Source organism: Musca autumnalis, unplaced genomic scaffold (genome assembly GCF_047663935.1).
Source record: "Musca autumnalis isolate F117 unplaced genomic scaffold, ASM4766393v1 scaffold_1, whole genome shotgun sequence".
In the NCBI taxonomy this organism is placed as follows: domain Eukaryota; kingdom Metazoa; phylum Arthropoda; class Insecta; order Diptera; family Muscidae; genus Musca; species Musca autumnalis.
In genome coordinates, this window is record NW_027411644.1 from 148,140,373 (window position 1) to 148,284,551 (window position 144,179).

The window sequence follows — 144,179 nt, forward strand, 5'->3', positions numbered from 1 at the left end:
CGTTGTCGAATACACTTTCGAGTGGAATCTTTCGAGTTTCTGCCCGCCACACATTTGCTGTCGAACTGATTATTTTTGTGGCACAAAACGAACTTTAATGAAACATTTTGCAATAAAACCAATCAAAATCACATACTAAAGACTTTTTCCAATAAAATTAGTAAAAAACTAGACAAAAAGGGACTGTTTCTTAAAAATTAAAAATATATTTTCCAGTGCCAGAATGAGATTTTTATATTTTTACATAGTGGAATTTATTTCGGAGTCACTATTACTTTTAATTTTTCACAATTTTCTATTATTTTATACAAATTTCATTTTTTCATTTCATTTTACGAGAAACTTGCCGCGCAACATCTTCTTTGTTTGTAATATTTTGTGTTTGCCATATGTTTCACCGTTCGATAACAGTATGTATCGATAACTTTTTTAAATAATTTCGATCGTATACGGGAATCCAAAAATTTCGATCGTTCGTAATTTGTCTTCGAACAAAAACTCGCTCGATAACGGATGCGAGAATTAGGCCCCTGGATATCATAGTATAGTCGCACGGCGAAAGCCGTACATATCACTAGTGAACAGACAGAAGCATATTGAATTTGCTAATGAATACATAAACAAGCCTCCAAGTATTCCGGAATCAAGTCATATTTTCGGCCGAAAGCATGTTCTATATGTTTGCAATGCAAGGACTTCAAAATGTTTGGAAAAGCTCGAACAGCGCTTGAAAAAACAAAATCTTGTTTTACACTGTAAAAAATGGCGAGGGTGCTGTTTTGGTTTAGGGTGTGTAACAGCTTCTGGAATGGGCCAACTTGTATTTATTGAATCGACAATGGACAAGTATGGTTACCTAAACATCATGATGCGCAATTTGAATAAAAATGCAGAAGAACTACGAAATTTTGGTTGCAACAACATAACGTTTCAAAGCATACTGCTGAGACTGTAAGGTTTTGACTCCTATATAATGCCCAGATCTGGGTTTTGACGTAAAAATTCCGGTTTGTTTATAGTTAATTATCACTCTATGTATGGACTAATCTGTTCTACCTACAGTTTCACCAATATTTCGATAGCTTTTTCCATAATTTATCTAGAATTTTCCTTTTATCGATGCCAATTTCTTTGCCCTTGTTTTCCATTCTTGGAATAACTTACCTTTTTAAGTTAAGTACGCAAGCGACCTCACAGAATGACCAGTTGTGACAATATTGATTAAAAATGGGAGAAAACTTCAAAAAAATTCAAAAAAACTAACGGTATTATTGCAACATACAAAGTGAACGCAGACTTTTTGGGGCTTTAATTTAGCAGTTGTAACACTTTTCTACCGTTATCTTCGCAATAATAATATATTTTCTGGAATTTTTCTTTTTATTCTGGTACTAAAGAGTGCCAATAACATATTTATGAAAGAAAAACTGATCTCATTTACCTATTTATTAAAGTTTTAGCATCATTTTTGAAAAGTAGTAAGGTGAACGCAGACTTTCTGGGCTATGTGTATTTGTTTATTAAACAAACACATGCAGTTTATAAATATTTGTAATAATTTTGTCATGTAGAAGTGTTAATAGCAATATCTCGACCTTCTTTTTATAAAAATATGAAAATTTCTTGAACATTTTAAGGTCTGGGTACATAAGCTGCTTCGCCTTGCTTCTGATGAAAGGATAAAGAAGGCCGAGCCAATTTTCGAACAAGGTTGCCCTTCTCTTCAGCCCAATCATGAATATCAACTCCCCGTGAGTTGTTTCACTTTCTCCTTTAAGTTGTAACGGCAGAAAGACAAAACTCACGGGGAGTTTACATTCATGATCGGGCTGTTTTTTATTGGGGATTGTCATGAACGGCAATTCCCCGTGAATTTTTTCACTTTCTCCCTTAAGTTGCAACGGCGGAAAAACAAAACTCACGGGAAAATTTAATTCATGATAACCCCAATTATTTTATCAAAAGCAAGCAATGCAAACAGGCGAAGTAGCTTAAACTCCAACACTGTTTGTTGGGAAGTTCTTTCCCACAATTCAATATTGTGAAATTCCCAATTCAAAAAAGGGAATACGGGAAATGCGAAAACTTTATAGGATACTTGGGAGAAAAAACTAAAAATATAAAACCCATTCTTTCCACGTGTCTTTCCAAATAAATACAATAATTTTTGATCGATTTTTATTTGTTTATTTTTTTCGTATTTTAGCTATTATCATACTAATGAATAGTTTTTTATATTAATGGTTTAAAATGCATTTGCTTAATGGACTGATTGACTTTGTTCAACTTAAATTCAAAAAAAGAAAAACAGAGTAATCGAGAGAATAGATTTTAAACATAGTGGCGGGAATATTTTAAATAAATTAAGCGCTATTAATATAATATAATTAAATACAAACAATTAAGAGTTCACAACGACAATTAAAAAAAAAAAAAAATAGCCAAAGATTGCGAATGGCCATTATAATCTGTCATCAATCAATTTTAGAAATTTGTGACAATAGCAGCAATATAATTAGTTTTGGTTTTAAAATTCCACTATTGCTTTAAAGAGGTCTTTACAAATGTGTTTCGAGTGAATTGTTTTAAGGATTGTAGCAGCAACATTCTCGTGTTTGACATTTAGAAAGTGGTTACTTCTTTTAGGCTTAAAATTAATTAAAAAACGCTGCAGCATACTCCACGAATAGACGGGATTGTTATAATAAACTGTTTAGAATGCCAAACCAGCATCGCGATAAGTGGTGAAAATCTTTTCAATGGAGTTGACATAGGCGGCTGTTCTCAAATCAAGACCCAAGTTGTATTTCATTGCGGTCTTCATGATAGCACGAGCAGAACGTTCCATGGTATAATCCAAACCAGAGTGGACAATATCCTTTTCAGAGGCACCGGAGATACGTTTTTGGAAAGCTTCGGATGGAGTAACGGGGATGCGACCACCAACGCGACCGAAACGACGTTCCAGCGATTCTTGGACGGATTCTAAGAATTAAAATAAAAAATGTTATAAATTTAAGACGAACGACACTGGTTATAAACAATTGGATAAAAGAATAGGGAATATTCGCCATTATTACAAACATTAGGCATATACATAAGGGATGCGCAAGCTATAGTGACACAAATACAACTGAATCTATAGAAATAAATATACATATGTGTAGCAAATAGTGTTGACCAAAATGTAATTGTCTTCTATTTGACTGTAAATAGTTTTAAACACATGACTTCAAATACATTCATACAATCTTGCAATAATGATGATAACCATATATGAAAACGAATTCCAAGATCTTTAATTGTATTTGACTCTTCTCCACAACATATTTTTGAATTGATTTCACATTAACTTTCAAAATGTTTGGCAATAAATACATTCGTATAAACCCGGTGTTCGTTTTCACACAAAAAACAAAAAAACATTATACAGGTCTAACTACGATTATAAAATAATGATGCCGTGACGAAAATAATACATATACAACAAAAGTATAACAAAATAAAAACATGAAACTGTACCGTCCAAAATAAACCGTTCAATAGACTGTTGTACTGAGGCTAAATTCATTTAAGAAGAAATAGAGAAACGGAAAAAGAATAAACGAATTACTATGGTAAAAATGAAATGTACCACACACATACAATAAAATATGTAAATTATGAATCAAAGAAAGAAGAATATTGTTTTTGTCATTTGTTTCGTCCGTGGTTAGAAGTTTAACCCAAATAAAAATACACTCTATAATAAAGAAACAACTAATCCACTATTGTCATGTCAGTGAAACTAACGATCCAATGATATGGCAAAACTAATCCAAATTTATAAATTAAAAATATTTAGCAAATAATAATGATAATATTTATAGGGTAATCAAAGCATAAGTAAGGAAATTCTTCATTTGCAATTGTATACAATCTTATAACCTACAAGATAGACAGATAATGAGAGGATTACTCACCCAACAAATGATAATTGGATTCACGTTCATATTTGAAGGTAAGACGACCGTATGAGACATGGTTCAAGTTTTTCAACCATTCAAAGAAGGAAACAGTTACACCACCAGCGTTGATGTACAAATCGGGAATAACCAAAATGTTGCGATCAATCAAAATCTTATCGGCAGCAGGTGTGGTAGGTCCATTAGCAGCTTCGGCGATAATCTGCGAATAAAAGAAAACATCAATTATCACAATCACATTACACTATTCTAATATGCAAACAAACCTTGGCTTGGATCTTGTGGGCATTCTCGCTAGTGATAACTTTTTCGACAGCAGCAGGGATGAAGATATCGCAGGGTTCGAACATCAAGTTTTCACCTTCATAAGGCTTGGCATGGGGGTAACCAACGATGGTTCCGTGTTCATTCTTATAGTCTTCCAAAGCCTATTAAAGAAAGAAAATTTGCATTAGAACAATTACTAATATAACTCGTGTATGTATTCAAATTCTTGCCGAAAATTTTAAGAGGTTTTTTCTAATGGAGTAAAACAGTTATGTAATACATACCTTAGGATCAATACCCTCGGGATTGAAAATGCAGCCATCGTGTTCAATAACACCAATGCAAGTGGCACCGGCACGGGTCAAATAGCGGGTAGAGTGGAGACCGACATTACCGAAACCTTGAACGATGAAAGTTTTGCCACCCCAGCCAGGAGTTGTACCAATCATGCTCATGTAGTTAGCTTCATTAATGAAATTCTCCAAACCATGGAAAACACCGCGACCAGTGGCAGATACACGACCATGAATACCACCTTGGTTGATGGGTTTACCAGTTACACAGGCGTGAGCATTGATGTCCAAATGACCGATAGTCTTGGCATAGGTATCAGCAATCCAAGACATTTCACGTTCACCGGTACCCATATCGGGAGCTGGTACATCAACACCGGGTCCAATGAAACCCTTCTTGGCCAATTCAAGAGTAAAGCGGCGAGTGATTTTTTCCAATTCATGTTCAGAGTATTCTTTGGGATTGATTTTCAAACCGGCTTTGGCACCGCCGAATGGTACATCAACACAGGCACACTTGAAGGTCATCAAAGCGGACAAAGCCTTAACTTCATCGCGTGACACATCCATAGAGAAACGGATACCTGAAAAAAAAAAACATTGTAAAATGTACATTAAAGCATTACTCATAACAAATAATACACATCTAAATATGCATATTGTATCGAAGAACCAATATTATGGTCTACAAAAATGTTGCTTGTCGCAACAACATTCTTCGACAAACTATGTATTTGGAAAAAGGCCAAATATTTTCATTTTCTATCAGTGTAAAGTAATTTAAATTTAGATCCTGAAAACGTATGTTCATTTTATGGGAAAGATTCATCAGGGCGATTGTAAATAAAAAAATGCAAAATAAAAAAACAATTTCAAGGTGCTGTAAAGTCTGTTGACTCGACAGTGACGACCCAATTGCAACAGAATGTGAATGAAGATCGTCGTATTTACCCGTAGCCATATACACGTTTTTTCTTTTGCCCTCATTCTTTAATTCATATCGACAAGTATTGTGCCAGGAATATTACGAAATTAACATGCCATATAACAGCAGCACGTGATTGTAAACGTGCGGAAATAAGCGACACATGTGGTCTTACAAACAAAAAATGTTTTGCCAACAGATGTGAAGACAATTGGTATTTTCGGTTAAGTATTTTAAAAATAAAAAAATCGAAAGGAATCTGTAAATATATGTGTTTATTTATATGAGTTATATCATTGATAAGATAAATCAAATTCTATATAAACGTCTATTATCGTTTATACTGAAAGTCATAAATATAATCAAAAGTCCAATATCCAATTCGATATCTTCTAATTGGATATAATATAGATAAATAATATCAAAAGGTTAGACCGTCACCCATAAGTTTCTTCTTATATTACCAATAATTCTATATTAGTTGGTTGCTTAACGTGGTTGTTATTTATTTATTCCTATTTAAAGAAACACTAATCATGTACTGTTCTGTTATAGTTATATTCAGTCACGTGATTGGCGATTTTCTCCATTCTGATAAATTGACCTATTTCGCTCATCTCTTACTCAGATATTGGTATATATTGTTTTAACAAATGTTTTGATATGTGCATTTGCTAAACACAAGAAGACATCGGTCGGCTGTTGGGTAGATATGAGATAGAAACTGTCACCTTTTTATAAGACATAAATCCCATTACCCTGTTTGAATTCGCCCAAAAATATATAAAATATATGTCGTTATTAAGTAATATTTGTTTGCAGCTATAAGGGCCGCAGAAATTTGGAACCTTTGGATTTCGTCGTTATAACCGATATGTCGCTATAAACGATTTCGACTGTACTTTCTTTCTTACTCTCTGGTCCACTATTAAACAATAATACAACAATATCCCGAACATTTATACACCTCATCGACTTCAAATCCACCCAGGATGAACACAATGAACCAAATGTCACCGAGTAAATATATCCCATTAAAATTTTAGCTAGCCAAATAAACCAGACCCCGTACTAATTTTTATGATTTTATGAATCATGGAATGGAAGCAGGTACTAAATGCTTTAGCAACAAGTCTTATTTGAATTTTTATTAATACATTCAAAAAATATTATGTAAAAAGAGACAAAACCTTGTTTTATTGGAAAATAATACATATTTGTTTAAACTGTACTACTAGCAAAAACCCACACGAAAGCAACGAATAATTTATGACGGCCTCATACGATGATACATAAATGGCAAAATTGGTATATAACATCGTTTTTGCAGAGCATTTGCGCCAATTAATGACAAAAAACCTTTTATCAGTGTTTTCAACATATAAAAAAAGGACAGACACAATTTATTCGACGAAGAAAACACGTACACACCATGGTACAGAATCGCAAGCTAACAACAAATAAAGAAAGGAAACATCGTAAATGATAATGAATAAAAAACATTATCGGATATTTGGTAGTTGTGTTTGTGTACAAGTAAACACAATAAACAAAAAACTGAAGATCACCTATGCAGAATTACCAACACCATAAGTTCAAATGCTTTAAGCCAAAGCATTCATACATACACTTATATGTAGCATGATAAAATCATCAGTTTTGAAGAGCTTAATCTTATCAAAAATTTATTTTGAAAAATAAAACCTGAATTTTTTGGCAAAACAAAGAAGAAATCACGTTGTTGAAAATAGCAAATAAAAACAACAACTTAAATGACAAACAGTGAAAATTGGGGGCTCGATCATTCGTCGCCATGTGGGGTGTGTTCTTTATATAGCAACAGATAACGACCAAGGTTAAATAAACTATGTTAGCTGTTCTAATTTGCGTATTTGTTTGTTTCTTAGAAGAGACCAGTTTCGCTTACATATGAAAAAAAAAAGAACAGTAGGAATGTATGTATGACTGTAGAATGAACAATAGTCGGTCACCATCCATATGACTGAATAAAACAACGTCATCATCGCAGCAGCAAAAGCTATAAATTCGCCAACTGAAAACAGCAAAACAATCTGATGTGTATATTCTACACTCTCAATAGAAACTATTAAAAAAACATATACTCTAATGAATTTTGTCACCGTCTGTACCTAAAACCAAATATCAAAAACGAAAAAAGAGTAAGCGTTGAATGTTTGCTAATATTTATTTGATTGCTTTGGTTTGTTGTCAGGTGACTAGCGAAACTGAACGATACTGCTTAGGGGGTTTAGTACATTCATATATATTTTTGTTAAACAACAATGCGTTATTTTTATGCTGTAGAATAATATGAGCAAATGTCAAAATCTTTTTCATAACTGGAAATTATATAAAATATGCAGCAAATACTTGTAGATGGATAGAAACATAGATGATATGCAAATATAAATATGTAAATCTAACAGAATAAATATCGATGCCTTACTTCCTCAACCTCGTATCTTAAAAAATAAAATTTTAGAGGAGAGATAAAAACTATAATTTTTTGATACATAGGGATTTTGAACTCAATTTTCTAATTGATGCATATCAACTTTTGCCCAATCAGTGATATACATACATATCAAAAATATTAAATTAAAATTAATCTTTCTCAAAATTTTTATTTTTTAATGTACTAGGTTGAGGAAGTACGGTATTGATGTACTTTGACATTATTCTAGGAACCGGAACGGGTATATCAGGCGTCTCATCGTGGAATTCTGAATGAAGAATTAGGAATAAGCCTTAAATTACTGCTTTTAAAAAGGGAACAGAAATTAAATAAATATATATTCATTTCGTCCAAGACTTAGGTTTGGCCACTTAATTGTATGCTAATTAACCTATGAGCAATTATATGTCGATGTAAACAAAACAATATTTACTAATAATTAAATAAACAATCAAGGCACATGACCGAATACCGACCGACATGCAACTACACATATGCAAGGCATATTTACAATTCTAAGTTAAGTTTAAAAAAGTTCATAACTGATGAGCAAAAATTATGGTAGGGCGGGGCAGAGATATTTAGGTAGAAGATAACTCTACATTTAATGCAGTCATAATATGTAGAAACTGGGTGTAGTATTTTTCGTGGACTCAAATTGTATAAATAGGATTCTGCTAATTTTTTTCTGCCTTACACCGTAATTTCGAAATAAAAAAGGCAAAGAAAGAAATGATATAATTATTGCATTGCGGTCCTGTTTTTTTTTTCTTTCTTCATTTTATTTTTTTAAATAATAAAAATCATATAATTTTTCTCATAATTATCGATCATATTGTCATTTCTAATTGAGAAATTGAAATGGTATAGGCGAAATTTCCTGAGTGTTCCCTATAAGTGGTGTCGTAAGACACGCCGTTCGGACTCGGCGATAAAAAGTTAGTCCAATATAATGCACTCATTTATATAAGAGAAGTCTCCCGTGTTCATTCGGAAGATGTGTATGGAAACATATCGTCACCATAATTGCCCAATGTCGTAACTAACAAAATAATAACTTGACAGGAAAGCAAAAACGTTATAAAATGAAAAACTGTTTTATGGAATATTAATCTTATGTGCGAGAGTATTTGATATATTATCAATCATATACGAAAGTGAGAAAACGAAATTTTGCTTGGAATGATATGAAATTCACGGTCAGTTTACGTTTAGAATTACTAACAGAAGCACTGACCCAAAAAATCGCATGGCTGATAAGTGTAATTTGTCCACAACAACGGTAATTAACATTAATCTTCATATATCTGTTGGTGCACAAAACTCTATCCCTCTTAGAAATTGTACGTTCTTTGTATTATTCTCATTTTTACTTTAAATGGTATTTTCATATTTTCAACTATGGGAAAGTTCACCTTCTATTATTTCATTTACAATGTCTGGAAAATATATATTTTTTTGTAATAAATCAATCTGATTATCTTATAATCATAATACAAGTTCCACATTTAAACAACTGTAGCCTGAATATAATATGCTTATGTAAGACTTCTACTCTTCAGACATGCTCTGTAGCTTGATTCAAGTGTGTGCATATGTTGGATTGTTTGGTAAATTGATAAGCGTTGTAATTTGTCACAAGACTCAATAAAAGAATAAACAAATAAATGCATATTAAATTTATGACACACATCATAAATTTTTTTATATCTCTAGTTTGTGTGCACACACATTGTGGAATATGCACTTAAATTGTGGCAATGTGGCAGAAACGGTCAGGACAATGACTTTGTATTTGCAAAGTCTCTGACTGCAAGAATTCTTCTTATCAGTATTGAAATCGAAAAAAAAATATAATTCCTGAAGATTTTGTTTATTTATTTCAAATGGGTAACCAACCAAGCCTATCAGACAGCCTATGTTTCAAAAGCAAACTTATCTTAAAACTAAATAGAGGAATGAAAAAAACAAATACAAATTCCTAATGTGAAGGTTCTTTTTTGTAATTTTTGTTTATTTGTATGCACTTATATTCATATTTGAAAACTGGAATTAATAAACAACTCATTAAAACTTTGTGTGTGCCTATGACTAATATGAAAGACAACTATATGTATATATGTAGTTGTATGAAATCAGTGGATTAACAACAAATTTTTGCAAATTTAATTCTACAATCTTGCTGGTTTTCTGTTAGACCTATCTGAGTATGTTTATCAAAAAGATAACATGTTTGTAGATCATGCGACCAGGCGACTTAGTTGTTGTTCAAATAATAAAATGTGGTTGCCAACTCGAAGCTAGCCCAGCAAAATTTGACGGAAGGGGTTCTTTGCGATGACGTGATTTCATGTCATCTTTTGCATTGGTTCAAAGGAAGTCGTGAAAGATCCGATCTTTTCATTAGGATTTGAACCAATGCAAAGGAAGTCGTGAAAGATCCGAACTTTTCATCAGCATTTGTACCCATTCCATCGATCCAATAGAGATGATGTTTGTGTTTTTGTTTACACACCTTTTTTATTTTGGTATGTTCCAGTACTGCAAAAATCTACTAATTTTTACTATTTTTTCCGATAACATAAAGAAAAAATTGTTATCGTAGTATAAATAAGTAGATTCTTGCAGTTTCTGGAACAGACCAAAGTTGTTAGAACTGTCGTCGTGATGTTGTCTCACATTTCCTGCATATCAAACAACTAAAACTTCTAAACAATCGGTATTATATGAAGTCCCAACCATCGAGCTAAAATAGAATCGGACTGCACACATTGCTATTTTAAAAGACCCTTGTCTGTTCTAAATCTGACATAGAAAAAATCAATCAAATCTCGCTTCTTGGAATTTGAAAAAAAAGTCCGAAACGAAAAGGAACAAGAATCTGAAAATAAAGAAGAAACTTCTTTTGGAAAGAAACAATTAAAAATAAATTAATTAAGCATAAATGGTATTTTCCATAAAAAGTCTCTCCTCCCCGTTCGTTACATTTTGTTCTTAGAGATCCCTAAAGCAAGCCGGGTTGTAGATCCCTACATATTTCCGTCACTAAACAAAAGAGTATAAATTACCAAAATGTTGTTATAAAATAACAAAATTATAAAATAAAAGTAATTTACGAAATAAAAATACTTAAAGGAGTGCATTTGGAGTCCATGTTGAAATCTGAACTGGTGATGGGAAGATAATTGAAAAAACCTTTTGTAAGATGAAAGAATATCAGTTGCGGAGAACGGAAGAAGTAATCTTTTGCGTTGCAGCGGTGGTGATTACATTGCAATTTTGGATGTAAACTTTTGAAAAACTTAACTGATAAATTAATTGTAGCTATTTCATGAATTCGTTTGAATTAATAAAGAGTTTTGAAAACAATATTTCAATACAGCATTTCCATTTTCCAAACAAGACATGAAAATTTCATGCCAAGCGGTTGGTGAAAATGACATGCCAAAGCATTGGTTAAAATGACATGTCAAAGCATGGGTGAAAATGACGTGTCAAAGCATTGGTGAAAATGACATGTCAAATCATTGGTGGAAATGACATGCCAAAGCATTGGTGGAAATGACATGTCAACGCATTGGTTAAAATGACATGCTTAGGATCCAGAAAAGAACGTCATCTTTTGGGGTCCACGCTCATATAAAATTCATCGATGAAGATGCTAAAAAGATGACATGCTAGATCACTTGCACCCATGATTGAATGTCATCTTTGGCATCGAACATTTTGCTGGGTAGATTCATGTTCGACTCTTACTAGTGTATACTGCCTAATGCACCAATAATGGTAACTTTTTTCGCTATTGTCAATAAAATGTCTTGTGTTAATTGATTTGAGTTTATGATTTGCCTCTAGTGTAATAATTTTTTCAATAAAACAAAACAAAAAAAAATATCAATATACTTCTAAGTTATTCAAATGAAAACTTATTTGTAAATAGTTTGGAAGTTCTCTAGTTATTTGTTCACGTTCGAAAACAAAAACAAGTTGTTTTGTTCTACTCGCATTTATCATTTGTATGCAAATAAATAAGACAAATATAAAATGTATTTTTAAATATGTAGTTTAAAATTATACCTATAGAAGACCAGAAAAATTATTTGTATTTGAAATTATTTCTTTCGTGATTATTTTTTTTTCTCGAAAATACCTGCCGCCTATTTTATCGACCAATGTGTTTGTTCTTAATTAGGCTTCTGCTTTAAATAAGGGTTTCGTGTTACTTTGTTCATTTCAATCTTTGAAAAAATAAGAATATGAAAACAAAAACTATTACTAGAATATTATGAGGCAAGTTTGGTTTAGAAAGCGTAACTTAACATTTTCACCCATGGATAAGTGCGCATTTACATTCAAGATTTCTTTTAATTCAATTTAGGATAATAAAACATCTATCAATGTTCGTAAGCCACATTTTGTTTGTGTACAAACCTTTCTTTATATTTTCTGGAAAAAAGTCAGCAAATGGCTTTTCCCGTCCTTTTATGCAATAATTTTGATTTAGTTTTGAGGTCTTACGACAATTAATTTGGTAAGCTTTTATATAAGTGCGGTCGGACAGTTCATTATTTTAAAAATAATCAGAGCAATTTGAATTCATCGAACAGAATATTTTGAATGTAAAAAAACTAGGAATGAAGGCTCATATAGCCAATTCTTGTTTAATATGTAACCCCAAGTTGCTAAATTTGAAATCTCTAATTTTAAATTAAAACAATAATATGTAAAAAAATGTTTATCAAGTTCTTTAGTGTTATTATTAAAACGATATTACTGAACTGATCAATAAAATAAATTCAATTAATCAAATTATTCCACCAGCGAAATGGAAATGTTCAAAATAATGTCCTACAGTAGCATAAATGAACCAAACAATAATAATGTGGCGCTATGGGTGGTGCATGTCACTAATTATGTAGCTAAAAGTACCTAAGCCAGTTTTAACAACATTGACGTACATACATAAATAACACGGCTAACATACGTATGCTACCCCCAGCCACCTGCACAGGTGAAGATTGATATCACAAGGGTTGAGCTTAGTTGGGTAGCTAACACCTTATGCAATTTTTTGTTAAATACCTAGCCATCACTGCAATTTCTTAGCATACCACTCACTAGTCAGCTACCTAGTTGGCGTAACCCACACAATCGTTACTACTCGTATATTGTGAAGGAGAAAACATTTGGTTGATAAAATATGTATTTCGTTTATTACTGAACGGAACGAGCGTACAACATACATACATTGTTTGCCTTCTTGGTTTTTATTTGGCCAAGAGACCAACAACAATAGAGATTGTGAAGACCTTTATACATATATCAAAGAAAAAACAAACAACTGCAAAAATACTATATACAGAGAATACGTTTTTTTGTTGTGGCGAATTATGCGTCAATAAGAACTTGCCGAGTGAAAGGAAAACACAAAAATTGTATTACATAATCAAATCGCATTAAAAATGACAACTCGATAATGGAATTGTATGAACATACAACACATGGAGATTTTTGAAATCTTAATAATTTCGAGTTCACTACAAAATGCAATCCGACCGCATCATAGAGAGGTATTCTTTGCTTTAAATAAAATAAACATTTTTCGATTTGGAGTACTTACCGCCCTTGGTTGGAACACGATGGGTGCTGTGCTGGGCACGGTAGCCGGTAATCAGTTCAAAGTCGCCGGAATCACGACGCAATGGGAATGCAATTTCAATGATGTGGTCACAGGGTTGCATAAGCATCAAAATACCCTTAACCTTCTTCTTTTTATCCTCCAGGGACAATTTGCCTTTCATGTCATCCAACAAACGTTCTTCAGCGATTTGGCAACCACGGTGGAAGAAGTATTCAACCATGTCAAAGAAGCGGGGATCTCTGGCAGTGGGCACATCCTTTAGACGGTCTGGAATTTGGTATTCGGCATAGCCACGAGCCTGCAAAGCGGCAGTGGGTAAGGCCTTGACCAATGTAGCCGCTTCTTGGCGAATGGCGGCATGACGTGCCAAATTCTTCAGGTGATACATTTCTCTACTCAAACACACTTCAACTCCTCTCACACACTAAACCAAAATCTCACAGACCTTGGATACTATTTAATCTCCACTGCTTCGGTTGCTCCCAACCGATACCACGAACTGACTGACAAAAATTCCCTTGCAATGTTTAAATTGAATTTTCTATGAATTGTGTGAATATTTTCTTGCTTCGCAGCAGCATTGCCAGATAGAATTTTAAAAAGTTTGTAAGCTACATACGATTTATTGGCTGACAAATTTGTTCCATCGTACGACCATTTATATATACAGTGGTCCATTTGAACTCATAACTTAATTATAATGCCTTGTTCATACCCAGCAAAAAAGTTTGGAAGTAGTGCAATGCAGAGTTATGATTTCAATACATCTTTCGATGTAGTCCATACGGAGTTATGAAAAATGCACTCCGCTCGATACATTTTAGAAGCACTCGCTTATAGATCCCTAGCCAAGCAAGCCAATTTTTTGATCCCTACAGTCGCAGTCTTTTTTTCTGAACACAGAAAGAGTGTCTAAAATTGTTAAAAAAAAAATAAAGAAATACAAACTAAAGATACGAACATTGCTGTAATTCACGAGACGCAAATTATTTTTGAAGTGGAGTTAGAGTTTTTTTTGGAAATCTGAACTGGAGTTGGAGGAAAAATGAAAAACCATTTGGATGATGAAGCAATATCAATTTCGATGTCATAAAAAGCAGAGTAGAGGAAGTAAACTTAGTTACGATCAAATTTAATGGAGAGTTTGGCATAAGATGAATGTAGTGGCTGGACTCAGAAAATTCTGAAATCTTGTCCACAGGTAGGTCTTGGAATGGTTATTACTCCAATATATATATCATGTGCGGGAAGTCTGTATTTCTCGAGATAAAGGCTTCGAAAATTCCGAAAAACCATATGATTTTTGACCAAAAATAAATTTGAAAAAAAATTATGAAAGCGTTAGCCGTGTTTAGTATCTGTCCTTAGGAAAAAGTCTTTCATCCCGGCAGGAGGCCGGCTATTTTCAACAAAAAATTTAATTTTTGGAAACTTTCTGTGGAAAAAACTCCAAATCCAGACACTACATTCAACTTTCTCCAAAATGAAGCACCACTTTCTTCCTTCTGCATCTATGTATATAAAAGGTTTATACCCCGTTTGCACTTAACCGGAATAACCCAGTGGGTTTGGGTTAAATATAAATAAATAATACATAATAAAATAAAGGCTTATCTTTCCTTTACCGACCCACCTCAGAAAATTATGAAAATATTACCACAGATAGTGCTTTTTATACCGATTCCAAGAATATATGGCTTTTGTTGCGGAAATGTATACTTACCGAGATATGGCCCTCCAAAGTTCCACTACGGCCATAGTCTAAAATGTTGGCAAACAACCGCAGAAAATTATTAAAAAATTACCACAGATAGTGATTTTTATCCCGATTCCAAGCATATATTGCTTTTGTTGCGGAAATGTATACTTCCCGAGTTATGGGCCTCCAAAGATCCACAAAGGCCTAACATATAACTTTGGCAAAACATCGCAGAAAATTATGTAAATATTACCACAGATAGTGCTTTTTATTCCGATTCCGATGATGTACTTTTGTTACGGAAATGTATACTTCCCGAGATATGGGCCTCAAAAGTTCCACAATGGCCCTAGTCTAAAATTTTGGCAAATTAGATATTTTTCTCTAAATAGACGGCCTTCGGCCGGGATTTAAGACTTTCTCCTATGGACAGGTGCAAATCTCGTGAATGGGAACAAAATTTTCTTTTAAATTACATATTTTTCTCTAAATAGCCGGCCTTCGGCCGGGATTTAAGACTTTCTCCTATGGACAGGTGCAAATCTCGGGAACGGGAACAAAATTTTCTTTTAAATTAAATTTTTTAATAATTTTCTGCGGTGGTTTGCCAACATCTTAGACTAGGGCCGTTGTGGAACTTTGAAGACCTATATCTCGGGAAGTATACATTTCCGCAACAAAAGCAATATATGCTTGGAATCGTGTTAATATTTTCATAATTTTCTGAGGTGGGTCGGTAAAGGAAAGATAAGCCTTTATTTTATTATTTATTTATATTTAACCCAAACCCACTGGGTTATTCCGGTTAAGTGCAAACGGGGTATAAACCTTTTATATACGTAGATGCAGAAGAAAGAAAGTGGTGCTTCATTTTGTAGAAAGTTGAATGTAGTGTCTGGATTTGGAGTTTTTTCCACAGAAAGTTTCCAAAAATTAAATTTTTTGTGGAAAATAGCCGGCCTCCTGTCAGGATAAAAGACTTTTTCCTATGGACAGATACTAAACACGGCTAACGCGATCATAATTTTTTTTCAAAATAATTTTTTGTCAAAAATCATATGGTTTTTCGGAATTTTCGAAGCCTATATCTCGGGAAATACAGACTTCCCGCACATGATATATATATTTGAGTAATAAGCATTCCAAGACCTACCTGTGGACAAGATTTCAGAATTTTCTGAGTCCAGCCACTACATTCATCTTATGCCAAATTAAGTAATAAATTCATAATTTTGGCTCGAAGAACGAATAGAGAGCGAATTACCGTCAGTATGAAAAAGGCATTATAATTTAGTTATGAGTTCAAATGGCCCACTGTATATATAAATGGTCGTACGACGGAACAAATTTGTCAGCCAACAAATCGTATGCAGCTCACAAACTTTTTAAAATTCTATCTGGCAATGCTGCTGCGAAGCAAGAAAATATTCACGCAATTCATAGAAAATTCAATTTAAACATTGCAAGGGAATTTTTGTCAGTCAGTTCGTGGTATCGGTTGGGAGCAACCGAAGCAGTGGAGATTAAATAGTATCCAAGGTCTGTGAGATTTTGGTTTAGTGTGTGAGAGGAGTTGAAGTGTGTTTGAGTAGAGAAATGTATCACCTGAAGAATTTGGCACGTCATGCCGCCATTCGCCAAGAAGCGGCTACATTGGTCAAGGCCTTACCCACTGCCGCTTTGCAGGCTCGTGGCTATGCCGAATACCAAATTCCTGACCGTCTAAAGGATGTGCCCACTGCCAGAGATCCCCGCTTCTTTGACATGGTTGAATACTTCTTCCACCGTGGTTGCCAAAGTATACATTTCCGCAACAAAAGCAATACATGGTTGGAATCGGGATAAAAAGCACTATATGTGGTAATTTTTTCATAATTTTCTGCGGTGGGTCGGTAAAGGAAAGGAGTTCCAAAATAAATAAATCCTCATAAAGAAGATTAACCGGCAAAAAGCTTTAAGATAGAAACAATGAAATACGCCGGTTTTTTACGCTCAGTTTCATGTCAAAGATTAAAGGCCAAGCACTACCTAATTCAAATGCTGCTAATTCAGCGGCGTATTTCATTCTGCTCATACCTTTAGCTCTTCAAGTTTTACCACTTTTTACTCGAAAAGTGTTCCTTTACTTGATGTTAGAATACACTTGTTATGGGAGCAGTTCACAACTTTTGCTAATTTTGCCACTTTTACCATTTTTAAAAGTAAAGGAACAGACCTTTTATAAGCAGTTGCTTTCGAGATCCCTAAAACAGATTCGTTGATCAGGGCTGCCAGATTATTTTTATGGAAAATCGTCAAAATGACGATTTTTAAAATTAAAATCGTCAAATCTATTTCATAAAATCGTCAAAAATTAAAATGGTAATATTAAGTTATATTTAAATATAATTTTAACATTAAATGGCTATTCGAGTTAGTGAACTTATTTTTACTTCAAATGGGTATTAAATTAAATGATTAATTAAACGATTTTGTAAATAAATATTTGAGTTAACATTCTTAACAAGTCGTGTTTAATCAATGTGTCAAACAATTTATTTTGTTAAGTAAACTCCACATTGAATCCTTATGAAAAGAAGTTCGATACATATTTCGTTTTGTGAAGATTTACTTGGCTGAAAACACGTTTAACATTTGTTGGCGAATGTGGTAATACCTATCATTATTTTCTTTAAAAATTTTGTTATTATAGGAAAAAAACATGTGAACCATCAACACGTTTCAAATCATATATTAAAATGCGAAATAAATCCTTTTCATTATTTTCAAACATTTCCTCAAAATCCAAAAGCTTTAGTTCACGAAATTCTGAATCCAATTTTTGCTTTTCCTTCTTGTTGACAAAATGTGAAAGTTCGTTAAGGATGTCGAAAAATCAATAAAACTATTTTCAAAACCAAATCTATTAAACTTTTCAAATGTCTGCACAAAGCTCAATATAACACAGTTAATTGCTCAGAACAGAATCTACTATTGTTGAAATTTTGACTTTTTGTTCCTTTATAAATTTACCAAAAAATAGGAGATTGTTGCAGGTTCTGGATATATACATACATATTTAGCTTGTTGAATTCAGTTTGGTTCTAGTTAAAAATTCTTTTGCATATGCACCCAAACATATCGTAACCATTGATGAAATCTGACACATAAAGCTAAAATACATATTCTGGTAAAATGTCTACGTTCGAAAATAACGATTATTGTTTAACAATTAATTTTTAAAATCAACTAAGTTTTTACAAGTTCATACTTTACAACATTTTTATGACTGCATTAGCTAAATATCCAAAAATCGTCATATTTTTGGGTAAAAATCGTCAAATCGTCATTTATCAATTTTTGGCCAAAAAATCGTCAAAATGACGATAAATCGTCAAATCTGGCAGATGTGTCGTTGATCTCTATTCAGCAGCAGCATTTTGTTTTCTAAAGACAAAAAAGACTGTTTACATTTCTAAGGCCTTGTACACACGCTGCGACTTTTGATGCATGCATCACCATTTTTTTAGCGGTGTTGCAAAAAATAGTAGTGATGGAGGGAATGAAAATGTACGAAATGTATGAAATGTAAAATTTGATGACTACACTATTTATATTACTATATTATGGAGTAGGAACTATTCTTATGAATATTGTAAAACTAATTGGCCTTCAGGCTTACTTTACAAAATGTTTCAATAAATAAATAAAAATAAATAATCATTTAATTTATTAATACCATTTAGAATGTTAAAATTATTTAATGTACATCATGGATTTAAAAGAATGTAATAAAAATAAATGGACTAAACTTCCTCCTTTATTTGATAAGTATGTTGTTAGTTTTGTATTGCCTTCATAGTTGAAACTGAATTGCTTGTGTTCCAAATGTGTTTTTAAAACATCAAAATGCGAATTGCAGTAAAAAAGAATTTAATTTTTTGAATCGATTGGTTTAATATTGACGCCGTTCGTTGCTCAATTTCAATAATTATAATTGTGTGAACACCCATATTGTCGGAGTTTTATTACCTGTATCTCGTAGAATGGAATAATGCTTGGTTTACATTACGAAATCCACTCGGTTTCAACTGTCAATTCCTTTGCGTATACGTCAAATGAAAACTCATCCGAAATCCATTGGATTTCATTTGACGTTTAAGAAATGGTATTGACAGTTGAAATCAAGTGGATTTCGTAAATGTAAACCAAGCATAACCCGAATGTTGGAAAATACATTTTTACCTAACAATGTTTTTTCCAAAAATTGTTGTTGTTATTTACACTTGTATTTTTACCTGTTTCAATAATTTTGGTTTAACAATTTATACCTACATGCATCTTTTTCAAACTTTAGAACCCTAAAGACGTAATTTTTTTCAACCGCAAATTATTTATCCAGACATTATTTGTTTTTATACAAATTTCACACTCAGCCGGCATCCTATTTGCAACTTTTGCATATAAGATGTCTGGTCCATTGCTAGACGACATCAATTTTGATGTAATAGAGGAGGAAGTAGCAACGACACCTCAAGTCAATGGCGATGTTCATATGAACATTGATAAACCAAATCATAATGACCGCAAACGTCAGCGGCTGGAAAGTGCTGTTTCGCCGATAAACATTTCTGATCTGTCATCGAAGCTGGTAAACTACAGCAATAACAACCAAAATAGATTTGGCATCCTAGGAGTCCTTGCTGATGTCGATTTTAATTGCAATCGTCCTGTCACGGAGCCTCGTTCCGCAAATGCAGAGAATCCAACAACACCCAACGAAAAAGGTAAAGTCATGGTGTCCGCCAATATTTATTTACAATGTGAACATTAATTCATTGGTTGCTTCATTAAGATCAACTATTCCCAAGTCATCGTTCCAAATTAAGAACATTAACAAAAACAAAAGCAAACTCTATTTTGCTGACCCTGCCTTACATTCATCCATGATGGCCATACTGAAGGAAAAGAATATACATTCTTACTCCTTTACACCAAAAGATAAAAAACAGGTCTCCGTGATTGTTCGGGGAATATATGGCGATTCCGTCGCCGATGATATTAAACTGGAACTTGACGAGCTGGTTCCTGATACCGTGTCCAAAGTGACGAAATTTAATACACCGACATCGTTAAAGAAAAACATAGACAACGGTCTCTATGCAGTAGCCCTCCTTCCGGGGAAAAAAATTGGGGATGTGAACCGAATTACTCTCTTACAAAACCAAACCGTTTCTTGGGAAAAACCTAAACGGAAAGAAAATGTCATACAGTGTCACAGGTGTCAAAAATGGGGACACCTTTCACGTAATTGTAATTCGGCATTCAAATGCGTGAAGTGCGACCAAAAACATGAACCGGGCGAATGCCAACGTATCCGGTCCGATTCAGTTGATCCCTTTTGTGCGAATTGTGGAGAGTCTGGTCATCCTGCAAATTGGAAAGGCTGTCCTATTTATAAGAAATATGTAGCAGCGCGGCGGAAGCAAGTCGAAAAAGCAATTGAAGAGAAAAATACTGCAAGAAGCAATGTAAGTAAGGCTCTTAATATGCCATTCATCTCTCAGGGAAAATCATACGCAAGTTGCTTGCACACTCAAAATAACACTCAAAGCAGTCACAGTCCAAAGCCTACATTGATTGAGGAATTCTTGAAGCTAGCTAGCTATTTCACGGAACCTGAGGAGCTTACCTTAGAACAAGAAATCAATATATTTCTTAAAAACTATGCAACCATGTCAAAAGATGACGCAAAAACGGAATTCTTGCGTTTATTGAATAAGGTTAAAGTCAAATATGGACCATAGATCGTTAAATATATTAACGTTCAATGTCAGGTCGCTTGTTGATAAAAGTCGTCAAATTGACCTTCACAATACTCTATTGGCCAACAACATAGATATCGGTTTCATACAAGAAACTCATCTGCGTAGATATAAATCAGTTAGGCTCCCTGGCTACAATTTCATTTCAAACCATACATCGGTAGGAGTAGCAGTGGCGATGAAAAGCTCCATCCAATTTAACAAATTAATAAACAATGATTTTGGAATCTGTTCTGTTCTTCTCCAAATAGACTCAACTTTAAATGGTATCCATAAAAAATGGTTAGTTGGATCCATTTATATCCCATGCAATTATCCCGTTCAGCAACTGAGAAATGATTTAGACAAGCTACTTCAGTTTTCAAGCAATTTTGATTCTTTTATTCTTGGTGGCGATCTTAATTCTAAAAGTACATCGTGGGGTGATAGTTGCGACAACGGTAACGGCAGGGTTCTCTCCACGTGGCTTGAGGACAATGTATTGGAAGTGGTTCGCCTGTGTGACACGTCGCCTTCCTATCCTAATGGTCCATCATATCTTGATCATTTCCTAATGAGTACAAATGTTATCAATAGAATTCATCCAAACTTTGTTCTGAATACTTTACCATCATTTTCCGATCATTATCCCGTAAAAATGTCCTTGCAAATTGAGCAGACGGATTTCATAGTAAAACCACCAAGATGTTTTACATCCTACAAAAACACGGACTGGAGTAGATTTCGTGATGATTTGGATACGGCTTCACAGCGCATTATGCCTCCTTCCAATAGAAATCTGGAAAATCAAGAAATCGATAATGTTATTAAAAATTTAAATAATGTGTTTACGACAATTCACGAACACCATTCTGAAAAAATAACAATCAAGGGCGATAAACTTCCTCCGTCTGAGAGAACCAAAAATATGTATAAAATTAAACATAGATGGCAGAAAGAGCTGAAAGTCATTTATCACCGCACCGGAAATAGAAACAGCAGTGAGTATAAAATTTTGTCAAAGCAAATACAACTGTTGAAAACTATAATTAAAGAATCTGTAAATATCGAGCAAGCTCAAATATTTAGCAGTAAATTGGAAAAAATTAAACCTGGCCCTACAGCATTTAAGGAAATATACAAAATTACAGGAAAAAACAATATGCCATTTTGTAATCGGATTGTTCATGATGATAACATCGTTACCAATCCTATTGATGTTGCTAATCACTTTCAAGAATACTATTCTTCAACATTTACACAAAGAACGCCAGAGCGTCCTGTCTCTGATTTCACGACAAAGGTCTCTAATTTCCTGGGTTCGGTACCAAGACACATCTATTCTTTTGATGACAATTTCAATGCGCTAGCCAACAACGACAGTTTTCATTTTACAGACTCTGAAAACGTCAAGAGGATAATTTCTTCGATCAAAAATAAGAAATCATGCGGTCTGGATGGAGTGTCTAACTTTATCATAAGAAGATTCCCGGATTCAACCATAAAACTACTTACTTGTTTGTTCAATCACTGCATTAACAACGGTTATTTCCCATTGGAATGGAAGTTGGCAAAAATAATTCCCATCAAAAAGAAACCGAACAGCGAGTTGGTTTCGGATTTTCGTCCAATTTCATTGCTGTCCAACATTGGAAAATTATATGAGCACATCCTAAAAGAAAAAATTGAAAATGAGTTAATTGTCGAACCAACGTCAAATTTCCAGTTTGGATTCAAAAAGCTACACTCCACACAGCATGCACTCTTAAAGTTCCATAGTGATATCACTAGAAACCTTCGAGACCAAATATGTACGGTCGCAATTTCGCTGGATATTGAGAAGGCATTCGACTCTGTTTCCCATAATGGCATTCTATACAAATTAATTGATTTGAGTATAGATCCATATCTAATCAGAATTATGCGAAGTTTCTTTGATGGTCGAAGTTTCTCAGTTCAAATCCAAGGCTCTATGTCATCCAATGGTTTTATAAGCAGCGGTGTTCCCCAGGGAAGTATACTGGCACCATTCTTATTCAACATGTTTCTCTACGATTTTCCACACTTGATACAAAACTCGCAAGCCATCCTGTATGCAGATGATTGTTTAATATACGCCCATGATTCATCTCCAATCTCCGCTTTGAACAAGGCTGCTCATCACCTTCATATCATCGACAATTATTATAAAACATGGGGTATTAAAATAAACCCCTCAAAAAGCACGGCCATCTGCATAAGAAATGCATCAGGAAAGTGCCCGAGAAACGTAGTTCCCCAGAGTAAATTGCTGCAGCTAACGCTTAATGGCACCGATATTCCCTTTGTTCCCAGTATCAAATATTTGGGAGTCAACTTTAATAACTTGTTTAAGTTCAATCCACACTGTCGCGCAGCACTTCAAAAGGCTAAGCGTGTTGCTGGTAGATTCTCCTCGCTTTTTGGTAACAGACACTTGCCTCAAAATACAAAAATCCTTCTATACAAGGTAGCTATAAGGTCCATCCTGCTCTATGGCTTCGCAATCTGGTTCGCTATCTCCCCGATAGTGGCCAAGGAGTTGGAGGTCTTCGAGCGAAAGATTCTAAGAAAATCTATAAACAAACATTATGAGTCGCAGACTAAGAAATTTTCAAATACATACGTGTACAACACGGCAGGAGTCCAGCCATTCTGCAGATACGCAGTTGAACATCTGAGAAGATTTGTTGAGTCCCTTGCCACTCATGATAATGATGTGATAAAATCTTTATACGATTCCGAAAAATTTACGTCTTGGGAAGATTCTGTTTATTTCTCCCCTATTGGAGTTATAAACGAAAACATTGAAAGCGATACTGACATTATAAATGTACCTGAGTTCTTTAAAAAGACAACACCAAGTACTCATAGAGGCTAGTTTGTATGCTGGTTTTCGTAGTTTTCTACGTTAAATTCGTTTTTTTACATATACAGTTTGACAAGTAATTGTTTTCAACTGAGAAAACGAACACTTTTCATGCATTAATTACTAAAAAATTACAAATAGTTGTGATAAAAATGTCGGTTTTTTTGCAAAAATTAGTTGGTCGACTTATTTAAGACCATGTTGAATGGATAAATAAAAAATAACCCGCTTAGTTCAACAATAATAACCAAAAGTATAATTAACATGTAATGCAAGGTGCCAAGAAAATGTTTTCAAAATGTAATTAAGGTTCCAAAATACCCCATTTTTTCCGTAAATGCTTAAAAATCATGACATTTTATGAATTTCATTCTTAACAAGGATTAGTTGCTAACAAGTATCAGCAATCTTAGGCATGGGATATCCCCACTAAAAGGGTTACCATATGGACCAAGGGGGTATCAGATCATATTGCAGGTAAACAATGTCCTATAGGTCTCAAGCCAAGAATATCTAAAAACTAAGACGTTTTATGAGTATTTTGGTTTACCAAGATGGTACGACATCAATTACAATGAATATTACCTACAGCAGAACTCGATCAGTAGGGTTGCCAGATCGACTAAAAACGTGCCAGGTCTTAATAACAGTAAACTGGACCTCCTAGGCCCACAATTAGATCTTAAAAGTGGTTATTTAACTGAAATTTAATTTAGGGATAAGGATATTCACTAAAACAAACCAAAATATAACCAAGAAGTACAATAATCGGTTAGAAATGCATATGGAAGATATTGCTAAATTATACTGAGCTTGCTATAGACATCCATTTTATCTATTAACAGCCAGATTGAGGAATTCCCGTAAGTTTTTTGGCTTTGATGGTATACCATGATAACACTGTAGCATTATTTCCCCGTAACTTAGAAATTTTTGTCACAGTATTACTACACAGTACACGAAATGTCTCCAGTAGGTCATAGTAAGCATTTGCGAAAATTGTAGAAATCTGCACCCCACAAATTTCTAAGGAATATTAGTCTCCAAATGTGCTATTTTCGACTGGTTCATGCAATTTTCTTATCTCTTAATAAATTTTGAGTTGAATGAACCACTTGTAGCCTGTGGTTGTGGGCCTAGTTGGTCCCTTTTACTGTTAATAAAGCCTGGTACTTTTTTAGTCGATCTGGCAACCCTCCTGATCGAGCTATTCTGTAGGCAATATTTATTGTAATTTATGGAAGTCCATCCTTGTGAACTAAAAATACTCATAAAATGTCTTAGTTTTCAGATATTCCCGGTTTGAGACCAATAGGACATCGTTTACATGTAATACGATCTGGTACCCCCTTGGTCCATATGGTAACCCTCTTAGTGGGGATATTCCATGCCTAATATTGTTGATACTTGTTAGCAACTAATCCTTGTTAAGAATAAAATTCATAAAATGTCATGATTTTTAAGTATTTACCGAAAACATAGGGTATTTTGGAACCTCAATTACATTTTGAAAACATTTTCTTGGCACCTTGCATTACATGTTAATTATTATTTTGGTTATTATTGTTGAACTAAACGAGTTAATTTTTTATTTATCCATTCAATTTGGTCTTAAATAAGTCGACCAACTAATTGTTGCAAAAAACCCGACCTTTTTATCACAACTATTTGTAATTTTTTAGTAATTAATGCATGAAAAGTGTTCGTTTTCTTAGTTGAAAACAATTACTTGTCAAACTGTATATTTTTATATAAATGGGCTTTGCTCTTTCGTTTTATGTAATGAAATAGTTGTTTAGAAACAAAAACACTTTTGTGATATTTTTTTATACCCACCTCGTACATAATCAGGTGTTATTTATATTCGCTGTTCGCTATTATTTTCTACAGCCTTGTTAATTTTTTTGTTATCTAGTTTTAAGTAATTTATTATTTATCAACAGACGATTTCGCTCTGTCCGACATCTGATAAGACCGTGAGCAAGTCTTGTTTATTTTAAAATTCACAATTTCACTTTTATACTTTGTTATTATTTTTCAATGTCATCTTAGCACGTAGCGTAACAAAACATCTGATTGCTTTTAGAACAAGACGATTATAGTTCTAAGTGTTCATGTCATTAGTTCATTTTACATTACACAATGTTATCGATATAAGAAGAAGTCTCAATAAAGTTTAACTTAACTAACTTAAAAAAAAAACTAACTTACCTACATGCATTCAACAATAATAACATGTATGTAAAATCGTACTTGTTTGTTACACTTCTTACAATATTACGAAAAAATGCAACCCTACAAGTACGAAAATGGTGATGCATGCATCAAAAGTCGCAGCGTGTGTACAAGGCCTAAGTATTTGTTATAAAATAAATAAATACAAGCTGAACACGGACAGTTTTGCGGTAAATCACGAGACGGAAATTTTTAATGGAGTGGAGTTGGAGTCCATGTCGAAAGCTATACTAGTGATGGGAAGGCAACAACAACATAGTAGGAGGAAGTAGATTCAGTTGTGATTTTTTAGCTTCGAGAGAGTAAACAAGAGAGAAGTTACTGAGAACTTGCAAGTACTTTTTACTTGCGAAGTTATCGTACATACCTATTTTTTTGTCTTCTTTGTTGTTTGTCATCTGTTTATCGGGGTTGTCATCTAGCAACACATATTACGTACAGATGCAAAATTCACAAAATAAGCATTACGGAACCCCTGAAATATAAAAATGGTTCGTACATTTTTACAAGAACAACATTTTGAACGTATACGTTTTATTACGAACGGTTCAGGCAAGCATTTACAAAAAACAGGCTGTTAAGGCCTGCGTACATAAGCTGCCTTGCCTGATTGCCTTGATTTCCTGCTTCATTTCTGACATAATAAAAATAAAAGAATAAAGAAGGCAGAGCAAATTTCGAACTGGGTTGCCCTATTATTTTTTATTCTTTTATCAGAAGCAAGCAAGGTAAGCAGGCAAGGCAGCTTATGTACTCAAGGCCTGCGTACATAAGCTGCCTCGCCTGGTTGCCTTGCTTGCTTCTGATAAAAGAATAAAAAAGAAAAGGGCAACCCAGTTCGAAATTTCCTCGGCCTTCTTTATTCATTTATTTTAGCGTGTCAGGATCTGAAACTATAGTCTTCCCTGCCTTACCTCTTGGTAAACATCGCCAATTTTTTGCCACTAATAAATTATAGTTGTTTTAATAAAATATTAGAACAACGACTATGGGATTAAGCCTGACTATTTTGAAAAACAAAATAGAGGTCGTCATCCAAAATAAAAAAACGCTAATCCTCCTAATTGTGACACCGGGCACCGTCGAGATGTTGTTTATTGCTGTAGTATGAAATACCAACAAATTAGTTATGTGTTTTTTCGCTGAGAATTAACGAACGCATAGCAGTGGGAAAGATTTGTTTGCAAGCGGAGTTGCTCGAGTTTAGGTAGTGCCAAAGAAATTCTCGATCACTCTCGGAACTATTTGGAGGAACAAAGGAAATAAAAAGAACGACGAAAGAGAAAGATTCATTGAACGATATAGGTCTCGGAACTATTTGGAACGAAGGAAACAGGAAGAACAATGAAAGAGAAAGACTTATTGAACTATATCGCTCTCGGAACTATATTAAGGAACTAGTTCCTTTTGGGAAAAGGAACTAGAAAGATCGATCCGCTCCAGGAACTAGATTGCCCAACTCTATTCCTTACCAATTTTGCACAGACCGCACATTAACAATTTTTTTGTGGAAAACGAAATGTATTAAGAGGACTTCTTGTTCGTAGTGCACATCCATATCATCCTTTTAAATATACGACCGGGAAAAATTTAATGTTTTGAACAAAAGTTTTTCTTTTCCGTTTAGAAAATCAAATCCAAATTAAAAAACTGACACTTGCACACACATACACATTTAGGTATATATAAAATGTCTGTTCCAGAACCTGCAAGAAGCTACTACTTTTTACTACGATAACATTTTTTCCTTTATGTTATCGAAAAAAATAGTGAAAAATAGTAGATTCTTGCAGTTCTGGAACAGACCAAAACATTCTTTGTAAAATTCAGAGTGACAATGAATGTATTTCAAATTCAAAATTTGAAAAAATTTAAATCAGTTGTTAGCATGAAACTACCTTTATTCTTATACCATGGAAAAACATCAAAACTGTTGCATTCTGTTGTAACAGTGCACGGCTTTACTGTCTATGAAAAATGATAGACAGCTGGGAGACAATGTCCCGGGCCACACTAAGAGTAATTTCACTGAAATTTTGACATGAAAGTAAAAGAAAATGTAAAATAACACGGTCTGTTTGTTTCATACGAATATTGCAACAAAGCAAAATTGCAGAACACATGAAACCGTGGACACTAGTTTCTTGTAATTATGATTTTTTCCCAAAAAATGCGAACTTTCATGGCTAAATTTCATTGAAATTACTCTAGTGTGCCCGGGACAAACGACAAATGTATTCATGTGTTCTAAATCAGAGTTGCATTTGTAGACAAATTGTCTGGTGTAAACGCCAGAAATGAAGCAGCAAAGCAAGGCAAGTAGGCGAGGCAGCTTATGTACCCACCCCTTATAGGATTGGGTACATAAGCTAATTCGCCCACTGGCCTTACTTGCCTGCTTCATTTCTGACATAACAAAAATAAAAGAATAATAAAGGCCGAGCCAATTTCGAACAAGCTGCCTTACCTGCTTGCCTTGCTTGCTTCTGATAAAAGAATAAAAAGGAAAAGGGCAACCCAGTTCGAAATATGCTCGGCCTTCTTCATTCTTTTATTTTTATTATGTCAGAAATGCAAGCAAGCAACAAAGTCCATTATTTTAACCTTTAAGGTAGAAACACAATGACTTTTGTTGCTTGCTTCACGCTAAATTTCATGTAACTGAATAATCTTTTACAGAAATTTAGGCTTGGATAAGCACGAATTTCTCATTGTGTTCTCACCTTTAGAGCGAGTGTGCGTCTGTGTGTTTGTTGCACCGATTCTAGGTGTTACCAGAACTGTTTTCTGGAGAATTCCTGAAAAAGAAGGGATTGGGATAAATAGAGGTGGATTCAGCAACAGCGAGTTATGGGTACTTTACACGGTATATTTTTACATATGAGTTGTCACTTTGCATATACATTTTGTATGGGAGAAGTGACAACTCATATGCAAAAAAACGTACCGTGTAAAGTATCCATTAGTTGTTTTTAAACGTCGAACTGAAGAGATCGGTTAAAGAAGAAATAAAGAAAAGCTTTTTGTTTATTAAATAAAGTCGGTTCCGAATAAGTGTAATACCCCGGTTACACTTAGCCGGATTAACCCAGTGGGTTTGGATTTCAAATGTCAATTCCATAGCGCAAACGTCAAATAAATTCTCTCGAAGTGTTTTAACCCGGCAAAAAAATCTAGTGTAACCGTACTATAATAAAGTAAATAGAGCATTCTAGAAACGTAATCTCAAACGAACTATTACAACCGATGTTCGGAAAATGAACGAAAAATTGCAAATGTTTCGTCTTCGAGTGGCGTTGCCGGTATGCTGGCGTTTTGCGCGGCTATGGCTCGCCGGTTAAAGGGTGGTTCTTGCCACTCGCAGACTATTCGGTTGACAAACTGGTTTGACAATGCGACATTTGAAGAATTTCTTGTCAAGCTTTGCATTGTAATTGCTTTTAAAATCACTCTGTCTAAAACTTCTACGTTAAACTTCTTGTCCCGGGATGAATTTGATCTGTAAGATCTCTCATTTTTTAAGTATGCCTGATGCAGACTATTTCGTATTTTTTCTCGGACAGGTCTTGCTTTACGGACGGAGCAGTCATGACAACTTCGGGGTCGCCAAGAAGTTCCAGCTTCCGGGCTAGTTTGTAGATGCTGCCATGGGTGATCATATTTACTCCAAAGAGTGCAAAGTAAGGAGTAACTCCAATCGAACTATGTACGAAAGACCTCAGGGAGCACTCTATTTCAGAAAGGTTTTTATACCAATGGTCTTCTCCCAGATATGAACGGATGGCTGCCAAAATTGACTGATTCACTCTCTGAAGCATTTGCTTGAGGAGAGTGAAGTGCAGCCCTTACGTGATTGATCCCAAAAATTTTCACTAGGTCATCAAATTCTTTGCTGGTGAATTGTTTACCATTATCTGAAACAATGGTTTCGGGGGTTCCGAATTTGTGGAACACCTCGCTGATTAAGAACTTTACCACATTGCTAGTATTCGCTTTGGCCATAGCTTTAGTAGGACATATTCCGACAAATGGTCTAGCACAATGAACAAAAAACTACTCCCCCCTTTTGTTCTAGGGTAGGGCCCTAAAAAATCTACATAGATCCGTTGGAACGGTCTATTGGTCACTATCTCGGCCCCCATAGGAGGCCTCAATCTTGTATTGGCAGGTTTAGCATCTTTGCATACGACGCAATTCTTTACATAGTTTCTAACTTGCCGGCGACTCCAAATCAATTAAGGACGACACATCCAGTGAAACTTCCTCCATGTCGTATCGTGATAGAGTGTCTGTGACAATGTTCTGTGTGGGCGTTGAGTTTACGAGCGTCCAGGCACAAACGGTTCTTCTCGCTCTTTCGGACTAAAGTAACCGGATGACTCCATTTCCAAGTCCTGTGGTAACTCTTCCTCTACTGGCCAGTCGAGTTAATGTACTCTTTGAGGCGTGCCATATCTTGCTTGCGCCTTTGACTCGCAATCAAGTTCTCAGTTCGTTTATTTTGTCTATAGAACTCGCCCAGATCTCGAAATAGCGCTGCAAAAGTATTCTGTGCCAGAGTTGGTTTAAGGTTTCCCCTCATAATTTCTACAATTTCCTGCTCGTTGTAAGGAACCTTTTGTTGCGTGCGTAGCTTCAGCACAGAGTTGTAGAATTCGTCAAAGCTTTCCTGAGGTAGTTGACGACTATTTAGAATTTGCATTTGAATCTGAAACTCGTTCTCGTATCGACTTTACTGCGCAATCAGAGCATTCTTTATTTCGCTCCAGGTTCTAAACTGTGTTATTTTATGACTATTCCAATACCAGTCCAAAGCTGGTTTGTCTAGCAGTTGGTGGAATTTTGTCACAAACTCTTCTTCGGGGCAAATGTAGTCTCGCTTCAGCTCCCCTACTCGAAATATGAACTCTTGCACGTTCATCGTTTTATCGGTTCCATCAAATCGTACTCCCAATTTATCCTAACTAAAACGCCCTCTTTCTGTCGCCTGGGTGGTGGGATTTGATCCTCCTATAGCTGGCGTAGGCTCATTTAAATACGGTGGCAGCCGTTTTGGTACGCCATTGGCTCAGAAGTTTGGCGGCGGATGGGGAAAAGGACCCACTGGTACGGGATTGGGTGCTGGTGGATTGTCGGTCGCTGGCATCTGTGGGTAGGGAACTGGGGCCGGTCGTGCTCTCGGCGGATAGTGGAAAGGAGCTGGTCGTGGTATTTGCGGCGGTAAGCCAATTGGAGCAGGATTGGGTGCTGATGGCGCATCTGTCGCCGGTATCTGCGGATAGAGAACTGGAGCTGGCCCTGGTATCTGTGGTGGAAAGCCTGTTGGTAGGTTCGATTGTGCCTGCTGAGACCTTAAGCCCGACGCCAACGCCTGTGAAGTGAGGATAGCTGACTCCAAGGACGCACGAGCTTGTGCTTGGGCAGCTTCATTTTGCATCGTCCACCTACCCGAGGGGACAAATGGTCCATGGGGTCATTGCCCACTAACATTGAGCGTCTGGTGGCTTCTGCGATTCATGGCAGGGACGTACGCAGGGGGGTTTGGTCGAACAAAAATTGTTTAAGCTACTGGAACTAGTTATTATATTTTCTTCTCATAAAATTGTTTGTATATTTGAAGATTTCAAATTAAAACTTATATTTTCTTAAGTTTCTGAACAGAAAATGTACATCATTAACAAGTTTTGTAAGAAAATATATTAAAAATTTTTGTTTGTAAGCTCTTTTTGAGAGAAACTTCCAATGAAATCTGAATTACTTCTTTATGTCATATCATATCACTATCAAATGCTAATTCCTTAATGAATATACCCCATGTTTATTATTTATTCGAACTGTATAGAGCTCTGGAGGCTTAAAACTCATCCGGTTATAAAAAAATAACGAGTTCAGTGTTGTGGGAATGGAAATATATAAAAAAAAATCTATTGAATAAAATGTATGAAGGGTCGGTCCTTCGTGGACTACATATTGAAAGCCAATTAGAAATTTGTTTTACTGCCATCGCCAAAATTTTGTTATTCTGTTTTAGACAAATTTGCTGCTAAACAGTATGAACAAATAATGAAGACAAATGATTATAATTGTAAACTCAGACTTTAGATTACGAGATTATATCGACACCTCCAAATAATAGTATTCTAAGTCTAAAAAGTGAGTTTTGCAGGAGAAGCTCTCAAAGTTTGGAATTTTTTTTTGAACTTCAGTACTATGCTAAGTTAATATTTGTTTATAACTTCTGTTCAGATTGACCGATAATTACCAAAATTAGACAGAATTTATGTTAAAGGACGTTCGACACCTCCAAATAATAGTTTGCTAATTCTGAAAAGCGAGTTTTGCAGAACAAGCTCTAAAAGTTTGGAAATTTCTTTGACCTTCAGTACTATGCTAAGTAAATATTTGTTAATAACTTCTGTTCGGATTGTCCGATCATTACCAAAATTTGACAGAATTTAAGTTAAAGGACGTTAATTATAAAAATGTAAAGAACTTGAAAACATGCTAAGTCGACTTAGCATACTATTATTTGGAGGTGTCGATATACACTGGGATTGTATCGTATAGATATCATAATGATTTAAGACTTCACATATGTTTGGACGATATTCGTTTCAGCCAAGATGGAAGTACTTACCACCGTCAGTCCGTCTGTATCTCTGTTTGTCTGGCAGGTTGGAACTCATGATAACTCTCGGTCCAAGTTATGGATCTCGTAATGCTTTGTCCAAATTAAATTTAAGTCATATCGGTACCTCCGCCATAAAAGTTCAAAAATGTTCACTAAAATGGTCGAAGGGACTAACCGATTCTAAAATCGAACCTAATATGGTTCGCAAGATTACTTCCAAAAGTACATCAAGAGAATATGTTTGGACAACATCTTCAGGTCTCTTATACAAGTCTAGCATAACTGCAGTTTAAAGACTGTTCGATGATTCTTTGGACATTTTGAAGTCTTGTTTACAGCAATATCCTACTTTTTGTGGACAAGTTTATGCTTCCTGACAAAGCTCTAAATACTACGTTGGCCAACTAAAAAGCTTATGGGCGCGGTAACTATCGATAGGAGTGTCTCTCAAATAATTATTAGTGAATAATTATGTGGGGTTCATTAAGTCCATCAAAGTGTTTGTCATCGAGTCCAAAAACTTCTAATCGTACAATTAAGAAAACAAATTATAACGCTTCTTTTGTAACATAATATTAAAAGTAAAAATAATCCTGGTATCAGAATCTATCTCTTTCGGTAAATAAAGCTGTGCAACATTTTTAAGCTAATCTTGTGCAAATAATTTGAAGTGAGGATTTTTTGAAAGAACAGACCCAAAGTACAAAAACCCTAGTTCCGTTTTGTTGAGTCAGATACAGCTTGGATTTTATGGCCCCATCTAAACATTGTTAAATATCGACTTTTTAAACAACTCGGGGCTATATCTCTGAAACCAATGCAAATCTTCTTCTGACCTTTGCAGCAAATTTGTAGATAAGGGCCAAAATAAAATATTTGGAGAAATAAAAAAAAAAAAAATTTTATAATATATCTAAAAATTCCATAATTTGTACACATTTCGCACCATATCTCCAAAACTGTTAAATTTTTCTTAATGTTTTCATTTGGAAACATATCAACGACAACGACAGCCGATATTCTTAAAAATTAGGCTAAGATCATCGAAATAGTGAAAATCTTGCTATAGCAAAGACAACGGCAATTCTTGGTGGTTGTAAAATTCTGCGATAAACCATAACGTGGACCTGTATGATTAAAAACATCAATATACTTCAATAAATTTTACATGGCGATATTACGGAACGTGGCCCGATATTGTCTATTTTCAATTCTAAATATCCTACTCTGTAAATATTTAAAATTGTATCCTTAGTCCCGATTTACATTAAACGATTTTTCTTGCGGCAATTTTTCTCGTTCTCTTTTAAACTTGCCTCTTTATATGTTTTTGTTTGCTTGAATAGGAATGGTGAAGATTGGGTGATTTTGCAAGTGTTGGCAAATTCCCCTTATGCTTGGTTTACATTTACGAAATCCACTCGATTTCAACTGTCAAATCCATAGGGTAAACGTCAAATGAAATCCAGATGAGATTTCATTTGACGTTTGAGCTATGGAATTGACAGTTGAAATCGAGTGGATTTCGTAAATATGAACCAAGCATAAGGGGAATTTGCCAACACTTGCAAAATCACCCAATCTTCACCATTCCTATTCAAGCAGCAGCACTACTACAAGCTCGCTATGGCTCAATTATATGGTTCTTCTCGAATGAGGATGGCTAAACATGGAGAATCGGCAAATGTTGTTATTGGCTATTAAACACTAGACTAAAAAAGTTAAATAAAATGCAAGATGAAAGGTTTCCTAACGACTAGTACGATTAGATGTTATACGAGCTAACCCTAACAACTAAGACAATAGTGAAAGATGACCCAATCATATTGACTAAAACTGGAACAGATGACACTTTCCCGGACTTCCACTATAGCAACGCGTCAGGGACTCTTAAATAACCTAGACGGGACTAACTGAAGATGAACGAAAAAAAGTTATCTATTCCTAAAACTATTAAAACTACAAGACATATTTCTGGTCCTATGTTCTGGGCGCCATTTTGTAACAACCGATGTTCGTAAAACGAACGAAAAATCGCAAATGTTTCGTTTTCGAGTGGCGTTGCCGGTATGCTGGCGTTTTGCGCGGCTATGGCTCGCCGGATGAGGGGTGATTCTTGCCACTCGCAGACTTTTTGGTTGACCAAAAGAAAGAAATCATACCGGTCTTGACATAGATAAAGAATAAAGGAGCAAAAATGTATGGAATGCTGAGGCAGCTGAGGATGACCCCAATATGTAGGTAAGTATGTATAGTTAAAGTTTTGATTATAATTATATTCCGGATTAAAATTAATGTATGTATGTATTTTCTTTTTAATTCCAGGAAAAGACAATCAAAAGGATGACTGTCGATTACACTTTAAAACGACGAGCAAAGCAAAACTAGGTCACCTAACCCTGAAATGAGCTCAATTCAACGTTGTGTACCATGGTAGAACAAATACAAGGTAAAGTTAATACTACAACAAATACAACTCGAACAACAACCACAAAGGAATTTGTTTTTGTTTGTAAACCTTAGTGTCAACGTAAATGTAAACAAAACAAGGAAATGTCTATAAATTATTGGAATTTAAAAAACTAATATTTTTTCACATTTGATTGAATATTTTGGAAAACATGAATGAAAACTCGTTAGATTTTCAATTTGAATGTTTCCATATCATTCCACTAAATGCATAATTTCTCGCAGAAAGTAGAATACTTGCAAAAATGTTTCGGGTCGCTGGTAATTCATTGAAAAAAGAGAAGATGTTTCAATCATTTGCTTTTGAAAACAAAAAAACACATGTTTATTAGGGCTTTATTCTTTTCAAGTTTAACAAAATACCACACATATTAACAAATATTGTACCGCCTCTATAAGCGATGTTTTAGTGTGCGGCATGTCGTTCGGACCTGGAGGAGGTTACATGTCAATGATATGAAGCCGTCTTTATGGGAAATAGTTTTTTTTCTGACGAATAAATTTGTTCTTCAAAAATATATATCCCTAATATACATCGAACATAGAAATAAATACATAAAATGTCGAATGGAATTTGACACTAACACTACAACCCAGTTCAGTCAGCTGGGTATTGCTGCTACCTTTTCTTGTTCTACCATGGTTGTGTACCTGTCCACCAATGCAAGGTGAGTAAAAATTACCTGGAATATGGGTGTAAGTGGTCAATTGGGGACGATACCAGGGCCTGCCGGACGGGCAAAGCTTAACTGCGCCTCCCCCGTTGGACTGGATGGGCGGTGGTTTGGCTCCAATTCGCTGAGTTCCAAGACTATATTTGTTTGGTTTTAAACTTTGTTTAGCTTTAAGTTATAGAATTGTTTAGTTTTAAGTATTTTCTTTAGTTTGTTAATAATTGGTTGTTAATTGACCTTTTTCCAAGATTTTTAAAATAATAAGAAAAATCTCATCTGGATTTCATTTGACGTTTAACCTATGGATTTGACAGTTGAAATCGAATGGATTTCGTAAATGTAAACCAAGCATTACGTTGTTCGCCTGTCGAACGACGTACACGAATAAACCCGTTTCCACGACACTATTCGTAATTACCCAAAACATAAACAAAATTTCTTTCATTTTTGTTTCCTTGTTTCCACGTAAATTTGAACCGAAACACATAAAATATACATTAAATGAACAGGAAAAGCAATAGACTTTCCTTCAAATGCATGGTTTAATAAGAAAGGTTAGCCAAAGCTTTATGTCAATTTAAGTTTTTTCATTCGAGTATTCCTAAAACTTCAAAACAATATACACAAACTGTGTATGTGTGTGTGGTGTTTGAATAATATGCCAAACAATTTTAAAAACAATCGAATTCAATGATTTTTAAAATTATTTTTGGAACATTTGTATGGAAATAATTCGTCAGGTTATCATTGAAACAAACATTTTATCATATCCACAACTTGATTATGCGGAGAAACATTGGTCCTTCATTCATTTTTCGCGATTTTTATAAAATGCTCAAAATTGGTGTTGTAAACAAACCCACTTGTTGCTTAATTTTGAAGTTTTAGGAATTCAGGAAAAACAAGGGTTCTATAGATTTTTTCATTTAAATCTACCTCTATACTTATATATATATATATATGTCCTGTTTTATTTGTTAAAGAAATGTGATACAAAATAATATGAACATATCATAACAAATAAAGTTCATGTAGAACATAGGGCGGTAACAAATTCTCTCCATCTTCTTCTATCGTTAGCGATACTTTTGACTTGATTCCATGTCTTGTTGAGGGCTTCGTATTCTCTCTTAACGCATCTGATCCACGTCATTCGGGGTCGACCTGGTCTTCGGTGTCCCTGAGGATTCCACTGCAAAGCTGACTTCGTGATGTCATTATCGGGACGCCTTAAAATGTGTCCAATCCAAGTCCATTTTCGTTTCTTGATTTCCTCCTCGACTGGGATATTATTTGTAATAGTGAGCAGCTCATTAGTTGATATTACATTCGGCCAGTATATGTGGAGGATACGTTTAAGGCAGCCATTTATGAACGTTTGGAGCTTTTTCATATTCGACTGGGTGGTACCCCACGTTGATGAGCCATATAGCAACACTGATTTCACGCTGCTGTCGAAAATGCGTAATTTTGTTTTGCGACTAATGTTATTAGATCGCCATGTTTTAGGTAGGGCTTGGAAAGCTGCTCTGGCTTTGTTTATACGGGCCACAATGTCGTCTTCAGAGCCACCATTTGCAGATATGACGCTTCCGAGGTAGCAAAATGTATTGACGTCTTCGATGTTAATGCCATTAACGGTTAGTGGTGTTGTAACACTGGTCCCGATTCGCATAAGTTTTGTCTTTTTGATGTTAATTTTGAGGCCTATACTAGATGCATTGATAATAAGCCTATTTAGTATTTTTTGGATGTCTTCAAAACGGTAGGCGATTGTTGAGGTTCCACCGTATGCCACATGGGGCCTCGCTGTTTGTTTTGTTCATAACAAAGTCCAGCATTAACAGGAATAACGTTGGTGACAAAATGCATCCCTGTTTAACTCCGGCTGTAGTCATAAAGGGTGAACTTTCTGCTGTATTAAAACGCACACGGCATGTCGAATTTCTGTAGAGTTCACGAATGAGGAGTATTATTTTGTCCGGAATACCATTTAGGGAAAGGATTTCCCACAGTGCATCACGTGATATGGTGTCGAATGCTCTTTCAAAGTCGACGAAAAGTAAGTAGAGATGTGCATTGTACTCCTTTGATTGCTCGATGATAATTCGAAGTGTGTTGATATGGTCGGCGCAAGATCTGCCGGTGCGAAACCCTGCCTGTTCGCATCGCAGTATTGATTCCACAGCTGGGCGTATCCGGTTTAGCAGTAGCGATGCCATGAGTTTTGCAATAGAGTTGAGTAAAGTGATGCCTCGCCAATTCTTACATTCCTTCAAATCACCTTTTTTGGGAATTGTAATTATGACTCCTTCTTTCCATGCGTCTTGAATTTTCGATGTTGTCCATGCAGTGCGTATAATAGGAAAAAGGGCATCTACTAGTGATGGAGCGCCATATTTTAGCAGTTCAGCTGGTATGTTATCAGGGCCACTGGATTTACCATTTCTCAGAGACTCAAGAGCTGATTTTATTTCATCCCGAGTTGGTGGGTGGGTTGCGATGTCCCGTCTTTGGTTTCGTCTTGAGGGTGTTGGGAGTGGCTGGTAGTTTTGGGATGTTGTGGAATTTTCGGAGAAGAATTCACACCATCGATTAAGTTGTTCGTCTGATGTTGTGAGTTCGGCTCCGTTTTTGTCTCTGATCGATGCAGTACTTCTTATGTTGTTGCCACTTAGTTTTTTTATTGTTACATATACTTGGCGCATGTTCCCAACATTCGATGCTTGTTCAGCTTCATCTGCGATTTTGTTAAAGTATACTTCACTGTCTAAGCGCGCAAGTTTTTTAACATTGTTTGCTGTTATTCTATATTCAAACTTTGCTACGGTCCTTTCCTCGTTAGTCTGCGCTGCTTCAATACGATTTTTTTGATTTTTCCGTTTTTGAATTTCGGCCCATGTTGTGTCAGTTATCCACGGCTTTCTTCTATTAACAGCGCGGCCAAGTACGGTCTGTGCACTTCTGTTACATGCATCGACTATCGTCTGCCATGAGCCATCACGTCGTCCTCCGTTGTTTAGTTCTGTACTCAGTGCGGTGTTGTATGCTTCGACAGTACTCTGATTTTGCAAACGGTTAATGTTATATTTGCGACCCTTTTTTTGTCTTTTGAATTGCAGCTGGCCGAAGGCGAAAGACTCCTACCAAGAGCTGATGGTCGCTATCGATGTCCGCACCGCGCCTTGTCCTCACATCCATTAAAGAACCCACAAACAGGTTACTTATTATAATATGGTCAATCTGGTTTCTTGTCCTTCCGTCTGGAGATTGCCATGTATATTTGTGGATATTTTTGTGGATGAACTTGGTACCACCAATGTAGAAATTATGCCGTGCACAAAAGTCTATGAGTCTGTCTCCATTATCGTTTTTTTGACTGCATAAACCATTTGTTCCCATTACTGCTTCTATGCCGGCATTAGTATTACCAACTTTGGCATTAAAATCACCCATGAGAATTTTAATGTCGCCGCCTGGGAGTGAGCTTATGGTAGCGTCAAGCTGGGAATAGAAATCATCTTTCACAGATTCATCATCTGGTTCCGTAGGGGCATAACATTGTATTATAGCAATCTTCCGAAATCGTGAGTTCAGCCTAGCTACTATAATACGGTCTGAAATGGGTTTGTAGTCGATGAGACAATTGCTAGTTTTAGGCGTTAAAAGTATTCCAACTCCATTGATACGGTTACTATCATTTCCAGAGAATAGGAGTTTGAAGCCAGAGGATGTCTCGAAGGGAGGCCCACTTTTAGGTCATCTTACTTCACTTAAGCCAAGAACAGATAGCTTGTAAGTATCCATTTCACGACATGCTTGTTCCAATCTAGATGGTTCAGAGAGTGTTCTCACGTTCCATGTACCAATCATAATCCGTTTCTTGAAAGCAAGGGTCGTCATCATAGGGCTGTTATTTGAATTTGTTAACGTTTCTGTAATCAAGTTTTTTTTTAAGATGTGCGGCTGATTGGGCCACAGCATCCGATCCTAGTGTTGGGGCTGCCAACAAACCCTCTAGGCCGGGTCGCCTTCTCACTTTAGCTATCGACTGACGGCTGCCTGTGCGATATTTCCAGGGAATACTTGATTAAAAATCGGAAGTTGTGAGCTGCTTGGAAAATTCAACAAATGAGTCGCCTCTGGTCACTCCCAAGTGAATGACGGTCAGAGGTTTTCCGTACCGAAGTACACATCTGAGAAAGTCCCCATCCCCCTATACTTATACCATGTTCAAATGTATCTTTTATATTTAACTAAACACTTTTCATTCATTTTTTCCATAAATTCTGAATAATTTTGTGTTTTCAATATATTTTTATATGTTTCTATTTTCAAAATTAAAGAGAGAGACATGCCAAAACAATGTTTTTTGTATACAGACTTTCAGTTATTTGTGTAATTTTTGTTTCTGATTTTTTTTCGCGATTTTGGACTAGTGGACAAGAAATGTGTGTGGAATTAAGAAGGAAACACAATCTTCTTCCTTCTGCATCTATATAAAAAATTTAGTTCATTAATTTTCATTCATCTTTTTTCTAAAAATTTTTGTGTTTTCAACAAATTTTTCAATTTTGAATTTAGACATGTCATAATTAATTTTTTGATAAATTCTCTCATTTGTTATGTCATGTTCACACGAGCGTTTCAATTACGTTGTTCGCCTGTCGAACGACGTACACGAATTAACCCGTTTCAACGACACCATTCGTAATTAACAGAAACATTAACAAAATGTCCTTCATTTTTGTTTCCTTGTTTTCACGAAAATTTGAACCGAAAACACATAAAATATACATTAAATGAATAGGAAAAGCAATAGACTTTCCTTCAAATGTATCTTCTATATTTAACTACACACATTTCATTCATTTTTTCCATAAATTCTGAACAATTTTGTATTTTCAATATATTTTTATATGTTTCTATTTTCAAAATTAAAGAGAGAGAGAGAGAAATTTCAAAACAATGTTTGTGTATACTAGTGATGCACATGGTACAATAATACAGGTAGCATTATCAAGCCAGCTGATGGTAACATAATGTGTCAATTGCATTGAATTGATGTCAAATTTTGACATCTTATGTTACCAACAATTGCCGATGCGGCTACCTGTGTATTTGTACCATGGTGATGCATATAACAATAGGTCTGTCTGGTTACCCTAAAATTTGTAACAACTTGTACCAATTGTTGCTGGAAGTCGTCTGTTAACACAAAAAACCAGCAAAAGAGAGCGATTCGAGAGAGACATTTTGACAGTTCTTTCACTGAGAGTCTGCAAATTCTTGCTGGAATGCAATGCTTCTTCTACCTGAAAACAGTCAATCATCTGTTTTTAGTTGTTTGTTGATTTATGTTTGTGAACATGAAAAACAATTTTGTTATGTAACTAGGACGGAAGTGTAAAGGGGGAATGAGGCATACCAAGATGTCGCTGGTATACACTTGCCATTGAAGAAATTCGGTCTAGCTCAGTGGCCACTCCTGACTAGCCATAAACAAAATTGATTCATTATTAATTCACAATCACAAACAGGATGCTTTATTTCAAAAAAATGATATGATGTTGTTGTTGTTGATATGGGTACCCAAGGTGTTTGTTGGGTTACCTTGCCCTCCCAATGGATTTTCTACAAAATCCCCAATGAGTCTCATCGATGATGATGACTCCCAATAATTTGGCTTGGCTGACCCTTACCTTTACCTTACCTTATAATGTTCAATTAGAACCTCATGATGATTAATTTCAAAATTCAAAACATGTTTATTTATAACTATTCGTTATAATAAGAACAATCAATAAATGCTTAGAAGTAGTCTTATAGTAAATCACTATTCAATTATTATCTAACTGATAATAAGTTTAAAATCGATTAAAACAATTCAATTTATATTCAGTTCAGAAATACATACAAAATTCAAATTTGTTTTTGCATGTCATTCCCATTCGTGCCACTGTGCACCAAAATATTCAATACTACCCTCAATTTTTTTACCTAATGAGCTCAGGGGATAAAATTATGAGGTAAATATCCAGTAAGGATAGATGGACGGAGATCAAAGTAATGGGATTGACATTATATAATTACCAGGTAAAATTATCAATTAGAACATATGCATATATATACCATATGCGATATAAACAAAAAAAAAATCGGAAATGTCCGCATCAACAAAAAAAAAGTATCATTTACTGTTTCGGTTGATCACAGGTCAATTTAACGTCGAAAAGATTCTTAAAATTGGGTATACATATGTCTATATATGCGTATATTTTAACAGAGGTATGCGATTGATATGATTTATAAATAAAGATGATGTTTATGGATCGTAAACATAATATTCTTAAAGATCGAAATTCAATAAAAACATCCAATAAATTTGTACGGTATACGATAATCACAATCTGTCGACCTGCAACGTAGTCTCGACGTATAAAAATTTCTTAAATGCTTTTTATCAGAAGGCGCGGAGTTTTAAACGAAGTTTCCAAAGATAGGAGAAATCTGTTGTAGGTTCTTTTGTTTGCTTAAGAAAAGTCGCACTCGAAATTATTTAACCAAATAACAGAAAAAAACTTCGAAATATCCATCCACAAGAATCACTATTGTAGGAAATAACCGTTATTGCAAAGCTTTCATGATTATCTTCATCTTCTTTTTTGCACGCGGAGACGAACCGTTACAGGTCCAACAACAACATTAATTTCTTATACACATACATACAGGGCTATGGCTATGTATGTGTGCATACAAAGTGCAATGCCAAGAGAATACTTAAAAAGAGAAAGAAATAAATAATTTGCTCTGCTGACGTCGAGGGCTGGATGTAGGAACTGGTTTCCAAAATATAAAGATGACTACTCGGCTTCACCGTCGAGGAAAACAGCAAAAAAAAAAAAAGACTGGCCCCACACCTCCCGGTCTGTAACTGGTTGGTATGGGTTACCAGGAAGGAGCAGGATGGTTGCACCGACTATATCTGTGTGTTATATTGCGTACTTACAGTTGGAGGGTAGGCATTACCCTTAATTTGGATTAACATCTCCTCTCTAATGCAGATTGAAATTGTGTATAAAATGGCGGCAATCACAATGTTGTTAATGGATGCTTTTGTGTGAAGGTGGTTCTGTGAGTTGTGGCTTCCTTCTATTGTGTCGCAAACGGGAATGCTGGCAAAAAGTTCCAGAAAGTTCTATTTTTTCGAGGTGGTTGTGGTGGCTTAATGTAACGTTAGTTACACAACGTGGATAATGGCCGACAAAAAAAATTCTAGGCTGTGGTGGCGGATTTAATTTTCCTTTTTATTGCAAATTGTTTAATTGTTCCATAAAGCGGGCTAAAACGATGGTTGGTTTTCCTCAACTAATTTGTTCGCCGTTGCACTAATTAAGCGAGGTTATAGTGCACAAATGCGGCAACACGTGTAATTATGAATTTCACAACTGCAATCAGGAAAAAAACATGAATTCTTTATAATTGAATTCAACAAATTTTCTTTTCCACTAAACTCACCATTTCTTATAATTTTACCCTTACTTGGGGCTATGAAACAATTTCCCAATTGGAAATTACTTATTCGTTATGCGAATTGAGTGAGGTTGGGATTTACTTCCCAATATTCACGAATTACACTTTGTTAATTTTTTTTCCTTTTCAGGGATGTTACCGCCACCACAATTTTATTCGAATGATTGCAATTTGTCATTGCCTTTGGTGCCTGACATTTGCAATTAGCAGTGATGCCACATCGACAAAAAAGAAAAACAAAAATTGTGTGAAGAGGAACACACGATGACTGTGTGCTGTATTGCACACAATCACGACGTCGTATACGCAGCGGCTTACGCCGTTGTTATACAAGGTTAACATAACAAACCCGAACACGTTGGCATAGGCCTGCCGAAGCCATACTGATTCGGGAAGTTAACCGAGTTATGTTAAGGGGTGGGGAAGAACCGCGACCCTGATTCAAAATTGAACAGGAAAAAAAATCATAAAAGCTAAAGCCGGGCAACTATTTTGTTGGCACCATGTGCTGTAAATCCTTGCAATGATATACGCCTATCTTTCTACCGCGTAAGTCCTCAATTTCATATAGGGATGTTCCAATATTGAAATTCGCATACGCAACAAAACACAACCAGAATACTGAATGGCTACAACAGGTCAGGTGTTTCGAAAAGAATCGAATAAAAAACAACAAATCTTGCAAAGTTCCTCAAAACCAGAACAAATGCTCAGAAATTCTGTACAACAGAATAAATTGAGACAATAGATTATCTAGGCTGTGGTAGATCAGGGTAAAAGTTTGTAAGTCCGGGTAAAATTAGTTCGAATAAATAGTCTTGGCTGGTAAAAGGGGAAAAAAAATAGAACTTCGATAGGCTCTTCAGTTCTCTTCGCCTACCCCTATTGTTCTATGAGGTAGACTGTCAAACGTAGGAGTGATTGTTGCCGGTTAGAATTTCCTCAAAGAGTTTCTCGAGGTCTCTTCAGTGTATCTTTAGTTAAGCATAGAACGGCTTTCTAAAGATACACTGGGAAATCGACAACCAGACAACAACCAGCCCTACGGAAAATGCTCCAACTCAAGGCTGAGCGCTGTCGTCCGAAGGCTCTCCAGACTAACCGCCCCTACAACCTTAAGGTACTTCAGCTGACCTCGAGTCGAACTGAAGACCAGTCTTCGGGTACAGTTAGTCCAGTTCTGTGTACACCCTGTGTGTACGTGAAAACAAACAAAAATATATTACTACTTAAAGCTTATATATTTTAAAAGTAAGAACTAGCAATCGGTAGTTTGAGCCTATCAAACCCCTCCTGCCGTCTTTTAATAGAAATAAAAAAAAAAACAACAAATGTCTTGAGGGCGACGACCCTATGCCTCACGCAATCGGAAATAGAATGGTAACTACCACGGAAAATGTAAGCAAAGTGAATAGTAATTAACTATCACAAAGTTTTGAGAAAAAAACTGACTAAAACTGATGAACCACAGATCCAAACTAACGATCGGAAAAAATTTTCAAAACATCCCACGACGAAACTCTATAATCAAATCTCAAACCGGAAACAAAAAAAGTTTGCCAAAAGCTGTTACTAGTGCAGGTGCCAGATAATTACGAAAACTAATAATTCTTAAATGTGCCAACAATCGAATAAATATCAATAACTTTATCCTCAAAAATTCCCAGAAAAATTTCCATTAATCTCGGGTCAAAAATATTTCATAAAATGTATAAGGTAATTGGTAGAAGGTTAAGGTATCAGCCAGGATAAAAAAAAGTATAATCAACAACAACAAACAATCTTCATCATCTTCCAAAAGCGTGGTCAAAATTTTCCCCAAAAATTTCGATTCCAATAAATCAATATATTAAAGCAGCTATAATATAGCAAATCATGCAAAAGATCATAAATAATCAACTGCAGATGACAATATATTATAAAGCTTTAAAGAAAGTCGAAGTATGAATCTTGAAATGTAGAAGTTTTGTCACAAAATTGCAGCTTGACATAAACTCAGGCTTGCAAGACGACTAAAACTCTTTTCCTTTAAGATGAAATTCAAGAAATGATGTTAAAATTTAATTGACCTTAAGTCGCAATTGGTATGTTGTAATATAACAACAACTCAAGACATACTGAAAACCAATCAAACAAAAATTCATACACCTAATGTTCAGGAACAATTCCCATTGATGGGAGTTGAACCCAAGACATTGGCTTGTACGTTGGGCGCCATTGTTAGGTAACTAAGTCGGAGTGTAACGGGGGGATGAGGCATACCAAGATGTCGCTGGTATACACTTGCCATTGAAGAAATTCGGTCTAGCTCAGTGGCCACTCCTGACTAGCCATAAACAAAATTGATTCATTATTAATTCACAATCACAAACAGGATGCTTTATTTCAAAAAAATGATATGATGTTGTTGTTGTTGATATGGGTACCCAAGGTGTTTGTTGGGTTACCTTGCCCTCCCAATGGATTTTCTACAAAATCCCCAATGAGTCTCATCGATGATGATGACTCCCAATAATTTGGCTTGGCTGACCCTTACCTTTGCCTTACCTTATAATGTTCAATTAGAACCTCATGATGATTAATTTCAAAATTCAAAACATGTTTATTTATAACTATTCGTTATAATAAGAACAATCAATAAATGCTTAGAAGTAGTCTTATAGTAAATCACTATTCAATTATTATCTAACTGATAATAAGTTTAAAATCGATTAAAACAATTCAATTTATATTCAGTTCAGAAATACATACAAAATTCAAATTTGTTTTTGCATGTCATTCCCATTCGTGCCACTGTGCACCAAAATATTCAATACTACCCTCAATTTTTTTACCTAATGAGCTCAGGGGATAAAATTATGAGGTAAATATCCAGTAAGGATAGATGGACGGAGATCAAAGTAATGGGATTGACATTATATAATTACCAGGTAAAATTATCAATTAGAACATATGCATATATATACCATATGCGGTATAAACAAAAAAAAAATCGGAAATGTCCGCATCAACAAAAAAAAGTATCATTTACTGTTTCGGTTGACCACAGGTCAATTTAACGTCGAAAAGATTCTTAAAATTGGGTATACATATGTCTATATATGCGTATATTTTAACAGAGGTATGCGATTGATATGATTTATAAATAAAGATGATGTTTATGGATCGTAAACATAATATTCTTAAAGATCGAAATTCAATAAAAACATCCAATAAATTTGTACGGTATACGATAATCACAATCTGTCGACCTGCAACGTAGTCTCGACGTATAAAAATTTCTTAAATGCTTTTTATCAGAAGGCGCGGAGTTTTAAACGAAGTTTCCAAAGATAGGAGAAATCTGTTGTAGGTTCTTTTGTTTGCTTAAGAAAAGTCGCACTCGAAATTATTTAACCAAATAACAGAAAAAAACTTCGAAATATCCATCCACAAGAATCACTATTGTAGGAAATAACCGTTATTGCAAAGCTTTCATGATTATCTTCATCTTCTTTTTTGCACGCGGAGACGAACCGTTACAGGTCCAACAACAACATTAATTTCTTATACACATACATACAGGGCTATGGCTATGTATGTGTGCATACAAAGTGCAATGCCAAGAGAATACTTAAAAAGAGAAAGAAATAAATAATTTGCTCTGCTGACGTCGAGGGCTGGATGTAGGAACTGGTTTCCAAAATATAAAGATGACTACTCGGCTTCACCGTCGAGGAAAACAGCAAAAAAAAAAAAAGACTGGCCCCACACCTCCCGGTCTGTAACTGGTTGGTATGGGTTACCAGGAAGGAGCAGGATGGTTGCACCGACTATATCTGTGTGTTATATTGCGTACTTACAGTTGGAGGGTAGGCATTACCCTTAATTTGGATTAACATCTCCTCTCTAATGCAGATTGAAATTGTGTATAAAATGGCGGCAATCACAATGTTGTTAATGGATGCTTTTGTGTGAAGGTGGTTCTGTGAGTTGTGGCTTCCTTCTATTGTGTCGCAAACGGGAATGCTGGCAAAAAGTTCCAGAAAGTTCTATTTTTTCGAGGTGGTTGTGGTGGCTTAATGTAACGTTAGTTACACAACGTGGATAATGGCCGACAAAAAAAATTCTAGGCTGTGGTGGCGGATTTAATTTTCCTTTTTATTGCAAATTGTTTAATTGTTCCATAAAGCGGGCTAAAACGATGGTTGGTTTTCCTCAACTAATTTGTTCGCCGTTGCACTAATTAAGCGAGGTTATAGTGCACAAATGCGGCAACACGTGTAATTATGAATTTCACAACTGCAATCAGGAAAAAAACATGAATTCTTTATAATTGAATTCAACAAATTTTCTTTTCCACTAAACTCACCATTTCTTATAATTTTACCCTTACTTGGGGCTATGAAACAATTTCCCAATTGGAAATTACTTATTCGTTATGCGAATTGAGTGAGGTTGGGATTTACTTCCCAATATTCACGAATTACACTTTGTTATTTTTTTTTTCCTTTTCAGGGATGTTACCGCCACCACAATTTTATTCGAATGATTGCAATTTGTCATTGCCTTTGGTGCCTGACATTTGCAATTAGCAGTGATGCCACATCGACAAAAAAGAAAAACAAAAATTGTGTGAAGAGGAACACACGATGACTGTGTGCTGTATTGCACACAATCACGACGTCGTATACGCAGCGGCTTACGCCGTTGTTATACAAGGTTAACATAACAATTTTATTGTGGAAATAACATTGTCTAATTGTATTGTTTTATGGATAACAAATTTGTAAAGTGGAAAAATACTTTTTTGTTTCATTTTCAATAAAATACAACGTGTGTGCTTCCTTTATTGGCGGACAAATTGTTCTGTTTTGTAAAGTCAGCTGATTGCTTGCTTGTTTTTGCTGGGAAGGTGTCTGTTTACTTTTTTCAATTTTCTAGCAAAAGAGAATAAAAACCCCTTACTCTCTGAGAAAGTTCTTGCTGGACAATTCTTGCTGGGAAAGTAACCAGACAGACTTAATATATGTGACAATATAGCTTTGTTCCAGAACTAAAAAGTTTTTACAATTTTTACCACTTTTATAGGCCGTTTATATATAACAAGGTTAACCCAGTGGGTCTGGGTTTCAAATGTCATTTCCATTGTATATACTTCAAACAAATCCTCATAAAGAAGGTTAACCCTGCAAAAAACTATAATATAAACGCCGTATTACACATTTTGCGTTCCCGTACACAAAATTTATATGAAAATCGTTTACGACTTTTACAACTTTTAAGACTTTTACCACTTTATAAAGAACGGGAACAGGCCATATATGAAACGAAATGAAATTTATGCTAAGTTTACATTTAAGAAATCCACTCGATTTCATCTGTCAATTCCATAGCTCAAACGTCAAATGAAATCTCATCTGAAATCAATTGGATTTCATTTGACGTTTAACCTATGGATTTGACAGATGAAATCGAGTGGATTTCGTAAATGTAAACATAGCATTACGCTAGAGTACTGTTTTGTGCATCTCTAGTGTATCCAGACTTTCAGTTATTTGTTTCCTTTTTGTTTCTGAATTTTTTTTTTCGCGATTTTGAACTAATGGACAAGAAATGTGTGTGGAATTAAGAAGGAAACACAATCTTCTTCCTTCTGCATCTAAATAAAATGTTTAGTTCATTAATTTTCATTCATCTTTTTTATTTTTTCTAAAAACTTTTGTGTTTTCAACAAATTTTTCAATTTTGAATTTAGACATGTCATAATTAATTTTTCGATCATGTGTTAGGCATGGTAGAACAAGAAAAGGTAGCAGCAATACCCAGCTGACTGAACTGGGTTGTAGTGTTAGTGTCAAATTCCATTCGACATTTTATGTATTTATTTCTATGTTCAATGTATATTAGGGATATATATTTTTCAAGAACAAATTTATTCATCAGAAAAAAAAAACTATTTCCCATAAAGACGGCTTCAAATCATTGACATGTAACGTCCTCCAGGTCCAACCGACATGCCGCACACTAAAACACCGCTTATAGAGGCGGTACAATATTTGTTAATATGTGTGGTATTTTGTTAAACTTGAAAATAATAAAGCCCTAATAAACATGTGCTTCTTGTTTTCAAAAACAAAAGATTGAAACAGCTTCTCTTTTTTCAATGAATTACGAGCGACCCCAAACATTTTTGCAAGAATTCTACTTCCTGCGTGATATTGTGCATTTAGTGGAATGATATGGAAACATTCAAACTGAAAATCTAACGAGTTTTCATTTATGTTTTTCAAAATATTCAATCAAATGTGAAAAATTATTAGTTTTTTAAATTCCAATAATTTATAGACATTTCCTTATTTTGTTTACATTTATATTTGACACTAACGCTCCAAACAAAAACAAATTCCTTTGTGGTTGTTGTTCGAGTTGTATTTGTTGTAGTATTAACTTTACCTTGTATTTGTTCTACCATGTGTGTTAGGGATGGGTCATACTTATTCGTCGTTCAGAGAGTATTTCTAATCGAACAACGTAGAAAGATCGTCGTTCGTTCATAGAATTCTGTGTGGGAAATAAGTAATTTATTCGGAGTTATGGGTCGAACAATAAATAGAGAACGAACGACGTACCGTGGAATCGGGCTTTTAGGGATGGGACATACTTATTCGTCGTTTAGAGAGTATTTCTAATCGAACAACGTAGAAAAATCGTCGTTCGTTCATAAAATTTTGTGTGGGGAAATAAGTATTTTATTCGTAGTTATTGGCCGAACAACGAATGGAGAACGAACGACGTACCGTGAAAATGGCACATTAAAAAATGCTGATCGATAACAAACTTGTTCAATTAAAGAGAAATGAGAAGTTGTTGCAAGTACTTGCAAGAACTTGCAAATACTTTGTACATATACTCTGTACAGCTGTTTTCATTAATTTCGTTCCAGAACTAAAAAGTTTTTACACATTTAACACATTTTTGCCCGAAATGCGTTCCTGTACACCAAAAAAAGCTTTGTTCCAGAACTAAAAAGTTTTTACAATTTTTACGACTTACTAGACGTTTACACAAGACAGACTGTCTGCAAATAAAACTCTGATTTACTAACACATACATACATTTGTTGGTTGTCTCCCAGCTGTCCATCGTTTTTTCACAGACAGCCGGGTTAACAAAATTTTGACATTTTTTGTAAAAATAAGTGAGATAGAAATTGAAATGTGTTGAAAACAAAAAAACATGAACAAACAGAAAATATGTGAACGGAAAACAAAAAGAAATCGACGATTTTCATTCATAATTCTATAATTGTTTTTGCAGTTGTTTGGACGCCTGCGTCACAGAGGCAAGTTTTGGGTTTTTGACAATCAATATATGTACTCAACTGTCCTGTCATGTGTAAACGCAGGGTTACACATTTTACCCGTTCCCGTACACAAAAAAATTGTAAAATGTTCACTTCTCTTTAAACAAAAATGTCACTGAATGACGCTCTCTTCAAAAACTTTTTATGCTAATGCTAAGTTTACATTTACGAAATCCACTCGATTTCAACTGTCAATTCCATAGCTCAAACGTCAAATGAAATCTCATCTGGATTTCATTTGACGTTTAACCTATGGATTTGACAGTTGAAATCGAGTGGATTTCGTAAATGTAAACCAAGCATTACTCTACAAATTTGAGCGTGTAAAAAATAGTAACATGGATGCCGGCGTCTGATTGGCTGGTACGCCGACTTTGACATCTGTTCCAGCTTTTTTGACGTTTTTTCCATTTTTGCGTTCCCGAACATTTTGAAAAAACTTTTGTGTGACAACAATTTTTCTCTCTTTTACGAGTTTTACTATTAAAAAGTACGGGAACAAAGCTAAAGTTGCAAAATGTTCACTTCTCTTTGAACAAAAATGGCGCTGAATAGCTTTTTCTTTAGAAAATTTTTACACGACAAATTTGGGCGAGCAAAATGTGCAACATGTTTGCCGGCTTCGGATTGGCTGATACGTCGACTTTGACATTTGTTTCAGTTGTCATGTGGTCTGTTCCTTTACTTCTGAAAATGGTAAAACCGGCAAAAGTAGTAAAAGTTGAAAACTGCTTCCATATGAATTGTATTGTGTCTGAAGTAAAGGAACGCTTTTCGAGTAAAAAGTTGTAAAACTTGAAGATTCTTGAACGTAAAGGAACAGGGCTATGAAGTTTCTGCCATTTTTCCGCTCCCGTACATTTTGGAAAAATGTGTATGTGGAACTCGACTTTGACACTTTTATCATTAAAAAAGTACTGGAACGAAGCTCTTTTCTTTTGTACAGATGAGAATAGAGCGCGTTATATTCTATATTGGAGTTCTGGTAAAGGCATATAATATAAAACTGCCCAGCAAAAAGTTTGCATCCGCGGATGCAGTTGAATCACTACAAGTGTACGGTACATATGCCGTTGGAGTACATCTTTTTCTATGAATTCACTTATGAATTTTACAAGAGCTACACAGCTTGGATACACTCCATTTTCGATCCAAATCACTGCTTAAGATGCTGTGCTTTGGATTGAATTTATATTCGTTCTTCGGATTGCATTTTTAATCAGTCTAAAGATGCAATTAAAATGCAAGCCATTGCGAAATATCCCAAAATAAATAAAATGCATTTATTATTAGTGCAAAACAAGAACACAAAGAACTTTATTATATAAACACAAATTAAAAAAAGTTTCCATTAAATTCAATCACATTTGAGCTTACTTCCTCCGTTCTCGATTTAATCCAAGCGCATCTGATTTTCTTTCATCATCCTAAAGTTTTTTATGTTGCCTTCCCATCGCTAGCTCAGCTTTCGACATGGACTCCAACTCCACTCCATTAAACATTTCCGTCTCGTGAATTACCGCAAAAATGTTCGCAACATAAGTTGTTATTTCTTTATTTTTATTTATTTCTTTAATTTATTACAAATTCTTCGAAATGTATACACTCTCGTTTATCTTTTGAAGAAATGTGTAGGGATCAACCAACTGTTTTTTCTGTAGGGATCTTTACAGCAACTGCTTATAAAATGTATCGAACAGAGTGCATTTTTCATAACTCTGTTGGAGTACATCGAAAGGCGTTGTGAAATCATTGGTCTGTTCCTTTACTTTTGAAAGTGGTAAAACCGGCAAAAGTAGCAAAAGTTGTAATCTGCTTCCATATGAATTGTACGGTGTCTGAAGTTAAGGAACGCTTTTCGAGTAAAAAGTTGTAAAACTTGAAGATTCTTGCACGTAAAGGAACAGAGCTCATAACTCCAATTGCACAACTTCCAAAATTGTTTGCTGGGTGTTTACTGGGACTATCTGAACCGTTATTTTTCGATCTACAGATCCATCTGGTCCGTTATTTTTCGATCTACAGATCCACCTGGTCTGGTTCATCTTTCGATCTACAGATCCATTTTGCGAAATTCATTTGGTGCAATTTTTATTTGTTTAATTGCTTGTTTATAAACAAATAGAAACAGAGGGATCGCAAAGCGATTATCGCTTCCCTCAATCAAGTTCCAGTATATTAGTAGCCGTTTGCGTTAATGCATTTTAAAAAATTTCCAAGTTTAAATAAAGCTCTAAAATTGAAAATAATAAACTTCTTTGTTCGACACGAAGGAGGATCTGGAGCAGGAGCAGCACTTCGTACAGCACCATCACCATCATACGCGTACACTTCAACTTCAGCTGCACCGACGTGGAAAGCAACAAACTGTTCCAAGGTTAGTACTTTGAAATTAAAATACATTTCTATTTATCTCTTAAAATTCACAACTCAGACATAACTTGTGAGTTTGTATTTGTAGGTTCTTTGTGAATTGGTTGATGTGTGATGTTTTAAATATCTTCCAAAATATTCGCCATTAGTCTTTTGCATTTTTTGGTACATATCAGTCAGTTCAGTGCACTACAAAATACATATCTTGGTTAGCTAGCGATGACAACAGCAGATGCTTTTTCTATAAATAAACAAGTGTTTGTTTTGGCAATCAATTTTGCGGTTGTTTGCATATTTCAAGACAAATACAATATGTACATTAGGGACATAACATTTTTGAACACAAAATATCAACACTCCAGTACCATAAGGGGGAATTTTCGCAACTAAAACGTTCCAAAAAGTAAAATATTTACTACGGACATACCTACCTTAATTATGAATATCAATTCCCAGTAAGTTTTCTCACTTTTTTCCTTTAAGTTGAAACGGGAGAAAGACAAAACTCACGGGGAGTTTACATGCACAATCACCCTGAAAATGTATACAAAATCACCGGAGTTCAAGGCTTTCCTATGGACTCATCTTAATTTGGCTGAGTGTAAAACGCCGTTTGCATTAGAGCTTTTTGACGGCTTAATATTCTTTATGACGTCTAAGCAGTGAAATTGATAATTGAAATCCCGTGGGTTTATTAAATCCAGTTATATGCAAATGTATTATAAGCTTAACTAAAACACAACAATAACGTATCCAAAAAACAAAGATGTAGAGTAGGTTTATTGCAGCGCTTGTTCAATCTCGATACACATTTGTTTTCGTGCATTTTGCTTCGAATAAATTTCCTATCATCATGGTAATAATTGTTAGTAAAAACACTTAATATTTTAAACTACTTGGGATCCTCCTCGCAGTAGTACAGATAAGAAATAATCTCTTTTGTGCGCGGCTACACGGTAGAATTTTTAATGTTAAAAAAAGTTTAAATCCTAATGTACATACATACTGAGTTATTTTAAAAGAAACTTTCTCAAAACTCGTTGTTGAGTATTCTTTGTTGCAATCGATGATAGCCAAGTCTATTCTTTGTTTGTCATGGCATGTGACGTACATATGTACATATCTGTGTACTAGGTTAGACTACTGAAATCAAATTACTGATAATTTCAAATGTTGACCTCTTTGTATGAGCTCAATGAAACGTATAGAAGTTGCCCGATAAGATCAGTCATATTTAAAACGTGGTATATATTATTTTTTGCAGATTGCATTTTTATTGAATTAACAAAAAGTTTGATTAAACGTTTGTTGAGTAGAAAAGTAAGTTCTAACTTTTAGTTACAGTACCGGTCACAAAATTAGTATATTCTGCTACCATTCCAATAGAAATAGAAATACCTTTAAATTAATCATTAGTTGTGTAGTCCTCATTGCCCTCCTAACGCTTAAGCAGCACACTCTGGACTTTTTGCAATATTTTCACATTTTCACGTTCCTTGGTCAACCTTGTTTCTTTCTTTACGGAATGTGATTTATCCAGTTTCTCAGGGACCGATCTAGCTGAAACTTGTCTAAGGAGTGGATCAGCGATTCCGTGCTGACGTTTTGAAGGCGCCTTCGATTTCGATGCAAACAGCGAGTGTATACATCTTCATTTCCAAGGTTCTCTCTCCGCTCCGTTCGTTCCTGTAGTTCTTTCTTGCGACCTTGGCCTAAGTAGATGGCGGCTCCCCTACGTTCTACGCGGCGTTCTTCCTTTTGCTTGAAGCATTTGAGGGAGGGAAGCTCTTTTTCTTCTTACTCGATTTATGGTTTTTTTTTTGAGAAATTATCCTCGTCGTCCGAGGAAGTTTAAGTTAGAAACTCTCTATTGATATTTTCACTACAAATCTCCAGGGAGCCTTTGTTCGGATCGCAGAGAGGCCTCCCTTCCTTAAGTGTTCTCTACAAACCCTCTGATAAACTATATTCGCCTACGGCGGACCGTAGGGTGATAATTCCAATCATTGTCCTACAAATCTTCTCAGAGACTATGTTCGCTCAGCTCGGATCGTAGAGAGTACTCTCTTGGTAGTGGAATTTCTCTGCAATTTCTCCCTGGAACTGTATTCGCTCAGTTCGGATCGTAGTGAGAACTTTCCAATAAGCAGTGATTGCCGGAAGTACTTCTCGGTTTACTCGCGAATTGTAACGCGTCTCACCCAATACAAGGTAAAGTCATCAGCACTTTTCGCCTTAATAAATCACCCACACCAATATTATTATTTATACAAACTGAAAACCTTTGTGTTTTATTTTCTCCTCTTTTATTTATCGGGTTTGTATCACCATTCTCATCTCCACAAACAACAACTATTCTCTGCGGCCTTTCTGAGCTATCACCTAAACACCCGCTGTTCTCTGTTCATTCGGACATAGTCCTTCTTAAACTTCCGTCGTTGAGCTCCAGTTCATCCCACATTTTTCGTTGTAAGTTTTGCGATACTTTCGCTGTCTTCTTCTACCATCTTTTGAACATCCCTTTTATTGTGGTTTTCCACAACGGTGGCTGTCGGATTCGGAGTCAGGGTCGCTCCCAGTCTCTGATGGTAGGGTCAAGGTAAATCTCTCCCTAATCTTCCCTGACTACTCCTCCCTTTTTCTTTTATTTTCTGTACTTGTAGGGTATCTTCGACCACAGATGCCAAGGCACCAACATCTGTGGGAGATGTTTGCTCATTACCACTTGATGACGACGAGGGGTGACTCGCAGGCAGTTCAAAATAACACAGCGTTATGTAGGCCCTGGGTAATTTTTTGCGCAGTCCAGACTGGTGATGTCACAACTGATTTGCCTTGTTTAGGGTAGAGTAGTATGACGATCCACCTACCCCTATCCGCCGGCGGGGAAGCGCCCGGTAAAGAACTGACAAACACCCTCGGTTATTCTGATTAAGATCATCAGTTTGTTCTTTTCCCTCTATATTGCTTTGTCTGGGAACAACAACAAAGCGCAATGAAATTACGTTCATATGTATATCAATGGTCCATGACTTCAAGGCCTATAGGGTAGTATGACTATCTACATTAATGTTCACCGCCCTTTGAATCAGAACATCATTTGTTTCCCTGACAGTTAAAATTTCTGCATGAAAGACTGCAATAGTTCTAAGCTTATGCGAATTTTAATTAGAGGCTTTTTGCTGTGAACACTGGAGTCTGAGCCGTTTTCTATCTAATATCTGCCTGAGCAAATTGACACACCATACATAGCAGTTTTATCTTAATTGCAATTATCCATGATAGGAATACTACACTACTACTACCTATCAAAAATAATCATTACAAAACCACTTAGTAGCCCATTATTTTATCAATGGCATGTCGCGCCAAATAAGTGGTTATTTTTCGGCCAAAAAAAGTGACCCAAGTACCAAGCGCCATGACACACCTTGCGATTTTTTTTTATTAAAATGATAAAGCTAAAATTGTCTTGTCTGGAATTACTCGTATAGAGAAGGTTATTATATTAGATCTTATCTTGGGTATACCCATCGGTATGTACAAATTAATCAATAACGCTGCGATTTCAATGTGATTTTTATTTTCTTTTTGATAGTGAATGCCATACGGAAGCGTATATAAATATATATTTTTTATGAATATGAGTGTTTCACTACATTTTAAGATGCATATTTATTTATAGACAAACGCTTTATTTCTTATCATTAAATGTATGTATGTGTACTTATCTGATGCCGAGTAATGGTTCTCCAAAGATTCTTTTCAATTGCGATACGATAAAGTTTACCGCTCCGTTCGTTCCTGTAGTTCTTTCTTGCGACCTTGGCCTAAGTAGATGGCGGCTCCCCTACGTTCTACGCGGCGTTCTTCCTTTTGCTTGAAGCATTTGAGGGAGGGAAGCTCTTTTTCTTCTTACTCGATTTATGGTTTTTTTTTGAGAAATTATCCTCGTCGTCCGAGGAAGTTTAAGTTAGAAACTCTCTATTGATATTTTCACTACAAATCTCCAGGGAGCCTTTGTTCGGATCGCAGAGAGGCCTCCCTTCCTTAAGTGTTCTCTACAAACCCTCTGATAAACTATATTCGCCTACGGCGGACCGTAGGGTGATAATTCCAATCATTGTCCTACAAATCTTCTCAGAGACTATGTTCGCTCAGCTCGGATCGTAGAGAGTACTCTCTTGGTAGTGGAATTTCTCTGCAATTTCTCCCTGGAACTGTATTCGCTCAGTTCGGATCGTAGTGAGAACTTTCCAATAAGCAGTGATTGCCGGAAGTACTTCTCGGTTTACTCGCGAATTGTAACGCGTCTCACCCAATACAAGGTAAAGTCATCAGCACTTTTCGCCTTAATAAATCACCCACACCAATATTATTATTTATACAAACTGAAAACCTTTGTGTTTTATTTTCTCCTCTTTTATTTATCGGGTTTGTATCACCATTCTCATCTCCACAAACAACAACTATTCTCTGCGGCCTTTCTGAGCTATCACCTAAACACCCGCTGTTCTCTGTTCATTCGGACATAGTCCTTCTTAAACTTCCGTCGTTGAGCTCCAGTTCATCCCACATTTTTCGTTGTAAGTTTTGCGATACTTTCGCTGTCTTCTTCTACCATCTTTTGAACATCCCTTTTATTGTGGTTTTCCACAACGGTGGCTGTCGGATTCGGAGTCAGGGTCGCTCCCAGTCTCTGATGGTAGGGTCAAGGTAAATCTCTCCCTAATCTTCCCTGACTACTCCTCCCTTTTTCTTTTATTTTCTGTACTTGTAGGGTATCTTCGACCACAGATGCCAAGGCACCAACATCTGTGGGAGATGTTTGCTCATTACCACTTGATGACGACGAGGGGTGACTCGCAGGCAGTTCAAAATAACACAGCGTTATGTAGGCCCTGGGTAATTTTTTGCGCAGTCCAGACTGGTGATGTCACAACTGATTTGCCTTGTTTAGGGTAGAGTAGTATGACGATCCACCTACCCCTATCCGCCGGCGGGGAAGCGCCCGGTAAAGAACTGACAAACACCCTCGGTTATTCTGATTAAGATCATCAGTTTGTTCTTTTCCCTCTATATTGCTTTGTCTGGGAACAACAACAAAGCGCAATGAAATTACGTTCATATGTATATCAATGGTCCATGACTTCAAGGCCTATAGGGTAGTATGACTATCTACATTAATGTTCACCGCCCTTTGAATCAGAACATCATTTGTTTCCCTGACAGTTAAAATTTCTGCATGAAAGACTGCAATAGTTCTAAGCTTATGCGAATTTTAATTAGAGGCTTTTTGCTGTGAACACTGGAGTCTGAGCCGTTTTCTATCTAATATCTGCCTGAGCAAATTGACACACCATACATAGCAGTTTTATCTTAATTGCAATTATCCATGATAGGAATACTACACTACTACTACCTATCAAAAATAATCATTACAAAACCACTTAGTAGCCCATTATTTTATCAATGGCATGTCGCGCCAAATAAGTGGTTATTTTTCGGCCAAAAAAAGTGACCCAAGTACCAAGCGCCATGACACACCTTGCGATTTTTTTTTATTAAAATGATAAAGCTAAAATTGTCTTGTCTGGAATTACTCGTATAGAGAAGGTTATTATATTAGATCTTATCTTGGGTATACCCATCGGTATGTACAAATTAATCAATAACGCTGCGATTTCAATGTGATTTTTATTTTCTTTTTGATAGTGAATGCCATACGGAAGCGTATATAAATATATATTTTTTATGAATATGAGTGTTTCACTACATTTTAAGATGCATATTTATTTATAGACAAACGCTTTATTTCTTATCATTAAATGTATGTATGTGTACTTATCTGATGCCGAGTAATGGTTCTCCAAAGATTCTTTTCAATTGCGATACGATAAAGTTTACTGCTACCTGAATGAAATATAAGACTTTAATCACAGATAAGGGTTAAGATTAATTAAATTTGGTTCGACATGTGCAATTAGTCAAGTTTTTTAACTAACTGGTTGAACATGTGGGAACGGCAACTCAACGAGCCGAATGTAAGATTTGTTATAAATTAATAGAACGGGATTTATTTAGCGATTCAGAAATTAAAAAAAAAAATTATATTATAAGTTAATTAATGTGTGTGCATGTTTTGTTTCATTTCAGATGGCAATTGATTTAAAGTTCAATCCATCTCTTACAAAAAGTGATCCTCATTTCAAGCCAGTATTGATTATTGGCCAACTAAAACATTTGAATTTACTGAAATTTTCCGATGTTGCTTGCAAATTGGAACCTCGTGTCACAGAGGATACTTTTAATAAGGCCGTATCCTGTTTACATCCTTCGCCAACGGATAAAATATCATTGTATTTGGACGTAGCAACAGTTGCTGCTGTACCCCTTAAGTGTTCACGTCACAACACACCATCACGCGCTCATGCTATTACACGCTTGGTAAAGAATAACGTTCTCAATGTAAACGAAGAAAGTATTGTCATCGTTTGCGAAAGGGCAGATCTATTTGCTAGTGCCTGTGCTGTGGTTCGTGCGTTTTCCTTATACTCCCGTAAGACTACAAACAATGCTAGCAGTCCATCTTATAACCGTGGTAACGATCAAGATGTACCAATGAAGAATGCTTGTGATAATTCTGTAGTCAGTATTGAATTCGTTATTATTGAAAAGGATGGATCTGTTTCCGAGACTCCGTTAGATGCCTCTGAAATTTGCTGTTTAGAGGTAGCTGCCAAGGGCGTTCAGTTAGCTGCTCGCATTGTTGATACACCATGCAATGAAATGAATGTTGACCATTTCATCCAAGAGGCCGAGAAGATTGGCAGCGAACTTAATATCAAACCATTAGTAATAAGAGGTGAAGAATTGCGAGAACGTGGTTTCGGTGGCATCTATGGTGTTGGAAAGGCTGCTGCTGTGCCACCTGCATTGGTAGTATTGTCGCATGAACCAAAAGGTGCCCAAGAAACTATAGCATTAGTTGGTAAGGGGATTGTTTACGACACTGGCGGCCTCAGCATTAAGGGTAAGACTGCGATGCCCGGAATGAAGCGTGATTGCGGTGGAGCGGCAGCAATTCTTGGTGCATTTTATGCAGCTGTCAAATGTGGATTTAAGGAAAATCTTCATGCCGTCTTTTGCATGGCCGAAAATTCAGTCGGTCCAAATGCTACAAGGTAAGTTTGTTGAGAAAAAGCACATAAATATTATTGTCAGAATTAAAAAAGTTATTTCTTATTTGTTTGCTAGAATTTAAAAGTTATAACATATTTTAAAGCAAATGTGTTCTTCTTTGGCACGGCGGTGTCGATGATTTTCGGCAATTTACACACACACGACCCGAATGCACAGAAAGAGCGTACAAAAGAGAACAAATGTTTTGATTTGTTATTGTTTTATAGCTTGCGTGAATACAAACTTACTAACACACTGTTATAAGTTGTCAATATTTTGAATTTTCTCCGTTCTCTTTTTGGTCATGTCTGTTTTAAAGCATATTATAGACCAAACCCGTTCGTTGGTATTGATATGGTTACGAAGTTTTTCGGCAAATCACACACACGCGACCCGAACGCAAAGTAAGAGAGCAAATGTTTTGATTTTTTTCTTCAGTCTTGTACTGAATGTCATGCAAGCAGGTTGATGCCGCTTTATTTGTTTTTTTTTTTTTTTTGGGTACACTGAAAACATTTTGCAGTTGTACAGCAAATATGTGGAGGGAAGAATTTGAAAATGATTTTTTGTTTTGTATTAATATTTTTAATGACGCAGAATGCCTCGTCTGCAATGCAACAATAAAAAATGTATGTATCATGGCACAATTACCCAGGTAGTGGCATCATAAAATTTTGAATATGTTATGTCAAAACTTTCTTTATGTTGTTTGGGAAATTACAACAAAAATAATTTTGTTATAAAGGGATTTGACATTACACATTCGATCAGCTTTTGTGATACCACTACCTGGTAGTTCTGCCATGGTATGTATGCTTAGAAAGTCTTAAAAAATCATTTTTATATACAATTTGTTTTTTCTCTCAAAAAAATTAACATATGAACAAATATACTTTTCAAATTATGAAGTTATTTATATTATTTTTAATTTAAGTCATACAAAGCGAACGCGCCAACAATATATTTTTCATTTCACACTCAATATGAAAATCATCACCCTGTTCTGTCAGTGTAATTTTACCCACTCATAAACAATTTATGCGCTCGCTCTTCTTGGTCGGCTATGTTATGCCATGTTCAGACTAGCGGTAATTCGCTCTCTATTCGTTGTTCGACCCCAAATTACGATACAATTACTTCATTTCCCATACAAAATTTTGATAACGAACAACGATTTTTGTACATTGTTCAATTTAAATTACTCTCAGAATGACGATAAAATATGTCCCATCTCTAACAAATGAGAGAATTTATCGAAATAAATTAATTATGACAGGAAAAATTAAAAATTAAAAATGTATTAAAGATCCAAAACTTTTTAGAAAAACTGCAAAATATGAATGAAAAGTAAACAGTTTAACGACTAGTATACATTCACATCATAGCAAATTTTGTCTTCTCTTCCATTGCAGTTGCATTTCTTATCCATCGTTTCAAATTCGCGTACAAATTTAGAAACAAAAATCAAATGCCTGCCGGAATGTCTGTATACCAAAAAGATATGTTGGCAGGTCTCTCTCTCGTTAATTATTGAAATAGAAAAATTTAAAAATATACTGAAAACACCAAAATTGTGAGAAAAAATGGAAAACATGAATGAAAATAATAGAAATTAATATTAAATAGACATCTGCAAGAAGGATAAATATTTTTTCAGTTCATATAAAATAATTTTACCAGTATTTTGGTTGAAACTTTCTTTAAAATCAGTAAACAAAAACCATGAAAATATGAATCATGTTGCTTTGAATTGTGTACCATGTCGTATGAACGGGTTAATTCGTGTACGTAATTATGAGAACGAACGACGTGATTCAAATGCTGTTATGAACATGGCATTAGACCGTTTCCACGGTACGTCGTTCGTTCTCTATTCGTTGTTCGACCCATAACTATGAATAAATTACATATTTCCCCACACAAAATTCTATGAACGAAAGACGATTTTTCTACGTTGTTCGATTAGAAATACTCTCTGAACGACGAATAAGTATGTCCCATCCCTAACAAATGAGAGAATTTATCGAAAAAAATTAATTATGACATGTCTAAATTCAAAATTGAAAAATTTGTTGAAAACACAAAAATTTTTAGAAAAAATTAAAAAGATGAATGAAAATTAATGTACTAAACTTTTTATATAGATGCAGAAGGAAGATGGTTGTGTTTCCTTCTTAATTCCACACACATTTCTTGTCCATTAGTTCAAAATCGCGTAAAAAATCAGAAACAAAAAGGAAACAAATAACTGAAAGTCTGTATACACAAACATTGTTTTGACATTTTTCTCTCTTTAATTTTGAAAATAGAAACATATAAAAATATATTGGAAATACAAAATTATTCAGAATTTATGGAAAAAAAAAATGAATGAAAAGTGTGTAGTTAAATATAGAAGATACATTTGAATGAAAGTCTATTGCTTTTCCTATTCATTTAATGTATATTTTATGTGTTTTCGGTTCAAATTTTCGTGAAAACAAGTAAACAAAAATGAAGGGAATTTTGTTTATGTTTCTGTTAATTACGAATGGTGTCATGGAAATGGGTTAATTCGTGTACGTCGTTCGACAGGCGAACAACGTAATTGAAACTCTCGTGTGAACATGACATTAGTTGACTCGGATTTACGAGCTTATACTTTACAAAATAAATAAAAAGTAATTTAAAAAATTAAGATACAATGTTTAGTCTATAAATGCACTAGAAACTAGAAAATATTTTATGCAAAATATTCTTCACATTAAAACGTATTTGACATATAAGTTTAGTTTTCTTAAAAAAATTCAATGCAATGAAATATTGATAATGTTAATATTTTTGAAACCGGTTAAGCGACACAAATAACCGTTTTTAGTGACTTCAAAAAAGTTTGTCAAAAAAGCTCATATAGAAAATTTTTCAAAATATCCTTGTGCGTGAACTTTTTTATATCGAATCACCTTATAATTAAAATTGTATGTAATCTTAGGTAAAAACTCGTCAAAATATGATACGGGGATACGAGGTTGTTTTATCTATAAATGCACTAGAAACTTGAAAATAATTTTTCGCTTAGCCTCAAAATTTATATTCTTCTTCATGATGGAATCATTAAAAAAAACGCTTGCCGTTTTATTTTGTCACCATTTTTAATTTAAATGCAAGCGTTTTATTTAAAAGATTCCATCATGAAGAAGAATATAATTATTGAGGCTAAGCGAAAAATTATTTTCAAGTTTCTAGTGCATTTATAGATAAAACAACCTCGTATCCCCGTATCATATTTTGACGAGTTTTTACCTAAGATTACATACAATTTTAATTATAAGGTGATTCGATATAAAAAAGTTCACGCACAAGGATATTTTGAAAAATTTTCTATATGAGCTTTTTTGACAAACTTTTTTGAAGTCACTAAAAACGGTTATTTGTGTCGCTTAACCGGTTTCAAAAATATTAACATTATCAATATTTCATTGCATTGAATTTTTTTAAGAAAACTAAACTTATATGTCAAATACGTTTTAATGTGAAGAATATTTTGCATAAAATAGTCAAAAAATTGCTGATTAATACCCTAGACAGACGGCAGCGTTAATTTGCATTAACTGCCTTAATTCAAATTAATTCGTGCATTATCCACATTCTTAATGCACAAAATCGAGCTGCATTTAAAAGGCATTTAGTTATTTCGCATATTCGTATGGGGGAGGGAGCATATTCATGCTCTGAGACACAAGGAAAACAAAAAATACATTGCAAACAACAACAAAACAGCAATCAGCTGTTTCGTAAATGCAGAAACTGTCGTCTGTCAGGCCAAAATTAAATACTGTTATTAATGCAAATTAACGCTGCCGTCTGTCTAGGGTATAAGGGGTTACCTCAACTTGTCACTTTAAAAAAATCGAAAAAAATTTTATTGGCTTATTTTGAAGTACAGGTAGTATAGATTATGCCGCAACTCGATCGGAGCAAAATTACCTGAGATATGAGCATTGGAAAGGAAAAATTTATTGTGATTTGTATGTAGCATGGAAACTTTAAACACGTATTTCTCGAAATGACATTTTTGAAGTCGGTGCCAACGATGGCTCGAAAACGAATTGACCGATCCTCAAATGGTGAACTTATTGTATACATAAAAAGCTTGTCTTTTAGCGAGACGGATTTTTTTTTAATTTTTTGCCCGAATTTTGGACAAGAAGCGACCAATTTTTTCGTTAAAATCGAAATTTTGACTTTGACAGCTAACAGTCTTTTAAATCGATTTTTTAACCCTGCGTTTACACACAACTTGCCTGTGTGACGTAGGCGTCCAGACAACTGCAAAAACAGTTGTAAAATTTTGAATGAAAATCATCGATTTATTTTTGTTTTCCGTTTTCATATTTTGTTTTTGTTCATGTTCTTTTGTTTTCAACACATTTCAATTATTATCTCACTTATTTTTACAAAAATGCCAAAAATTTGTCTTCCTTACTGTCTGTGAAAAAATGATGGACAGCTGGCAGACAAACGACAAATGTATGTATGTGTTAGTAAATCAGGGTTGTATTTAAAGACAAACTGTCTGGTGCAGTGATGCCAGATTTGCCGATTTATCGGCATTTTGCCGATTTTTAGTCCAAAAAAATAGAAATGCCGATTTGCCGATTTTTACCCCTAAAATGCCGATTTTTAGTTAAGGCAGCTTGTTCACATAAAATGTCCGTTTTGTATGAATATTGTGGTTGACAACAATATCGTCAAGAGTAGTTTCATTAATAATAATAAATTTTTTTAACATATTATAAAAAACAGTTTGAATTTTCTTGATTACCAAAACGTGTACTTCAGTATATACGCCAAGGAAATTGTTCAAAAAACGAAATTGTCGAAAAGTGGGTTAGTGGAAATAATTAAAATCTGCACAAACTTTTACATTGAACTTTGTTGTCAGATTTTGAAGCGGTTTAATTTAGAAAATAAACTGGAGTGCCTAGCTTCAGTAAATCAAAGTTTTATAATAAATGGCACAGAAGATTCATTTTTCGACATTATAAAGGAATACGAATGCTTTATAAACATAAACGAAAAGCAAGTATCACGCGAACTTTCACGTTTAAATTTCAGAAATGTGTTTAAAGATAAAAACGTAAAGTTGCTAGAATTTTGGAAAACAGTGTGTGAATTAATATGTGCAAATTCTGAACCATTATTTCCTATTTTGTCCAATTTATTAAACATATTTTATTCTTGTCACATTCTTCAGCAAATGTGGAAAGAGTTTCTAGCCAAGTAAAATAATACATATATGTATATATGTATATATATATATATATATATATATATATATATATATATATATATATATAATATAATAATATATAATAAAAAGACTTATAATAATGGGGGTAACTGTTATAATGTTGTCATTAAAAATGATTTGTTACAAATATTTATTACAGAAATTGAATTTAATTGTAAACCAAAATTTCAAAATTCCAATACAACTAGTAAGAAAGTGTCAGTTGGCTTTGCTGACAGAGGTATACCCTCAGCCTATGTGAATTGAAACTTTCTTCTTCGGACAGATCGAATGTTTTTAAGGTCTTTTCAGAATTTTGTGGCCTTTTTTAGATATTTGAACTTGCCGAAAAATGTGGAGAGTTATATCTTTTCGATAGATATCGCGCCCACTAGTCATTTCAGTGGGTCATCGTATAAATTTTGGAATCGGTTGATCAGTTCGAGAATTATCGTGCTCTACAGCCACTACATTTGGTGCCATAGGGGTTTTTACACCTCTCGGGCTTTATTCTCATGAAGTATGGACATGCCCCTGAAAAAGCTTTTACCGTCATAATGGAGGCAGCGTATAGAAATTGTTGTAACAAAAACCAAAGCGATTCGAGAGCAGGCCCTAAACTGAACTTATCCAAAATTTTGTGTAGAAGGTTCCCGAAGGAGTGGACCGATTGAGGGCGCATTGGAACCTCATCTAAGTCTGGTAGACATTTCACGATGTGCAAAGTATGGACCAAATAGGTTACTCCCTTCAAGGGTTATCGTACGCACAAATTTTCCGAAGGAGTTGACCGATAATGCCCATCTTCGAACTTAAACTAAGTTTTTTACAAAATATTACGAAAGCCAAACTTTGGAAAAAATCGGCTCATCCGTTCGAGTGTTATCGTGCGCACCAGTCAGCCAGACAGACAGACGGGCGACTCCAAATTGTCTGAAACACATTTGGTCCAAACATACTTGGGGTCTAAAACCATTATTTCGATCAGGCACATTTTGCCCGTATGAAAGTTTATATACCCTCGTTAGCATAAAAGCTGAGGGTATAAAAACAATCACCTTATTAATTATCATCTTAAGACAATATTTGTATACGTTTTGTTAAGCTTGACTAAATTGAAAATATATTGATCTCATATATACACGTACTTATAAATATATACTACATATGCATATGGTAAAACCATTTATTTTCATACATATTTTGAATTATTGTCTTGGTTTATGAATTGCTAATTGTTTCTTTGTATGTACTTAAAATGTTATTTTTTAAACTTATGCTTATTAAATAAAGCGATAATTTGAACTGAAATAAATGTTTTTTAATTTGCCGATTTTTTGCCGATTTTGAAAATTTTTTGCCGATTTTGCCGATTTTGGCACCCGAAAAGTGCCGATTTTCGACCAAACTTATCTGGCATCCCTGGTCTGGTGTAAACGCCTAGTAAAATTCTGTTTCGCTTAAAGCCAAGATTATTAGGTTCTTAAAACACCCACAAAAACATACCAAGATCGGCCCATCCGTTTTCGTTGGCACCGCAAAACGCTTTTACAGAAAAAAGGGGTTCGCAGGTAGCCTTTTACCACAAGACTATATGTGTGTTCGTTTACATACAACTTGTACAAATTGTTACTGGATGTTGTTCATTTACTCAGTACGGTATTACTCTACAGTACAATGCAAAGACCTTAGTCGATTACAAGAAGTTGCTGGACTTGTACAAATTTGTACAAATTATTGAGTAAACGAACAGACCTTATGCAGTATTTTTCAACAACAAAAATTCCAAATGTAGTTTAAAATGTGCTCTTTCAAATGAAAGAAAGAACGTCTTAAAAATATTGGAAGTTTCTTTGAAAAAAAATATGAAAAATGAGGGATAACCCCTTAAAACGAGTATTTGGTCCAACAGTCTCAATATTCAGCAGACCGCCGAAAGATATTCCGATGCTGCTTAGTTTTTACTATGATTTGCCTTATTACTCGAATTCGGCACATAACACTGTGATACAAAAGTGGACAAAATTTTTTTGCAGGATTTCTGATGCACAAATTCGGTTTTATGGGAGTCCATAGAAGACGAAAATACCTTTGGTTTCTTTGGGTCACTTCGGGTTTTGATTTTATAACGGTAAATGTAGTGAAAAATGGGCTTTCTTGGATTTTCAAATTTAAACGGACATTACTTCTTTTTTCCACAACCGATTTGCACACACTGTCTTTCATTATAAAGGGGAGAGTAATGCCTTTCGAACAAGCCAAAGATTTTTAAAATCGGTTAACAAATGGCTAAGTAATAGTGGTTTAAGTGTGACAAAAACGCATTAAAAAACAGTAAAATCATTTTCCTTGTGCTCTAGGCTGCGTAAATGACACCTAACAGTACAATTATTTACTGTTAACAAGTAGGAAATTTAGTTGGCTTTCCAAAATGGGAAAAAACCAACGAAATCGGTTGAAAAATGAACGCGTTATGGCATTTTTTGTGTTTCAACTTTTTGGTTTTTTTAATATTTTCCTTTATAAAACATTGATACCTATGACTATTATAATTACATTACACAAAATTTGTGTTTGTTTCAGGGATTCCTGATTATAAGCAATTTTGTACATATTTTATGCCATGTTCATACCAGCATTTGAATTACGTTGTTCGCTCTCATAAATATGTACACGAATTAACCCGTTCATACGACATGGTACACAATTCATAGCAACATGATTCATATTTTCATACTTTTTATTTACTGATTTTAAAGAAAGTTCCGTCCAAAAGACGAGTAAAATTAATTGATATGAACTGAAAAACTATTTGTCCTTCTTTCAGATATCTATTTAATATTTAATTATATTATTTTCATTCATCTTTTCTATTTTTTCTCACAATTTTGGTGTTCTCAGCACATTTTTTAATTTTTCTATTTTCAAAATGATCGGGAGAGGGACCTGCCAAAATAACTTTTTGGTATACAGACTTTCTGGAAGGCATTTGATTTTTGTTTCTAAATTTGTGCGCGAATTTAAAACGATGGACAAGAAATGCAGCTGTAGTAAAAGAGAAGAGAAAATTTGCTATGATTTGAATGTATACTAGTCGTTAAACCGTTTACATTTCATTCACGTTTTGCGGGTTTTCTAAAAATATTTGGGTTTTTAATCAATTTTTAAATTTTATATTTTTTCTGTCATAATTAATTTATTTCGATAATTTCTCTCATTGTTAGAGATGTACAATGTACAAAATGTACAAAAATTGTTGTTCGTTCTCAAAATTTTGTATGGGAAATGAAGTAATTATATCGTAATTTGGTGTCGAAAAACGAATAGAGAGCGAATTGAAAATGAAATTTGCAAGACAATGGAATATTTGAATTTAAATTGTATCTGATTAAAATACGATCAATTGAACATTACATGTTTCTGCATTTCTATACTGATGTAATACACACAATCTTTTTTCAAATAAAATCATTAATGAAAATGTGTTTTTCTTTCTTTTGTTTTTATGTCATTGTTTTTCTTAAATGCAAAAACAACTTCCACCCACATTCCAACAACATGCTCTCAATATTCAACGAACAAAACTGTCATGGACAAAAAAATTTCAACGCAACACAATAATAACACACATTGTGTGTGGCTATCTCCGTGTGAACGGTGCATGTTCGATGGATGTCCTCCTATGGTTCGCATTCTGCTCGTTAACATCGAAAATTGCCCTATCCAACTGACTGACAAACACGTACACTTTGTATGTACAATAATAAACGTGGCCTGGCAATGTAAACATAAATATGCGCACGGATGCTCATTCTAGACCCGATGATATCCACACATTGTACTCCGGACGTACGGTTGAAATTAATAATACTGATGCCGAAGGACGTCTGGTATTGTCCGATGGTGTTGCATATGCCCACAAAGATCTAAAAGCAAACATTATATTGGATATGGCAACGCTAACTGGTGCACAGGTGCGTATATTCAAAACAAACAAAAAGATTTATTTTCTATACGTATGTATGTATGTACGAGTATATGAGGAAGCTTCAGTACATTAAATATTTAAAAAAAAATAAATATTAAGCAACAGAAATGCATAGCATATTTAAGAAACATTGGCTTTAATGAGGCCTTAGAAGTCACAAGAGGCTTAATAGAAAGCTAAGGAAAGCTAACCGGAAAGGTCAGTTCAATTGCAGAAGATATCAGTCGAGGCAAATATAATGTTTATAGAAAGGGAGAATCGAGCGTCAATAGCAGGCAAGCCCTAAAAATCAACTTTAAAATGGTTATCAAAACAGGTGGTGCGTTCTGAAACATTGCCGAAAAGGCACCATAATCGGGTCGGGAGATTTACAGGGTTGAAAAATATTGATCGCCCAAGAAACCCTTGAATTACTTATTAACCAATTAATAAAGGCCCTCTCGTCAGGTGACAATCACTTCTTTAGATGCTCTCAATAGGTTTACTTGATATCACCCTGGCTCACTAAATATAAATCCGGGAATCCCTCTTAGTTTTTTTCTCCTCGATTTTATACTTATTGAAACTATTCTAGTATAGATCTTAATCCGAACTTAGTTTGTTCTTGTTAACTTTGTTTTATACCCTCCTGCTGAATTTCCTGAGGTTGGCCAGATCTTTATTCCACCAAACTGGTTGAGCTCTCCTACTTGTAAAAGTTAATTGACAAGACTTCTTATAGCAATCCCGGAGAACATTTGTGAAAATTTTCAACTGGATTATCAATTTCCCTCTCCGTGTGAAGTTCTGGAATCATTCGATTCGATCGAGTATTTGCTCGAGAAGAAAAAATAAAACTATTAAAAACTATTCGCGCCATCAACCGTATATTTACTAAGGTATATGCATTAGCAATTTGTTACAACAATGTCAAAAAGTTTTACAAAAATAAATCATTTCGTACAGTTTTCTAGCACAACTTCTTTCCGAAATTATTACCCCAAGTAATATTCAACGATTTCAACAAATATTTACATTTTTCCATTAATAATTTTGTTTTTTAGTTTTTGCCTTAAAATAAACACATTTTTTACCATCTACCATGTTAATGTTCTTTGAAGAACGCATAGGTTTTCATAGTTCGATTTTTTCATTCACGAGCTAATTCACGATCGAATCGAGTGTAGTAATTAAGCCCCTGAATTTCACTCACATGATTCTCCTGGAATTGCTACGAGGCGATTGCCTTTTACTTCTATACGATATTTGAAAGAGCATCCTCATACGATCCGAAAAAAAGAACATTCCTCCGAATAACCCCCATATTTGTAGGAGTGAGTTCGCCACGTTATAATTTGTAGAATTGAATAAGGTTTAGACTTTTCTTCGCTACAACGCAAGTTCTTACCTTATCTGCATTTGAAATAAGGATTAGGGAGAATCGTCCATCGTTTAGTTCAGAAACATTATTTTTGTGCGAATAGGGTACCTGAACCAAAGCGATGTCTATTTCGGATTTTGTAAGGGAGAGAATGAGTTCGACAGCCGCCGCTTTGCAATGATGCAGGTTGATTTATACCAAGCAAAGCTCCTGTAACCCGAAGTTCAGCTCTACCTTACAAACAAGCCTTAACCAACATAAAGCCAAATTGACGTAAAACTCGGATATTTTTGTGGGATTTTTTTGCATTTTTTTATTGTATTGTCTGTTATCTATCATTCCATGCTTATAAAGCTTCATTTGGCCTAAAACGCAAGCAATTTTCGACTTTTGATGAAAATTTAAATATGCCATATATGGTAACATGGGGCGCCTTCACCTCGTTTTTGTTCAAAATGTTCTCAAATATTATTTTTGGTACAAATATTAGCATATCTTGACTACAGGTTTTGATACATAAATGGTTATAATTTTGTTTTTAAAATATTATTTTTGAGAGTTTACAAAATGTCTAAAAAGTGGCGAAGCCTCCCCACCCATGGGGCAGCTTCGCCATCGATATTGAACATTCTCCTACGGACTCTAAAAGTGTAATTTACCATAATTCTTCCTTAAATATCAACAATATGCAAAAAAAGAACATGTTTCCTATTAAATAATCAATAATGATTTTAAAATTTACAAAAAGTAACCGATTCTAGCCGTTAATTGAATTAGGTACCTTGAATTTAGGTACAAAAATCATAATATAACTAAAACAAGGTACGTTTATAATAATATTTGATTTTAACTTCACATTATAGTGTGGTATATCTATGGTATAAAGAATTTAAGTTAAACATGACAAATTTCTAACATTAACCCACCACGCCCCTATTATGGCGTAGGCGCCCGACCCCTTACATATTTTATAATATTAATATATTGACATTTATAATTGTTTTTTTCATGCGAATTATTGTGATTTATATTCTTCAGTGGTTGTCTTCTAACGGTACAAAATATGTTTTTGATATCACAAAAGGTAAAGAAGATATCACAAAACATACCTCCCATAATTATTTTTCCCAAACCCCTGAAAACACAAAACCGGGTGCGTTCGCTATCAGACTTATGACACAACCGCCAACTTTTGGAAGATGATAGATCTTCATTAATCTCACAATTTTGCTTTTAATGGGTTTTTTCTAGCACTTGTATTTTGGGAGAAAATCGGCGTTGGCGTAGCCGCCCCAGTGGCGAAGGCGCCCCTTGTTACCATAAATTTAATTATATGGCATGTTACATTCATATAAACTCAGGGGTTTGTTAGGAATGTAGTAAGAGTATTTTCTCAATCAAAAACCAAGGAATTGTAATGTAAGAATACACCTATTATATTACCCTTCAAAGTATTCGACAGGGAAGGCCCGATTGCAGGAAATCTGTATGTTTAAGAGAAAAAAGTTACTTTATAAAAAACGCTTAATAAGTCTCAAAAATATCATTTTCATATAAAATTTTAAGTTTTCTCGCAAAAACTTCTCGGCGCTAAGTGGGTTTTATATAATTCGCGCCTGTACTGTCCATTGTTAACTCCATCACCGTACCATTCCCATCCTCGAAGGAATTAACCAGTTTTCAACTATTGTTGTGGAGGCCCCTATTTTGCTTTCGGTTCTGCTTCAACACCTGTGCCACATTCGGATGGGGAGGTGGCACCCACGGTTTTGCTTTAGCAATCGTGGTCAGCAACCGTCCCAAAGTGAATAAGAGTCGTTCACTGCATGAGTAAGGAAATCTCGCGATTCTATATCCTGACACTTGATGATCCTGTCGTCAGGATCAGATCAATGATTACTATCAAAAGGTCATCTGGGGCGATCATCCTCGAAGCTTTGGGTGCTCATGTGGTTTTTTACCAGAAGTTTTGGCGGTTTTTGGTTTTGGATGAGTTCCCTTAACTGTCTGGCGAGCGGTCATCTTCGCATACTGTTCGACATGCGTTTCACCATCCTCTTAGCACCTGACTGTGGATCCTAAGAATACCTCACTCTCTTCACGCACGCCGTTTGCGAAGAGGTTGTTTTCTGACCACTATCCAGTTTGGACGGTGCGAAAGCTTTTTTTATCGAATCACTTTATAATAAAGATTTTATGTAAAACCTCATCAAAATATCATACGACGTAGTAAAAAGATGGCAAACTATCGTTTTGATCACTGTCGTAAGGCTTTGCTTATGGTGGACTCTGAAGCAATAATGTTTTAGATAATTCGCAACAGATAACCCAAATAACTTGTTTTGGTGGCCGACGTAACGTTTGCATTACCACAGCGATCAAAACGATAGTCGATAGACGATAGTCTGACTATCGATAGTTTGCCAGCTCTAGTAAAAAGTCATAACCCTAAAGGCCTGCGTACATAAGCTGCTCTGCCTGATTGCCTTGCTTTTCTGCTTCATTTTTGACATAATAAAAATAAAAGAATAAAGAAGGCCGAGCAAATTTCGAACTGGGTTGCCCTTTTCTTTTTTATTCTTTTATCAGAAGTAAGCAAGGTAAGCAGACAAGGCAGCTTTTGTACGCAGGCCTTAACATACACATTGAGCACTTTACTTCGATGGTTTCATATTTGAAAGCCACCCACATACAAACAAAGCATAGGTGTCACTATAGTTAATCAGTGCCATATCTCAGTTTTTGTGGATGCTAGAGTGATTACCACATATGGACAGACATGCATAGATCGACTAAGAATTTTATCATGAATATATACTTTACTAGCAAAGTGCCCGCTACTTCGTATGCGGAAATGATATAAAAAACAAATAAATAATATATAAAATGGAATAATACTAATTTTAATCAATATTTTTTTTATTTAAGTACTATTTGTACCCTTTAGTTCGATTTTCAAAAAGATCACCCTTATCTCACCATTACACATTACCAGTAAGGCCAAAGTTGCACCCCAATACTAACCCTAAATCCAAAAAACACAAATTCCAGCACTGTCCCTACATTCAACAACTAATTGAGTGCCATTAGGCACTTTTCGTATACTTATGGTACGTATTTCGCCGACATATCTCAACCCTACACTGAAATTAATACAAAATAATAACAGTAATCGTAATTCCAAATCTCAAGATTCCAGCCGTATCCGTTCGTCCAATTCCAAATTGTACTAAACGTAGTACCATTTCGTACTCCTCGTACCCATAAGTAAGATTTTCGAAAGCTTCACTTTAACAGTAATCTTAATTCCGAATTTCTGGACTCCAGCTTATCCGTTAGCCGAAATCCAAATTGTACCAAATTTAGAACAATTTAGAACTTTCGTACCCATAAGTGCGAATTTACCTTCCTCAATCTAACAGGCCTACAATAATCATAATTACAAATTGCAGGATTCCACCGCTATCCGTTCACCTAAATCCAAATTTTACCAAATTTAGTACCACGTAGTACTTTTCGTACCCAAAAGTACGATTTTTTCAAAACTACCTTAATCCTACTCTTCAACTGTGATTCCAAATTTCAGGATTCTAGCTCTATTAATACACCCAAATGCAAGTTGTACCAAATTTAGTACCATTTAGTACTTTTCGTACCCATAAGTACGACTTTCCAAAACTTCCTGAATCCTATATTTCTACAGTAATATTAATTCCAAATATCAGGATTCCAGTTTTGTTCGTTCATCCAAATCCATACTGTACAATATTTAGTACCATTTAGTCTTCTGTTACTCATAAGTACGAACTTTTAAAACTTCCTCAATCCTACACTCCAACAGCAATCTTAATTCCAAATTTCAACTCTATCCGTTTACTAAAAACCACATTGTACCAAATTTTTTACTTTCCGTAACCATAAATATGAATTTCCACAACTTCTTCAGTCATACACTTCAACAGTAACCTTAAATCAGTGACCCTAAGTCCAATTTTGGGGAATCAAGCTCTAACCTTTCACCCAAATCCAAATAGTACTAAATTTTGTACCATTTAGTACAGTTCGTACACATAAGTACGAATTTCCAAAACTAAGTCAATCATACACTTCAACATTAATCTCAGTTACGAATTCAGTATCCCGGCTCTATCAGTTCACGCAAATCCCTATCGTACCAAATGTTGTACTATTTAGTACTTTTCGTACACATAAGTACGAATTTCCAAAACTACATCAATTGTACACTCCAACAGTAATCTCAATTTTGAATTACAGGATTCCAGCTCTATCCGTTCACCCAAATCCCTATTGTACCAAATTTAATACCATTTAGTATTTTTCGTACACATAAGTACGAATTTCCAAAACTATCTCAATTCTTCACTCCAACAGTAAACTTAGTTCCAAATTTTAGGATTCCATCTCTAAGCGTTCAGCTAAATTCAAATGGTACCATCCTTAGTACCATTTAGTACTTTTCGTACACATAAGAACGAATTTCCAAAACTATCTCAATCCTACACTCCAACAGTAATCTTAATTCCAAATTTCAGGTCTCCAGTTTTATAGGTTCACCCAAATCCAAATTGTACGAAATTTTGTACCATTTAATACTTTTCGTACACATAAGTACAAATTTCAAAAACTATCTCAATCCTGCACTCCAACAGTAAACTTTGTTCCAAATTTTAGGATTCCATCTCTAACCGTTCAGCTAAATCCAAATTGTACCATATTTAGTACCATTTAGTACTTTTCGTACACATAAGTACGAATTTGCAAAACTACCTCAGTCCTACACTCGAACAGCAATCTAAATTCCAAGTTCCAGGATTCTAGGTCTATCTGTTTACACAAATCCAATTTGTTCCAAATTTAATACCATTTAGCACATTTCGTACCCATAAAAACGCATTTTCTAAATTACACACTCCAATAATCACCTTAATTCTAAATTACAGGATTCCAGCTCTATCCGTTCACCCAAATCCAAGTTGTACCAAATTTAGTACCATTTAGTACTATTCGTATCCATAAGTACGAATTTTCAAAACTACTTCCATTCTACACTCCAAATTTATCTTAACTCCAAATTTGAGAATTCTAGCTCGATTCGTTCACCCAAATCCAAATTGTACCAAATTTAGTTCGATTTAGTACTTTTCGTACACATAAGTACGAATTTCCAAAACATACTCATATCTGAATTCTACACTTCAACAGTAATATTAATTCCACATTTCAGGTTTCCACCTATATCCGTTAATCCAAATCCAAATTGTACTAAATTTAGTACTATTTAGTACTTTTCGTACACATATATACGAATTTCCAAAACCATTTCCTTATATCAGCACCACTTCCCAACTTCGATTTCCATGCCAAATTTCAAGACTCTAGCTGTATCCGTTCAAAATATGCAATTGGTACCAAATTTCGTAACTTTTAGTACTTTTCATACACTTATATGTCGAATTTCCAAAAACCCTTTGGTACATCTTTCCAACTCTCCAGCAGTGACCCTCATTTCAAATTTCAGAGTTCCAGCTCTACCGGTTCGCCAAATACAAATGGTACCATATTTAGTACCTTTAGTACCCTTCTAGGTCGAATTTCCAAAAATCCAGCATTATCTGACACCTTCGGACCAAGAGTGACCCTCACCCAAAATTTCAAGATTCTAGCTCCAGCCGTTTAGCCTGGGCGTTGATTATGAATCAGTCAGTCAGTCAGTGAGTCATCATTACTCAACTCTTTTATAAGTATATAGATGATTAGTTCAATGCGCTACAAACGGAAAAACCAACCTTATATACCTTCTATACTGTGGTGGCGGGTATATTTGATTAAAAAATAACGTTTTTAAATTTAGCATTATTTTTTGGCATTTTAATATTTATTTTAGCATTTTCTAGCATTATTTTAATGCTGATTTAGCTGCAACACTTTTTCAAATCTGGTCACACTGATAGTTATGCATAGTCGAGATAAAGAAAATATCTGAAAATATAAATCCTCTGAGCACTGTTTTTTTATTAGTCGATTTCTTTGTACTGATTTCTTTCCGAATTTCCCAAGGATTTTCTTCAGATTTCGTTCGGAAATCGTACCGAAATCGATCCGATTTCGCTCCGACATTTCTTAGTTCCGATTTCGTTACGATGTCGGTACGATTGGTTGGCTGGGATGTTACATTAAAATATGTTACTTAAGGTCGTGTTCTCATTTTGAGATAAAGGGACATTTCACTGTCTTATTATTCCAATTTCATCACAATTATATTTAATGACTAGACATCGGATTTTAGCATGTTTTTTATTTCTTATCCGATTGGACTCAAATTTTGGATCTAGGCGTTTTGAGGGTCAATTTTTCGATATTTGGGGTCATATCAAAAATATGCAAAAAATATGCAAAAAATATGCAAAATATATGCAAAAAATATGCAAAAAATATGCAAAAAATATGCAAAATATGCAAAAAATATGCTAAATATGCAAGTGTTATTTTGACAAAAATCGTCAATTAAATTTGGAAAATCATTAAAAAAGCATTCTAAATTATGTTTTTTGACGTTTAACATAGTTTTTTGCAGATTATTATGTTATTGAGACTCTCCAGATATTCCGCCACAGGAATAAATCTAGACTAACAAGACTTAAATTAGTTTTCACCAGGTGATAAAATGTCAAATAACCCAGCATTCCTATCACAACATAATTTGCTTCCTATACTCAAAAAAACTCAATCAGAAATGTCAAAATCAACGTGTCCAAATATGGTAATAGTTTCTAATCGGCCGAAATTGTCTAGCAAAAAAACAAAGGAGCTAGAGTTAGTCATCGCTATTTTTGTTTAGATAAAACCGCAATTTTTTCTAGTTTTTGGAAAAAGGGTTCGTTTTTTTAGCGAAAAATGGGGAAAAGTACTAAAGTACCATTTACGATTCCACGTTCTGGAATATAACGATAATTAGAAGTATACGTTTTGAATATCCACATATTAGATTTGAATATATTTTAAAGTGTTTGTCCTTTAGTCAGTATATACTGACATAAATTGGCAATTTTTGTTCTTTATGGTCAAAAAGCTTCTTTGGAAAAATGCTCTAACTGCCACGTTAATTTTTATGAATTGGTTTTAGTTTAATGCACTTAAAATACATAATTTTATAATATCGGAAAATTGGAAAATGTTCACTCCTCGGCGAAAAGTAATGCATTATTGTTATACCCATCCACGATGAATAATAAGCAAAATGAAGAACGCCCAATGATCAGTGCAAAATGAGATCACTTAGAAAAACCACACAATAGAGTATTAGTGGAAAAATAAGTCAAAAACCTTGGAATTGTTTTTAAAATGGCAAAACCACTCACATATTTCTGCTAGAAAAGTGTTTGGAATGCTAAAAAATATGGTTCGTTCATTCCTGCTACAGGAAAACAATTTTGATAACACAGTCGAAAAGTCATAACCCTTTTGTATACACAATTGTTTAATTTATACCCGTCCGTGTACTCGATAATTTGTACTAATTATTACCATTGCTTCGTATTTTGACAGTTGTTTAATGGAGAAGTTGGTAAAAAATTGTTTCAGTTTTGTTTGTTGTATAGGATATAAATAAATATATTAAGAAAAATATTCGCGCAATATTGTCATTAAAGTTGCCAAATGCGAAGATTTTAAGGAATATTAATTTACAAAACGATGAAATTCCACATCTGTCTCTAGGTTTGCTTACATCCTGATGTAAACTTTAAAAATGCCATATTTCTAGCACTACTTGCACAATCTGATTGGCTTTTTCTTTTTCCGGATTGTCGAGTAGAAAAATCTCACTATTTTTTACACGTAGAGCACTTTCGTTTAAGTGTTCGTTATTAGCAATTACAATTTAAAAAAGTATTATTATATAACTTCCACGAGTGATTTAATCATATAAAATGATTTATTTTCCTTACAATTCGTTAATCCGAACAATTTGATAATTCGGACATCGCCGAAACCTGTGGTCTAGGGATTATCGCGAATGTACTGTATATATGGGAGCAATGTCCAAATCTGAATAGATTCTTACCAAAATAGGGATCGTCCTAGGGCCAAAAAATCCCCAATTTTTATGCGAAGTGGTCTATAAATGTGACCTGTGTTTGTTTTCAAAAAGACATGGCGAGATGGATAAGTGCGAATCTATGCAGATCATCAAAAGGAACTGTGGGTCTATTTCGTCTCATTTTGCATGTTGCAAACTCATTCACTAAGACATAATACCCATAGGGTATTAAAATATAGTTATCAGTGCAATCATGAATAAAAATTCCGTGCAGAATTTGTTTCCTTTCCCCAATTTCACAATTTTTTATTTCCGTATTTATGCCCAAAAAAGGAATATTTTTGTCGCTTCGACTAGAATACGCCATAATGAAGCGAATCTAGTAGTTTTCAACTTTTAACAAATATTGATTTTAAAAATTATTTTCCGTGTGGAAAATTTAGAGGGAAATATTCATGATGGCACCGTATATATTTTTATATGTTTTTAATAAAATATGAACGATTTTATGTAATATTCAATATTTTCTTAGCCTTAATTTCTTGCTCATTTGTTATTCTGTCAAATAATTTTGGCCGAGCAGAAACTGTCAACATATTTGGATACATACATTTTGACATTTCTGATTGAGTTTTTGAACAAATTTGTATTAGAAAGCAACTTATGTTGTAATAAGATTGCTGGGTTATAGGAAATGTTCTAAGTCTTTAAGTCCAGATTTATTGTTGTGGCGGAATAATAATTAATAACATGATAATCTGCTAAGAAATCGACGTTTAACGGCAATAAACTTAATTTAGAACACTTTTTGATGACTTTCCAAATTTAATTTGATGATTTTCTTCAAAAAAATTACTTGCATATTTTGCATATTTTTTGCATATTTTGCATATTTTTTGCATATTTTGCATATTTTTTGCATATTTTGCATATTTTTTGCATATTTTGTGCATATGCAAAATATGCAAATATGCAAAAAAATAAAAAATATGAGCCTGTCATTGCATTCAGTTTTCTTCAAAACGAATTTTGGTCCAATCAGAATTTTCGTATCTTTATTAATAAAAAATATGCAAATATGCAAAATCCGATGTCTATTAATGACAAAATATTAACCAAGGAACCATTAAAACTATGCTATTATCCTTGCGTCTTTGTGTGCCTTGTTGATAAGGTGTAGGAGGTAGACATTTTAAACGAACTATATTTATTGTATGTATGTATGTATATTAATTGCCTTTTTCGCATGTTTGCATTTCAACTCCATTTATTCATTACTGATGCCTGTTTCTGTGTTACAGGGTATTGCTACGGGAAAATATCACGGTGCCATACTGACAAATTCTGAAGAATGGGAACTTAAGTCTTTGGAAGCTGGGCGTAAATCTGGAGATTTATTGGCACCATTAGTTTACTGCCCCGAGTTGCATTTCTCTGAATTTGCATCGGCAATTGCTGACATGAAGAACTCCGTTGCGGTAAGTAGACCACGGTATAATTACGATATATTTATGTATATTTTAAGAATTTATTAAAGGAAGTGGTGTGGGACGAATGATAAAAATATATTTTGCAAATTTTATTACCGTAACCCATGGTAGTTTTTTTACATAAACATAATGTGTCAGAAATTGAAATGAATGATAAATGCCAATTTGGTGGGATCATGTAACTAATGCCTTTAAAATAATTTGAATAGGATGTTTGTTGCAGCCACACAAAAAACATTTATCATCGAAATCGGTTGTAAAATGTGTCTAAAGCTTAGGGAAATAGAGTCTTTAAAATCGTGAGAAATAGTGGAGTATAATTTCAGCAGCCTATCCCACATGTTTTCTCAGTTGTTGCTGGATCTAATTTTGTTAAATTGTAATACATCTAATAAGGGGTCGTGTATTTTACACTAAAGTTGATTTTGAAAGTGATATACTTAATTTAGAATTAGAGGAAAAGGAGGTAATCTTATTAGAGATAAGTGAAGTCTCCCTTGTCCCGTCTGGGATGTTTGTGGAACAATTATATATATTTTTTACCACATTTTCAGACCAAATTAGCTATAATTTGGCATTTAGGGTTCGTAGGTATAAAAAGACGTCTCCGCCAAAGGTTGTGTTTATAACATTGTGGTATAGCCCCTATATAACGGTAAAGCCCTATTTTTTCAAATTATTAGCTGGGCGAATTAACTAACATTAGGTATATTATCCACCTAAAGTTTTAGGCGTTGGTACTTTCGTAACAGAAAGTAAACTAATTATTCCATATTAGTTTAGAATATTTCATGGTGGAGGGTATACAAATTTCGGCACGGTCGAACTTAACGCTTTACTTTTTTAAATTTGCTTTATTGTTGCTTTCAAAATTTTTAAAGATTTGTATTAAGTAATTTTTTAAAACATATGAAACTATTGTAGTTTATGGAATAGAGCTAAGACTACATACACGAATGTACGCTTACGTTTTGTCCATATGCTAGGAATTAATTTACTCCAAACAGTTAATTCAAAATATTTTGTTAAAAAACACACACACACTACGGGTGGGTTGCATACCATGATTATAATCTTGAAAAGTTTCCAAACCAATTTAACCAAGGAGAGCTTAAGGTATACTCGTATACTATTTGGAAATAGAAGCTGCGGCGCAATAGTCTGTACACAATTTTACGTACGCCACACACACAAACAAAAAAATCTCCCATTCAGACCATCAAAAGCAAATGCATTTTTACACAACGGAACGTTATGCCAACCTGCAACTAACAGACAATCAGCCATTCATTGCATGTCTTTGTATAGTAGGGACAATAGGTCGTATCTGAATTATTTTTAAAATCAAATATACCGAAAAATCGCCAAATACAGTGTGAAGCAAAAGTCAAGGTTGTCATCTAATAGAGCTTTTCATGACATTTCTTAATATTTTACCAAATGTATTAGAAATTTGTATGTCTTTACACCCACACTTCACCATTCTGCAGAGATGTTTCTTACTTTACTAAATTGGTTCACAACTCTTATATTAAAAGATCGACTGTTTACGCGGCAAAATTATTGGTAGCATTGAAGTAACATTCATTTTTTAGTTCAAAACCAAAGAATACTAACGGGACAATACTATATGCATGCAGTTCAACCAAAAATAGAGTCGATCTGCAGTTGATATAAAGAGAAGTCTTCCAGCGTGTCTTCTTTATATGACAGTCTTTCTTAATCTTTGACCAATTTAAAAAGTAATAACATCTTTTGTCTCATGCTTTTGTAATGTGAAATTTCAATACGTTCTTATGTGACTTGCGTACTTACAACCGTCCAACGCAATATATTGTCTCAAATACCTCAGACTCCATTATCTACTCCTTGTTTTTGCCGAAAAACTGAATATTTTTGCCATTCGCATTGGTGTCTGTAAGGATTTTTCCTTTTTTTAATATTTTGTACTACCGCAATTACAGAGCTCTCACACCCTTTCATGGGGGTTCGTTGTAATCAAGCACGTTGGTTTTTTGTATTTTTCATTTGAGCCGTTCTGAAAAAAATCTTTACCATTCATTGTATTATTTGCCAAAACTGCCAAATTTTAATTGTTCAAAAAAGTTTTCCTTTGCAAAAAATTTTTTTAACGGGAATTCTTAAATTTTTTGCAGCAAATGTTACAATATTAAGGATTTTATGCAGCTATGAAGTTTACTTACTTAGGTGGCCCGAAACAGTATACACTGCACCCCGGTTAACTACCTTTCATAAAATTCCAAAAAATTGAGGCAGTTATGCGGGAAAGGCAGTTACGAAAATCCCGCATAACTACCTCATGTGGGTTGTTACAAAAATCTCATCTCAGCCTTACAAAAAATGACAATAATTAGAACATAATCGCCAAAAAACAAAACGGTCTATAGTAAAAAAGTCTAAAAATATATAAGTTATATTATTTAATCAATAAGAAATTTAGTCATCAGTGAGCATCACATCATCACAATTCTCGTAGTCGTCGAAATTGATTTTCTAATAAATACACCAGTGCGGGTAATAAACAGAGAAAAACGTTATTAACTGTTCTTTTTGGGGAAATATTTGACTGGCAAATATCCGAATTGGGTACTATATAGAACGGGACAGTTTGAACTCATTTATATGAAAAAACTTTGGGGATTCAGATTGTGAGGCAATTAAACGGGAAAGGCAGTTAAGCAGAGAGGTAAATAAGCGGGGTGCAGTGTATTTCTGTTTGTCGTAGAAATTTGTATTATGTTTTTGTAATTCATTTGTAATATCTGCTGTTTTTTGATGATTTTTTTGTTCTTTTTCACAGACAAAAATGTAGTCTACGAAAAAAATATGTTTTTATTTATTAATTTTTAAATTATTAATTTTCATTTTAAACAATTATAAATGTCGAATAAAATAAACCAAATTGATTATTAATTTTTTTAAAACCCTATTTTTTGCATTTGCGATTTTTTTCTGAGAAACTACTTATATTGAAGTACACGGTGTGCCTTAAGCAAATTTAAATGGAAGGTGCTTACAGCTGGAAAGTTTTTGCAGATTCTGAAACTACAATGCTCATAGATGAGAAATATCAAGAAACAAAAAAAAATCGCCGTAGGGATTTTCAAATAAATCGCGATTTAAGTTCACATTTTCAGGGGTTCTTTAGGGTTTCACGATTTTGCTTGGAAACCGCAAGTCCTATCGAAATGAGGCTAAAGAAAATATTGTAGCTGTCAAAATTCTCTACAAGATTGACCTTTATGATATTTTCAGAAGTTCAAATTGGGAGAATTCACTGACTGTATCGCCTCCTTATAAAACAATGTCATGCACGGTGCGCCTTAACTGACTTTTAATAAAAACCGTTTACACCTGGGAAGTTTTTGCTGATTCTGAAACAGTAATGTTCATAGATGAGAAAAATCCAAAAACAAGAAAAAATCGATGTAGGGATTTTTAAATAAATCGCGGTCAAAGTTCATATTTTTAGAGACGATCGAAATGAGGCTAAAGAAAATATTGTAGCTGTGAAAATTCTCCAGAGGATTAACCGTTATGATTTGTTCCTAGGTAGAGTTTCTGATCGGGAATTCCCGGCCCGGTATTTCCCGGGAATTCCCGACATTTTTTGAACGGGATTTCCCGGGAAAATTTTTTGAAATTCCCGGGAATACGGGTATTTGTATTTTCATGTATAAATCATATATTATTTGCCTTATAGTTATTTAATATTGGAAATATAGTAGAATGGCGATAATTCGTGCCCCGATTATTCGTAATTGAGGGCCCATTGGAAAAATCGCCATAATTCGTATAAAATATGTATGTATTGTTCCTTTCGATAATTGGTGTTTTTTTCTGGAATTCGAAGTCTGTATAACCTCACATAATTCTTAATTTTTAGTTTATCACGGTTGTTCTAGTCTAAATTTTTATTGGTGGCATTCTTGAAGAATATTAATTTGCTAAGATATAAAAGCTGTGATCCATTCGAATTGTTGTTTTCTCCAAAATTATTGTTTGCAATATAAAACACTGTATAATGTGCAAATAGATCATATTAGGATTGGAAACCAGTAATAACAATGGTATGAATGTTCATACGACTTTATATCATTGGTGCCACCGTGTTGTCATTGTGAAGCCGTGTATTCAAAAGGCCAGCCGTGTAAAAATTCGTTATAAACGGATTTGTTATATGATCAACACGCATATCGAACCATAAGAAGAACATACGATATTGTTGACTTTTGCTAGGATGGTAGTTGGAAAAAGATATTTTATATAACCTCCGCTAATTAGTCAGGAATAATTGGATTTTGACCGCATACATAAGATATTCTTGAACAGCTGCCATATGTCATATATGATTTATTGGTTCTTTCAAGATTTTGGCACAACGTCGTTTAAGATGTTTGCTATTGCTTTTGGGAATTCCCAAACTCTATTCCTAGGTTTCACCATTTTTGAGATATAGAAGTTCAGGTCACAATTTTAGGTTTTCACGATTTGCTTGAAAACGGTAAGTCTTATCGAAATGGGACTGGAGAAAATCTTAATTTTTTCCTAGGTTGTACCGTTTTTGAGATATACATATGTATAAGTTTAAGTTTTGCAGTCATGACATCGTTTTATAAGGAGGCGATACATAGAGATGGACAGTGGGTAAATACCAAATGGGTAAATACCGGGTACATACCCATTTGTGGGTATTAGTTTGGGTATTTACTATATTGAATCGCCAATACAACATCTTACACAACCTGGGTTTAGGTTGTGAAATCGTTTCAAAATGGATAGTTTTATAATACAGTATAGTCTCGATAATCCGGACACTCGTTAATCCGGACAACGCGGTAATCCGGACACTAGAATTTTTTACATTGTAGACTATATAATCCGGACATCTCATATTTTTCGTACCTCGATAATCCGGACATCAGTATTTTTTTCCTATCTTGAGCATTATATTCTTATTTATTTCATTGACGTTTTCGTTCGTAGCAATAGCAATTGGTGTACAAATAAGAAAAGTTAAGTTTTTCAAAGTTTTCGGTCCACATCTCGCCTTTTTGGCGAGCCACTGTTGCATCAGTTATACGGTCAATATGGGATTAACTATCTGAATCTGTCGAATGATTTTTCTGTCATTCAACAATTGATGGATGACTATGATAAGCAACAATATTTTAAACCTAGTGTTGGTATCTTAGTTCCCTTAAAAATCTATGTTGGATGTGCGTTTCCTCTAAAGGATTTAGTTCATTAGCCCTCTGATTAGTGAGAATGTCCCTTGGGAGCATGTAATGTTTTCCAAGGATATTTTTCCTAGAAATGTTTAAAACATTTAAAGCCTTAGGATTAATAGCTTAGCTTTAAGATTTTTTAGATTCTCTAACTCACTTTTTGAGTTAGTGACAAAAATCGTTAACATTAAAAATTATGAATGAAAAGTTTAATAGTTGACAGTACTCTTGCAATAGGCAGAACTTTACGATTACTTTTTTGGTCGCCATCTTACTGAAATCTATCGTCAACTACCGAAATTATAAGCATTTTAATTTTACCGATTTTTTCAGTAACGCAAAAAATGAGTTAGGGATAGAAAATTCAATAAATTATTAAAAAAAGGTAAGAGTCCTTTTATTTTCATACAAAATTACCGGCAACTACGGATGGTTGTTGTATTCTCATAATTATGCATCTAATAGGTTTAAATTCTATATTGTCATATTCGAAGTCTGTAACATATATATAAACATTACCTTTTCGGTTTCGCCGACGAGACAAAAGTCAGTTGGTGATGTTCTTAAAAATGGCTTAAATATATTCCCCATAATGAGATAAGTGCATTCGAATTCTGAAGTTATATCTCAAGTCGTAAGAGTCTCGTGTTCCATGGACCCTGAAAATCAATATCCGTACATGGTCTACGAAGTTTATATCCTCGAAAAAAATATGAATAAATATAAGCCAATTGTAGAGACGTTTTAGACTTCAAAACTACACGGGAAATTTCACCTAAATTACGCTGGATGAGTAAAACGAAAAAGTAAATTTGATAGCCAGGATAGCTGCTTCCAGTCTAAAAACCCGTGATATTTGCTTAACATGAATTCGTTTTGGTTAGGTGTCAGGTTATTATCTAGTAAATATATGTTTTTGTAACTACTCGGTAATCCGGACAATTCGATAATCCGGACATCACCGAAACATGTGGTGTCCGGATTATCGAGACTATACTGTACTTTAAACAAGTGGGTAAATACTCGGGTATTGGGTATTTACCCAAATATTGGGTAAAAACTCTTTATCTGCCGAACCACTTGACGTAGGCTGACAAAATATGGCTCTAGACTAACCTCTCTATAACGAATTTTTGTCAAACTTTTTCTTACTGATGTCTACACAATAAATGAGAAACAAACACATTCATAACGCTCTTTTTATTGAAGTGCACATTAAACAAGTAAAACAGGATCAGTCGGCTTTGCCGATAGAGATATACCCTTAGCCTGTGTGAATTCAAACACTATTTTTTCCAAAAAACGTATATATTTAAGGGGTTTCGAAAATGTTGGGCGTATGAATAGATAGAAGCTCAAAAAGTTTTGCGTGGAAGGTATCTAAAGGAATGAACCGATCTATTCCATTTTGAAAGTGGGTCTTATTTTGGGTGTCATTCCCCTCGATAGATATCGCGACCACCTGTCCTTTCAGTTGGTCACCATACAATTCAAAGGTTTTGGACCATTATATCAGGAAACATGTACTTGTCTAGGAAAAACATGATATCGCTGTAAACAGGACCACTAGGTAAAAAATTTCAAGGGATCCTCTCACATACCCTTAACCGGGTTGTTCTGTTTATGAGATATCGCGCGTACTATTTTAGCTTATATTTTCGATTTTTTGTGGGGGACGTACCCGAAGGATTGGATCTACAAGCACCACCTTCGAATTTCATCTAATATTCGAAGAAATATTACGAGCTCTCCGGCCACTACATAGGGGTTTTTTTACAACTTTCGGGCTGTTTTCTCGAGAAGTATGGACTGCCCCTGAAAAAAATTTTACCGTCGTAATTGAGGCTGCGAATGAAAGTTGCTTTAACAAAAATCAAAGTGATTCCAGAGCAGTTCTTAAAGTGAATTTATCCAAAATTTTGTGTGGGAGGTACCCGAAGGAGTGGACAAATATAGTCCATATTCGAACCTGATCTATATCTGTAAGATATTTTAGGACGTGTGAAGTATGGACGAAATCGGTCACTCCCATCAAGAGTTATCGTGCGCACAATTTTTCCGAACATTTTTGAACACTCCTGAAGGAGTGGACTGATATGGCTTATCTTCGAACTTAAACTAAGTTTGGACAAAATATTACGAAGGCCAATCTTTGGACCGAATCGGCTGATCCGTTCAAGAGTTATCTTGCGCTGCAACCACTACACACGGTGTCATAGGGGATTTTTTGCACCTTTCGGACTATTTTCTCAGGAAGTATGGACTTGCCCCTTATGAAACTTGTACTGTCGTATAAAGGACAGTGAATAGAATGCGATTCGAGAGCAGGTCCTAAACTGAACTTTTCCGAAATTTTATGTGGGAGGTACCCGATGTAGTGGACCGATTGAGTTCATATTGGAACCTCTTCTAAGTCTAGTAGAAATTTCACGATGTGCAAAGTATGAACCAAATCGATTACTCCATTCAAGAGTTATCGTGCGCACAAATTTTCCGAACATTTTCGAACTTTTGTGGGGCAGGTATCGGAGGGAGTGGACCGATACAACCCAACTTTGAACTTAAACTAAGTTTGGACAAAATATTACGAAAGCCAAATGTTGGACCGAATCGGTTGTTCCGTTCGAGAGTTATTGTGCGCTCCAGCCAGACAGACAGACGCACTGTGGGCGAAATTCAAATCTAGCGGGGAAAAAGTCCGAAAACCGACCAAGAGTTAAGTAAAAATCATTAATGCTGGTAGACCTAAAAATAACAATCAGTATTGCATTTAATGGTTATTGGTCGTTATAACGGCACATTTACTAGGAGTTTTTGCAAGTGATAAAATCGACTTTTTTGATAACTTGTATGGTGACAAGTAATATGGAAAAATGAAAATAAAGATGATCATAATTTAATTTTTTCAGATAGTTTGGAAGTGTTTTTTAAAAAACAATTGTAGCATTATTTGATGCTGTAAATATTCTGAAAAAATCTTTAAACATTTATATGAGATTTTTTCTTCTTAGAGCATTTTGAGTAAAGTGCAACATATGGGAAACCCACGGAAACACTATCGGACTTTTTTAATATTAAATTACTCCGAGGTATCTATTCCAAAAATTTCGTCTGCCTTTTCTTGCCTTTTTTCATGTTATCAACAATTTTATAAATCCATTTTTACATGAAAATACGTAATTTAAAGAAGGACATTTGTATGGGGGGCATGCCAAAACGTGAATCTAAGTGAATAATGTTTAGTGTGTAGATGTTTTGTCCATTAAAACCCCGAAAACCAAATTTACAGCCATTTTCGTTGGATAATGTTGCTAAAATCTTCTTAATTCTGGAAATCGGGACATACCTATATATGAGCACTATATCTACGTCAAACATTTTTGGTACGGTGGTTTTGTGTGTACTTAGAACCCGAAATACCAAAGTACAGCCAATTTGGTTGGAAAATGTTAACAATACCTTCAAAATAACTAAAATCTCGGGGCTAGGCCAAAACGTGGACCTATGACCCCCATAATTGGAAAAAATGTTATATGGTAAAAACCAAAAATGTTTTGCAATCGATGAATCCGAGTTTCACCCATTCAGAATTCGCGAACTGTTAATATTTTCTATATAATATGACTGAAATTCTTTAAAATGAGGTGTTTTAGGAGGGATCGCATAATGTCGACAAATAAAATTAATTTTCGTGGCATCAATGTAGAAAAATGGGTAAAAATGGGTTGAAGCCAACAAGTTTTTCTTTGTTGTCTTCCGATTTCTGGCTTAATCTTACATTTTATAGACCTATCCGCAAAGAAAGAATAACAAAATACTCCAATGACAACAAGATCCTAGTGTATGATTTTTCGATATATTAACTGCATCCACCTAAAATTGTTGCTGACATTTTGAAGCCGGAATTTCGGGGTTTTTTGAATTTTTTTAATAATCCGGACGCGCAACAAGATAATATTCCAAACTCATAATAGGATTATAGAACTCGTGATTTTACGTCGTTTAATGCATATCTCATGAGTGTGCTCCTTACCGTATCCTAGTAATTGGAGTCTAAACGCCAAAATTTGATGCGTGAATTTTCTTACAAAACCTATTTTTGCGTGTAAAATTTACAACTGTCATTCAATTTTCTTTGAACCCCTCGTGAATTTAGTTTTTTTTTTACGCGACGGATCTAATGAGTCTTTCCGCGATCGAATCCATCCACTAAAACCGCGGATATGGATACCTTGAATATAGGAAAATCAGCAAAACGATATTTTGACAAATCCGCGCAGTGAACCGCGATTTCCTTTAAAAATGTTTACATAAATGGAATCCTTTATACGCGATTGTAATATTTACGAAAACGCGTGTCTTAAATTACAGAGATACGCGAGTAATATGGGATTTTTACTCAAAATATAATGTGGAGGCACATCCGGGGTTCTTGAAGAATCTATTTGAAATAGGTGTATATTGACGTATTTTTGATGGGCGATAATGAAACCGGATGCTCATCAAAATCGTATGCACATTGCGCGACTTTTACCCACAATGTGAGATGCAACTGACGGCACACAATGACCGCTTAGTGAAACATCGAAATATGCATATATATTGAAAGAGATTGATTCGCTGTATCCATAATATAATAAAATATAATAAATCCAATGGTAGCAGCGCGATAGATTATATTTGTTCAAACATTTGGAAAATAGATGAGTTGAATATTTTAGCATTGTCTTGGAGATGAGTACTGCATGGGAGTTGGTTCCAAAGTTTGATTGCATATATAAAGAATTGCCATTCGGAAAATTTACTTCTCATTGTGGGACGGATTTTAGTGACTCTAGAATCTTTGCTACAGGCGACGGGATGGAAATCGGCCTCTACGATTCACCTCTGTTGGCATCCTTGCCGGATATTATATGTTTGCTTCAGTTTTTAACATATATTTTTCTGTGTGTGGCTAATGATAGGTTGAGGACACTTGCTGATATTGATATTCCGTGTGGACCGAACGCTTTGGATGATTTTGCGTTCTGGATGTCGTCTGCAACATCGCCCATCGTAAATTGTGGTGGTACCTCCTCGACCGAGACTCCTCTTCGACCTCTCGAGGTGCTCTATAAACTGCCGTTTAAAATAACACGCTCAACTCATTGGATAAGTTGCTGTCACGCCGTTGAAAGTAACACCCGTTCTATTATCCTTCTTTCCCGGATTCTAGAGTGTTTTAACCGTTGCCCACAATTTACTTTATCCTGCAATAATGTTACATTGCTTCAGGAGGTCTAGGCACTTGACGGGTTGCCGGCATACGTCATTTATTAGACCTTGTGCCACAATTGTGATATCTGGCGAACTGTATCCTTTTTTCTAGTGCCACGGACACGGCAATCGCCCACCTCTAGTATATATACGTTAACCCAATCCCTGCCGAAGATTTTAGAAAAATATTTTGAAGTGGAACTCGAATGACCGAAACATAAGAACAAGTCGATAGCCGGATTCCTTTATATAATTGTTCCACAAACATCGCGGACGGGACAAGGGAGACTTCTCTCATATCAATGGAGTGCACCCCGTTTCATATTAGCTCAATGATATGGGACCTACAGTTTATCGCCGAGTCCCAACGGCGTGTCCTAAGAGAAGTTTACATAGGTGAAATACACAGGAAATGTCGCCAACATTACTGAGGGGTATTTTGCCACCGTTAAACAAAAATTTGATGTTGCATTGCAAAGCGGGTGTGCATACCATGTCCCCACGGTGGCACCAGTGCCTTTACAGTTAGAAAAATACTAATAGTAATATAAATAAATTTGTGGATTTTTCATTCTATAGAGTAAACGGCTACAAGCTTTTCACTTGTAAAAAAATCTTCGATCATTCATCTCAACTCCAACGTGAAATGAATAAAAACTTTGCGTATTTTTGCGAACAAAAACTCAGCCTTTAGGCTAAAAAGGGTATTTACACTTTGATACGACCAAAAATGTGCCTCATCGAAATAAAGGTTTTAGACCGCAAGTATGTTTGTACGATATCCCTTTCAGACAATTTTGAGTAGATCTAGCAATGTCAGTCCGTCTGTCTGTCTGGCTGGCTGGTGCGCACGATAACTCTCGAACGGATCAATCGATTCGGTTCAAATTTCGGGTATCGAAATATTTTGTCCAGATTCGATTTAAGTTCGAGGATGGGCCATATAGGTCCACTCCTTCAGGTACCTCCCCCACAAATGTTCAAAAATTGTCGCAAAACTTGTGCGCACGATAACTCTTGTAGGGAATAACCGATTTGGTCCATACCTTGCACATCGTGTAATTTCTACCAAACTTAGATGAGGTTCCAATACGGACTCAATCGGTCCACTCCTTCGGGTACCTCCCACACAAAATTTCGGAAAAGTTCAGTTTAGGACCTGGTCTCGAATCGCTTTGATTTTTGTTTACGCAAATTATATTCGCTGACCTCTATACGACGCTGTAAGTTTCATTAGGGGCAAGTCCATACTTCCTGAGAAAATAGCCTGAAAGTTACAAAAAACCCTATGACACCGTGTGTAGTGAGTGGTTAGGGCGCAAGATAACTCTCGAACGGATCTGCCGATTCGGTCCAAAATTTGGTTTTCGTAATATATTGTCCAAACTTAGTTCAAGTTCAAAGATGGATTATATCGGTCCACTCCTTCCGGTACCTCCCCCACAAAAGTTCGAAAATGTTCGGAAAATTTGTGCGTACGATAACTCTTGAAGGGAGTAACCGATTTGGTCCATACTTTGCACACTATGCAATTTCTACCAGACTTGGATGAGGTTCCAATATGGACTCAATCGGTAAACTCCTTCGAGTACCTCCCACACAAAATTTCGGAAAAGATATAGGTCAGGTTCGAATATGGACTATATTTGTCCACTCCATCCCGTACCTTCCACACAAAATTTTGGATAAGTTCACTTTAAGACCAGCTATTGAATCACTTTGATTTTTGTTGAAGCAACTTACATTCGCTGCCTCAATTACGATAGTAAAAGTTGTTTCAGGGGCAAGTCCATACTTCTTGAGAAAACAGCCCGAAGGGTGTAAAATTTTTTTTTTGAAAAAAGTGTTTCAGTTTACCCAGGCTGAGGGTATATCTCTGTCGGCAAAGCCGACTGATACTTTTTTACTTGTTTATTTTTAAAAGATATACACCATTATTTGCCAACCTGCTGGCAATCTAGAAGACAGCTAGTTTACATTACTTTATAATGGGCTATACCCAAATTTTTCACAGAGAAAGATACCTTAACTGGTGGTATGACTTTGGAGGGTGGTGTCTTGATTTTGGATGACCAATAGGGATTTGGGTTTTCCCGGTTTTTATCGTTCCCGGGAAACGGGAATCAAAAAATCGCCATTCCCGGGAATCCGGGATTTCCCGGGAAATTTTTAAACACGAGAGTGGATCAATATTTCCGTGATTTTTTATACTCCCATAGTAACTTATATGAAATAATATTTTCAGAGAGTTGCGGGCTCAAAAATGGATGACACGTTTTCGCTCTATCGATTAACAACGAAAAAATATGGAAAATGCACCGTGTTGCTCGGATTTTGCCCACACTGACCATTTTCAATATTCAAAGATAATGAAATCGCTCTATGGAAAGTGATTTGGCTCAAAAAATAAAGTTATTGATCAGAAATTCCAATTTTATGGATCTCGAAAATCTTATGTTTTATCCTTATGCTTAAGATTGCTTGAAACAAGAAAGAAAGTATCAGTCAGCTCAGGCTCGGACCTAAAGAAAAAAAGCAAACACAATGCTTCTGACGTTTCTAGGGGCTTTTTAAGTTTTTGAGTCAATTTCTGAGGAAGTATGGATTAGAGGTGGGCGATTGTCGTGTTTCGTGGCACTAGAAAACACGACACAGCAAATCTAAAGGGTTTAGTACTTAGTCGTCGCTAAAGTGGTGTTGTTGTTTATGTGCGTATTTGTTGTTGTGTCGTGTTTTCTAGAGCCACGAACACGACAATCGCCCACCTCTAGTATGGATTTGCCCCGAAAAAGAAAATACCGCACACAAAACATGTTGCCAAACATTTAAAAGAGAGAGTGTGGGAGATTTCACCCTTCGACGGTTATCATACGTACTACACAATGTAGTTGGTATCGGCAGGCTTTTTTGAGATTTTGTGCCTTTACCTCAGGAAGAGTGGACTTGCCCTCCCAACAAAAGTTGCGCCGTCGTAAGCGGGCCTTCAAGTAGAATTTATTGGAAAGAATTTTGAAACGATTCGAGATGAGCTGTTAAACTACACTTTTCCTAAATTTTGTGTTGGTGCTACCCGAAGGGCTGGACCGATATAATCCATATTCCAACCTGATACATGACTAGATGAAATAATACGATATGCAAAGTTAGAACCAATCAGAAACTTCCTGCAGGAGTTATCTTGCCAATTTTCCATTTTAGTTGTTGCCGTCAAGGTTTCTTGGACCTTCATTATCTCAGGAAGTATGGACTTGTTCCCGAAAAAATTGTACCGTCGTAAAGGGGCCCGTAATGACAAATTGCTGAAAAAAATTCAAATCGATCCGAGAGGAGCTCTAAAACTTCACTTTTTCCGATTTTCTTGTGGAACCTTATTACAATATGCAAAATTATGACCGATTCGGTTATTCCCTCCGAGAGTTATCGTGAGCACCATTTTAGTGATAATTGTTGAACTTTTGTGGTCCATTTTCGAACTTAAACTAAGTTTGTAAAATCTATTCGAATTCTGATTCTATGGTGTAAAAGTGACGGGCATAGTTTATTCATTAATTCAATATTAGTTGTGATAAATGTGAAAAGATATTTCCCGATTTCCCGGGAAATATGATTTTGTTTCCCGGGAAAATCCCGTAACCAAAAAACCGAGAATTCCCGGGAATTCCCGGTGCGGGATTTCCCTACCCAAAACCCTAATGACCAAGCTCTTTGCTGTGTTGATGAATTTGATGAAATGGCTGAGTCTGATCGAACTGATATTTACGAAGTTACGGAACAGCAATCCATTTCCATTACAAGAGTTGGTATTATGACAACTCCATTTCCATTTAGGACGCCGCCAATCCTGCTTTTGGTCTTTACAACCCCCGTTGTACACTTGAAAATCATTCATTCCCAAGGTATTATAAGTAGACAGCGGAATTTTATGCAATCCCTATTTTTGGTCCGATTCATGTCAAATTTTGGGACAGGGCTTATTTTTGGCTTCTGATTACATTGCAATTTGCATATGCACAATTTATGCATTTTACATATTTTCTTATGCAACAAATATTTCAATAATAGGTACAAAAATGTTTGTGTGTACAATTTTTCTGTTTAAAATTTCTTCTTCTTCAGACAAGTCAATAAAATAGCGAAATGTATAACCACAGCCACAACCTTCAAAATACCGAAAATCGGGAGGTATCGTTCTATTGGGGCTATACGAAGGCCTGAACCTAAACCGACAAATTTAAGGTGGACAGTTTTTTACCCCCAAGGAAGACTTAATACCAAATTTCAGCCATTTCGGAGGGATATTGAGGGCACAACCTTCAAAATACCAGAAATCCGGAGGTACCGTTCTATGGGGGCTATATGAAGACATGTACCTATACCGACAAATTTCAGGTGAAAAGTTTTATACCCCCAAGGAAGACTTAATACCAAATTTCAGCCATTTCGGAGGGATATTAAGGGCACAACCTTCAAAATACCGAAAATCGGGAGGTACCATTCTATGGGGGCTATATGAAGACGTGGACCTATGCCGACAAATTTCAGGTGGAATGTTTTATATCCCCAACGAAGACTAAATACCAATTTTCAGTAATTTCGGTGGGATATTGAGGCTACAACTTTCAAAATACCGAATATCGGTAGGTACTGTTCTATGGGGGCTATATGAAGACGTGGACTTATGCGGATAGATTTCAGTTGTAAAGTTGCATACCCCTAACGAAGACTTAATACCAAATTTCAGCCATTTCGGTGGGATATTTAGACCACAAATCCTTGAATATATTTTTGCATATGGTTTTGCATATGCTCATTTTATGCAGATATGTAAAAATATGTCAAAATATGCACGATATGCAAAAATTTCTAGGCCTAATTCGTTTTATTTTGTTATAAAACGAGTTTCTGTCTACTCAGATTTTCTCTACGACCATCCTAACCATATATGCATTTGCATAGGATTCCGCTGTCTAATTATAAGTCAGGAGGACCGAAAAACTATTTTTTACAAAAGTATTAGTTTTCAATTAATTGTATTGACATTATTAAAATAATGGTGAGATATATATCGTACCTTTTCCATTGAAGTTCCATTTACACTTACAATGTGCTTTGGGTTTTAATGCTATTTTGGCAGAATTATGGTCAAAATCAAGATAAAAAATCAATTTGAAATATTTTTCCATTACGATAACTTTTGACTCATTTTACGGAAATAATAACTTACTAGCATCGTTTTCGTTTAAACTTATTTTCATTTGTGTTTTTTGTTATGTTAATCAGTTTCCTTTTTCCCCCAACACAAACATCATCTACTCTTCTATTATTTTTAACGTTTTATGGTATGAAAATCATAAAAGCAATTTGAAGTTTTATTTTTATGACTTTTGCAGGTCGTCGGAATGTTTACTGGCAGCTTCTCTTTGTATCTATTGGTGTTGTTTGTGTTTGCCTTAATCTCAGTATTACCCAGAGCTTCTTGCAGCTACATTTCGAACTGATAATATTTGGATTGTCTCGTAGCAATTTTCTCATCACAAAAACTTGTTGTTTTGTTTTGTTTTCTTTTTTTTTGTTATATCGTAATCTTATTTCGGTTTATTGCTTTGAAAAAATATTAGCAAACAGTGGTCCGCCAAAGTAGGTTGAAAGGAGTGTATTTTGGGGAAAATAACCGCGAAACATGTCGCAAGATGGTGGAACTGGTGCCGAAACGGTTGTAGAATGTAGATTATTCCACTTTTTGACCACTAATTTGATGGTTTACAACAAATTTATTCAAATTTTTCCAATTTTCTAAAGAGGCAAAATAGTTAATTGACTGCAGAGTGGATCCAGTCATTGGCCAAAAATAAAAAAAAAATAATGTAAAATTTTTGTTAAAACATCTGGCAATTTTGAAAGCTTTGACATGGACCGTTTTAAAAATATATTTGTTTTTGTTTCATCTAGCGTTTCTTTTCCAAAAGTCGGAACATTTGATTAATATTTTTTGTAGTTAGTACAACTTACATTTTACGTGCAAGTAAGTATATTAAGAATAAAGTAATAGCTTAGTTTTTTTTAAATAGCGATTTTACGTCTTGTGGAATTCCAGTTAGCTGCATGTTTTCTTAGTGTATTTTGTAATGCCAATTCGATCATATTCTAAAAAATTTAACCTAAGGTTTTAGTCATGATGTCCACTAGTGCCACCTCGGGAATAATTTTCCAATGTAGGTCATTGGTTTAAGACTATCCAGTATTAATATGAACTGCCATCTCGCAGACTAAGGCTGTCCTATAATATGGTTTCAAAGGATATATTAGGGTATAACTCTGTTATCTGACCACGTACATTAATATAATTGGCAACAATGGAACGGCCAAGAATTATTCTTCCAAATATGACTTACGTGGGCGGTATATGTTCACGAGGAAAAACGCTATAAGATTTTTTTAAAAGAATTTACCAATTTTCAAACGAAAATATCAGTCTTTTTAAGCCGCTAAATTGTTGGGTTTTTATGTTGTTTTGGAGATTGTTTTGTTTCCCCAAGCCTATTTTTGCATCATTAGATAATCTCTAGGTTTGTTAATGACATTTTGTATTACCATCATAAAACAATTCATACCTTATACCCCTTCCAGAAAGGATATATTTTTGGCCATTTTCTCCATACAAGCGGATGCACTGTGCACTGTAGATTTGAAAAAATATTAGCAAACAGTGGTCCGCCAAAGTAGGTTGAAAGGAGTATATTTTTTTGGGGTATTTTCATATAATATTGGATTGTTATATAATTCGCGTTGATTATATAAATTATACGTTTTTGTAGCAAAGAAATAATTCATAAAACTATATATTAGTCTTGTGATTTAAAGTTCTTGGACTTATAATACATTACATTATTGCCCTGTACTCGTAGCTTTCGAATACATTTTTATAGGGGTTTCAAAGCCGTCTCATTTAATTTTATCTCAATATAATTTGAAATCATTTTAGTTCTATAACCTCAATTTGCAGGAATGATACTGTTTTTCGTCTGCTGCTGACAAGAAAAAGTGTCGACACAATTTTTATGAGAAATTTAAAACACATTAAAAGAATTTTACGACTTTGGTTGGTTGTAGCTGTTGGTGTTTGTTTACTGGCATCTTACAAGTGAACTGTTTTGTCAGTTCAGTCTTGAACTGGATAATGTTTTTCTCATCTGGACGAAATATTAGGTATATGTACGTATGTATATTGTAGTATCTAACTTCTTGTGTACGAAATTAATGTTGACCTTTTGTCAAGGGTAATGTCGTCCTAGCTGGATCTAATTAAATCGGAGATATAAAATGTCCATTAATTATTAAATTTTAATTTGTTATTTTAGCCCTTTGGAGAGATGGTTTTTTGGAAATTCAATTTCCTTCACTTCCTTTTCAAGTATGCTGGGAATTGAAACGAAGAGTGTTTTATCACTCTTGCTGTTCCGTTTGTCTTCTTATAACTGTCTAAATGCTTAAGATTTAACAGTTATATGAGAATAATATTATTTTATAATGCTATATTAGTCCATTATACGTTCTTTGATCTTACACACTTTTTTGATTTCTATATTGAAACGAAGATTTCATTTATCGAAACAATGGAGTGTGGACCATAAAATGTTGAAAAAAAACTCTTACAAATTTTTTAACCTCAATTTTTTCCGAATTATACAAGAAAGATATGAAGTGTTTAAATTTTATTATATTTTGCTTCATATGTTTGGAGTAAACTTAGTCATTCATTTGCATTCAAATCCAATTTATATAAGAATTATACAAAGAAAACAAAATAAAGTCAAAAATCCAAGTAAAAAATTTGGCTCATTTGAATAGAACCCCCCTTTAAAACTTGGGAATACAGAAAGATTGTATTAGAATATCGATGCATATTCACTCTATATTGAAAACGAAGTATTTTCACAAATATTCAGTAAAGGTATATCCCTTCTGATTAAGGATACACCCGTATATCCTGCATTGGCAAGGATTCTTTAAATAATCAAGTGTAATGCCTAACAAGGCTTAACTTTTTCTTTCAACAACTAGAGTCGTATATTTTACACATAAGTCATTCCCATACATTTTAGAGAATACTTACCACTGTATAATATGGCTGCTCCTTCAGGATATCCGCATTTACAGGTCGCAATTTTTCTGTCCGTCTGTCCATCTTAACGTTGTAATATTAACGTTGTAAAGGTCGCAATTTTCATCGGATCGTCGTCACCAAATAGGGTGTTGATGGGGGTGCCGAAGGGGAAGACGCCTATTGATTTTGGTGCGGATAATATTTAGGTGTCGGAATAGGCAAAAAACTTATTTGGGGGAAAAGCCAACGTTTTAATTCAAAGCGAGTATCTCCGCTTTTATAAGGGTTATACCAAAAGCAAAACCTAGCAATGAAAGTAGAAAATGTAATCTTTACAACTATGTAAAATAGGTTGAAGTAATAAGTGGTCAAACAACGGAGATATCGCAGTAGTCGGTAATACATTCCATTTTTCATATTTTTTTGTAATCACGCTACTGGTCGTAACTTTGATCCGATCGTTACGAAATTTTGGGGATTAATGGGAGTCCCAGAGGGAAAGAATCCTTCTAAGTTTGGCGATCGTCGGATAATATTCTTGGGTCGGATTGGGCAAACATATGTGGAGAAATTTCAAAGTTTTATTTTTATGCGAATATCGTCGCGCCTAGTAGGGGTGATCCAGAATAATTTGGCGACATCCCAATTTTCTATTTTTTTACTTGAATTGTAATGAGGAATAAATATTCCAGGTTTGGTTGGGTGCATTTCAACAAAAGTGATCTATATTGCAGAAGACATTTTGAGCTTTAAATTGGTCGCAATTGCGTTGCCAAAAGTAAAATACTAGAAATGTAGAAAAAGACGCTCAGGTATTCAATTTCTGGTCGCAATGAGAAAAAAACTCATGAGGAGAAAAATTCCAAATTTTATTCTTTTGCGTATATCTCGCTTTTAGTAGTTGTATTGCAAAAGGAAAGCCTGTCAATGGAAGAAGATTATGCAAAATATGTTTTCGAAATTGGTCCCAATTGTGTAGCCGAAATTGGTGAAATGGTGTTGAATATACTCCAAGGCGAGAGCTTCATAATGAATCTGAATAATCTGAATTTTAAATTAGTACAAAATGTGATGTATTGATGGTAAAATATCACAGTTATTCCGAGTTTTATTAGATATCCCAATATTAACATTTTGAAGTTTTTATTTAAATCACAAATACCTCTGCATCTATTTGGTGTTTTAAAGACATGTAAACTTCAAATCAAGAAGACCAGCAAAGCTTTCAATCAGTACCAAGTAGATTATTGACAGCAAAATTATTAATAATTAATTTTATATTTGACTATAAAATTATTTATTAATTTTGTAATAGGTAAAAACTTTCAATAAACCAGTGCAAACATATGCTCAGGGGTTGTGGTCGGCCCGTCCCGACTATAGCCTTTGCTCACTTCTTCCTTACTAAATTACGTGGAATAAAATGAAAGTATTTAAACTGTTCATGTTTTTTTTGTTTTTTTTTTTTTACTGCAAAAACAAACACCCATTTCACCTTACAATCAAAGGTAAATGTTTGAATGAACAAGAAGTCCGTTAAATTACTCCCTCTTTTCGAAAATAAAACGAGATTCGTGTTGAATTCTACTACCAGATGATAGCTTTTTCCAAAGGATCAGAATGAAATTTCTGAAAACAAGTGATGGGCAATGTATGCGATGGCTGAACTCGCCCGAACCTGCAATCCAATGTACGACGTACACCCACATTTACGTTCACTTCAGTTATTCACTTTCGTTGAAATGGAGTGAGGACCATTAACGGAACGTGAACACGTACAATATTGGTTTACAGTACTTTGATGACGTCGTCCGATGTATGGATGGTTGGTTAGTTGGCTGGTCATATGGTTGGGCGCTCTTGTCTGGTGGTCTGGATGTAGTCGTCGTTTTCTTCATGGGATTCGCTTGAATTGTTACCAGTTGGATGATGGCCTTTGATTGGTTGTGTTTGAATGTTTTTGTCCACTTGCTTTTGCCCATTTCATTTGTTTTTCTTTGTGTATTTTTTTCACAAGCAGCCGGACAGGACAAGTGCAGCATCCATTCTTTACATTGTAAATCGCTTGTAGTTTTATACGCATCACAAATTGTTCACGCTAGATATGATGATGGGGTGTTGTTGTAGGTTTAGATTATCCGCTTTGTCTTGCAAAATTCGTCAGGTAGTCAGTCATCCAAAGAAGAACTTAGCGAGGAGAATTGACAGAGGTAGGTTGACGCCATTAGTAGTTCACTTAATTTGCCTAGTTCTTCTGATAGATAGCATTGTGTGTTTCTGAAAATTAGCTGAAATAAAAAGAACATTGAAATGTGATTGAAATTTTATTATTCTTGTTGACAGTTCTTTGCAGGACAATTTCTTTACATTTTTTCATGCTTTTTTTCTTAGCAACAATATCAATTACTAAATAGCTTGTAAGTAAGTATATTATAAAGGATAAAAATGCATATAGAAGAGTGAGGCCGTAATTTAGGGAATTATTAGAATGTAATGCAACGTTTACATAGGGAGCAAATTTGCATTTTTTTATTTTTAACGAAGGCAACAAAATCCTACAATTAGGTAATTTAAACCAATGAGAAATACTGTAGGACACATGTATATGCGTTCGAACCCGTCATAACACATGAGAGATCAAAGCAGAAAAATCTTTGGACGGCGACTGCGACAGAAGATTTTTAAACCCTACTCAACTGCGTGGGGAGGGTACAATAAGTTAGATTTGGTTCAAAAGTTTCTAACATACCGAAATATCGGAGCTAGGCTCACTTTAAGATATACCGATCGACTTCTTTCTGTATTCTGAGTCAACTTAGACCATCTGTCCATCCGTCTGGCGGCCATTTTAAAGATAGCAATTTTTGAAATGTTGCATATAGTTGGGATTCTCACTAACAACGGTTGGTATGGAATTTGCCCAGAATTGACAAATTTCAACATAGTTTAAAAATTTTAAATGGAATTCGGAAAAATGTTACTCTATAAGACGTGATTCTGATCGGGTTTTAGGAAGAGATTATGAAGTCATAACTCTTGTTGTGGTTGTAACACCATAAGATATGATTGTATGTTCGTTTTCCTGCTCCATCTCGTGTTCTAGGATTATAGCTGCTTCAATTGTTAAAGTTAAAGTTTATTGAGACTCATAAAAATACGTACAATTTAGAGCATTTACAAGTGAACTTAAAATTATAATGTATTATTTTAATTTTAGTATTTTGGGTGTAGTAACAAATTGAAATTGTGGTAAAAGTAATATTTTAATTATTAATTATCATAACAATTGCTAAATTATGCTTGCTACCGGTATACACGATAATTTGTAGAGCTTTTTGTCTACAGATGTGTTCCTTAAAAACTACATTTAAATTCTTAACTTACAAACAAAAAAAAAAAAAAAAACAAAAAAAACAAAAAAAACGGAAAAAACTAACCTCTGTGTATACCAGGAGTAGTGGATGCATAAAAAGAACTGCCAGGAATGTTGTTTTGATCCACCAAAATACCAATGGGTGACAAATAATTTGTATTTTTGTATAACGTTCCCTTCAAAATTTTGGAGACCCTGTACAAATTTAAGAGTAAAATTTTGGGCGTAATCTGCTTCACAAAGCTACTGGAGTTAGTTGAGTAGTTTAGGTGGAGGGCGGTTTAAAAGGTGCAGTGTGTCGTGCGGGCCAGTACCGCATGCTGGGCAGATCTTTTGCTCGTTGTTATCAATCCTTGCACTATAAAAAATGTAGACCGCTGCACCATCCTGATCGTAGTTGAGCCAAAAATCCTCTGGTTTGTCGGTGATTGGGATGACTCTCATGGTAACACCCGGGTAAATACTGCAATGAGAGCATGCCATTTTGTTGCCGTATAGGAAGATTGTTCGACTCCTCATGCACCCTGTTGAAGTTCCCAGGGCGGCGTTCTTACAGGTTGGAATACTATTCCATCGCGTTATATTTATGTACCCGGACCACACTGGCGCCGCATAGCTTACCAGAGACCGACCTATCGCATTATATGTCGTTAACAAGGTTTCTTTTTCTGCACCCAAAGTGCAGCCGGCTAGGGACATGAGGATATTGTTCTTACATCTCAGTTTGTCGCAGATATTTGTGGCATGTGCGGACGACGTAAACATGCTGGCGAGTGTTATGCCTAGTATTTTGGGGTGGATAGTGGTCGAAATCCTGCTGTCATCTGCCAAGACATTCAACTCTGTGCTCATTGCTGCAGTTCATGTGGTGAACAGAGTGGCCGTAGATTTAGTGTCGGTTATTTGCGAGCAAATAGGAGATCAGCCTTTCACAAAGGATATCAGCGAAGGGACCCGAAGCCAAAATCTAACAATCATCCACATACGTAACGATATCAATGCCGTCTGGAGGGGGTGTAATACAGGAACGGTAGAGGTTAAACAGTTACAGAGATATCACCCCACCTTGGGGAACTCCCTGTTTCACTCTGCATACATATAATTGATTACCCAGCGTTTTAAACCTGGCCGGAGGATAGTGTGCTCAATGTCCTCAAACAGCGAGGAGAGCTTGGCAGGCTTTTGATTAGTCGAACGCCACCAACACTGTCCTATCGCACGGCATGTTCTGTTGAGTGCTCGACTAATATGGCTTCCAGCGTTATTGTAGTGCTATGCTGCTTACGGAACCCATGCTGATGATAGGCCACTGGATAGCTATTTCTGATGATGGGGAGTAATAAAGCCTCAAGAGTCTTTTCTACGGCCGACAAAAGCGATTCACCTTTGCTGGCATTCTTGTCATACTTCAGTAGCAGGACCCAGCCTGCCATTTTGGGGCACGATGTGGGTTGGTTGAGAACTTTCGCAGGATACTCAACTCTCGGCTCATCCAGCTGTTTCAGCAGTACCATGAATATAGCGTCAGGGCCTAACACTTTGGATTATTTAGCGTTTCTGATAGCATTTGCAACATCATCCATTGTTGCGCACCAGTTCGGATCAGTCAGCATAAAGTCGCCAAACGTGACTGAAGTCCTATCTTCTTTTTTTCAGGGTTCGAGAGTTAGTTAACTGTTGCCCACAATTTTCTAATTCCGGCTACAATGTCGTCACTCTTCACATTATCTAGCCATTTGTTCTGCTTGTGCTTACCGATCAACCTATTAACTTCCAGTGTTTACACCCTAATTATGGGGTCACAGGATTGGATTGACGAAGCTCATTTCACTAATTTTTCATGATTTATTTTACAAGAAATCTACCAAACTTTTTTAGAGGTTTTTTTTTCATCTGAATGTTACACCTTGAGCTTCATTCGGAATATTTTTTTATAACAGAATGTTCTTTATAGGATGGGTTGCAACACCAGGTCCAAACCAAGTTTTTTCCTCAGCATCGAAGAATGTTTAGCCAAATATTTAATAATATAAAATTCTAAGCCAATTGTAGGGAGGAGGAGGTAGAACAAATTTAACATTTTTGACATTTTGTGAAGCCATTTCAATGTACCAAGGAATATTCTCCATTGTTTCGCTGTACCAAAGTAATGTTAATTTCGTGTTGCTGTTGCATACACCTGTAGATTGTAATGTTGCAGGGGGAGTAATTGTGTGTTGTATTCATGTGAAATGTGGGAATTATTACGAAGAAAATACACAGCGTATAACCGCAACCTCGTTATGTGTATGTAGCAAGAGGACTAAACACATTGCAAACAACAAGGATGGGAGTAACAAAAGATGTAACTTTAACATGTTCTGTTGTTCTCCTTTTTTGTGTGGAGATTGTAAACAATACTTACATCCATATCCTGGATGGTGGGCTACTGGATTGTATTCCTTTAATGATTCCATATATTTTAGTGTTTTATGAATATGTACATTTGTGCGTATAAATAAACATATATTTATGTGTGTGTAGGTAGGTGTACAGTGTACACGTACACTGTGTTGTGTGCTAATATCCCTGTAGGAAATGTCAATAGTGAATCTATACTGACTTACTACTGACATTGTCAACAGTACTACTGACAAACTGTAGACAACTAATGTAATTTCCTATAGACATTTTGTATGAACGTGTCATTCGAAAGTCAGCACTGACAATGGAACTAGTATGTCAATAGTAAGTCAGTAGTTCCTGAGGAACCATGTGTTGACATTGGAGGTAGTGAGTCAGTATAGACATTGGAGGTAGTAAGTCAGTAGAGACATTGGAAGTAGTGAGTCAATAGAGACATTGGAGGTAGTGAGTCAATAGTACATAAAGGGTCATATGGAGACTTTGTACCAAATTGTCCACTACTATTAAGTTTTTTGGCCTATTTGGAACTTTTTATAGATTAAAAAACTATATAGCGAGTTTAATAAGACGATGAACTTATACTTTTGTTTAAATAGTTCATTTTATTAAAGAAAAACATATAATTATGAAAATACTAAAAAGTACAAATTGCATATTACAGTCTTTTTATCTTTATAAAGGGCTAAGCCCAAGATTCCACATAAGCACAAAATTAGTAAATAAAGCCAATGTTTTCAAGGCTGACTAACAAATAATAAAAAAAATCGTTTTCATTGTCAGAAATATCATCGCCTAAGAATTGGTGGTTCTTGGCCGTAAAAATTGGTGTGATTTATCTGATTAAAATATTTCTTCTTCTGCTGCACTTCTCTTTTTATTAGGCGATTCGCTGAATATTGATATAACATCTAAGAATTGAAAAGAATAAACATGTATAAATAAGCATAAATAAACAAAATGTCCTTAAATTTTCTTACATTACAGCCGTATAAACATTGCAAAAATCTCGCAATCAATTTTTGCCAAACAACCCTTTAACATTCTAACTCATTATTATGCCGTGTCCAAATATCAGATGTGAGTTGCGTTCATCATTTCCAGCGAGACAAGACAATATTCGTCGTCTTCTCTAAAGATTCCATAAAATGTCTAATAGTCGAAGTTTCACCACAAATGTTGTCAGCCGCCTCAGAACCTAATTTCCTTTGCTCATACTTGTTGTTATTAAAGTTATATATTTTATTGATTTTTCACAAAAACACATTATTTTATGCCAAACAATTACGAAAATGAAGAAAAAATAAGATGCTTCGTTGGGCTATCAGTTTTCACTATAAACAATGCTTCTTCTTATTAAGGTAAAAGTATCAATTGTTGACAACCTGTTGACAAAGTGTTGACTTTGTCACCATAATAGTAGACAAAGTGGTGACATGTCGACACATGTCCCCATGCTTCCTACAGGGATGTTACAGTATGTGCGGTGTATGCATGTTATTCATTCGTTGTTTTTGTTTTGTTTTACTTCTCGCTAAAACGGAAATGTAACAAGTACCATTTTCCTTCAGTTTGTCGGAGTAAAGGAAACGGAAATTGTATTCTTCGAGTAATGTTTATGTTGACTTTTAAGATAAATATTTAATAAAAATTGTTTTTGTTTTATATCCTTTCAATACGTTGTTTCCTTATCTTTGTTTTTGTTTCGTAGACACCGAAAGGTAACTGCAATCGTTCTTCCCGATTAAAAATGGTAAAGCAGCAGGTATCGACAATCTGCAGAATTCTACAAAAACTGACTCTGAACATTTCGCTGAAATACTTAGACCACTAATAAACAAAATCTAGGAAACAGAAATTATACTGTCAGAGTGGAAAGAGAGCGTTATTATAAAAATACCTAAGAAAGGGGACCTAAAACTTTGCAACAACTGGAGAGGCAAAGCCTTAACACCATCAATAGGCAAAATCTTCAACAGATTTATACTCACCCGCATACTTTATCCACTAGACAAATGCCTTCGCAAAGAACAATCAGGGTTCAGGCCTAACCGTTCCTGTGTGAACCAAATAATAGTCAGAGTTCGAAAATAAACAGTACACTAACATAGTGTACCGCTCCGAGAACAGTATCACTAAAATATTTTTAGCGTTAGTGTTCCGGAACACAAACACTAAAAAATATTTTAGTGATACTGTTCCGGAGCACAACGATAAACGTAGTGTACCACATTTTGGTACACTAAAAACGTTGGGTACCGCAGTCGGAACACTAAAAATCGTAGTGCTCCGCAGTCGGTGCACTAAAAATCGTAGTGCTCCGCAGTCGGAACACTAAAAATCGTAGTGTTCCGCAGTCGGAGCAATAAAAAATCTTTGTGTACCACATGTCGGAACACTAAAAAATAACGTAATGATAATGTACCACGCACGAGTTTATTATGATTTGCGAGGAAAATTAAATATTTATAATTTTTGAGATAAGTACAAATTAAGACATAAAAACTCAACTAAGTAGAAAATATGAAAAACATCGTAGTGTTCTGACTGTGGATACATGAGTTTATTATGATTTGTGAGGAAAATTAAATATTTTATAATTTTTTTTAATAAATACGAATTAAAAAATAAAATTTAATAGAACACGTGAAAAACGCCTGATTTGATTTTTGGACAATGGATCAATAAAAATCGTAGTGTTCGGCTGCGGAGCACTAAAAAACGTAGTGTTCCGACTGCCGGATCACTAAAAATCGTAGTGTTCCGACTGCCGGATCATTAAAAATCGTAGTGTTCCGACTGCAGGATCACTAAAAATTGTAGTGTTCCGACTGCCGGATCTCTAAAAATCGAAACAATGGAACAATAAAAATCGTAGTGTTCGGCTGCGGAGCACTAAAAATTTTAGTGTTCCGACTGCCGGATCACTAAAAATCGTAGCGCTGTTAATTATAATTTCTGAGGAAAACTAAGTATTTAATGGGTTGTGGGACGAGTAAAAATTAAAAATAAAAATTAATAAATAAAATGCAAGCGTTTTAAATTAGTTACAAACGTTGAGAGCTTTAGTAGAAAATTAGAAAAAAGTCATCATCATTAATTGATGAATATTATTTCTTGTACAAATGGCAACAGGTACAATTTCCCCAAAATAACAAGTGTCTTCAAACGTACAAGTTTACTTGGGAAAATCCACATACTTTCTTCAACTGCATTCACTGAGGAATTTTGTTTTTGATACAAAAAGTTACAGGTACAATTTCCGCAAACATTGTGTTGTTATCAATATTTTCCGTTCCTTATTTCTTTTGTTCACATTATGCACGTGGTACACTACGATTTTTAGTGATCCGGCAGTAGGAACACTACGATTTTTAGTGATCCGGCAGTCGGAACACTACGATTTTAAGTGCTCCGCAGCCGAACACTACGATTTTTTTGTTCCATTGTTTCGATTTTTAGAGATCCGGCAGTCGAAACACTACAATTTTTAGTGATCCGGCAGTCGGAACACTACGATTTTTAGTGCTCCGGCAGTCGGAACACTACGATTTTAAGTGCTCCGCAGCCGAACTCTACGATTTTTTTGTTCCATTGTTTCGATTTTTAGAGATCCGGCAGTCGAAACACTACGATTTTTAGTGATCCGGCAGTAGGAACACTACGATTTTTAGTGCTCCGACAGTCGGAACACTACGATTTTTAGTGCTCCGACAGACGGAACACTACGATTTTTATACCCTCCACCATAGGATGGGGGTATATTAAGTTTGTCACTACGTTTGTAACTACTCGAAATAATCATTGTAGACCCCACAAAGTATATATATTTTTGATCAGCGTGCAATTCTACATCGATATAGCCATGTCCGTCCGTCTGTCCGTCTGTCTGTCTGTCCGTCTGTCCGTCTGTCCGTCTGTGGAAATCACTCTAGCGTCCGAACGGATTGACGTAGGTTGATGAAATTTTGGGAAAATATGTTATATTTACGTAGGACTTTTGGTATTGAAAACGGGCTATGTAGGTCCACGCTTTCGTATAGCCCCCATACAAAATGACGCGTGACGCGTCGCCATTTGAAGGAATTTTTAAGATATTTGGCCCATTTTACCACCGAATTGATTGTAATTTGGTACTTTGTGTCTCCAGAGGCCAAAAAATATTCCTACCAAAGTTGGGTTATATAGGTCCACGTTTTGGTATAGCCCCCATATAAGGTCCCATATAAAGTACGCGTCATTTTAATATATTTTGAATGTATTAGACCCATTTGACCACAGAATTGGTTGTAATTTGGTATTTTGTGTCTTCAGAGGTCAGAAAACATTCCTACCAAAGTTGGGTTATATAGGTCCACGTTTTGGTATAGCCCCCATATAAGGCCCCTTATAAAGTACGCGTCATTTTAATATATTTTGAATGTATTTGACCCATTTGACCAATGAATCGGTTGCAACTTTGTATTTTGTGTTTCTAGAGGCTAAGAAACATTTCTACCATAAAATGTTTATATAGGTCCACGTTTTGATATAGCCCCCATAATACAATATCTCCCGATTTTCGATATTTTGAACGTTTTAGCCTCATTATCACACCGAGATGGCTGAAATTTGGTATTTAGTCTTCTTTAGGCGTATAAAACTTTCCCCCAGAAATTTGTAGGTATAGGTCCACGCCATCATATAGCCCCCATAGACCGGTACCTTCCGAATTTCGGTATTTTGAAGGTTGTGGCAACATTAATCCACCGAAATGGCTGAAATTTGTGGTGGAGGGTATAAAAAGTTCGGCCCGACCGAACTTAACGCTTTTCTTACTTGTTAGTACTCCATTGTCCAAAAACCAAATCAGATGTTTTTCACATTTTCTTTTAATTTTTATTTATTAAAAATATATATATATATATATATATATATATATATATATATATATATATATATATATATATATATATAATATTTAATTTCCTCAGAAGTCATAATAAATTAATGTATGGTTCATTACCTTATAGTTTCAAAACGTGGTACAAAACGATTTTTAGTGCTCCGGCACGACGATTTTGTGCTTCATTCCACAAAAACTAAATAATGTTTTTTCATAATTTTGACCAAATTTCGCAATGTGTTCAACTAATGTAAACATACATGGATGTAAAAGTTTATCTTAATTTTTATTTGATCAAATTTAACCAAATATTTAATTTTCCTAAGAAAATATAATACCTTTATTATTTTTTAGTGTTCCAACACGTGTGCACTATGATTTTTAGTGATCCGGCAGTCGGAACACTAAAATTTTTAGTGCTCCGCAGTCGGAGCACTAAAATTTTTAGTTCTCCGCAGTCGAAGCACTACGATTTTTAGTGCTCCGGCAGTCGGAACACTAAAATTTTTAGTGCTCCGCAGTCGGAACACTACGATTATCGTTGTGTTCCGGTACAGTATCACTAAAATATTTTTTAGTGTTTGTGTTCCGGAGCGGTACACTATCGTAGTGTACCTATCCACCTTGGTACGGTACAGAACGGTACGGTACGATACCATAGTGTTTATTTTCGAACACTGATAATAGTGTACAAATAATAATCGAGCAGTCCAACGAGTTCAACACTTCATTGTATTTAACCTTCGTCAATTTTGGAAAAGCATTCGGCGTTCTTATGTAACAAATAAAAAGGACATATATATATATATATATATATATATATATATATATATATATATATATATTCGGCGTTCTAAATAGAAGTAAAATCTGGTATCTTAAAAAATAAAATTTTGCAGGAGAGATAAAAAAACAATAATATTTGATACATCGGTGTTTTGGTAAAAGTTTAAATGCACTTATTAGGAATTTTTTTGCTGGTCAGGATGGGAAAATGCTTTACGCATCTGGTGATGTCGTCACAATCGCTGTATGCCGGTATAGAGTCTTTCTCCGGCTAAAACCCACCGTCTTTCACCCCGGGGATTGAGACACCTAGGCACCGCTTTCGCATTACATCGAGTTGGATCCCCTAATTGGGTTTCGTGCGTCTAGTTTTTGTCTACGTCCAGACCTTGCATTAGCTCTTTAAAAGCTCGCATCAATGTATTTTTCGCAGTACGTTTTCTGTAAAGATCTTTATTGTTTCCCAACATCTTTCATTTTGCAACATTTTGGGAACAATATTTCCATAAGTCAGCTCTCCAACCTTTGCTTCCACTTGAGAAAAGTATGTTCAGCGTTGTCAAACTCTTCTTCCTCTTCGTAGATGCAGTACGGAGTTCTACATTTCCTCATGCAGTACGCGCTGGGAACTGCAACATGATGCCTTCTCATGTATTCAGCGGGCCATCCATTATAATATACCCCCTATTATATGGTAATCAGGGAAAATGGTTCCTCCCTACATGCGTTAGGCATTTTCGTCATATTCGCTTTATTTTATTCATTTGTATATTTTACTTTGACACCATTCAATTTTATAGCACAAACCATTTTGTTGAAATTGTTACTTATTTATGTATTGCCTCTTTTAGTAACGGACCACAACAACAAGTTTGTCACAATCATTTGCAATGCATATTTTAATTTACAAAATATGTATGTACTATCATATCGTACACACCCACCCAACCCTTAAACAACCCATCCACGTTCACACAAATGAGACAGATTCTATTTGCGAAAATTGCATTTGCCGATATATTGTATCATTCAGTGCGGGAAATTGAGGAGAGGAGGTTCGAAGGACGATCGACGATGGCATACTATCACTTTGCCTCAATCAATTATGTTGACAAACATTTCTGTTGACATATTTCAAAATTACCAAACATAAATTGATTGCTAACTAAATAATATTTTGACATTTTGAATTCAAATTGCCTGCTTCACTGACTGGCTGGGCTGGCTGTGGGTATGTGCTAGTTTGTTTGTTTGTGTTGATTAACATTTGCGATTGAGATCAAAGTGTTTGTGATATCATCCAGCACAGACATATGTACATACATACTTATACTTTAAAACAGCGATACGCAAAAAGGACTCTAACTAACGCATATACATTTTTTATACTTGCCATGTTCAGTATATTGTATACGGTACAATAAAATCATTTTTAAACTTAGGTATAAGGACTATAGACCATATGGACGGATCCATAATTATTGGTTTATGGCTGCTTTGTGGACTTTAGGATAAAGCACTTTTACACGTCGATTTTTTATTTATGTATGTGAGGGAATTTCAGAAGGAGGATGATTTGAACTTAAAGTCGATTCAGTGTGGACAATTGGAGTTGTAGAAAGGACATCTTCCTCTTCAATTAGATTCATTAACGACAATTGCAAGTGCAGTCACAAATTGAGGAACTATGGTAGGTTCTAAAGGCGTGCATTGATGGACCCTGCAAGCAAAAACGATCGCGGAAGTGGCTTAGGCGTGTCGTCCAGGACGATGAAAAAAGTCGCGGCGATAGTCGCGGAAGTCACCCTGAAGTGACCTCCGTTGTGAAGAAATGAACCACGCCGGCGTGAAGTCTTGGAAGTCACTCCAGGGACACTTCTTGGAGATCATTTCCGCGATAGTTCTCGGAAGTAAAAAAAAATCAATTTATATTTTATTTTTATTTAGTATATTTTTAGTACGCTCTTTTAGCGAATTTATTCTTTGGAATTTCCGCCTACATTAATTTTGTCATTTTTAAAATGTGATGTTGTTTTGTTGCCTTCAGAGTGCAAAGCGAGTATGCTTACCACTGCACCACCGTCTCATATAATCATCAGATTGCAAAATGTTCTATATTTGTTCAAAATGTGTTGAATCATTAAATAAATGTAAACAATCGCCTTGGAAGTCACTCAAAAGTCACTGCGAAGTGTCGGCATACGCGATAAAAGGTAATCATAATGCTATAGAAATTGTTTGTGTAATTCACCAACGATCTTCCTTGGCGTGACTCCGGACTGACGTCTTAGGCGAGGGAGTGAGAAACTCACTTCCAAACGCTGGCAGGGGAACTGTTTGTATGAAAAAAAAATACAACAGATACATTACCAGTGACTGTTGGTATAAAAGAGAGAATAAGTGTAATAGTTATGTTATGATTTTGTGTGTGCGAACCCTCTACCATAACAGAGAGAAACAGTTGGGTGTTTTCCCAGCAAACCAAATGTCGGATGTCCGACACGTCTGAACAATTTCGGAGGCAAAATCGTTCAGATTTCGTTCCGATTTCTAAACGAACGAAATAGATTTTGTACCGATTTCGTTCCGATATCGGAACGAATGTCGGAAATAAATTTCCCTTTCGAATTTCCCAAGTATTTTCTTCAGAATTCGTTCGGATATCGGACCGAAATCCATCCGATTTCGCTCCGACATTTCGTTCCGAAATTATGTTAACACTTCATACAACTTTCGTTAAGATATCGTTACGATATCGTTCCGATTTTGTAAGCAAGTAAGATCAGGGGCCTAATTATGTGATTCGATATCGAGTAGTTTCGAACCGAGTACCCCAAGTTGGGATGACAACATTCGTTATCGAGTAAAACCAACAAAATGGAAGATTTCTTAATGTCTTTTTGTATAAAATGTAAAAATTGTTGTTTGTTGTCGGTTTGTAAAAGAAAAATAAAATTAGTAAAAACATTTTTTAACACAAAATAACAAGAAAAATTGAGAAAAGTCCTTTGCAATCGTTTGAGAAATAGTAATAAAATTAGAATAAAAAAATTTATACAAATTTATGCATTCATTATCCAAAATTTACTTTTTACAGTCTTTAAAAATAATTTAAAAAAAGTAAGCATTTCGCAAAAAATATTTTAATATTAATAGCCTTTTTTTATAGGTGAACAACATATAATAGAATACATCATACATTGTTTACCAAAGGAAAGACTCTCTCAGAGAGGCTAAGCAAAAACCCACTAAATTCTCTCTCATTTATTTTGAGAGAGAACTATGAAGGCAGATGTATTAGCAATCTGTTACAACAATGACAAAAAGGTTTTGTAAACATAGATAACTGTCTTATTTTCTTAGCACTACTTCATTCCGAAATTATTATTGAATGTATCATTCAACAAATTCCACAAATATTTACATTTTTTCATTCATAATTTTTGGGTTTTAGTTTTTGTTTTAAAATAAGCACATTTTTGGGCGTCTACCTTCATAATATCACCTGAAGATTGACTGATCGATTACCGGTTACCATCGAAAAAATCGATAACATGGCTTGAACGTTTTCGACCGAGTTTTGTCATGCCGTTTTTTTATCGTGTCAAAAAAGTATTCACGAGCAAATTCTCGATCGAATCGAGTCACGTAATAACTGTGGTACTACAGAAATTTTTTTCGCAATATGGAAGTAAACACTCCAAAACAACAAAAACAAAGATTGTTTATTCCAAATTTGTATTTACCATTAGACGAGAAGGAGTCAAAGTAGAGATTTGTTTACTGTGTTATTAATAGAGTTGAGTGCGCAGTATTTTGTGATAATTTCTGGGTTATAAAATCGCAATAAGTAAAAATGTAAAGGAAAAACTCAAATATGGAGAAGAAAGACGAATGATAATAGGTTCATTTTTCAAAAAGAACAGAAGAAAAATTCAGTCTAAGAACAATGTTATCAACATATTTCTTGAACACTCTTAAATTCTTACATTTTGTTTCAATAGTAAAATTGTTCTGGACCGAAATAATTTTGATCGCTTGTGGTCGATGTTAGAAAAAAATCAAAATTACTTTGATGTGTATACTTTAATAAAAAAATAATTTCAAGGTGCGATTCGTTGCGATAAATGATGCACAATTTTTTCAGGCTAAATCAAATTCCGAAATATTTCATATTCGGCCATAGAACGGTACCTCCCGATTTTCGGTATTTTAAAGGTTGTGGTCTCAATATCACACCAAATTGGCTGACATTTTTTATTTAGTCTTTATTGGGAGTATAAAACTTTCCGTCTGAAGATTGTAGGTACAGGTCCACGTCTTCATATAGCCCCCATTTAATGAATGGTACCTCTCGGTTTCCGGTATTTCGAAGGTTGTGGCCTCAATATCCCACCTAAATGACTGAAATTTGGTATTTAGTCTTCGTTGGGGGTATAAAGCTTTCTACCTGAAATTTGTCTGTATAGGTCCACGTCTTCATATAGATCCCATAGAACGGTACCTCCCGATTTTCGGTATTTTGAAGTCTGTGGCCTCAATATCACACCAAATGGGCTGAAATTTGTTATTTAGACTTTTTTGGGAGTATAAAATTTTCTATCTGAAAATTGTCGGTCAACGTCTTGCTCCGATTTTCGGTATTTTGAGGGTTTTGGTACAATCGAAATGGCTGAAATTTGATACTCAGTCTTCGTTGGGGTATAAAACTTTCGTTAGAATTACAAAACTTTCCTCCAGACATTTTTTGGTACAGATCAACGTTTTATACAGCCTCCATATATGCTGTCGATTTTTTTTTCTAAAAATACAAAACATTATTACAGGTACAAAAAAATCAGATCGTATAGGTGCACGTTTTGGTAATATCACCCATATAAGAGTATCCCCATTTACGTTTTTTTGAAGATTTTGTCTGTATAGGTCCACGTCTTCATATAGATCCCATAGAACGGTACCTCCCGATTTTCGGTATTTTGAAGGCTGTGGCCTCAATATCACACCAAATGGGCTGAAATTTGTTATTTAGACTTTTTTGGGAGTATAAAATTTTCTATCTGAAAATTGTCGGTCAACGTCTTGCTCCGATTTTCGGTATTTTGAGGGTTTTGGTACAATCGAAATGGCTGAAATTTGATACTCAGTCTTCGTTGGGGTATAAAACTTTCGTTAGAATTACAAAACTTTCCTCCAGACATTTTTTGGTACAGATCAACGTTTTATACAGCCTCCATATATGCTGTCGATTTTTTTTTCTAAAAATACAAAACATTATTACAGGTACAAAAAAATCAGATCGTATAGGTGCACGTTTTGGTAATATCACCCATATAAGAGTATCCCCATTTAAGTTTTTTTGAAGATTTTAGTCAAATTTTTGGACCGAATTAGTTGTTAATTGGTTGTAAATTGTTTTAATTGTGTTCTCGGAAGATAGACAACTTGTAAAAAACAATTTCGTTTATTTCGAGGGCTTTTTGTCAAATGTTCGAACCAATATTGCTGTAACTTAATATTTATTTTGTGTTGCCAAAGAATACAAAAGATAAATTCAGAAAATTGTAAATATTAGTCCATGTTTTGGAAAGAACAACGATGACGCCCCATAAGAGCTCATTTAAAGGGAGTATTATAAGTTAAGATATTCTGTTCCTACAAGGAATAGGAGGAAGAGTTTACTACATACATACCTTCATTAACGAAAGGACGCTAATTGTTCCTTTTTACTTCAATACAATACAATTTTTTTATGATTAACAACACTTTTTCTTGTATTTTCAGGATCGTAGCAATGCTCAATCGTCATGTGCTGGTTTATTCGTAGGTGCTAACTTGGGCTTCGACTATCCAGGTGTATGGATGCACGTAGACATGGCCACTCCAGTACATTGTGTAAGTAGAAACCCATAGACTATAGCATATAAAAAATATATATATTAAAACTCGGTTGGTTGATTGTGATCTAGCGAAATCTCTATTCGATTAAATTCCAACATTAAGCCTGACTAAACAAAACGAAAACTCAATTTCAATCCTAAAAAACTATCACACAAAAACTTTTAATATAAATTGCCATTATATTTTTGTATTTATTTTAAATTTTTAGGGTGAACGTGCCACTGGTTACGGCGTAGCATTGCTTCTTACCTTGTTTGGCAGCCACACCAATTGTAAAATGTTGCAGTCAATTGCTTGCAGTGACTCTGAGCCACCATCGAAACGCATTTGCCGCGATTAAAGCAATGAATGAATAAATTGCTATGGAACTGCCATTGTGACCATTATCGTTTCCCACAACAGTCTTCAACGTTATTATTTTTCATTTAATATTGATTTTAATGTTTTTTTTTCCATTTTGCAGAATAACTTTGGTAAATTTTGAATTTACAAATACACACATTTTTTGGTGTTGATCAAAAATATAAATAAAAAAATTATTGAATTTGAAAATATTTGTTCACAAATTATACTAAGATATTTAGTGGGAGGTGCGAAATTCCAAAATTCGAGGCAAATATAAGTATAAGGTAGTGGTATCAAGTGGTATCAACTGAACAATAAATAAGCAGACACTTGTTTCTCTACTCTTATTGCTATTCTTGAGTGATAAAATGTAGACATTAGACTGGTTTTAACTCAAAGGGAAAAATCGATGTCGGATATTTTTATGCGGCACCCCCTAACATATTCGGCATGTGTTAACATATACCGACTGTACTCAAACTTTCGCAATCTTAAAATCTAACAAAACTAAACACTTTTAGGTGGTGCCGCATAAAAAAAAATCCGACATAAATTTGGTCTGTAGAGCGATTTCGTGAAAATTCGCCTTTGGCTCCATGCAAATTACTATGGAAACTTTGAGGCCCAAGGGCACGTGATAACATATTCCGATTGTACTCAAACTTTGGCAATCTTAAAATCTAACAAAACTAAGCCGCATAAACAAATCCGACATCGATTTTTCCCTTTGAGTTAAAACAAGTCTAATGTCTACATTTTAAAAATTGGAGTAAATGCGGTGAACAAAATGCTTGAGGTGTGAAGTGAGAGGTGAAGTGTGTCTCAGAACATACCCGATTGTTTGTAACTTATTATTGTCATTTCTCCCGTATCTTGGTTTCTTTCGTCCATATGAATTGCTCTCTTGACGGAAGTACAGTGTCAAATGTAAGCTTAACCAGTGCTCATTCTCATGTTAATAAATCACTTCTCTTGCACTAACCGACAGGTAAGCATTTCTTCCCGTCTCTAAAATTTTACTTTAATAAACAAATTGAATTACGCTTTATAACGTTTTATGACCGCTTTTTATTGCTAATTGGCTATGAGGAATAATATGTAAACAAAAATACAGTCCACTTATCTCTGGCGTTGGGTTTCTTGTTGTATTACAATTGGCTCTCATCATCATCCTTAGCATAAACTTACCAACAAAAACACGAAGTTATTCAATTAATATGAAAATTTATTCCTGAACTTTGGACGACAATAGCTAATAGCACTCCTTCTGCAACAATATTCGAGGTCTCATATGCAATAAATGTTGTCATGTTTCTCATATGCAAATAAATGTTTTCAGCGTTTGGAAATGCAACGAAACGTTATCCGGGGTAAGGTAATTTTTGGTTTTTACGTCGTAAAGATTCGTTCTATATTTTGCATAAAATGTATTTAATTTTTAGAATCCGGTTTCAAAAATAATTTTATGTCGAAAACTGAGAGAAATTATGAGTAACAATTAAGCTATACAAGTTTTCATACTGACTGCGTACGACTGAAATTCAATCAACGCTTACTACGAACGAGAGTTTTGGCTTACAAAATTGCAAAATAATGGCATTTACTTCTGGAGAATATTGTTTCTTTAACGGGCGGTCCAAAATGAATACATACATTTCAAAGGAATGACGTAAGTTGGCCAGGAATGAATGTGGGGTAACCTATTGAAGAAAAGCATTATTTCGAGGAAATTTTCGTCCTTAACAATCTGTTATTCCTCGTAATTTCCGATATCTCTTGGCATAACCATGGTGTAAGAAGTAAGGTGTTTTCATAAATTACAACAACTAACAATTTTACAATAACAACATGATTTTATGGGAATTAAATGTCAATGGCAACGTTTGAATACTACGGCCTTTCCAAAATAGTTAAGAAAAATGTACAGGAAATAAATGAAAAAGATTTAAAATTTAATTTTAACTTGCATCGAAATTACTCTATACATAATGTGATACATTCTATACTTCATATATTTATTATGCGGCACTGAATAGAACATATTGATAATTCCCTTCGCCGGGATGAAATCATGATATTGGTAGCGATCAGTAAATTTTGCAAGCTGTCAGTGCGTTTTGTAAACATTTTTCTCTGCAAAGAGGAAAGTGATGAAGTTAAGCCAATGGGGGAAACTCCAGACTTAGACAATCATATGATTGAATCTTCAACTAAAACAAAACAAACAAAAAACAGCGAAGGCACGCGCAAAACGGAATTTTGTAAATAAAATTCCATCGACATACTCACAGGTAACTGTGTTGATGTTATTTCAACTTAACAGAAATCGATGATTTCTTAGTTGATCGTGCTGTCAGCTTGCAAATATTTTGTTTCGGTGTTTTTTGGGAAAGCCGAAAAGTGAGCATCATTCTCATTAACATGAGAATACTCGATGCTTAAAGAGTTCAGGTTTTCACTAAAAAATCATCATTTCAAAAACTGAAAAGCCAATTGATAATTCCCTTCGCCGGGATGAAATCATGATATTGGTAGCGATCAGTAAATTTTGCAAGCTGTCAGTGCGTTTTGTAAACATTTTTCTCTGCAAAGAGGAAAGTGATGAAGTTAAGCCAATGGGGGAAACTCCAGACTTAGACAATCATAAGATTGAATCTTCAACTAAAACAAAACAAACAAAAAACAGCGAAGGCACGCGCAAAACGGAATTTTGTAAATAAAATTCCATCGACATACTCACAGGTAACTGTGTTGATGTTATTTCAACTTAACAGAAATCGATGATTTCTTAGTTGATCGTGCTGTCAGCTTGCAAATATTTTGTTTCGGTGTTTTTTGGGAAAGCCGAAAAGTGAGCATCATTCTCATTAACATGAGAATACTCGATGCTTAAAGAGTTCAGGTTTTCACTAAAAAATCATCATTTCAAAAACTGAAAAGCCAATTGATAATTCCCTTCGCCGGGATGAAATCATGATATTGGTAGCGATCAGTAAATTTTGCAAGCTGTCAGTGCGTTTTGTAAACATTTTTCTCTGCAAAGAGAAAAGTGATGAAGTTAAGCCAATGGGGGAAACTCCAGACTTAGACAATCATATGATTGAATCTTCAACTAAAACAAAACAAACAGAAAACAGCGAAGGCACGCGCAAAACGGAATTTTGTAAATAAAATTCCATCGACATACTCACAGGTAACTGTATTGATGTTATTTCAACTTAACAGAAATCGATGATTTCTTAGTTGATCGTGCTGTCAGCTTGCAAATATTTTGTTTTGGTGTTTTTTGGGAAAGCCGAAAAGTGAGCATCATTCTCATTAACATGAGAATACTCGATGCTTAAAGAGTTCAGGTTTTCACTAAAAAATCATCATTTCAAAAACTGAAAAGCCAATTGATAATTCCCTTCGCCGGGATGAAATCATGATATTGGTAGCGATCAGTAAATTTTGCAAGCTGTCAGTGCGTTTTGTAAACATTTTTCTCTGCAAAGAGGAAAGTGATGAAGTTAAGCCAATGGGGGAAACTCCAGACTTAGACAATCATATTGGAAATCTATTTATTAAATTTTGGAATATTCGCGGTAGATCCTAATATATTCCGACAATTCAGTTTATAAAAAAAGTTCAAAACCGTATGATTGTCACTTACACCTTATATTATTACACCATGGGCATAACAAGATTTTCAAAACTGTATTCTAAAATTACAATACATTTTATACCAAATACAGAACGAAACTTTTCAATTTTACGACGTAGAAACCAAAAATGTCTACGTTGCCCTATCCCGCATTACGTTTCGTTGCATTTCCAAACGCTGGCAACATTTATTTCCATATGAGACCTCGAATATTGTTGCAGAAGGACAGCTAGTAGTTTTATTCATCCAATATTCGGGTATAAATAGCCATAGTTGATCATATCTATCACATTTTTCTTAAGTATTTCGGTTAAGTTTGTCGGACTTATTATTCATGCAAATTTTTCAATAAAAATTTCGTAATTTTATACATTCTTCTACAGAACAAGCATTCTAAAAGACGAAAAGAACATAAATTAGTCGTATTTCGCTTAAACATCCTTAAATACCACAAATATTTAGTGCTTCCAAGTATACGAATACGAACTTTGCCACACACAAAGGCGCCATCTATACGGAAATGACGGAATAAATTAAAAATTAGTTTTGATATTTTTTAAATCTTTCTTCATAGTAATAAGTTAATTAAGTCCACGCTTTCATATAGCCCCCATAGAACGGTACCTCCCGATTTTCGGTATATGTAAGGTTATCGCCTCATTATTACCCCCAAATGGCAGAAATTTGGTATGTAGTCTTCGTTGGGGTATAAAACTTTACACCTGGAATTTGTCGCTATAGGTCCACGGCTTCATATAGCCTCCATAGAACGGTACCGATTCCGATTTTCGGTACGTTAAAGGTTGTGGCCTCAATATTCCACCAAAATGGCTGAAATGTCGTTATTTAGTCTTCGTTGGGGGTATAAAACTTTCCACATGCAATTTGTCGGTATAAGTCCACGCTGTCATATAACCCCCATAGAACGGTACCTACCGATTTTCGGTATATGTAAGGGTATAGCCTCATTATTACCCCGAAATGGCAGAAATTTGGTATGTAGTCTTCGTTGGGGGTATAAAAGTTTCAGCTGGCATTTGTCGGTATAGGTCCACGGCTTCATATAACCCCCATAGAACGGTACCGGTTCCGATTTTCGGTACGTTGAAGGTTATGGCCTCAATATTTCACCCAAATGGCTGAAATTTTGGTATTTAGAAATTTTGGTCGTTAGAAATTTGTCGGTATAGGCCCCTGTCATCATGTACATAACTCCCATAGAACCATGGTGGAATAAGAAGGTGTTACATCAAATCATGTCAAACGTCAAATTTGCTCACTGTGAATTGCTTGTTTACATTTTGTATGTGATTTTATTCACAATAACGCTGTTTTTAGCGTTACACCTTATTATTCCACCATGCATAGAACGGTACCGCCCCACATATTAGCCACATTGTTCAACCGAAATTACTGAAATTTGGTACTTAGTCCTCGTTGGAGTTACAAAACTTTCCTCCAAAAATTTCTTGGTACAGGCCAACGTTTTATACAGCCTCCATAGGTTCTGTCGATTTTCTTTCCTAAAAATACAAAACATTATTGCAGGTACAAAACATTCCTTGCAAAAAACCAGATAGTATAGGTCACGTTTTGGTATATAAGGGTAGCCCCATTTATAATTTTTTGAAGATTTTAGTCACACTTTCCACCGAATTAGTTGTTAATTGGAATTTTGTGTTCCCGGAAGATAGAAAACTTACTCGAAAAAAACTATCTTTATGTGTCCAGGATTATGATTAGCCCGTGTTTCCCAATTGCATGTATTTCGAGGGCTTTTTGTCAAATTTTCGAATCAAGATTGCTGTAATTTAATATTAGGTTTGTCCTTGTACTTTCTCAGTAAATATTACTCAGTAACTTCTTTTTAGAGAGTAAAGCATTTTATACTCTTTCAAAGGAAAAAATTAAAAAAAGGAAAAATACAACATTCAGTAAACATTTTCAATTTGATTAATATTTGCGATTATGATATTTGAATATTTTAAACTTTTGACATCTGCCTAAAGCTACAAAATGTTACGGAACAAAATTCCTTCAGTTAAAATTATAAGTTCTCAGTAATAAAAATTTCGAAACAGGTTTCTCAATTCATTCTCTTTTACTGAACATTTCTGTACAAAAACAACATTCAGTAATAATTTGTAATAATTATTACAAATTATCGAGTACGCAGACACACTTATTTTGTGTTGCAAAAGAATACAAAAGCTAAATTCGGAAAATTGTTAATATTGGTTCATGTTTTGAGAAGAACAAAAATCATGCCCCATATGAGCTCTTTTAAAGGCAGTATTATCAGATAAGATATTCTGCTCCTGCAAGGAATAAGAGGATGTGTTTACTACATACTTTCATAAACGAAAGGACACCATCTCTAGTGGAGGGTATAAAAAGTTCGCGCCGAACTTAATGTCGTTATTACTTCCTTTATCTTCACCTTGTTAACAAAACGTGAAAATTTGTCTTTTGGTCAGAAAACTTTCAACATTCAACTCAATATTAAGTTTGATTTGACTAAATAATGGTCCCAGACTTTACTTTTATATTATTCTCCTACTTAAGATTTCTTCCATTTTAATAAGTTTTCGTCATGAAATTGATTTGACTTAATTGAAAACTCGGTGCATATACATAAATTATGATTTCGTTGAGATTTGCCAACAAATTTCTGAATACTCTAAATTATTATCTTTGATTTTACTTCCTCTTAACTCCTGAAGTTATTGGGTTCCTTTTCCAATTATTTTTGTGGGTTGTTTCAACCAATGAGTGTACGGTGTGAGGTGCGACGACGGTTGTAAAACTTCTGCAATTATGATTTTTTATTTTGTGTTTTCACGCTTTTTTTCAGATCACAATGCCCCAGCAGCATCCACTTTGGCCGGTTGGTTGGCTGCTATTTATGTACTTCGAGCTTTCAGATTTGCAAGAGTGTTTATTCAGTGATTCCGTTAAATAGAGTTTGTCGTTTCCGTCATTTCCTTGCTTTGGCGAGTCAAAGTTGTAATTATTGTGTTTTTGTTGTAGTCTCCTCCATCAACAGCTTGTTTACACATTCTGTTTAATTATTGTTGCCTGGTTTTCCCTTGTTACAATTTACAAATGATTTGGTTTTGTGGTGTTATTATAATGGCATTTCGTTTTTACGAAAGATGGATAAAATACCCTACCTACAATTGCAGTTTCGTTTTTAATATCTTAAATATTTTAACGAGATTGATCTTAACAAAAATTTTAAAATTCTTTTATAAGATTAAAGAATTAATAAGAAATCGTTAACAGCTCTTATTATATCAAATTTTCTAAAGATTTTTTCGTCCATATACAGTGCTGTTCAGAACATTTGCAACTGTAATGAATATTTCACATTTTATGTAGTTCTGAAGAAATTTATGGATTTTAAATGCATATTTGCACTTGGCTGTACAATCAGACAAAATGTAATAATTTGAAAAGTTTTGAAAAGTATTGGTGATTTGTGGAACGGAAATTTTTCATTTGATTTTTAAATGAAATTTCATCAAATAGCCAATTCGCTTGCATTCGCAAATAAGGCCATATGTACATGTGTATAAAAGTACATATGCATATGTAGTGCTTTGTGAATACCTCAACATATACATATCGCTCATTTACTCAAAGAGTGGCATAACTCAAAAAATGGGTTTTTTGAGTTAGCAATTTCTATTTTTTCTACGACTTCTACTTTATCTTGTGTCAAATTTTGAAGTTGATATCTCAAAAACTCAACGAGTTACAGCTTATTTTCTAGGAGTTTGGCATAAATCATCAAAAAAGTTTTTTGCATTTATGAAGCACTAAAACACTTTAAGTCATGCTTAATCTTGCACAAAAATTTAGCACTGATATCTGGCTAGTTCTCTGCAAAATATGGTCCAACTAGTTATTTTAGTTTTTGTGTAATAATCTTTTTAAATTGGGAAGTCAAATTTCAATCGACAACTTAAAACGCGTTTTTCTCGAAACTTGATTTTTTGAAATATGTCACTCTTTGAGTAAATGAGCGATATGTACGTATGCATGCCTGTGTGTAAATGCATTCATTTCGAAACATTGTCCAATTTTAACACATTTCGATTTTATTTCACAAAACTAAAATTTCATATCATTTGATTTGGTTTTACGGAATTGTGAATATTCGCTGATTACATTGTTGATGATGTTGATGATGATGACGACGACACTGGGAGGGGTATAATATGTTCGGCTTTGGTGAGCATAATTTTCTTGTCCTTTGTTTTTCGGTTTTTGGTATCGCTTTGAGCAAATTCCATTTGTTGTTAGTTGCATGATGTGAAAACTGTTCAGCAGCAGCTGCACACGCCGGATGATGGTGTCGATGTCGTTTCGTTGTAGTTCTGATTCTATTTTTTTTCCAGCTATTTCGCTTCAATTTTAATTACGTAATTGTATTCCTTCCTCCAGCAATGAATGTTTATTATTTTTGCATAAATTAGACATTTTTCTTTTTGCCAATTTCCATTTTGTTTTATGTATTTTTGTAATTGATAATAAATTATTGCAAATAGAAAAAGTTGGTCCTTCTCCTTTGGCAATTGCGGTGGTGGTGCATCATCCATCGAACAAAGTAATTAAGTGCGGTGGAATACTGTTTTGAACTCATTTCGTTTGGATAGACATAAATTATTCGAAATGGATGTGTGAAACAAGATTTAATGATGCACTGGAATACATTTGTATTTTATTGCATTTGTGCATACGTACGTACACACATACATACAAATTTTTGATGTGATCGATGTTAAGATCATCATAGTGGCAAGTTATACCCCGTTTGCATTAGTGCTTATTGCGGGGTTAACGTCCTTCACGAGGATTTAACGGATTTATTTTAAAATTTAAATCTGGACAAATTCACAAAAAAGACAACTTTGTATTCTGTGTTTATACCAAAAACCCAACTCTACTATACAAAAAGTTGTAACTGTTTCTACGAGTTATCTGTTCCATTTTGCGTTTTATATATACATATGTATGTGCAACAAAAACTTAATTACTCGTATTGTTTTGCCGAGAATAAATAACACACAACGAAGAAACTAAGATGAAAATATAACAAGTAAAAAGAGCTAATTTCGGTCGGGCCGAACTTTTTATACCCTCCACCTTGAACTACTCTGATCGGTCGGTCGGTACCGTTATATGGAGACTATAATAAAACGTGGACCTATGTACATAATTTTTGTTGGAAAAGTTTCTTGATCATTGGGAACCCTAAATGACAAATTATAGCTAAATTGGTCTGCAAATGTAACTAAAAACGTCAAAATATTTGAAATCGGGCGGAACTGTTATATGGAGGCTATACTAAAAAGTGGACCTATATTGGCAATTTTTATTGGAGAAGTTTTTGGGTCATTGGAAACATCAAATGTCAAATTTCAGCTAATTAGGTCAGAAAATGTAGCTTAAAGCCTCAAAATACCTTAAATCGGGAGGTACCGTTATATGGGGGCTACACCAAAACGCGGACCTATATTATCAATTTTTAGTAGATAAGCTTTTTGGTCATTGGTAACCTCAAATATCAAATTTCAGGCAATTCGGTCAAAAAATGGAGCTAAAAGCCTCAAAATACCTTAAATCGGGCGGTACCGTTATATGGGATCTATACCAAAACGTGGACCTATCTTCACCATTTTTGGGGGGAGAAGTTTCTTGATCACTGAGAACCCTAAATGCCAAATTATAGTTAATTCGCCCAGAACATGTAGCCAAAAGCGTCAAAATTTATGAAATCGGGCGGTACAGTTATATGTGGGCTATACCAAATCGTTGACCGATATAGCCCATCTTCCAACTTGATCTAAGTTCAGACCAAAAACACATGTGTACAAAATTTCAGCCGTGTATCTCGATTCATTCGGAAGATAGCGTGATTACAACAGACGGACGGAAGGGGCTAAATAGACTTAGAATTTTACGCTGATCAAGAATATATACTTTATAGGGTCGCAAAGGATTATTTCGATGAGTTACAAACGGAATGACAAACTTAATATACCCTCCATATTATCTTCCATCTTCGAACTTGATCTAAGTTCAGACCAAAAACACATGTGTACAAAATTTCAGCCGTGTATCTCGATTCATTCGGAAGATAGCGTGATTACAACAGACGGACGGAAGGGGCTAAATAGAATTAGAATTTTACGCTGATCAAGAATATATACTTTATAGGGTCGCAAAGGATTATTTCGATGAGTTACAAACGGAATGACAAACTTAATATACCCTCCATATTATCTTCCATCTTCCAACTTGATCTAAGTTCAGACCAAAAACACATGTATACAAAATTTCAGCCGTGTATCTCGATTCATTCGGAATATAGCGTGATTACAACAGACGGACGGAAGGGGCTAAATAGACTTAGAATTTTACGCTGATCAAGAATATATACTTTATAGGGTCGCAAAGGATTATTTCGATGAGTTACAAACGGAATGACAAACTTAATATACCCTCCATATTATCTTCCATCTTCCAACTTGATCTAAGTTCAGACCAAAAACACATGTGTACAAAATTTCAGCCGTGTATCTCGATTCATTCGGAAGATAGCGTGATTACAACAGACGGACGGAAGGGGCTAAATAGAATTAGAATTTTACGCTGATCAAGAATATATACTTTATAGGGTCGCAAAGGATTATTTCGATGAGTTACAAACGGAATGACAAACTTAATATACCCTCCATATTATCTTCCATCTTCCAACTTGATCTAAGTTCAGACCAAAAACACATGTATACAAAATTTCAGCCGTGTATCTCGATTCATTCGGAATATAGCGTGATTACAACAGACGGACGGAAGGGGCTAAATAGACTTAGAATTTTACGCTGATCAAGAATATATACTTTATAGGGTCGCAATTATTTCGATGAGTTACAAACGGAATGACAAACTTAATATACCCTCCATATTATGGTGGAGGATATAAAAATAATATATATTTGAATGTGAACAAAAATCAATGGAGTTACACCTTAATCATCTTAGTGGTATATGCAAACATATATACCACTGGGATTAATAGATCCAGTAGTTTAATTTTCATAAATTGTACAAACAAGCTATTATGTTTGGTATCAATATCATCCTTAGAGTATGCAAGGTCAATTAATATAATTATTGTACAAATAGTAGCTCTTACTTTAGGGCATACTTTAGGGGTTTCATACTTGGAATTATGGAACATACAATTACTGTACAGTACTGTGTCACATGAAAAAAACTGGAAAAACACCCATCAAAAAGTTTGCATCCGCGGATGCAGTTGAATCACTACAAGTGTACAGTACAAGTGCCGTTGGAGTACATCTTTTTCTATGAATTCACTTATGAATTTTACAAGGGAGCGCGCAGCTAGGATGTACTCCATTTTGCTACCACAGCACACAGCTGGGATGCCCTCCATTTTCGATCCAAATCACAGCTTTAGATGTAGTGTTTTGGATTGAATTTAAAGGCACTCTTCGGATTGCATTTTTAGTCAGTCTAAAGATGCAATAAAAATGCAAGCCATTTCGAAATATCCCAGAATAAAGAAAATGCGTTTATTATTTGTGTAAAACACTAATACAAAGAACTTTATTATCTATCTATATACAGTCGAAATCGCTTATAACGTCGGTCAAGGGACCGGCCAAAATCGGACGCTATAAGCGATAGTCGTTATAAACGATATTTATAAAAGAGGTAATATAATATTATGTATAGTGTGGCACGTTACCACCTTACACTTTGTGAAAAGATAACAAGTAAAGAAAATTTGGAAAAAACATAGTTCGTTTGAAATATAAAAATTGAGCTTTCAAAACTTTTGATAGAAATTGTTTGAATTCGGAAAATTATATCGAAAATACAAGAAGCTAAATTTAAAAGTTAGTTTTTTTTTAAATTAATCATTTTTTTGGGAACGCAATCGAACATTAACATAAATTTACCAATTGAACGGATGGATATGGAGATATAACCAAAATTCCTTGGTCCGTCTTCTTCAACAAATTTGGCGAATTATTTCATCAACATCAGATACATTTACCGCTGTAAGCTTTTAAAGAAGATCTTTAAACCAAAATTTTGTGTATTTCAATGGACCAATATACCCCGAATTTGTAAATCGTTGAGACTAACAAACAATTTGGTGCAATATTCGATTTAATCGCAAAATGGTCATTTATAAATCTTATGGAAAATAATTACATCATTGAGCCGAAAGATTCCCGGAATTTTAATCATAACTATCAGTTTCAAATGGAGATTTAAATTGTATAAGTATTAATTACAATTATTGAAGTAACGTTTTGTGCAACGCTATTGGAGAATTTGGACACTTTTTATCGTAGTATTAAGAAATTACAAAACCATTACCACATTTAATTTCTTATTGATACTCATTGTAATTAGAATCAACATCTTATTATCATATCTACGATGCAGCGATCGCTTCATGGCAGAAAAATAAAGAAATAAGTAAGTTAATCTCATATATTTTATTACACTTAAATCTAACAATTTTAACATTATACACTAAAACATCTTAATTTCAATTTAACGTTATTCTTAATTACAATTCTATTTAAGACCACCATCTGTGGCATTGAAATATTCTTAATTATATCCACTTGTTTCATATTGTTTCATATATACACTGAAGAATATAAATGTTATTGTTAATCATGAAATTTAACTAAATATCGCATTATTAATGATGAAACATAAGGTAATCAGCGTAAACATGATCATATAATATCTCGACGTCCTTTCGTTCCTATTTTCTTTAACTTCCTCTATCTAAATTCACTATCTTCTTTAAAATAAATTATGTAATCGGCCGTCCAAAAAAAAAAAACCCTCCCATTTTCCCTGAGCAAGGCCGGAACGGAGTTTAGGACAGCGGTTTCGTTACAATAGTGACATTTGGGTATAAATACGTTGTTTTATGTATGTATATAAAATTGAAATTTGTTTGTCTGTTTGTTTGTTTGTGCCTTATAGACTCGAAAACCGCTGAACAGATATTACTGAAATGTTTAGGGTACATGGCCTGGAATGAAAATAGGCTATATCATTTTTTGAAATTTCGCGTTGATCTGGAGATATAGCACCAAAACCGGAGGTACCTCCAAAAAATTTAGATTTTGTATGCAAATATCTTTAGAACTATTACAGATACAATCTCCAAATTTTGTATGTGTGACGGAATTTGATGTAGAAATAAATTTACTACATTACCGATTTGAATCGGTTCAGATTTGGATATAGCTCCCACATACATATATTTTCGGCCGATTTCCTTATTTTATGCACCAAGCACGCTATATATTTCCAATTTCGCTGAATTTTAGAATGTGCGATGGATATTGGCCTAGAAATATATGTGCCAATTTATTTTGAAATCGGTTCAGATTTGGATATAGCTCCTATATATATTTTCTGCCGATTTCATGTATTTGATGCACCAAACACACTATATATGCCCAATTTTGCTGAATTTTGATATGTGTTACAGAACTTGGTCTAGAAATAAATGTGCCAAATTTTACCGAAATCGGTTCAGATTTAGTAGTAGCTCCCATATATATTTCCGGCAGATTTTCCGCATTTGATGCACCAAACACGCTATATATGTCCAATATCGCTGAAATTTGTAATGTGTAACGGAATTTGGTCTAGACATAAATGTGCCGAGTTATATAGAAATCGGTTCAGATTTGGATATACATAGCTCCAATATATATTTTCGGCCGATTTTCCACATTTGATGCACCAAACACGCTATGTATGTCCAATTTCGCTTTGGTCTGACGGAATTTGTTCTAGAAATACATAAATGTGCTAAATTATATCGAGATGGGTTCAGATTTTAATATAGCTCCCATATATATTTTTGGCCGATTTCCTGTATTTTATGCACCAAGCACGCTATATATATCCAATTGCGCTGAAATTTGAAATGTGTGATGGATATTGGCCTAGAAAAATATGTGTCAATTTATATCGAAATCGGTTCAGATTTGGATATAGCTCCTATATATGTATATTTTCTGCCGATTTTATGTATTTGAGGCACCAAACGCGGTATTTATATCCAATTTCAATAAAATTTGGAACGTGTGACTGAACTTGGTCTAGAAATACATGTGCCAAATTATATCGAAATCGGTTCAGATTTGGATGTAGCTCCCATATATATTTTCGGACGATTTCCTGTATTTTATGCACTAAACTCGCTATATATTTGGAATGCATAACGGGATTCGGTCTAGACATAAATGTGCTAAAGTATATCGAAATCGGTTCAGATTTGTATATTGCTCCTATATACATTTTCGGCCGATTTTCTGTATTTGATACATTAAACACGCTATATGTGTCCAATGTCGGTGAAATTTGGGATGTCTGACGGAATTCGTTCCAAAAATAAATGTGCCAAATTATATCGAGACCGGTTCAGATTTGGTCACACTATGTATGTCCAATTTCACTGAAATTTGGAAAGCGTGACGGAATTCGTTCTAGAAACAAATGGGACAAATTATATCGAAATCGGTTCAGGTTTGAATATAGCTCCCATATATATTTTCGGCTGATTTTCTTATTTTATGCACAAAACACGCTATGTATGTTCAATTTCAATGAAATTTGGAATGTGAGATAGGCCTTGGTCAAAAATAATTTTGACAAATTATATCGAGATCGGTTCATATAGGAATATAGCTCCCATATATATTTGCGGTCGATTTTATGTATTTGTTACGTATGTTCAATTTCAAATAACTTTTGAAGACTTGGCAGTCAGTAGAAGTCATCATTATTCACACAAGCACTTATATTTGGGAAGGAATTGATCAAGGCTACAGCTATCAAGTATCATATCTTTGAGAGACTTCTTAAGATTTATGTTTTATTTTGATATATCTAAATCATTAGGAATACTTATAGGCGGAAAGGCTTTCGGAGGAGTGTTACCTCCTGAAACATACAAAATACCATAGTAGCTCCTTAACGACCCTGAATAGATATATAACGTCTTCATATTATTCTTTAAAATATTAAAAAAGTTAATATAATTATTGCATTCCATTATATTTTATGGTAGTCGGGGCAGCAAAGCGCACCGGGTTCAGCTAGTATAAACATAAATTAAAAAAACTTTCCATTAAATGCAATTCATCTGATTTTGCTTCATCCTAAAGGTTTTTTATGTTAGAATGGAATCCAACTCCACTCCATTAAAAATGTCCGTCTATAGAATTATAGCAAAAATGTTCGCAACTTAAGTTTTTAGTTTTTATTTTATAACAAATTCTTAAAATTTTTTTATACACTCTTTTTTTGTTTTTGGAAAATTTGATTTCTTCAGCGGCGGATAGGGATTAACAAATTGGCTTGTATGTAGGGATCTTTAAGCAAGTGCTTACAAAATGTATCTAAGGGACTGCATTTTTCATAACACCGTGTGGACTGCATCGAAGGATGTAGTGAAATCATAACTCCACATGCACAACTTCCAAAATTTTTTGGTGGGTATGTACATTAGGGTTATGACTTTTCGACATTTTTTCTCAAAAATTATTTCCTGTAGCACGGATGAATGAACTTTTGCCCACCAATCACTAAAATAACGTTTATTCCATTGAAATGTAGGAGATTACTCTGAACGAAAATTCCCCGTAATTTTTTTTTCGCCGTTTCAACTTAAGTGTGGAAGTGAAAAAACTCATGGCGAATTTTTGTTCAGAAAAAGCTCAATACAAAAGTTCACGCACAAATCGAATATTTTCTTGAAAAAATTTTATGAAATAAAAAAATTCTCAAAAATTATTTCCTGATACACGAATGAATAAACTTAAGCCTACTAAGAACTAAAATAACGTTTATTCCATTCAAATATTGAAAAAGGTCACGCACAAACTGCTTTAAAAAATGAGAAGTCCATAACCAAATTACAGTCAATTTAAGGGTTCTATCTTCAATGTAGATAAAAACTTTTAATTGCCTGAAATCGAGTGGTACCGTTATATGGGGGCTAAACCAAAATCTGACCCATGTCCACAATTTTTGGTGGGGGAGTTTCTGTACAATTGGTAACTCCAAATGCCAAGTTGCAGCCAATTCGGAAAAAAATGAAGACAAAATCCTCAAATCACCTGAAATCGGGTGGTACCGCTATATGGGGCTATAGGAAAAAACTGGACCCATATTGGTTTTGGTTCATATTCATGTATTGTCGTCCAAATCTGAAAAGTGTGCAAAGTTTCAGTTCGATTGGTCAACTGCAACTGTGTTAAAAACGAGTTACTACATTTGAACTAAACGGACACCATAGCAAGTTAAATAAAACACTGTAAAAAAATTAAGAAAAAATAGTAATCATTCGAATATCACTACCAAACAGGATTTAAAATTTTTGTAATTAATCGTAGTTTAATACAAAAAAAAAAAAATAAGAAAATCGGACAATGTGAAATTTTTTTCTATTTTTTGTTAAATAGCTTATAAGACAACAAAAAATACAATTTTTTTTCTATTTGGGCCAATATTAAGGATATTATGAGTATTTCCTTGCACATACTTTTTGCAGAATTTTACTTTTTCAAGGCGCGATATCTCTGGAACCGTTAGTCACAAAAAATCTGAAAATAAACTAAAATGTTTTGATGATGAGCAGTATCACCACAGCAAAAACTAAAATAAATCAAAAACCTTATCTTGAAAATGTGTCCGATTTCACTCAGAAAATCATATACAAAACGCGCAATATTGTCATTCATTCCGACATTGTAAAGTTTAAAATGTAAACGTATTTGCATACAAATCCAACACAACATTAATGGTCTGTTCCAGTACTATACATTTGTACACATTTTTACTCCGATAACCGATTTTTCCTTTATGTTATCGAAAAAAATAGTAAAAATGTGTAGAAATGTGCAGTACTGGAACAGACCATAAGACGAATATTTTCAAACACGAAAACTCCCATAAAGATACAACAACCAACTGCTACTGCTTTTACCCTGCGTTTACACACGACAGGACAGTTTACTTCATGCATTGATTGTCAAACTACCAAAACTTGCTTGTGTGACGTAGGCGTCCCGACAACTGCAAAAACAGTTGTAAAATTATGAATAAAAATTATTGATTTCTTTTTGTTTTCCGTCCCCATATTTTGTTTTTGTTCATGTTCTTTTGTTTTCAACACATTTCAATTATTATCTCACTCATTTTTATAAAAAATGTCATAAATTTGTTGACCCGACTGTCTATGAAAAATGATGGTCAGCTGAGATATAAACTACAAATGTATGTATGTGTTAGTAAATCAGAGTTTTATTTGAAGACAAACTGTCTGGTGTAAACGACTAGTTAGTGATTTTAGTAGAGAGTTTTCATTGCAATGTATAGCTCTGTTCCTTTACGTGCAAGAATCTTCAAGTTTTACAACTTTTTACTCGAAAAGCGTTCCTTTACTTCAGACACCATACAATTCATATGGAAGTAGATTACAACTTTTGCTACTTTTGCCAGTTCTACCATTTTCAAAAGTAAAGGAACATACCATATATAATTTAAAAATAGTGGCACAAGGTATGAAAAAGTGGCACAAATTTTGAAAAAGTGGCACATTCGGCATCAAATAAAAAAGTGTCACAGAAGTATCACGTTGAGCCCAGCAAGCAATAACCACAGGGCACTCACCTGACTTTGATAACATTAGAATAATTCAGAGTAGGGATGCACAAAACTGTATGACTGTAGTGGTAAGAGTACCAAATTTACTCTCCGATTGAGCACAATATTTAAACATGTAATTTTTAATAGATTTTCTTTAATTGTTTGATATGGTCATTTTAAATAACAAACAATAAATTATAAGTGCTAATTCTAAAGGTAGGGTCACATTAGGCAAATATTTGCTCAAAAGTGACAAATATTTGTTTGCCACAATGTGACCAGCAAATATTTTTCAAAGGCAAACAAGAAAACATCTGATTTTGGGAAAACAAAACTATTTGGAAGCAAACAAAAATTTAACCAAATTGCTTTTAATGTGAACACCGTTCAGCAAATATTTTCCTCCTTTTTTGACAAACATTTATTTGGTCTTACAATTTGTTTGTAAGAGCAAACAAGAGCAAATATCTGCTGAAACACATTGCTGTCACATATTAAAAAGGGGCATTAATGACGAAATTTCTTGTAAATATATCAAATAAAAAATAAGTCAATAATTAGTGAATAAAGAAATAAATAAATGGGAGGTGAGGGATTTATATATATATATATATATGTATATGGGGATTTCTGAGTGAAATCGGACACTTTTTCAAAATGAGGTTTTTGATTTCCTTTATTTTTTGCTGTGGCAATGTTGTTCATCAGCAAAACATTTTAGTATACTTTTAGAATTTTTTTTTGACTAACGGTTCCATAGATACCGCGCCTTGAAAAAGTCAAATTCTGTAAAAACAATGTGCAAAGAAATACTCATAACTTCTTAAATTTTGGTCCAAATATCAAAAATCTTTTTTTGTATTTTTTTTTATCAGCTATATAATAAAAAGTAGGAAAACATTTTGGACAGTGGGCTAGGATGCGATATCTATGGAACCGTTAGTCAAAAAAATTCTGAAAATATACTAACATGTTTTGCTGATGAGCAGCATCATCACAGCAAAAAAATTAAGGAAATCAAAAACCTCATCCTGAAAAAGTGTCCCATTTCACCCAGAAATCCGCATATACATATATTCTCCTAAGTTCATGCTGTTCGAAATTAAACTCCTCCGAAACGGCTGGATAAAATTTTGTGTGTATATTTGTTAGGCAGGGGAATACGCCGTAAACTATTTTTTATTGTAAAATTGAAAGGGTGGGTTTTAGCAAAACGCAAAATCTCTGAAATTATTAGACGTATTGGTATATATTACAATAGTAATTGCGACGTCTTTATTGGTTGTGGTTATAATTGTACTGCTACGCGAATTTAGTTTAGTTATTTATACATCCGATACTGTCTTGAAAACAAAATCCGACGTTTTAATCCCGATCATCTGTCAACTTTAATAAATCAGTACAAAAAAATCCTTCTTTACCATTGCAAACTGTAAAATGTCAATTTTTTCGAAAAAAATTTGAAGAAGCCAAACAAAGTACCGCGTATAGAATTTGACACTGTATTACATTTAATTATTGATTTTGGTTATATTGTTATACTACGTGTGTTTTTATTTATACGCCCAATATTATCTTCACAAACTTCACCAACTAATTTTACAAAAAAGCGCGATATTTTTATAAAAATTTTAATTTTCATAAGTTAATACAAAAAACGTCGTTTTCTATGTTTAAAAACATTATCTTGATAAACTGTGTATTATTTTCATTAATAGAAAACGTTTTTATGGCAAACTGTATTCACCCTTTTGGTTGAAATACTACGTTGACAACATTTAAATACAAATATCTATGAATTCATATTAAACAAAATTGAAAGCTGTTTATAAAAATAATTTTCTATGGCACAATGTCAATGTGCCATAATGCACATACATTCGCAACAATACGCAAATGAACTCATTCCGACAAGGCCCTCATTGCCAAACAGGCGGTCTTTGATTTGCATTCTCCACAACAAACAATAAACAAAACGCCATTTTCATTATTTCTCTCTTTTTCTCTCTCTATTTTTCTCGGCCAAATAATTTTATATTTGCTGGCAGTTTGCTCAAACAGTTTCTGGGTGAAAATATCTTTTCAAATGTGAACACACGCCAAACATGTTTGCCCATTGCGTTATTTGTCACTGTTTGCACAAACAAAATGTGTCAAATATTTGCCTTTAATGTGAACACAAATAAAAATTTGTATGAAATTGACATTTGTTTGGGCAAATATGGGAAAACGAATTTGTACCAAATATTTGCCTAATGTGACCTTACCTTAATGTACAAACGCTATTTACATAAGTAAAATATAAAGAAAACAGTTCGTACGTCCGTGCCTGTGTGCTTTCGCTGACGTCTTATTAATAGAGTTGTGTTGTTCCGGAGCGAACTAGTTCCAAGGAACTATTCCGGACAAGGAACTATTGGAACTATATCCGGCTCTTGCATTTTTATAGTTCCTTTAGTTCATATAGTTCTAGTCGAGCATATAAATCTTTTCATTTGTATAGTTAATTTTCTTCCTTTAATTCCACACTCACTTCGATCTTTCACGTTCGGCTTGTTCTTCATTCAGATGTGGTCACAATGTAAAATAAACGTAAATAAAATCCTCGTTACATCGCTGCAGTTTATTTATTTGTATGTTCAATTCATCCACCATAAGATGAAAACAAAAAGAAAGAGAAAGATTCGTTAAATTACTTCAGACATTACAAAGAGAAAGATTCACTGAACTATATCGCTCTCGAACTATTTGGAACTATGGAACTATATTAAGGAACTAGTTCCTTTTGGGAAATGGAACTAGAAGGATCGATCCGCTCCAGGAACTAGATTGCTCAACTCTACTTATCAACGACTGAGCGCAAGAGAATAAAAACAAAAGAAATTAAATTTACGCTAGAGAACTGTTTTGTGCATCCCTAATTCAGAGGGAGAAAATTGAGAAAAAGAGATACATGCTTGAGAGCTTTCACATACAACAAAACATAGACCAGCATTCGGCACACAACAACAACAATTTGAGCAAACACTGTTATCAGTCCATGGTTTTTCAATTAGTGAGTGGAGAGAAAAGCTCTCTTTGCTTGCTCGCGAGTAAAGAGGTGCCGAATTCTGACATAGACAAAACAATAAATTTGAAAGAGGACACTGACAACATTAGCCTTAGTTATGGTATTGCAATAGTGTAAACAATCTGTGATTCTAACTTTAAGTAGTGTTGTTTCTTATGTTTTATAATTATAAGCTTAATATAAATACGCGTCTTAAAATTATTTCGTAAATAATTATACATTATTATAGTATCATGTTCTTGATAAATGAAATTGTAACATTTATTTTATTTAAAATAGACCATTTCCCCTGAAGTCACAAAACAGTGACGAACGTAGGGAAAAACAGCAATAAATCTTTGGTTTTTATTTACTAAAAATTCAAAAGCCTTAAAGCTAAAAAATCACAATAACAATAACTATTTAAATTCAGTTTCAGATTCAGTTTTCAATTGCCCAAATTGAACTTCGCCCTTGCTCTGGCCTTCTTTTGTAAACCTTTTTTTGAGAAAAAAATGAGCTATCTGTCTGTGGTAATAGATAAAAGAAGGTCTGTAACAAGCAATAGTCTGATGTTCTATTTGGCATTTGCACTTGAATGCTTTCTATAGTTGGGTACAATTAAGCTGCTTCGGTAATTCGCTGCAGAACATAAGTACACATGCATATACATATGTGTATGTATGTATATGCATTAAAGAACAAGTGTTCGGTAGTATGTATTTCTGCAGATGAGTACTAAATGTCAGGTTGAGAAAAAGACTTGCATGTAACTAACAAATGTATAAAAATACATTAGGGCTATAGGAAAATAAATGAATAAAATACTACGCAAGTCCATGAGATGTCTGCTACTCCATCCTTGGATCAGGTTTTTCTCCTAAAATAAACAACTACAATGTGGAGGAAAAATAAACGGAATAAAGTTACGGTGCAGGGCCTAAATAAGCCAGTACCGTAACCTTAATCAGAGTGTCGTCGATATCAGGGGATTGCGATCCGGCTGTTCTAGGTGTGGATGCTATGACACCTACATCCTTGCTTGCTACAAGTGTACAAAATATTAAAGATAGAAAAGTTGACAAACCGACGATCTCTAGGGGCAATGAAGAAGCCAAGATTGGTGCAAACCAATCTACGGCTGACAGGACCGATTCTTTCGGTTACATACACTGGACTCTGAAGACTATTGAAGATATCTTAGAGAGGCGAAGTAAGAAAATCTTCGATCAATTCGATAGACTTGTTCCAGAAGAGCAGTATCAGGAAATACTCGCGGAGGATATGCCACTCTACTTGACACTAACTGACGACGAGCTGGACACCACGGCGAAAGTCTACAGGCGAAGACGGGAGTATAATGGGGGAAGGGAGTATGAACTCGGATGGTCAACTGGCAGCAAACACAGTTCCACCTGGTCCTAAATCGGCGCATGCCGGTTAAGGCAGGATGCAACAGGATCATTGAGCCATGATGAGGAATCCAAGGAGGCTCCAAGAACAGTCAATGACCCTATGGGCCATTACCAGTGAAGTTATGTATACAAAGCACTATAAACGTGTTATGCAAAATCGTGGGACGAGACCTGAATATGGGTTTTATGAGGAAATTCGAGTGAATTTACACTCGACGCGAGCTTCAGGTGGACAAGGTATTGCTTCCACCCCTTTCTGTTGTTCAAATTAAAGCCTCTTTTGAGGCTGCGTTGGCAAGCAAAAAAGTAGAAGTGACGAAACCTACTGCCCAAAACAAAAAGGGGTAGTCAATCTCTGCTCCGACGCCGATCTCAACCCAGAAGGGAATGAAACCAAAATTACTTTCGTTAAGGTGAAAATTTGTCGAAGGGGTCTGCCTCTAATCCCGATTCATACCCGGAAGGCCCATTAGCTTATCCTCCTTTCTCCTCAAGACATTAGAAAGACTAGTTGACCTGGAGATTAGGAGCCAAGTGGACAAAGCTTCTGAAATAATGTATCTAGTAATATAGTTTGTGTCCATTTGAGTATGACAATTTTCATTTCAATCAAATACATATGTATGTATGAATGTAAACACCATAATAAATGTGCACTTTACATTCATGTTGATACATACATAGTATATATATACATATGTAGATAGTTGAGCATTACTGTTCCTATGAGGCACATTCCTCTTAGTATTAAGTGTTAGATTTCATCACATAAACCTCAAGCATTTTTCATTCACTCTACAATCAACCAACCAACCAACCAACCGACCGACTGACTGCCAATTCAATCCACCATTTTAGTTTCCAAAGACAAAGTAAACATTCAGACAAAACCACACATCACTCTTCCCTTCGTCTGGGGAGCATTCATCCATGATTTGAAGTAAATTCTACTCGTATTCGATCGGACGAACGGTATAAATTAAATTCGGCTTTATTCCAAATAGTCTTCTATGCATTTACCACTTACACATTCATACGTATGTACGTACATACATATGTGCATATCAATAGGTATACTGTACGTATGTATGTACGAACATACGTACAGCTGTGAGAAAAATAATAGAACAACAAATATTTTAAAAATCCATAAGGAATGCCTTCATCACATTGAAAATTAAAATCTTAGAAAATATCACCGAACACAATAAAATATTCCTTTGCTAAAACCGCCAAATCGGGTGGTACCTAAATAAATGAAAGTTTTTCGATTATCGAAACTCCAAATAACAGCTGGCATGGTAAAAATAAGTAGGAAATCCTTCAAAATCGGCTAGTTAATTTGTGTTAGCCGATTTCGATCTGCCTCAAAAAAGAATGGACTGTGCAACATTTAAGTGTCCTACACCTACATATTACCGATTTGCTCATACATTTGTAGTCAGACTACCTGGCGAATACGTATTCAATATTTAATATATCAAATCAAATATACGCTCCTTGCGACAATCGGCCCCAGCAAAGTAAAATTGTAATAGTACTTCATGGTGAAGTAGAACTTCTCGAAGCCATCCACAAGGAGCCATGACAATTCGCGCTGATCAGACTATTATTGCGACCTACAGAACAGCTACAAAATCGGATAAAAATTATGTATTATGTCCAATTAATCTAAAATTTCTGCAAGTTAATTTACTTAATTCTCCGAAAGCCTGATTATTACCTTACAGATTGAAAAGAAACCGACAATCATTGGGAACATCTCAAACGTAGTGAGCAAAAATTAAAACTTCTAATGAGTAGAGATAGACAACTATAATTTTGCACAATGTACTTCTCATCTCTCTAGTTAGTTTGATTTTTTCAGACGCATCGGTCAAATTTTGGGCATAGCTCTCATATAATTATACCACCCGTTTTCAAATATTTTTTTAAGAATTGTTCAATACATTTTAGGTAAATTTTATACACCTTATAAATTTCATGAATGTATGTGTTGTGTTCCAGGGGTATTTGGAATAGGTTTACATATATTCAGTATAAAAAAATAAAACCTACCTGTTCTTTGCACGATCGGGCCAATGGCAGGTTTTTGAGGCAAAAAGTCATTTTTTCAAGTCAGTGATTGAAATCAAATAATAACGAATTATATTCTTAACACTTTCAAACCTCCAAAATCAAAAAATTACAATCTGTCAACGGCCCCCGGCGACATGCCAAGCTGCCAAAGATGTCATAATTTTCATTCCGTTTATTTCTGACATTCAGTCGTAATTAAACAATTTAAGTATTTTGGCGCCAAACCCTGATCTGTTGCTATTTATATTTTTTTAAAAATGGAAAATACGGGTAATGGTATGTAAATTAAGATTACTATTAAAAATATAAATGTAATATTAGATGTGGTCAATAATTTGTTGTGTCGGTAAGTGATGTTTTTTGATGTAGTCTGTGGTATCGTCCATGTGTTCTTTGGAGTAGAACTTTCGGTATCGGGGTGTATTCTCTTAAAAATATGTATCTGGTGAAAGGTGACAATGCCGGCTAACAGATTTTGAAAATAAATTTTGCGTATACTTTCGAATAAAAAATTATGAATTTCCAGATTTCGTAAAACTTAACAAAGACATAAATACGACTAAGACATGACAAAATGCATGCAACAAAAAATGTTTACGAAACTTTGTATAGAAACATTACCCTTAACAGGTTGCAGTTAATTCAAAATCGTAACCAAGGAGGAACATTTCATGTAATGGTATCAGAAACGAAATGTATGAATTCAAGGATCTATTCAAGAATAATTCTATGTCAATTGGATCGGTAAATTCGGTTAAATACGTAAAAATGTATAAAAGAAAAAATGTTATATCACCATATCGTGATATAACATTATGTTAAATTCAAAAGCCATTCACTGAAGAATGATAGCAAAAAAATGTCTTATCTTGTTGTATTTATGTCTTTGAACTTAAACATTTTAAAATTTTTAATTTTTGTTGTTGGCGTTTTTTTTTAATTTTTGGTTGGAAAATCAGCGAAAACCTAAACACGTTATAAACTGGATTTCTGCGAAATTTAATCGAGATGTAAAAGACAACTTCGTGACGGGAGTTAAAAAACAAGTTTATAATATTTGTGCACGCCTTAACCAAAAATTGATAAAAAATTGCAAGTCGAAAAATCGTGTATAACAATTTGAAAGCTTACGAAAATATATATGGGAGTTATATCAAAATCCGAACCGATTTCAATATAATTTGGCAAACATATTTCTAGACCGAATCCTGTCACACGATTAAAATTTCACCGAAATTGGACAGAAATTGCGTGTTTGTTGCGCCAAATACCTCAAATCGGGCGAAAATAGATATGGGAGCTACATATATCCAAATCTGAACCGATTTCAAAATAACTTGGCAAACGTATTTCCAGTCCGAATTCCGCCACATATTCCAAATATCATCATAATTGGACAGAATTTTGGTGTTTTGTCCATCAATTACTCGAAATCGGGCGAACATATCAACCAAATTTGGCAGATTAGTTTCTAGTCCGATTATAAATATCTGCACGAAATTTTGAAGGTCTAGCTTGCCCCTGTGATTTTTTGCCTCAAAAACCTGTCATCGGCCCCATCGTGCTTTATAGTAATAAAAATGTTTGTTTTAAAATGCTGTGTGGGGACGCTTCAATACTTTTATTTTTAGATTAATATTTCCTAGCTAAAAATGGCTTTATTATTATTTTGATTAATTGAGCTACCACACATCCAACCAATATGTTACGATCGTTTCGCTGGTGGTTATTCATCTCATCAGGCATATCGGATGTGAATGGCTAGTACAGTATAGTCTCGATAATCCGGACACTCGTTAATCAGGACAACGCGGTTATCCGGACACTAGAATTTTTTACATTGTAGACTCGGTAATCCGTACATCACATATTTTTCTTACCTCGATAATCCGGACATCAATATTTATACTCTACATCACTATGTGGAAAGGGTATTATAATTTTGTTTTGTCAAAAATTCATGTAACACCGTGAAATATTCGTCGGAGACCCCCATTATGGTATACCAATTTCATTTTTTGAGACGTGTGTCCGTCCGTCCGTCCGTCTGTCCATTATAAATTGTAATCAAACTCCAGGCCGCAATTAAGGACCGATCGTCACGAAATTTTACATGGAGGTCGGATTCAGACCAGAATAGACACCTATTGTTATTGGTGATGATCGTGAAATATTTAATATTTAGGGTGAAATGGACCAAAAACATAGTTTTTATCCAATTTTGTAGCGTCTCTGTAGGTCACAATAATAGTCCGATCGCCTCGAATAAGATAAGAGTATATGACAAAGAAGAAGCTTGCAAATTGAGATGATGATCAGTAGACATCGGATTTTTGCATGTTTTTTATTTCTCATCTGATTGGACTCGAATTTTGGATCTAGGCGTTTTGAGGGTCAATTTTTCGATATTTGGGGTCATATCAAAAGTATGCAAAAAATATGCCAAAAAATATGCAAAATATGCAAAAAATATGCAAAATATGCAAAATATGCAAAAAATATGCAAAATATGCAAAAAATATGCAAAAATATGCAAAATATGCAAAAAATATGCAGAATATGCAAAAAATATGCAAAATATGCAAACAGTTTTTGGTCGAAAATCGTCAAAAAAGTCGTAAAATTTACAATTAAAGTTGGAAAAATCATCAAAAAAACTTGAAAGTATCCTAAATTAAAACTGTTGGCCATTTAACGTCGATTTTTAGCAGATTATTGTGTTATTGATACCTCTTACGACGGTGTGGTGTAGGGTATATGGTATTGTAATACTATTTTTATTGTTAAACTATGCAAAAATATAAAATTTGATAAAATATCAATCATGTTATGTAAATTTAATATTTTCTTTGTCTTAATTTGTAGCTTTAGGCTGGTTTTAATTCAAAGGGGAGAAGTCGATGTCGGAGTTTTTTAGGCGGAGGTGCCGCCTAAACTGTTTACTTAGATTAGATTTTAGATAGATTTAAATTAAGATTGCCAATTGAGCACCATTGGAATAAGTTAACACGTGCTACTGGAGCCTCGAAGTTATGAAAATCTCGTCTCTTTCGCCGACCCATATCTGTGGAACGGTTAAAGCTATTTGCCCGTATTATGCATTAAATTAAAGGGCATTTTGTTTATTTTATATTCAAAAACAAAATGCGTAAGTATTACTGAATTCGAGATAGAAAGCCAGTGTCCCGATTAACGTGACTACGTACGCCTTAGGGCGAAAATGGAGCCTATCTGGGTTGTTCGTCCTTTGTAATTAATTGGTTGTAATCTGTGGTGAGCTCGACTCGGAGTGAAGCTGTGACTTTTTTATGAATTTCGAACAGTTGTTCTTTTGTAAGTTTGGGTCGAATATTTCCGGAGAAGTTTCCATCTTCGCTTTGTTAAGATTTTTGTCGCCATTTGACTCTTTA

The 144,179-nt window shown here is 34.7% G+C and overlaps 3 protein-coding genes across 5 annotated transcripts; 1 reads left to right on the forward strand and 2 right to left on the reverse strand.

Annotated features, from left to right (window-relative positions):
* Positions 1–2,164: 2,164 nt before the first annotated feature.
* On the reverse strand, positions 2,165–14,144 carry Gdh (glutamate dehydrogenase, mitochondrial). 2 transcript variants are annotated; one of them, XM_073958133.1, is made up of 6 exons: positions 13,547–14,124; positions 4,517–5,109; positions 4,232–4,393; positions 3,963–4,167; positions 3,523–3,561; positions 2,165–2,985 (listed from the first exon to the last, which is right to left on the reverse strand). In XM_073958133.1, the coding sequence occupies exons 1-6, from the start codon at positions 13,953–13,955 to the stop codon at positions 2,714–2,716; spliced, it is 1,680 nt and encodes a 559-aa protein (XP_073814234.1). In that variant the 5' UTR covers positions 13,956–14,124; the 3' UTR covers positions 2,165–2,713. The 2 variants fall into 2 exon arrangements, with proteins under 2 accessions (XP_073814234.1, XP_073814238.1); XM_073958137.1 differs by lacking the exon at positions 3,523–3,561 and having other exon boundaries at positions 13,547–14,144.
* Positions 14,145–37,702: 23,558 nt separating this feature from the next.
* LOC141388895 (uncharacterized) lies at positions 37,703–39,818 on the reverse strand. Its single transcript, XM_073959538.1, has 3 exons — positions 39,719–39,818; positions 39,351–39,562; positions 37,703–39,007 (listed from the first exon to the last, which is right to left on the reverse strand). Exons 1-3 carry the CDS (start codon positions 39,816–39,818, stop codon positions 37,703–37,705), a joined length of 1,617 nt encoding a protein of 538 aa, XP_073815639.1.
* Positions 39,819–52,718: 12,900 nt separating this feature from the next.
* Positions 52,719–117,053, forward strand: grsm (probable aminopeptidase NPEPL1 granny smith protein). 2 transcript variants are annotated; one of them, XM_073958120.1, is made up of 6 exons: positions 52,719–53,200; positions 59,353–60,380; positions 69,468–69,624; positions 80,359–80,535; positions 116,385–116,495; positions 116,710–117,053. In XM_073958120.1, the coding sequence occupies exons 1-6, from the start codon at positions 53,021–53,023 to the stop codon at positions 116,839–116,841; spliced, it is 1,785 nt and encodes a 594-aa protein (XP_073814221.1). In that variant the 5' UTR covers positions 52,719–53,020; the 3' UTR covers positions 116,842–117,053. The 2 variants fall into 2 exon arrangements, with proteins under 2 accessions (XP_073814221.1, XP_073814222.1); XM_073958121.1 differs by lacking the exon at positions 52,719–53,200 and adding an exon at positions 59,090–59,240.
* The last annotated feature ends 27,126 nt before the right edge of the window (positions 117,054–144,179 follow it).

Coding starts and splice junctions, on each gene's coding strand:
- grsm (XM_073958120.1), top strand. CDS start 53,021: ATGCATTTTAAAAAATTTCCAAGTTTAAATAAAGCTCTAAAATTGAAA. Junction 60,381..69,467: donor GTCGGTCCAAATGCTACAAG/GTAAGTTTGTTG, acceptor TGCTCATTCTAG/ACCCGATGATATCCACACAT. Junction 116,496..116,709: donor TGGCCACTCCAGTACATTGT/GTAAGTAGAAAC, acceptor TTAAATTTTTAG/GGTGAACGTGCCACTGGTTA.
- Gdh (XM_073958133.1), bottom strand. CDS start 13,955: ATGTATCACCTGAAGAATTTGGCACGTCATGCCGCCATTCGCCAAGAA. Junction 5,110..13,546: donor TCGTGTTCCAACCAAGGGCG/GTAAGTACTCCA, acceptor TTTTTTTTTCAG/GTATCCGTTTCTCTATGGAT. Junction 2,986..3,522: donor TGAACGGTTTATTTTGGACG/GTACAGTTTCAT, acceptor TTTAATTCTTAG/AATCCGTCCAAGAATCGCTG.
- LOC141388895 (XM_073959538.1), bottom strand. CDS start 39,818: ATGATTGGTACATGGAACGTGAGAACACTCTCTGAACCATCTAGATTG. Junction 39,563..39,718: donor GCTATCTGTTCTTGGCTTAA/GTGAAGTAAGAT, acceptor AACCCATTTCAG/ACCGTATTATAGTAGCTAGG. Junction 39,008..39,350: donor CTAATGCCGGCATAGAAGCA/GTAATGGGAACA, acceptor TTGCAAAATCAG/AGTACTGTCGAAGCATACAA.